The following is a 144,179-nucleotide window of genomic DNA, read 5'->3' on the forward strand; positions in this document are numbered from 1 at the left end:
TCCCGTCCTCATGCGTTTTCAATTTGTGAGGGGGGACAAAATCCACAGTTCTACCTCTGTGCAAAAATACATCCCACAGTTCATCTGAAGTTGATATGAGGTTTCAGCATTCAGTTATACAAATCAAGTCCATAGCTTCCAAAGTTACAGTCTTTTTAATTTAGCGTATTCCCAGTGTTAAATAAATGCATTTTTAAATGTAAATCTATCCCCTTAGAAAGCACAGTTAATTAGCTTAATATATAGCCTACTATATTCAGAATACAGCACTTACATTTTCAAACTACAAATAAAACCAATTAAGATGATTTTCACAAGATATAACCAATTAAGTGCTAAGAGAGCACACACTTCTGTCAAGGCCGTTCTCTGCTCTAAATTAGCTATTTTAATAATAATCAAAAGTTTACATTTTTTTTAAATCTGCATCAGGATCTGCATGACTTTTGCCTATGACCTGTTATATTAAAGCTGGACTGCAGAACTTTTGTATGAGGATGGATTGCGCAAACACAAAAAACGAGTTATGGCCATTTAAATTCATCATATAGCACCATATATGGGTGAACTGTCATCACATTTAATAGTAGACCTGTGCACAGGTAAACAATTTGTTTAATAGTGAGTTTTGGCAGTCCATGTGAAATAGTCCACACCTAAAAGAATTTGGAAAACAATTATTAGAAAATGGTTTGGTGCCATTGTTGGTTGTATTCAGTAATGTATGGAGCCAAATGTAAAATACTGTAAGTCATTGTTTATTTTCTAACTCCTGATCCATGATCTATGATAACAATTTTATATGTATGATCCTAATTCAGATTAACTGAGGTAAATGTTTTGGTTACCACTAGAGGGCCCAAGAGAGCTGAGAATAGATTTGTACCTGACTAAATGCAAAAGGATGTAAAGCACAATCATAACATTCCAAAGGACGATACTTTCTATATTTATATTTTACTTACATATCACAGAGAGGGACATAAATGAGGATATGAAGGGAAGAAAAAAAAAAGTGAAGACTCATCCTGGACAATGAAGAGTCTCTTATTCTGCTGCTCAGGCTGTGTGGGGCTCAGGGGGAGGGTGGGTGAGATCGGGGGCAGTGAGTTTCAGATGAGGACTCAAAATGATGCAGTTGAAGGATGGACTGAGCAGACCACAAAGCACACTGGCCCTGACATCTGGGTGAGGAGCACAGAGGCCAGATAGAGAACAGCGAGAGCCAGGTGGATGAGCTGAAAGCTGAGCTAATCATTACTGCAATACACCTGAAGCAGCTGCAGACAGAGGCATCTGATTACTTTTCATTAATAATAATGGTACTGACAAACTTGACTGAAGTGTGTCAGTGCACTATTGTACTAATATTAAACTTAGGATAAAAAAGTATTATTATATTGTAATGGGAAAAATTACATTTAAGCATAATTCCTTATATTTTTATGTTTTATTTCTACTTTAATTCTCTCACAAATGCTGAAAGAGTCTATCTCATTTCCCACATGTAGATTTTGATTCTAACTTTGTGAGACATCCAGTCTGGAACATTATGTTTGCCTGAACCGATAAAGGTACAAGGTCACCCTAAAACTATCTCATGTTTTCTCATGCCAGTTAAGATGTAACTGGGGAGTGAAAGTCGTACAGGGAGGAGGCGGTGAGATGACTCCAAGATGTCTCTTTTATTTCTCTGATTGTCTTCATGTGTATCAGATTGCCTGTCAAAATTGTAGTGTCATAATAATCCAAGTGCATGTGTGCTGTCACTCTGAAGATGCATATAAGTGTTTCTGTCCACTCATTTAAGAAAATGACTCCACACTGGGCTGCGGCCTTTTGTGAAATCATGTTGCTCCTATTTGCAAATATATATATGTTTTTAATAAAATACAAAAACCCAACTTGGTTCTAGTCTCAGACTGTCTTATTTGTTTCATTATACTAAACTCTGAAAACTCTACCCCTGCCCCTGCTGCAAAAAGGAAACTTCCACTACAAAATTACTTGGGTAAATAAGGTAAATTCAATTAAAAAAAACAATGTATTTCATTGAGTTTTAAAAACTGTGATAACGAACAGTTTTAAAAGCCCATATTGTTTTATATCATTCACACAAGACACAAAAATCAACCTTGTTTTCTTTTCTTGCCCAGCCCACAGCACATCACTGGTATATCTGGAGGCTAGACCAGACTGCCAGCAAGAGAAAAACAAGTGAAAAACAGAATAAACTTAAATATCTTGTAGATATTGTACAAATTATACAAAATGTATTAGTACAGACGGACTGGATGTGTACCTTATGAATGCAACAAAAGATAAAGGTACACAAGATACACTATATAACCAGTTTGTATTATAGTTACCATTGCTCTCTTTTAGATGAGCTCATTTACTGTAAGATAGAACCTGAATGAAAGTGATAAAAGCAGTAAGAGTTAACAACGGAGGATGGAGTTTGAAGTTTTCGAGCGCATGGTAATAATCCTTGTCAGTGTAAAGTGTTCGGTGTCCAGCGCTGAGGGAGCACTCATGGCCAGGGAGGGAAGATCTGTGCATTCAGTAGAGCACCTTTTTGGGATAAGTCTGCTAACGAAGGTGTTCATCCAGAAAGGCATGAAGGTGCATGTCAGTCCGGCGATGGCGGAGAAAGTATTCACATCCTTTATTTAAGTAGCAAAACCACACCCAAAATACTCCATTACAAGTAAAAGTCCTGCATTGAAAGTATTGTTTAAGTCAAAAACTAAGTATCATTAGTAAAAGTTAATTAAAGTATCAAAGTAAAAGTACTCAATGCAGAAAAATGGCCCCTCTATTAAACTGTTATATATTATATAAATTATTATTACTGATGCACTAATGTGTTATTAGCATATCACTTATAGTTAGTCGATGTGGAGCTTATATGCACAGTAAAGTAACTAGAGCTGTTAAATAGGCCTTGTGGAGTAAAATGTTTTCCTCTTAATTGTGGTGCACTGGAATTATTGAGTGGCATGAAATAGAAATCCTCAAGTACAGTACAAATACCTAAAATTGAAGATGAACACTGAAAAATTTGATGGTTTGATAACTTTTATGGTTTTGTTTTGATATGAGCTGGGCCAATATGTTAAAGTTTGCAAATGTTAATAGCTGTTTGTAATTTCAGTTTAATTTACATTAAAGGGATACTTCACCGATTTAGCATTAAGCTTTGTATCAGTAGAAACCCCGTAGTATTTTCGAATGACCGTGCTTCCCTCTCTCATGTCCCCCTGAGACGAGACTTCTCTGTATCTGGAAAAAAGCCTCCGATGATGCAAAAATTGTCATTTAGCGTCATCGGAGGCATTTTTGCCAGAGTCTGTGGTTTACAGCCAGCTAGTTCTGCCTGTTTTCAACCAGCCCATAGGGGGTTGGACTGTCTTTACACAAAGCTTGCCGAAGCAAGCCGAGTGTCAGCCATCTTGAACCTTCGCTAAACAGGCTTTGTCTTTTCAGCAGAAAACTTTTACAACAATTATGTGCATTCAAACTACCGCACATGTGTACCACTGGGATACATTGGTAGAGATCAGAGAATATGCAGGACACTTTATAACAGACGGAATACTCTACACACTACGCAAGCTTTGCCTGCTACGGAGTCCAGCACCTCAGCCTGCGGTGTCACTCGATGCCGCTAGCCGGTTAAGGGTACATCCTCAGCGGTGAAACATGGAACGAGGGCAAGAGTATGAGCTAGCTAGGTGGAAAGCTAACGCTAGCCGGCCACCTGTTCCCAGTGTTGGGAAAGTTCACTTTCTACATGAACTAGTTCAAGGTTCAGTTCACAAATTTTAAAATGAACTAGTTCATAGTTATTTTTTAACGTTAGTTACATTTTTTATTAAGGCTGTTTGTTTTACTCCTCCCGAATTTCTTTGTGTGCCCATATGTTGCTGCAAGCTATTATTTTTCAAAATTATTGCCACAGTCCATATAGAACCACAGACAGTTCACGTTCACCCAAAATAGGAACGAGTTCATCGTTCAGTGAACGCGTTCAGGCACAACACTGCCTGTTCCGTCAATCCTGCTTGCAAATGTCCACTCATTAGACAACTAACTGGACTACATCCAACTTCAACAAAACTCCAAACGCGAGTTCAGAGGCCGCTGTGTTTTTGTTGTTTTGGAAACATTGCAACAGTGTACCGGACTATCCAGCTACCAGGCCAGCTGCTCTGTCGCCGGGTAAGACTAGTGTAGGTGGGCTGTGTTAACACGGACTGGTGCTTGTATCCAACTAACTTCTAACCGCTGGTGGAGTTTGTGACTGTTAAATGCCGACCGTTTATACTCAGTGTTTACAGCCCACCAAGCGCTAATGCTAGTATGCGTTAGCTGAACTTTACGGAGCCTATAATGTGTGTGCACTAAATGTAGCCTGTTTCGTATGTCGTTTTTATATAATGTCGTTTTTATATATTTTAAATGTGTAACACCACTTGAGCCACAGTGAAACGTTGTTTCGTGTAGGTTGAAATGACAATAAAACACACTTGAGTTGACTGTCTCACTGTCTGTCTGTCTGTAAACGGTAGGCGTGGCTTGGCAGTGGACTCTAAAGCAGTGAAGCAAGTGCATTCTGGGATTTGGTGTCTTTCATCCACATGAGCCAAAAACACATTTTTTGGCTTTTCGAGGGCCTAGAAGGCACCAATTAAAAAAAAATAATAATCACATTTCTGCTACATAAGTGACCCAATTTAAAAATATATTCATCTTTCCAACAGTGAAATATCCCTTTAAAAAGAGAAAAACAGCACAGAAGTGAGAAAAACATAACCTTTTTTTTCAATTCAGTAAATATGACAGGATGTATGAATGGATGTCATCACCTGGTGTAAACAGACAGAAGGACTTTGGTTGTGTTCCAGTTCACATTTCCCTGCCTGCAATCAGTGGGTCTTGTTGAATATCCCTCCGCCCTGCGCAGCCTGAAATCGTCCACACAGTCTGGAACTAGACCCGCCTCTGACGCTATCGTTTGGCCAGGGCTGGGAGGAGCCAGTTAGCAGCTACACTGACACGTAAGAATCCTGCGTAAAATTTAAGGAAGAAGTTACATCTTTTTCTTAAGTTGAATGTGGTTACTGCTTCTTCGAGTCAGCCTTGATGTAATAGTTGACCTGTCCCGCAGCAGAGGCCTGTTTGTACGCGTTTGAAGCGACGCGGGACTGTCAGCAAGAGGAGGCGACGCACAAGATGAGATTTTCAGCGTTTATTTCTGTCCTGCGGTCGGTCGGCCCGGTGGTAATCGGTATTTCTTTAGGGTTCACGTTGAGTTTATTGAGTGTGAGCTGGACGGAAGAAGCATGCTACCTAGACGGCAAGGAGGGTGAGGATGTGACAGTGGGTCAGGATGGGCAGCTCAAAGGAGCCCGAAAGCCCAACTCTATTTCGACTATCAACGATGTGGAGTCCGAAGAGGATTTTGAACCAAGAATAGTCCCTTATAAACAAGTCCAACAGAGTGCCCAAAAGAAAGTTTTCAGGTAAGCTTTGCATGGCCAGTTACTTCAACTGGTGAACACAGTCTGTAGCTATGCTTACAATATGGCTTATACTTGTTTTTGAATACAGGCCACATCATTACAGGAGCTACTGTAGGCCGTTGCTCATCCCCCATAAAAGATGACTGATAAATAAATCTTTGTTCACATATTGCTAGGTTTACAGGTGTCACTGGTTGTCATGTGGGTATGAGATTTTACACTGACCGCATTAAGAATAAGACTAAAAAGCCAAATTTCTCTCCTCTCCCTGATGTCACTGGCCTTGATGAAATTGCCAGAAAGTCTGATAAAATGTGAAGTCTACAGATCCATTTCCTCTGCTGGTTTCTACCTGCTAACATTCCCTGCCACAGAGCTAAGATTAACTAGGCCTACATTGAGTGCCATGTTTCCATGATGAATGAGTGCCCTACATTTTCTTTGTAGAAACGCAGGCGTTTCCAAGATTTCCTGGATAGAGATCATGTTTCAGTATATCCCTCACACCCAAAGTGGTTGCATTGCTTTGTAATTCTCAGAAAGAGACTTTTCCCTGTGGAAAAGTTCCACGAAGGTTAGATCTTAAAGCAGTTCAGCATCCAAGTTTCATATAGGCAACCAGCGCCATGCAGTGGTTTTTAATATAAAAGGTACCAACGATTATTTTCATTATTGATTAATGTAGAATGTTTTTTTGATTAATCGTTTGGTTTATAGAATGTCAAAAAGTGGTAAAAAATGCTCATCACCACTATCCAGAGCTCAAAGTGATGTGTTCAAATGTTTTTCTTCCGACCAACAGTTCAAAACCCAAATATATTTGATTTACTAATGTCAAAGAAAAGTAGCAAATCTTTTCATTCGAGATGCTTAAACCAGCAAATGTTCGTCTGTCTGCTAATCGATTAATGCCAAAATTGTTGCAGGTCCTAGAGGCATAATAGATGCCATGTACAGTATAACGAAGTCATAAAAGTTAGGTTGGGTCATGGTTGCAGTGATGAATCACAATTCAGGTCCTTGCATGTTTACTTTTCCAGAGAGCTTACTAGTTTTCTTGTTAGTTTGTATGACAGGATATTTCAAAAGACCCAACATTTCTATGAAATTTGGTGGACTTTGAACCTTGAAGAAAACCACAGATTTGGCCAGCAGCCAACATTTTTGCTTTTTATAAACTACTGCTGGTGGTCAAAAAATGATTTTGTGACAGTAAGTAAGTAAATTGTTCAGCATTGGTGAAAATGTACTGTCTAGTGGTTTAGTCTTTTCTTATTTCAAATGTTTATTTAACCTTTATTCAGTAGCTGTTTGATGTCTTTTCAGAGCTAAATACATAAGCACAGAGTTGGGGATGCGAGAGCGTCTGCTGGTTGGGGTCCTGACTTCCAAAAACACCATAAACACTCTGGGTGTAGCTGTAAATCGCACCATCGGCCATCACCTGGACACTGTGATCTTCTTCACCGGCATGCGCAACCGCAAAGTCCCTCATGGCATGTTTGTCATCTCTCATGGAGACGAGAGGCAGATATGGAACATGTTTCAGAACATCAAATACATTTTAGACCATTACATCAATGAGTATGACTGGTTTTACTTAGTCCAAGATGACGCATACACGGAAGCTGACAGGATCAAAGCCCTGGTGGATCACCTGAGTATAGATCGAGAGCTTTACATGGGCAGTCCTGAGGAGTTTATAGGTGGAGAAATGGAAGGGAAGTACTGCTACGGAGGGTTCGGTTATCTCTTGTCACGTACCCTGCTCCTCCGACTCCAGCCCTTCCTGGAAAACTGTAGGAATGACATCCTGAGTTCAAGGCCTGATGAGTGGCTCGGAAGATGCATCATCGATTACACTAACACAAACTGCGTCAGTGAATCTCAGGTAGGTTGAGAGGATTCTTAAAGGAGCACATGATTACACCGTACTTATTCAACACCATACATCTCTCTTTCAATAATACTAATAATCATTTTTCAATCTATAAAACTGTGTCTCTGCTTGTTAATGTTTAAAGGGAGCCGAATGAGGCAGTTCATACTTAAAATGAATGATGAAAAAAAATGCTCAGGCTGTCACTCAGAACGGTTGTGAGATGGTTAGAGCAGGGGTTCTCCTTCTCGACAGGAAAACAAAACTGTCACGGCAGAAATCATGCTTTGCCTCTGGGACAGCACTTAAAACTGACAGACGGCTATATAAAAGTGTAATTACCACGGTAGCACAGAGGTGGTATTTATATTACAGAGTGGATTGCTGATACCCTTTTAGCCTTTTCATTCTTTTTCTACAGCTCCAGCAGCAATGTGGAATAGGTAAACGGGCAAGCAGAGCGCAGCTGAGTTCAGCCTTGCTTAGGTTCAATGGTGTGAAAATCCCTTGTGGGTTAACATGCTCTGCTCCTGTATTGTCATGTAATGTCATTAGCATTTAAGGTCAGACAAGCTCTGTGGAGTTGATCTGACCCAATGCCCTCTAGACGATTCTTTGTTGCATTTAGCACTGTTATCTTCATCTGGGCTAAAGTTCGTGGTCTTTGTCAACCTATTCAAATATATTGTCAAAGGGTTATCAATTCAAATGTCTCCATACTATTATACAATACACATGAAGGTTTGCATTTTGTAGGTGCGTTATTCCACTTGTCTTTTGCTTCCATTTTCTCTTCCTTGGCCAAGACACAGTGCAGGAAACCATCTTGTTACACAGTTGAGAGTGAGTTGCATGGCTAACTTAAGTGCCCTGAGCCAGAAGAGCTCCAGCAGAGACTCCTAAATAAGGGAGGGAAGCAGAGGGGAAAGTTAAAAGGCCTGGTATGGGTGAAGAAAACAGCATGAACACAGAGGCAGACATCCATTTCTTTGTTACGAGAGAACATTAATGACAATTAGGCACGGATAATGCTTCACTAAGTGTACCACTACATGCTGTTGGCAAACGTTTACAACAGAGTGGCTTCACTGCTCAGTTAAGCATTGTCTTCATTCTTTGTTCTTTTAATGGCTTGATCAGATTGGATTCACTTTTTTTTTTTTTTTTTTTTTAATTACTCAAGCTCCTTAGGTGACTACTTTGTTTTCAGCTTAAGTTAATGTGTCTTTAAGTGAGATTATGGGGCCAGTGTCAGTCATTTGTGTTATTAGGTTTCATCCTTTACATTCTTAACTGGTGCTTTTTAACCTGATGCTGCAGTGATCATACTTTATCATACATAAAAAGTGGCAAAAATTAAGCTGAAGCAGAACCTCATATTCCCAGAACAAATGTAATTCCTGAAATGATCAAAACTGTGACAATAGAACGTTGTATAACAATAGTATTCAGTTCTTACAAAAATGAATCTGTCTTCCCTTCACTATGCAATTATAATTGAAGCCAGCCTTTTTGCAGTGGAGATGAGCCCAAGATAGCATCTAGATAGCGTGTAATGTCTGTTTAGAATTAAAGTAGCACAGCATAACAACCAAGACTGGAAAAACATTAGGCATGTTTCTGTCATTCTGGATTTAAGATGCCTCATGAAAAGACATCTCTGTTTCTTATCAGGGGCTTCAGTACCACCATTATGAGTTGGGAAAAAACTCTGATCCGACTAAAGAACAGAGTGAACCGTTCAAGAAAGCTCTGACTGTCCATCCAGTGTCTGACCCTGAACAGATGTACAAGCTGCACAGATACTTCACTGAGATTGAACTCCAGAAGACTTACGATGAGATTGCTAAGCTGCAGGTAAGCTGCTTTTCAAGTGTCACAAATCCACGGTTCAGTCAAAAATAAAAAACCTGGCGGGTCAGCAACTGTGTAGATCTGAACACTTCTTGTGTTTCCACAGGCAGAAATAAAGAACGTGAGTGTGGTTGCTTTTGACGGCAACCGAAGCTCCCAGTGGCCCGTGGGGATTAATCCACCTTTTGAACCGAAATCTCGATTTGAAGTTTTGAAGTGGGAATACTTCACAGAGGAGGAGATTTATTCATGCATCGATGGCGCTCCAAAGTGTGAGCTGCAAGGTATTGACCGCTTGGATGTGGCTGATGTCATTGACGTAGCCATGATAGAGCTGAACAAGAAGTACAAGCCTGTCTTACATCTGAAGAAGCAACAGCTAATTAATGGATACAGGCGCTTTGACCCCGTCAGGGGCATGGAGTACACCTTGGACCTCCAGCTGGAAGTGGTGAACCAAAAAGGTCACAGCCATTCCGTCACTAAGCGAGTTCATCTGGTGCGACCTTTGAGTCGGATTGAGATAATCCCCATGCCCTATGTTACTGAAGCTACAAGGATTCACATCATTATACCTCTTACTCTGCAGGACCGGAGCTATGTTGACCATTTCCTTGAAGTATTTGCCTCAAATGCTTTTGAGACCAGTGAAAATGCCATCCTAACATTCTTGTTTATTTATGACCCAGTGGAGGCACAGCAAGTCAATCAGAATGATATATTTGCCAGCGTGAAAACTCAGATAAACACTTATGAACGCAAATACCCCGCAGTAAAAATCCCATGGATAAGTGTCAAGACAGAAACCCCATCCCAGATCAAATTCATGGACATCATCTCGAAGAAGCACCCAGTTGACTCGCTGTTCTTCTTGGCTAACGTCAACACAAATGTCAATTCAGAATTTCTGAACCGCTGCCGCATGAATTCCATAAACAACTGGCAGGTGTTCTTCCCCATCCATTTCCAGGACTTCAACCCTGATGTGGCCTATCACAACCAGGAGCATCCCGCCACAGTCGATCTGATCAAGGACGCAGGGCATTTTGACCGCCTATCATTTGACGAAGCGTGTTTTTACAACTCTGACTACATGGCGACACGCACCCGAATGGTGGCAGACGTCCAGGAGAACGAGGAGATTTTAGAGACCCTGGACATCTTCGACACGTTCTTAAAGTATTCGGGTCTGCACGTATTCAGGGCAGTGGAGCCATCATTGCACCAGCAGTATAGCTTCCAAGCCTGCAACCCGCAGCTAAGTGAAGACATCTATCATAGGTGTGTTCAGAGCAACTTGGAAGGTCTCGGTTCCCGCTCCCAGCTCGCCATGCTACTGTTTGAGCAAGAACAAGGAAACAGCACTTGAAAACGCCAGTGAACTTCTGCTTCTGCATGACTTTTAAATGGATGTTAAAGGAACACGGCCGACTTATTGGGACTTACGCTTATTCACAGTAGCCCCCAGAGTTGGACAAGGCGATACATACCCTTCTCATCTCTGTGCGTGTTGTAAGTCTGTCTGACGCCCCCAGCGCTAGCTAAGCCTAGCACAGATCCTGGAGGTAACCGGTTCCAACTACCCTACTGCTCTGAATAAGTGACAAAATAACCAAAATAAGCACCTGAAGCCCTGTGGTGAGGAGCAGAGAGTTCGCTCAGAGTTGGCGTAATAGAGTCAACAATTACTAGATAGTAAGAGCCTAGTGACCTTGTTATTTGTACAAATCACAACATGTTAACAAGAACACGTTGGCGTTATTTTGTCACTTATTCAGAGCAGTAGGCTAGTTGGAACCGGTTATCTCCAGGATCTGTGCTAGGCTTAGCTAGCGCTGGGGGCGTCAGACAGAGTTACGACACACACGGAGATGAGAAGGGTATGTATCGACTTGTCTAACTCTGGGGCTTACTGTGAATAAGCTAAAGTCCCAATAAGTCAGCGTGTTCCTTTTTAAAAGCTGTGTGTCTGTTGTAATAAGCTCTGGATGCAAGCTAGAATTTGGGACAACCCATGTCTGGGGTCTGAGGTTACATGTGTGACCCTGCCTGACATTCTCCATCTTTCAGTGTGCATCGAGAATTATTTGGTTTGTTAGTTCTTAGCTAGTTTGGAAAAATGAATGTAGTACATTCTTAACGAAACCTTTCCTTAAACGTTTACAATACTTGTCCGTACAGATAAGTTGCTAGAACCAAATGTTTTTGCTACTCTGATTCTGAAAGCTGCGTTAAGCAATTTCGGACCACTAGGTGGCAGAAATTTAAAGCAGCAGAGCCTTTATGTAGCGCTGGCGTATCCAGTTGTTATGTTTCAGGTGTTCACTACACATCCATGCAACACAGGGCTACATATGTAACCCGTTGGAGTCGTCTTGTTCTCCACATGTTCAGGGTAATTCCAATATTCACTTGGATTTTTATCCTGTTTGGTTTTTATCCTGGAAGAAATATCTTCAACCACTTTGAGTTGGGGGGGAAGTATCAACACATTAGAGATAAAGTGCTGGCCACAGGTGCTTATAGTTTTGTTTGGGAGGATTGAATCAGTTTAACCAAAGCAATGAGTTGAAAGTGATAAAAAGCTACAGTAGTTTGTTCCTTTTCAGTGGGTTCAGAAGTACTAGCAGCCACGTTTTCACATTTCTAGAATGCCGTTTGATTTAATGAAAAAGTGATGGTTCGGAGTAATGTCACCCTAGGGTCTTTTGCACCATGACCTCGAGCCAAACACCTTTTTTCCCTTGGTGTAACATTGGATGAGTTAGCACTATCAACCAAATGGCTTAGTGCAGGCGCTAATGGAGCCAAAGGTGTATCTTGTAAATGACCCCACTAATAATGCCCGAAATGATACCAAACGTCTACAGTAGTACAAATAGGTTCTGTACTCATAAAACGATGGATTGGAAAGTTTGTAAGTACACCAGGAGTTTATTTAAATAACACTTGCCAGATGGCTTCTACTTTCTGCTGCTACTGCTATCGGCAGCAAGACGAGTGCTTGGGGACCGTCTTCAAACTACAACACCAAAAAGAGATGCAAAATGCAAAATATTTATTAATTTAATGTCTCCAAACTTACCTCAATTATAACTTGTCTCCTGGTTTACTTACAAACTTTCCACTGCCTTGTTTTATGAGTACAGAACCTATTTGTACTACTATAGAGGTTTGGTACCATTCCGGGAATTATTAGTGGGGTAATTTACGAGATACACCTTTTGGATCCATTAGCGCCTGCACTAAGCCATTCGGCTGATAGCGCTAACTTGACCAATGTTAGACCAAGTGAAAAAAAGCTCCTGGGGGTGGGGAGGGGGTGGGTGTTTGGCTCGAGGTCATGTTGAAAAAGACCCTAGAGTGAAATTACTCCGAGCCATCCTTTTAATATCTAATATGTTGTTAAATGGAGCTTTAATGTATAGCGCTAATAGATATACATTAGTATATTGCACCACAGGTTGCGTGCCCCTTCACATTGAAACATATTTACTCATTTGAGTATTTATAAAAGTGCATCTTTGTACTGTATATGTGCCTTGACACTGACTTTTCATATGCTGACTGTTTTGAAATTATCTTTGTAACACAGTTTTGCAGTTCACCGCTTCAGGTTATGCACAGCTAGATGTTTTTTATTAGAACTTCACAAATGAATAACTGTTCTGAATGGGTGGGAGATATTATCTTTTACTGTGGATAGAGCTTGTTACATTGCTGGGAGAATTGAATGGGTAGTCGGTTAACCTTAGATTCTTTTAAAGGCGACTTGGAAATGTCATGATCGCAACCATCCACAGGTTGTATACGTGCCACAAAGCAGGGAAGGAGTTGGTAGAGAGAAGAAATCTTCTATTCTTCAGAGCTCATAGATGAAGACTAGCGTATTCCAGTAGGCCAGCAGTGTGTATTTAAAGTAAAGTTTTCTCCATGAAATCGTTTTGATGTTGCCAGAAAATGTACAATCAGGAGGTAAAGAATGGATTGCCCAGAGGAGTCCTCATTGAAGTTGTACTTTAAAACAGGATTGAATTAGTTTAGAAATGATTGAAACTAAGAATGTATGAAACATTTTTTTTCCTCATCAAATATAGAAGACAGTTTATATACTCTAAAAGAAAATGTGTAAATGTTCCGAAGTATTTTGGACTGCATTGTTAAAGATTTTGTAAGTTATTGAATGATGTCATTGTCCTCCATTTCATGAGCTCAGTGTTAGAAAGGGTTGCTTTCACCCAGTCACAGTGCAGTCCAATGGGAGGCCTTTTCTATTATTATTGAGTGGTGGTTGTGGAGGTAGCAGTGCTAGACACCAGAAAGTTTTTAGTATATGATAATGTGCAATATTACAGATGACAAAACTGGCTAGATGTCCTTTGAGGACGTGGCTTTTAATTTCATAGACATTAGCTGCAAGTAAAGCAGTGTAAATACCATACTGTTCATGACATTACAAAATGTAAGACTTATGCTCTCTGTTCAGTTTTAAGTAAATACACTGTACTTTCTTTTGACAAGACCTTTAATGTATTTGCTGATACTAGACACTTTTCAACATTTATTTAATGTTGACATACATAAAATTAAGTCCTTTTTATTTAACTTTAATTGGATTCAAAGGACTTGTTGGAAACACTACATCCAGTGGTGATCCTCAACAGTGTTTGCTGTATTTTCTGCCATGTGAACAAAGCCCATAGAGGTCACTTTATAACGCATCTCTTCCTTTGATGAGAGGAGAAAAGTACGACACTATTAATGTGTAGAATTGGAAACTGAATCTTCCAAATACCACTGTGAAAGATGGAAGGCTTACATTACAATATGAAGTTATTGTGGTGATCTGCGTCATCTCTGCCTCCTGTAGACGTGAGAAGCTTAAAATTAAGCAAGCGTGGCAGATTAATCACCCTGTGTTGTTAAAAGAGCCACCATCGCTAAGCGAAGTTTCTAAGTATTTTGTCCATAACTTATTTATCTTGTCATTTCTCTATAAATTATGCAGATTCTGAATACTTCTGCACTAACAGAGGCTTTCACGACATTCTCTGTACATGTATAAATATTTTATAGATTCTATTTTTAAGTCTTTTGTAGCTTTATTTACACAGCAATTTATACTTTATTATTTTTGGTGACACAATTAAACCTATATTGTATCTTACTTTGCATGTTGTACTTTGAAAATCATGTTATTTGACCGTGGAGACAATTTTAAATGTGTGTATTTCACTCTCACCTTCAATCAAGTAATTCATTTAAAAAAAAAAAAAAATAGGCAATTACATTTTTTAATTTTCATTGATGTTTGGACCTCTCAGTTCAAATTATTTTATGCATATGGGTACTAGTATAACCAAAGTGGTACGTTTTTAATTAATGCTCCTAACATTTAATTGTATGCTGTAATTCCCAATGAAATGTGAATTATTGTAATTTTTAAATAAAGAGTATTTGAATATAAACATTTCCTCATTTTGTTTTGAAAATAGTATCTTATGTATTGCAGGTACAAAATCCAGTTTGTCCTTTAGATGTCAGCAAAAGAGCGTGTGTACTGTCTGCAGCACAGGTCCTAGACCAGGACTGGCCACCAGTTGCTGAGGTGAGCAGTGTTACTGAACAATATTTAGAAATTATATTTCTAACCCAAATTGGTATCTGGTTATCTTATTCATGTTCCCAGCGTGTGCTCAGTAGGACTGCAGTTAACATTCCTGCCCATGTCAGACCCGAGGTATTCCTGATGTCTGGGTTGGGTAAAAACAGGGAAAACGTTGCAAACTTAATTATAGCTTTAGTTATTTCAAGGGTCCATATGCACTACCCTGAGGCATGCTGTAAAACCACATAACTACAGAGCAGCTGGGAGTTAATTGTAAGTCATTATTTTGTACTTTGTTTTACATTCGATCCCAGGACTTTCTCCTCCCACACAGGGACACAGTTTCAAGTCTCCCAGAAACTAGTCTCGCTTTGCCAGACCCTCCTCCAAAGTGTGCTGGAGGAGAGTCTGGCTACTCCACATAGCATTCGGGGATCGGAGGAAAACCTGCTCTGGTTTAATGGCATTTCTTAAACCAATCAGAATCGTCATGGGCGGCGCTAAACTCCGCACGGAGCCGCTGCAAAATAGTACTGCGAGAAAAAACACAGATTGGAGATAGTCTAGTTAGCTGTCTCAATTTACTCTGCAGAGATCTGAGGAGCAGTCAACAATAAAGGTCATTAAAAGGTGCCGTAGGTAGGATTGTGAAGATCCAGGACTTAACAAAAACATTTTAACATCGACAACTTCTCAGTCCCTCCCCCCTTTCTGCTAAACCCCCAAACTGTCTTCTAAGTCCCTCCCCCCACAAGGGAGAATGAATGCGTGTGCATGAGCAGTGATTGACACGCAGTTAGAACTAGAAGTTATTAGTTTTCATGACAACTTGGGTTCACCTGGAGGTTATTTGATGAAGCAGAGTTACACAAATTGCTGGACATTAAGAAGCATGGTCAATAAATCACCTCACTTATCCTAACTACATGATAACACTTTTTCAAACACCCTCTGAGTTGTCCCATTTTGTCTACTCAAAACCTACCTTTGAGATGCTGTCAGTCTATTGGTCATTTTTATAGCAATGTCTTAGTCAATGTTGGAAAGGATTTACAACAGGTGGCAAAATTGAAATACATTTTCATTAGCCGCTTTCCGACCAGAGGGATTTTTGCAGTTCCTAGAACATAACGTTCCTAGAAACCTTTTTTTCTCGTATCCGATTGGACCAATTATTGGACTTATTAAGTTCCTCTGGCCGCAGTTCCTGTAACTATCAGCTCTGACTTCAGGGCAGGGTCTTTTCCCTTTCCTCCATGTGGTGGTTAGATGGCTGTGATTATAATAACAAAAGGTCAGTTCCCATGGCCACTTGGCCAGTGTGAATGCAAATGTTAAAAATGGTTTTGGGGGAGAGTAGTTAGTAGAACTGTTTAGAAGTGGACTGTTCCTATAACTACGTTCCTGTAACTACTTGGTCGGAAAGAGGCTACTGTTGTGAAGAAAAAATGGACAACGTTGAGTAAAAAAGTGAATTGGGCTCTGGATTTAGGAGGCACTGGTTTTACCAATCTAAACTTTAATAGTTATTGTATTTACCATGTTTAACATTTATAAAATGTGTTCTAACAGAGGAAATAATCACAATATCGCACATCTGTACAAAATGTAAGCGTTCCTTGTTACTGCAGTGATGGTCCATTTCCTTGTCTGTCAGGTATGGGGTGGAATTCCTTCTTAGGAACTCCTGACAGCTGCGTGTGTCACCCTGCACTCATTTTTTCTCTTCTCAGATGACCCTTTCAGACTTCAGTAAAAAAAAATAAAAAATAAGTGGCTGAAAAGAAAAAAGGACATAACAGCAGATCTTCAAAATTTAACATCGGTGGCTGGTCGGATTAAATTGATTTTTACGGATAATGTAATAACCACATACAGCACATGTGACTGAATGTCATGGAGCTATAAAAAGGTCGGCTCAAAGAGCTGTGCAACAAGGGAGCTCAAAGTAGAGGCTTGAGGAATCCCAGGAATGTGACCTACATGTTATCAGCCAGGGAAGTTGTCCCATCTGCTACAGTATAGGCCTGCCGCCCACCGCTGTGGCACCTCACACAGGCGGCATGCTGATGTAAAGTCAACTCTTTGTAATCTGTTTTAAAATGCTTTTGGATACAGAATTAATCGGGTTGTGTTTTACAGTGCACAGCATCTCGAGAATACAAAACCTTTCTACATCGACTCCAGGGTCTACCATTCAAACACAACTCTACAGTGATAATTCAGCCCAGTATTCATCTCAACACACCAGCCCCTGTGTGACTTGTCTGAGGATGGCTACAATTATTGATGACAGAGGAGAATATTGTTATGCATAGCCTGTACAGGATGCCATCAGAGACTGTGATTGGGAACCTTTTGAAAATGTCAAAGTGACACATGATTATGAATATTAAACAGCCATGTATAGCCCATGATTACTTGACAGGAGGAGGAGATATGACAGATGGAGGCCTGTGGAATCTCATTGTGAGCTAAAGTGATGACTATTGCAGCAACAGAATGCACTGATCAAATTAACAGAAAAATTATATCGTCATTTGTGAACATGATATCCTGTTATGTGAAGTATTTCATACATTTCTGTTATGAATTACATACAGAGTGGATTGTCAAAGGTCTGTCAAAATGTAGGGTGCTTTAAGCAGGCTTGATTTTGTGCAGGTTAGGGGTTAAACTTTAAAAAGTTTTTTTAGTCAAACAAAATTTGTTCACAATTACCAATAAAACAGGATGTAATGTCAAAGTTTTGAAGCCAGAACTGCTGCCTGATAGCAGATAAGTTGCTAGCATGCTATGAGGAAAATATGATCAATATCTCCATGAAGACAAAAAAACAATTGTCTGGTGATTTAGCACATGTAGTCCTGAATGTGAATCACTTTCTTGTACACTGGCATTGGGAAATATATAAATGGATGATGGGGCAACATGAGAAATGACGCACTATTAAAGCAGTGTGTGATATTTTGTGGGTGAGAGTTAATTAAAAAAAGACCGCATCTCTGGCATTTCATCATTTCTGAAAGCACATTCCTGAATGCTTCTTTCAATGAAGACGAATACGAAGCTGAACAAATATTTGCAAAAGATGATGCAAGTGTGCCTGTACTGTAAGTAACATTATATTGAAGCCCAGTGATGAGGGCAAAAGGGTAAGAAAAGATGAAAATATATTATGAGGCCCAGTTAAATCTTTCTAATAATTGTCTAGATTACTTAGTTTATCTATTTTATATCAACTCTTTAGAAATTCATTACTAGCCTGTAGTTATTTAGATTATTCAAAGCAGTTTTCCACTGCTGGAACTTAACGTGTAGCCATCTGCTTTAGTTTCCACCACTCGCTACATAGATGAGTTTCTGGGGCAAGAGGGGATACTAAATGCAAATTCCATGTACTTTTTACTACTGCATCTATATTGACAATGACAACCTATATTGTTAGGCAACAAAGACGTCTTGGTGAGAGAACCATTAAAAACAATAAGACAAGAAGATTTCTCAGCATCTGGCAATGACACAGGGGATAGAGTAAAAAAAACAAACAGCTGAAAAACTACAAAGTGGTTCAAAGAGCTGGATCCCATTTTTGAACACCGACAGCAGCAGTGCCCTGGAGCTAGCATAAATGTGCAAGAAAATCAATATCTGCACTACTTCCATTGTTGTCTGTCCCACTTATATCACATTATATCTTCTTAAATGACATAGTATAGTTGGTACCACTGTTGCCTTTTTAACAGTGTAAATCCAAAATGTCTCAAATTGTAAATTACGCAAGGAACAACTTGGCACCAAAGCTTCACAAGTTCATAATAGATCAGATGATGAGAAGCGCAGAGGCTACAGGTGGTTAAGTTGCTGCAGTGCATAAGGGCAAGTCAGCAAGCCGACTTTCCATAATGACAAAAATGATTATAAATAGAGTTTTTATTTTTCATTTCCACTTTACTAACTTGTGCTCTTCAAAACTATTGTGTCTTTGTCCTGCCAGGTGAGGATTAAGTTACCCAGTAAGAATATTTCAGCCTCCAGAGCAATTTTTAAATTAAACTCTGAACTGCCCTAACTCTACAGTTATTAGATAAAAACCTTACTTCTGCAATAAAACGCCTTGCTTTCTTGCTAACTATTCCACTTTTCAAACATTCCTTTTTTTCACAGCTCAGCTCAGCCGAGTTGCATCAGTCTAATGTGCTCAGTCATGTTTGCAAAATGTTAAAGTTCACATGCAAACAAACACCCACCCACCCACCCACCCACCCACACACACACACACATTGATGCCAGGTTGACACTGTAAATAGCTGCTACACTTTTACAGTGGTACTGGCCACAAGCTGAAGAAGATGACTCTGCAAAAGTAAAATTCTGTTTCTTATTGCTTATGTCAGCTTAAGGTTTTGATGCTAACCAAAGTGAAGAGTGGATGGTGGGCAGAAATGAATTAATAATGTGTCTTTGTAACAGCAGGACATGTAAAAGGAAACGATGGAGATAATAGTCATGATCCATACAGTCCACTGTATTGATGTTTGGCAGTCTAATATATCTGCAGATTTTAAGTGTACAGTAATTGCTACAATCGTGACCACTATTGTCATAAAAAAGTATTTTCTAAAATGTATAAATAACTAAAATAATATTACATAAGTTATATATTAAAAGAATATAAACAACAGCCATTGAAACAGAACTTTAGAACATTCTCATTTTAAAGTTGGACTTTATGTACAGGTACATTGCTACTCTCTAACACCTTAACCACAAACCAGACAAAGTGTATCATGTGGAAAGATGCAGCTAGATCTTCCAGTCATACAGTTCAGCCTAAATAATTCCCCTCATATTTTGGATGGATGTAACACGAGTAAGATTTGCTTACTGTAAGTATTCTCATCTTGTAGACAATATAGAACATATATAGATAATAGTATCTCTTTAAATAATTACATAATTTAGAATGTGCAATGGCTTCATATGGTACATTGTTTTCCTTGAAGTAAGAGGAATAGTTGGAGGAGAGATACATGGAGAGATACAGACAAAAAAAGCAGAGATGCTAGCTAAATAAATAAATCATTAGGGTATAAACTGGATCAAGGTGACATGCGGTTCTCCACTTGTTCCCTTGTAGTGATCATGTACCAAAAATTGGTCCTGAAAACACAAAGTGCCTGACTTCTCAAATGAAGCTGGACAAAGTTGAGAGGGGTCCCATCCAGAGAGAAAAAAAAGAAGCGGTGTCCAATTTGTGCCTACATACTGTACGTACAAGTGCTTTGTTAGCAGCACAAGTTTGGTGTTCGACTTTGGCTGTAGCTTGTCACTGGTGACAGCAAAGGAGCGACGGAAATGCCAAGGGTCTGTTATTGATCTGAACACAGACAGCTTTTATCTTTTGGTGTCACCAGGATGGGAAGCGGTGGTTAGCTCTAGCAAGCGAAGTCCTCAAATACCCCTAGGTGCCCGGCGTGATGGCGCTGAGGGTGTGGGAGAGGGTGGTGGTGGTTGGGGAGGATGGTGTTGGCGTATGCCCCCTCTGGATGACTCCGTGTCATGTCATTGGGCTCCTGCTGAAGGCACAGCAAACCAGATCATGCTTCAAAGATAACATGTATATGACAATACATAGATAACAATGTACAGTAAAATTACATTTATCAAGAATAATCTCTTGACTCAGCCACTCCTTCTGTTCGCTGATTGAACTGCCAAATATTTGGCCGGAGAAAACCCAAGAATATACCGCAAACCCAGAAGGAGTACTGAAGGAAAATTTAAATTGAGTGGAAGTACGTACAAGGGCGGAGCCAGGCTTGTAGATACCATCACTGTACTTATACATTGTAATTTAAAGGAAAAATTCAACGCTTTGGGAAATACACTTATTCACTTTGCATACAAGAGTGAGATTAGAAGATTGATATTAATTTCATGTCTAAGTGCTAAGCATGCATCTGAAAATTAGTAGTTAGCCTAGCTTAGCATAAAGACTGGAAGCAGGGGAAAAAAGCTAGCCTGTCTCTGTCGAAAGTTAAAATAAATACAGACCAACACCTCTAAAGATCATTCATTTAAATGCAAAATGAAGATTTGTGGTTTTAGGGGAGTAATGTGCTGTAATTATTTTGTGACAAAGAGAGTCAATCCAGTAGTACTACCGTGCAGCGTCTCCGGCTATAGCGCAGATAGCCAGATACGGTCGTTGAGTACAGTTTGGTAATGATCTCTGTATAGGCACAATGGCACTTAACAACCTCTGTGATGAAGTATGAATGGCAAAAAAGAAAAGACACAAAGACACATTAGCTGTAGCTAGCTGTTTATCCCTGCTTCCAGTCTTTATGGTAAGCTACGGTAACCATTTCCTTACTCCTGCTCTGTACCGTAGACTGTATACTTAATGAGATGTTGATCTTCTCAACTAACTCTTGAAAGAAAGTGAATAAGTGTATTTCCCATTATGTTGAAGTATTCCTTTTAAATATTGACATAAAAGAATTTGGCCAAACCAATCCAGTGAAGTAATAGTGTCTGCTGTGTTTCCAAATGCAGACATGCTGCATGCTGAAATGACAACTCAAATTTTCTCAGCTGTAGCTAATTGTTAATTCAGTGAGATAGTGAAATTAAACTCTTGGATTTTGTGTAAGACGATGTGTATAACACTTACACTTGGCCACAGATGCATCTTTGGCCATGGTTTCCCAGAGAAAAAGATCCTAGAAGCTAGCTAGATAAATAATAGCTGAGTGGAAATGACTTTTAAGTTCTGTATATATATTTTAGATTAACAGAGAGCTGAATTCCCTGTTAGCTTGAATGGATTTTCTGTGAATTGTTAATCGATTCTCATACTGTTTTTCTTTTTGCCCATATTCTAAAACTAATTTGGTGTCTACATCTACTCTGGAAAGTAAAATGTGATGTAAGCCACCCAAACCTAATCAAAGCTGCAAATATTGAATGGCAACAGAACAAATTGTCTGTTCAGTTTTACTGGCAGACTTGTTTAAAAGTGAAAACCCTGTTATAGTTTTAGTGTGTTGTGTGGAATTGAGACACAGTTATGGATAGATGTGAGACAAGAAGTCTATTGTTCAGATATAAGCAGAATTAAGTTGTGCAATAACAAATCCGAGCTCCAGGGGAGGATGTGCTTTGCACAGTAGTTAAGACTAATTGGGAACAATACATTCTTCATTATTTTAGAAGTGGAAAAATATGAATTTACTTCTTCCTGAATTATTCCCTTGTAGTTTCCTAATGTAGTTACAGTGCTGCAGGGAAAGTTGTACACTCGGCACGAAAACAGCTATTTGTTAGAGTACAGTATGTGCTGTACCTTTGCTTTCATTTCCTCAAGACCCACTGTTGCAACAGTGCTGGTCTGCTGCTTGTTCTTCTTCTCCTCTTTCTGCGGCCTCAGCAGACGTTTTAGCCGTTGCTTGATCACCTGGTTTTACCCATAGCACAGCAGCAGGGAGGGTGAAAGAGCAGAGATGAGCGGGGGAGACAAGAGACGCAGCAGAGTGAAGAGTTCAGTCACTGTGATGTCTGCATCACAGTCCCTCCCTCAGATTTTTCTTTATTCATACATGATTGGCAGTCAGCAGGTTGCTGGCTAGAAAGCTTAAACACACAGCTGAGACAGGAGTTCATTTCATGATCAGCGCTAGTAGCATGTCTTCAGCCCAGACCTGAGCGGATATTATATAAAGTAGTTTCTCCAGCCTGGATATCAAATAAAACTCCACACATGCATAACAAGCGATAAGATTTACACTGCCAGTCCTGAGATTTTCTCATAATTATGTCTTAGAAAGAAAACTGATATGTACTAATACACATATCACAAAAAAAACCATTAGGTCAATATTGAGAAAAATTAAAATAAATAATTAAGGCACTAATGTGTTTTCTAAATAGTTACAATAGTCGGTTAAAACAGATTTCTTGTTGACGACAATAACCGGTAATTATTGCTGATTATATTGCAGTTTGTTCTGATCTCACATTGTGATTGGCTGATGTGTGTATGCTTGCACAGGCACTGTACCTCATAGATATAATCCAGTATTTCTAAGATTGTGAGGATGCTGGCTCCAATGAATAAGCCCATCTGTCCACCAATGTCACCTGAAAAGAAGGAACACTTAAGGAAAAGCACAATGGACGTAATGCCAAAGCAGTTCCTGTTTACTATTACATCATGACAATGAAAAGTAAGTGCAGAAAAGAGAGAAAAAAAGTGACAGAAATCTTACCTAATAAACCCGCGACATCGTAGGCTTTCTTTTGCTCAATTGTTTCATAGTTCAGCGCTTCAAAGAAGATATCTAAGACCAGAAAGTTGTCTCTGGAACAAACAAGTGTAGTGTGGATGTCAAACACGGTGAAATACACTGTTTTTATAATTCACTACAAATCTAACATTTGAAAAAATATCATTCCGAGTCATTTTAATGCTCACTGTAAATTGTCATGATGGGACTGTCAGGCCTCCAGCGCATTACAAAGATCTAACCAGCGATTGTGAGATAATGAGGTGTTTCAGGGTTTAACTGAGATGAGCTGAACAAGCACTGACATCCTCTGTCATTGCTATGTCTCTGATCTCTCTGGATTTAGAAAGTCTGGTAATATTAAGTGTTGCAAGGCATCAAGAGCTCTTTGGTTTAGGCATGTTTATCTTCTACATCCCTATTAAGCTGAGAGGAAGTACAGTATGAGCACATTGAGTTAATTAAAATCAGAAAATTAGTAAATGTTCCATTAAAAAGTAGAAGAACAGGATTAAAAGTTATATAGGCCAGTCACTAAAAGTTATTATGCCTCGCATTGGATGGAACAAACAACATGATGGTCCACTTACTAGCTTTAATTTGGAGCTTTTAATAATTTCATAATTACAATGTTTTCACTCTGTTGTTATTACACACAGGCCTGAATTACACACTCAGAGGTACTGAGCATGTGTGTGTAACAAGCACACATGCTCAGTACCTCTACATGCACTAATGGAGAGAGTGAGGGGGCTGCCCCGAGCAGTTGGGGGGTCTGTGCTTGGGCAGTGCCTTGGGTGAACTGGCACCTCTCCAGTCCACCACCATACTTTGGTCCGTATGGGGACTTGAACCAGCAACCCTCCGGCTCCCGACCCAACTCCCTACTGACTGAGCTACTGCCACCCCATAACTGCAAAATAACTACAGACAAAAACAACATTGTTATGGATGTATTTTCAAAATAAATGAGGAATTTCTAAGCACACTTTTAAAAGGTTCTGGGGAAACATTTAAAAAATCACAGGGGATTGAATTTCAGATTGGACCTGGCATTTGAAGTTCTTGGAAATTAGTGTTTTTGAAATAACAATATATGAACTGAACAATGTGCAGTTTGTTGATTTGGAAAATATTAAGATTAATAGTTATAATAATTAATTAATAGCAGAATCTGTGTGGCACCTGTAACTTACCCCAAAACAGATCTCTTTTGTAATGAATAAATCATCAGATTTGTTTGGTGTGTACACCCAAGCTATATTGCAGTTACTTATATAAGGATAAATCATTGTGTAATAAGGATAACATAAATATATAGTTTTACAATTATTTTATTAAACTAGTATTTGAAATTTAAGTGCTCAGTCTTATGACGATTTTGCTATTCCATTATCCTAATGAGGGTGGCGCTACAGCAAAAACCATGGGGTCTTTAAAGTCAGATTTAATCCCAAAATATTAGCTACACATGAGATATCTTATCTCCAAAGCTGACATTTTGATTGTGCTAAAGAAGTGTACAAAATTGAAAAGTTTTATCCTCTGAGGATCATTATTAGTGTTTACTGAATTTCACAACAATCTGCTCATTTGATATTTTATCGAGTAGAAGTTTTACCCCAAAAGTGGTGCTGGAGGACACATTATAATTACTCTGTGGGGACCATGAAAATCAAACACACATTTAATTCAATCTGAAGACATTTCGTCCTCAAGTGTTGGTCAAAATCATATGAAATAATCCTCTTGACTCTATCCGTTTAACAGAGTATCTCCAGCATTACATTTCATGGCAATCTGACTTGTGGTTGCCAAATATTTATTTGTCTTTGACAGACCTACAGACAGACTGACAGACCAGGATGAACCCCAGGAAAAGTATAACATCAGAATCTTATACAGTATAATAAATACATTTCATTTCCATATATGTAATTGTAATGACCTCATGGTGCCTGACAATCAACTTGCTATCACCAGACTTTCTAATTTCCAAGAAGATCAACTATTCACCTAAAGACAAAATATAAATTGATGCTTGTGTGAAAATATAATTGATTTTATTTTATATTTATGGTTTTGTGTTTGTTATAACAGACTGGAGGTCATCATTGATGGCCCTTTTTATTGAGCATCACATTACTGCCCATACGTGAGTTTAGTCTTGTTGAAGGTTCCTGTCGTACCTGATGTAGTCCTCTGACTTGTCATATTTCCTGGAGAGATAGCGAGCGGAGCCCTTGCTGGGGATTTTGACCATGGAGAGCTCTTTACCGTAGCGGGTGAGATTACAGGGCGTCTCGCATGGACAGGTATCCCCACTGTTCTTCTGTAGCTGTGCTGCAACGCAATGGAAACAGTGGTTTAACAGCTATAGACGGGGTCAGTTTCAGTGATGATTTGTTGGCAATCACTCTACCAGAGAAACACATGAGATACTACACAGAATCTAGAGGCAAAAACAATCTGCAAAAAAGGAAAAGGTGTGAAGGATAGGGAGTGTGTACTACAAAAGTTGTGTTTTTTTAACAGCAGAACACACTGTAAACACAACATTTACATATTATCACCTTATAAAGATGTTATGGTTTCCTTAGTAGCGTTAGCATTCATGTGGAGCTGTGTTTCTGAACACCTGGCAAATTTCAGTCCAATATTCACTCTTCTTTCAGCTCTGTTTTTGTTAGCTGGCTCTTTAGCTGCTAAATGCTACAATATGCAAATAGTTTGCATTTATATAGCGCTTTTCTAATCTTAACAACTACTCAAAGCGCTTTTACAGTACAGGCACCATTCACTGGTGGCCAAGGCTGCCATACAAGGTGTCACCTGCTCATCAGATAAACATTCACACACCGATGGCGCAGCATTGGGAGCAATTCGGGGTTTAGGACACTTCGACATGGGACTGCAGAGCCAGGGATCAAACCGCCGACCTTCCTGTTCACTAGCTAGTTGCTAACTTTGTCTGTGTGCAGTTGACTGTGTGTGGAGACATAAATGGCCATTTAGGTGACACTCCCACATCACCGCACAACTCTGCACTAATGTGTGAATGCAGCCTAAGACCAAAACAATTAGCTAAAAGATGCTAAAATGCTCCGTAGCGGTGAGGGAACTGCCGAATCTGATAATTATCTGTGGGTTTGCCACTATGAGCAACCTCTTTCACAATGCAAATCTTAAATTTGATCCATTGTTAAACTGTTATTCTATGACCACAAAAAAATATTTTTTTCTGATTGGTTGGTAGACATCTATTAAGACTGTAAAACATATCAGGACACTTCAATTACAATTCCAGTTCAACCACCATCTATGCACACTGCTTAGACTGCAGGTAACCATAGCAACAGTGCTTATGGCACATGTTACGTTACCCGACAACGACAATTTAAACAGAAATTCCCTGTTTGCTTCAGTACGTGGCGATGGTGTTTAAGTACAAACAAGTACAATTGTGTGCTTATAGTGGGAAACATATAATATAATAATAATCTTTAAAAAAATAAAAAATAAAAGTACGTATGAGCTGATAGAGATGATAAGGCATTTTCTCTGTGTGTGTTTCCGTCCATTAATAAGAATTTTTGAAGGCTAAAATGTGTATTTTTAGCACTCGGCATCATTAATTATCTAGTAGTAAGTGTTTATCTCAATTAGATGGGTAATGTTGAGGATGAACAAATCCATTAGAGCTTTTGAATGAACAATTGAACAGTTTGTAAAATCATTTAGTGGATAAAATGTCTTCTCCAGCATTGGTCTCTGCCATATAAGAAAAGAGACCAACGGACTGATAGTGTTCTTGATATATTAACAAAATGATGTGTTATTCTAACAGTGTTTAGAATACATAGTTTGTCTATCAGTTATGCCATTTGTTCAGAGAATTGCTACAGTAACATACCTAGACTCACACTCAGTTAACTTACAAGCATTAATTGCACGTTAACAAATACATTTTCACAACCATAACTCTTAAACAACACTGTGTACACAGGAGAGTACATAGCTTTTCCCAATCTCTCTTTTTAAATTTGAAATGCATTGAGTCCAGACAAAAACACAGAGGGAGCACTGAAAGCAGTAATTTTGAATTGATGATTTATATATTAAGTCTAACAATAAGGCCATGTGTATGCAGGAGCATGGCGTCTGATATGGGAACAAAAACACCTTTACAATATAAATATATAAATGATATTCTAATTTATTAACTTTCATGATGGGCTAATGTATTCACCCTATTTGATTCAGGAATATGACCCACATGAATATGGAACACTCTTGTAAGATATATCTAAGATTTCATTCAACCATATTTTAAATAGGGTTTGAATTCAGCAAAGAGAGACATAATTAAATTTCTGGCTTATTTGGCTGAAAAATGATAATTGTACTTATATGTCTGCCATAACCATGAAAAAGATCTTTTTTTCATGCAACTGTGATGCCTTTGAAACCAAGGCACCTTTGTTCAGCTGGAGGAGAGTGAGGTCGGAGTCAGATCTGGGGGGGGGGTGCAGATATGCAGGAATGGAGAGCTGAGTTAATATTAAAAGTTCAACAATGGAGGCAGCACAGCCATCAAGCTATAAAGTGACTAAATCACAATGAGGAAAAGTAATTTCAAAATATCAAGTCTACCTCCAGGTATTTGTATTACAGAAAAAAAAAACATCCTTATCATATTTACTGAGTGCGTTTCCATTTCCCTTTGGGGGAATCTATTGTAATGACAAAAGAAATGAAGGAAGATTGTTTCTTACCGAGTGCTTTGTCAACACAGTTGATTTTACTGGGAGGGCAGATATCTGCAGTTCCTGGAGAGGAGAAGAGAAAATGAGTCTGATCAATCAGAAACAAAATGATCAGTGACCCGTGTCTGCTGCAATGAGGAACCGTGGCTTTGAACAACACTCCACAGTTTATTAGTCATCTTCAAATGAGGGCAGACACACAGAGGATGACTTACATTCACAGAGCACGGGCCTTCTTTGACGTCTGTCGTTGATTGCGCTGAGAAATGGAGCATGCTGGCTTCACCCATAACGCATATTCAGAAAGTCTTTAAAAACCAATCAATGAGTCATTTCTTTACAGACAAACATATTGCCCAGGACACTGATGAAAGGTTTTCATCAGCAGCATAATTAATTGACAGAGGTGTGTTTGTCTGTCCATAAAATGTTCACACGGTTAACGTTTTGTGGAAGTCTCCTGATACACATAAAATAATGTCTAATGATCTAAGTTAGTCTATTCAGACATTTACCTCGTTCTGAACAGAGTTAGATTTATTCTGTCGTGGAGATAACCTTTTGAAACAAAATAAACCATCATTAAACATTATTAATAAAGATTATTATTATTTTTTTTAAATCATCTTGTGTATTTTATTTCTTCAGAAATTTGGTGTGCAGAGGCAAAAGCTGTGCAGTGTCTCTGTATGCTGTTCACACGCTAAGAACAAGAAGAACTTAAAAGCCTTTATTTGGTGGTCATCCAAATATAGAAATAGGATGAAATACTAAAATATTAATCCCAAAAGAAAAACACAGATTTGCTTCTAAGCCTCGCAGTTCAGGAGTCATGAGAAAAAATATATATAAAATGCTTTATATAAATAGCCACCTCAAAAACTAATCACTTGTTCGGACACATTTTTGGAATCTGTTGTTTTTGTGATATCCTGCTAACAAACACAGATGCATAAATATGTCACCAAAAAAAACGATCTACTCAGTGGAGGCAACAGCAAGAACGACATGAAAACAACATTAACAACAATATAATTCAGTGTCTTAAAATAAACATAAGCACACAAACAACATAAAAAGAAAAAGAAAAAAATTGAACTAGTACAAAAGACTGAAAAACTAGAAGCAAGAGACTGTAAACAAATGTGGGATTATGTGAACACATGCTCAAGACAATTTTCTGGCATGTTAAGTAGACCTTTGCTGGATTATGTAAGTGAGTATGAGAAAGAAATGGATTACAAACATTTGTGCTGTTCTCTTAAAAGCTAAATTAAAGTGAATAAAAAAATCTGAGCAACAAACTGAACTGCTGCTGTGGCTAAGAGGACTGCTGGAGAAAAGAATTGATACTGTAAATTGTGTATGGCACTGTGGTCCGGCGTTTCAATGATACGGCACTGGGCTGCTACAGCACAGTACCATATCATTGAAACAAGGCTGTAAAAAGATTTTCAATTCACAAGTTGGCTTCACGCTCCCTTGGCGAGCTTTTGAACCGAATACACACTCTGCACCCTTATGAAGGAACTTCAGCAAACTTAATAAGCAACAATAAATAGTATTCACTATTGACAAGTGCAGTGAACTAATGTGAGCTTCCTGATTGCTGACAGGAGTCCTCTTCTAAAGCCAGACTGGGCAAATGGCCTGGAAAAGCTTCCACATTTATTACATCTGATAAAAAATAAATATCATATCTGATGTAATACATCATTACAGAAAGCAAAATGGCTCTGCTGCTCTGTGAACAGGCCTCGCTATCTATTAATTCAAAGGTTTCCCACTCGATAGTCCTTTTTCATTCCTGTGATTGGTGAGATTGAGTTTTTTTTTTATAGGTTTGGATCTGACACCTTGCTCAAAAGATGGGTTTGCAGGTGTGTGAGACTAAAAAACGTTAAGTGAAATCTATAAACTAAAGTAAGATGTTTCATAGTTTTCCTAAATGCATAACCTGAGAACCACAGTGTTTATCTTCTGGTGAAGAGCTTCCCTTTGTCAAAACTCAATAATGCATCAGTTCTGGTTAAACTATTATTACAACTTTTTTTCTACACTAAATGTGTCATACTGTGTTGTTTATTTACATAAACAGATTTCCTCATATTTGCCAAAAAAGGTTTGCGTTCAGTGACTCAGCTCTGTGACTTGATGCACCCTGGCCATGGCGGCGCACACAATGAGTAGCAAGTCTAAACAACTTATTTTGTGTTTTTGTGTCACTTTTGCAACATATCCCAGATCTGAACAGAGAAACTGTGTCAATTGTAGTACAAACTACTGTGACAAGTATCTACCTCACACACACAGCTACATGTTGTGTCTTCTACACAGTATGTGCTGTATTTGTGTCTGTTTGATTATCATTCTGCTCTGCTCATATCATCACATATTCATATCCATACAGTAGCAAATTTTTTCTTCATCTTAAATATGTCCTTAAAAGGATTACAAAAAGAAGAAAACACTCCATATGAATCATAAAACAACACAAAATCCTTTGTGCCACATCTTTGTAATCAGAAGAGATTTTAAATTGATTGTGTGTTCGAGGCAATCTCGAGGTCAATGCTAAATGAAACCTCTATAAAGGAGTCCTAAGAGCTGTTTGCAAACCATCTACCAGCAGAAACTAAACAGGAGAACAACCAGTTTATAAAAAATAATTAATCAAAAATAAGTAATGAGTCCCACACAGCACCCAACAGAACAAGCCCCAAACAGATGAGATGTATCACAAATGGATCCAAAAGTCATTGAGAATTTCATGTAGTCTGAAGAGTCCCTGTCTAGAGAGCTGCCAGTGCTGCTGAAGAGCATTCCACTCCAGATATCAAGCATCAAGGTCAGACATGTGGCAGCCAAAATTATATCTGTGCTGGAATTATTCAAGTGGGCAAAAAAATGATGACTTGTTTTGCACAATGGGTCATCTAAAGGATACAAATACTGGGCTGGCTGTTTTTTCAATCACGCCAGACCAAAACATTTTAAATAAATACTTGAAAATACTAACTCTGTTGGAATATTTTATACGTTTGATGTTCCTATTGTGAGTTGTGTTACCCTATATATGCTATGTCATGACTTTGAAGTTACCACATAACATGAAAAGGATTTGTGTTGGTGTGATTCTAAGTTAAAATACATTTTGTTCTTAGTTTAGTTATCAGTTTTTCCATTCTAATTACTAATTATTGCTGCATGTGTAATTTATGCACACAAATTATTCTGCCACCTGCTCATTATTCTGTTTAAATGTGAGGTAGGGGGTGAGCTTACCGGGCATGTGCACCATCCTGCAGCTGCACACTCGCAGGACCTCGTTGGTCTCGCAGAGCAAGCGACAGGCACTGATGCTGTATGTGTCGTACCCCGGGATCTTCTCTTTGCTGGTGGAGCGGCAGTTCCCCCAGGGCTGGGGCAGGTAGGTCAGCTAAGCACAAAGAGATTTATTAGACCCCAGTATGAACCACCAGGGGCGAACGGTTGCATGAAGAAGAGTAATCTGTTGGGGGAAGGGAAACTGTGGGCTGTGATGAAGAAGACCTACCCTCTGCTCCTGACATGAAACAAAGGTCTGGAAGCCCGGAGAGACGCCGAAGCCCAGCTGGTGGATGTAGGGAGGCTCGTCCTGACTGTGGATCTGAACTCGGATGCCGGCCTCCAGGGACGTCTCATCTTCAGAATGAAACAGAGAACAAAGCATTGCAAAGGATAAGTACAAGGTAATTTCAGATGGCTGCCTCATCTGACAGCTTGGACTCAGTTTGATGCTAACCGCAAACCATATTTCAGTCATGTTTGAAAAACACGGCAGTAGAGATTAATATTATGTGGCAACTACAATGGGAACACAAATCCGAGATAGTGTATTGTGTTCAGGAATTTCCTCCTACAAATAACATTTTCCCGGTTGCAGGAATGCAATTACAAAATGCATTATTTACAGTACGTGACCCAGAGAAATGGTTGCAAGTTATTTTAAAGCCCAGCAGAGGTATCTCATGCTGTAACATATGATGGGATTACATTGGACAAATAGTGTTGAGGCTTACTTGTCTCTCTCCAGATGGGCAGATACTCATCCTGCTGGATATCCAACATGATCTCCAGCCCATTTCCCATTCCGCCCTGTTTGCTTTTCCTGGATGTCGTCTTGTTGCCATTAAAAGTGTAGCATTTCCCATATCTGGTGTAAACCTGGAAGAGAATAGATTCCTATCATGAACATGACAAAGTCCACACACTGGCTGTGACAAGACCATACTTGTGGTGCATTGCAATGAAGGCAGAGATATGGAAAAATAAATAAATAAACAAGCTGAGTGTCTGCTTGGGCAGGTTACTGAATTATATCCACAAACCTCTGGATGCAGTCTGCTGGCTCAGTCCCTCATGGACTTTGTTAAGCTGTATTTGAATGAATTCCCAACACCCACCACACAAAGTCTGCACAATGCTGCTCAGTAGTACTACCATCCCTCTGAAATATCAAATGGCATGAGAGATTCTTTAATCTTCCTTCAAAAGAAAACAAAAGACAATAAGAGAGGCATCACGTCACCACCTATCAGAGGAGCTGTCTCTGTGGGGAACACATCATCTCTTTGTTTGTGTTTTTCATCTAAACTGCAACAGATCATTTATCTGGTATCTCCTGTGAGATTTAAAGGGGCAATCTGTGATCTATATGGAAACAAAAAGGTACTGTAGATCCACCAACAAAATCCAAATTAAAGGATGGTAATATGCCATCGCTCCTAAAATGATTGACAGGTATTTTAATAAATAGACTTAAACCACACAACAAATCTCAGTTATTACTATTTTTGATCCTGATTTGTGTTGTTATGTTTTTAGCCCTTCAATAAGGCCAAAAGTGTAAGGGATGGGACACATTTACTAAATGTATACCTGAGTTAGGGTTACATTTGCTCATTACATGTTGGTAAGTACCCATTCTGAAAAAAATCATATCAGGGTCTTCATCTCTCATTTTTCGTAATCATATGAATATTAAGCGCACTGCAATACAAAAACGTTTTTTCTTTATTTACATGTCCTCCACATGGATCAGCTGGTGAGGGTGTTGACATTTTAGCACACTACCATGTATAAACGCATTAAGTCCATATTTAAAGACCCATTAACAACATTCTCTTAAAACAAGTTAGCTTAGTTATCCTAGCAGCTGATGAAATCTGCTGGCAACAGTTGTCATTTCAGCAGATAACATTGACGATTGGTGGCTAGAAATAAAAAGCCTGCTTTTCTATTACTAAGAATTTTAAGAGGTACATCTGCAACCGTTTCCTCTGCCATGCGAGAATGGAAAGCTCGACAGGCTTAGCAGCTATAACTAAGATAGTCGGGGCATAGTGAGCTGTCAATTAGATAGTGTCAAATACGTACGTAAAAAAAAAGGTCAGTCAAATCAGATGACATTTTTTTTATTTATTATTATTTAGATTATTTAGTTTTTGTGAAACTGCTAAAACACGTAAGACTGCAAAAAAGAAGACGTTTTGGCTGGCTTTAAAGCTAAAAGGCTTTTGAGAATGAAATGATGGATTCAAACAGCATCAGAGTTATAAGCTTTGTCATTTCGCTTCTAAATTTCAGACATTTATAATACATCCTATTACATCTTTCCACAGAAAAAAAAAAAAAAAAAAAGAGTCATCTATTGGAATAATTTTGTCCAAACATCAAATAAAAGAGGACAGTGGTGAAAGTATAAAGCGGGAAAAATCATATTGCAGGGGAGGTCAACTGCCAAGTCGCTGGAGAAATGGCAGCGAAATAACAATCGAGCTGAATAGATGGCAGACGTATCATTATAGAGACACTGCGACAGTCCCAGCATTCTCCAAAACAACGTCATCTGTGTTCTGACTTTGATATCAGCTTGATCCACCTAATGAGTGCTGTGATGTCTAAATAAGTGATGCTGGTGGAATAACAGACACTCTCATTTACAGACCACTGGGTGTATTCACATCTGAGGAGGTTGAACAACAAATCAAAGCCACGGTTGTGTGGTTCAGTCCTGGAACAGTGGCAATTTAGCAATATCCACAACAGTGATTAGAGCAAGAAATGAGTACCATTTACAAAAACGTGGTCTTTAGAAGGAGAGCTGTATTTTACGCAATAATAGACTCAGGCTTTTGATCTGTGTGTGTGTGTGTGTGCATACATGTTTGTATTGAGTGTGCTTTTGAATGTATTATGAATGGTAACCTTCAAAGTGAGTCTTAGTTGAGAATTCAGAGAAATGGCTGGCAGAATCACAGATCTCAGTTCGGGCTCATGTGTGGTACAAAGGGTGAAAATGTGTTAATTCTGATGGCCAATCTGCATTCCTTTGTAAATGGCAGCAACTTTCCAGCCAGTGCGATTAGAAAAGGGAGGTGGTAAAATGGGGTCCAGGACCGGGAAGGAGTATTCAAGTGTGAATTTTGACTGACATGTGCTATTAGGTTGAAATGGTTTAATCTCTATTTGGCTGGTGCGGAGCAGTTGAGGAGGTAAGCTGCACTTATCATTGATCCTCCCTCCCGTTCGTTGACACACTTAAGCCTCGGCAGGCAGACTTTATCTGATGGAGCAGGCATCAGAGGCAAAGGAGGATTTCACTTTAGAAATGCTCAAAACACTCCGACCAAGTGCCTGGGTTCCGCTCCAAAACTTTGGGCTCTGGAGAACGCCAGTGCGTTCACAAATGATGTCCCCAGAGAGTACGGCAAAGTTTTCCCATCATCTCACTCAGGAAATGGTTGTTGGCAGAGCTTACACTGGTTTATTTCTCTGTCTCTGAACCCCCCACTCTTCTCTTCCTGCATCTGCAACGTGATTGATGGAGCATTTTTCTCTTGTTACATCTTGCACCAAATTTAGCAAAGGTAACAGGGCAGACTTGGGCAATTCCCAAGTGGGGACTTGGCACTGCTGTTGACAAGCTGAAACAAAGCAGCAGCATGGCAGTTACAAACCAAATGAAAAGAGGTTTTGTACTCCTCTGAGTGACTCAAGTTGTTTACAAGAGCTAATTATTGTGGCACTTAATGTAGCATGGTTCACTTTGTTGTCATTCGGATGTTTAAAACAATATCACTCCATTCAACAGACTTTCAGATAGTAATGGAAAATCGAACCAAACGTTTTTCAGTTCTGTACTATTCTGTGAGTTAGGTCTGAACACAAACCTGAAACTCTCTAAAACACTAATACACTTAATGTTTTAATCCCATGTTGTTCTGTTATGTATGTGCTGTATTTGCACAATATATATTATTCTGTTTATTTGCTTATTCAAGGCTGGAATACCTACTGGGCAATCTGGCCCAGGGCCCCATAACCTCAGGCCCCATGTTCACTGTGTAGCAATTAGCTTGAATAATTGATAATTTGTTTGATAGTGTATGCACCACTAAAAAGTAATATAAACCTAGAATAAGAAGGGCTTTAGAGGGCTATAATTAATATTCTTATTTTAATAATGGACCATATAACTAATTGTATATGATAGGACAAACTAGGTCGCTGGACCCTGAAAACAAAGTAGCAAAATGGAATTTTATCATTTATACTTGTGCTTTTCCACAGTGACATGTCAAAAAGGCCTATTGTTTTGGTTTTACGGCCTGTAACTGTACTGTTTGGATTCAGTCTCAACACACTCATAGTGTTGTTTTTCGGCTGCAGACAACTCCCAAAACCCACTGAACCTGACAAAGTTAGTGTCTAGCTGGTGACCATAGTGGAACATTCAGCAGATATTTTTCTCAGGAGTTGGTGGAGACCAAGACAGAGCACGTGGACACACACATGACGCTAAATAAATGCTCATGTTGTTAGATATTTAATGAATAAAGAAAAAGGCAATGATTATGCTAAAAAGGTTGCCATAACAACTGTATAAGGTTGTAATATGTCAACGTTGTTTACAGCTTGTTTCTGCTGCTCCCGATCAGGTAATGCTGGTTTAAGGTCTTGCATTTTTACCTTATTATGATGCTTACAGAGGGATCCTGTGTCAAAATGTAATTCTAACCCTGTTTATTAGTAAATAAATTTGTGGTTGAATGAAATTACCACAAACCAACTTACACAGCAAACCTGGAGAATGACAGTATTTCAGAATAAGAATATTTGCAGGTTTTTGGGTCTCTGTGTACTATACATGATGGCCACTTAACAGAATACATACATATAATGCAAAGACAGTGGGAAGAACAAGGGGGGGTGAGCCCACTTGACTAGATGGTAAAGTATAAACGCCTTAAGATGGAGCCCTCATCTAGCCTATAGCAGCAACATACTTTGGAAAAACGCCCAACTTCATGACATTTGCATATACTGTACTGTATTTTACCAACTATAGCCTAATTGTATTAAATGTCAATTCATAATGTGTCTTTTGCCAGTGTTTTTTTTTCATTTCAAAGTGCCTTGTTTCATTTTCTGTCTCTCCATGCTAAATGCATTAAGAGACCAACCCCTTACCATGTAATTCATAAGCTCTCATGGGGAAAACCCTTTAACACCCTCTTTATGGCCTATTCTGACAGTCCCATGGCACTTTTCCTTTTAAATAACCTGCAGGAATCACTTTAGTGCTTCTCCGGAGGACATCCATTTCCAGGGAGGCTGCGTGTCATCGGGTAGCTCTCCGAATATGAAGAAGAAGGATTTGAATTAATTCACGGAGGGTGGTGGAATATGCCAGAGCACTGATTGGCAGTTGAAACCATTAAGGCTGGCTCATGCAGGTTTAAGGTTGAGACAGAACGTTCTTTGATTTAATGGCTTCATTACAACCTCCCAGCAAAAAAAAAAAACTCAAATCACAACGTGACATGAACTGAATATTTACATGGTATTACTGAATGTTTTCACAACGGTGTATGCAACAGGGCTGCCAGTCAAATTTACTACACTGCAAAAATCTCTCTCTCACAAAGTTATTTTATCCACAATTAACTTTTCAAAACTGTGGTGATGCAACCATTAATCATTCATTTTGTTTCAATAATTTTCTTTTTCTAATTCTAGTGAAGTGGTTATTCTGTTATTCTTGTTTGAAGATACTTGGTATAAGGGAAACTGCACTGTGAGCAAATGAAACTGGTCTTATCCTATTGGCAGACATGTTGTCTTGCTGTAAAACAAAAACACACAATATGAGACAAAATGACACATACACAGGGATAGGAAAATGGACAAAATGTAATTTATACACACGCCGTTTGCATGAGGGACAGAAAACATGCTTTACTTTCCTGCCATAAAGTCAAGGAATTAAAAAGTCTAAATGTTTGACTACATTCACACTGCAGCTAAAAGTGTCCCAGTTCACATTATTATGGACTACATGGATAGATGATACATGCTGTTTGTTTTTTATTGCTCAATCGTCCCTTTTAAACAAGCAGCCAAATACATAAATCAGCAGTGTCATGTCAATGCATAAATCTTACATAATGCATCTGAGACAAAGAGTACTGAAGACACCTCAAGTCGTTGTTGTACAAGAGGACATGATGACGAAGAGAACATGATGTCTTAATCTTAGGTCCCTCTAAACAGAAAAAAAGTCTTAAAATAAACATGTTTTGCTGTATTTCTTCCTTTTATCCTTGCACTTGATACTCCCATTTGTGTCCCGGATTCAAAACTTCACTCTATGAAATGTTTCATAGTATTCATGTTTCCCACTCACACTCTCAAGACAGACAGAGAAAAAACAAAAAGACACATAAAGAACAATGGAGGGCATTACCGAAAGGCAACAATTACCAGCCTATGATCTTCTGTTAAACAACAAAAGAGGTAGAGGAAAAAAAAGATGATCTACACATCATCATGAAAAGAAAAAGGCCCTCTGACCCTCTCATGGGGTGGACTAAACATTAGCAACACCTTTCAATATAAAACAGTCGACAACATCACTATCCACAGCCTTATAAATGACACAGTGACAACAAAAGCTGATTTATGAGCTTCATTAAGATAGGGCGTATTACAGTGCTATTGCATTAGATTTGACACAAACTGCTAACTCAGTGTATTCTTTTAATTTATCCGAGACTCAACACAAAAATCCATTTAACGATCTGCCTCTACTGTGACAGAACCTTCAGGAGTCTTCAGAAATCACAGACAAGGCTAAAGGCAGGGCTGCAGACATTCTAAGCATTTTTATTTAGCTCAAGATTAGAAAAGAAAAATGATAATGATGTGTTAACTCAGCGCCCATGTTTGCAAAAACTGACAAGAAGTGATAAGAACTCATTGCTAAATCTTTCTTCTTCTCATGCACCACGGTTAAGCTGCATAATTCATAAATAATCCTCAATCAAATGTCAGGCAGATTACTTTTATCCTAGGTCAGTGCATTGAGATCTCGACAACAGTGGGGAGTAAATAAAAATCTAGCTAACATCATAAACTCCCTAATATACCCCAACCCACCCCACCCTCAAACATGAAACGTAAACAGTGCAGACTGGAATGTGAAGCACACAAGTTTTGCACCATTAACCTCCATCTCAATGTCGGCACCAGGAACACAGCTTTGGATTGCCATTCAACACGTTAGTTATTCTGTATCAATTCCGACCTTCATTACACAACCGAGTTCCGAGATCTCAAATGCACAGTAGTTTAATACAGTCATTCAAGTGAGGTAAATACTGTGTAATCAGCAGTTGTCATCATGGTTGGTATTACTCTGCAGTTAGGCAAAATTACATGTTTAATAAATGTGGTCATTTCCACAAACTGTCAAAAGAAATTTAAATGAAGGCTGGGTATAATGAGTGTTCCCAGCAGACCTTCTAATTAATAAGAAGAAAAGCAAATGTCACCTTTTCTGATTATTCACTGACCCACAGTGTTCATGATCAAACACTGAGGTAGGTACAAGGTGGTGAATTTACTTGATCATTTTAAGTAGTGTCTCTATTCATTTTTGCTCTCCCGTTTGACTAAATACCATACATTAACATAATGATCTCCGATATATAAACCTGCAGGGCTTGTTTCAGTCATTAGTGTAGGAGTTCTGACTCATCTCTTCTCTGCCTTTGCTGCCCTCTTTCTTGTTTCCTCCGACAGAGCATCAAAAATAAGTGGAGCACCAAAGTCAGAACAGTGCACTCAGCAAACCTCTCTCTCTTCAAATGTTAGTATTCCTAAAAAAAAAAAAAAAAAAAAAAACGTTCTTCCCCCCCACCCCATGCTGCTATTCCCCGCATATCCGAGCATACTCGGCTAATGGAGCAGGGAGAGATGCTCTTGAAAGAGAGGTTGAAAATGGACAGGCTCTCCAGCACAATACGACAACTCACAAATAGAACAGTCCGCGACATGCAGCACTCTCAAGAGATGTGAAAGCTTTCTTTGAGTACAGTCTGCACTAACAACACAGCCATGGGACCATAAAGGTGCTGTTTTATAAATGAGATTAGAAACTACTGTCATAATGGGGATAATTCATCTGGATCACCACAGTGAGACAGATCCCTAATCAGTCCTTATGTGTAATTGAGATTAATCATTTCCTGCAGCGAGAGCTTGTGCCTGGGTCTAACCCAAATGGGAATAATTCTTGACCTTAAGAGTCCAACAGAACAGCGCCTATTAATTATGCTCCATATGGAACAATAGTTCTCATTATCCATTTATCTACATTACATAAAATGAGTCAACCTGGATGGCTATTTTCAGGTCAAAGTGTCTTCAATCCTCTAGATAATAGCTCGAAAAACTGTTCCGACAACATATTATTGTAAATAATCCCTGGCATATTTTGAGTTCTGTCGAACTCTGGTTCATCTGAGTCATTCAGGACTCTCCCTGTCAAACCTTACAGCGCCTCTGGTTAAGCTATGGTTATTTCTTGGCCTATGGTGATTTAGGAAAAATTTCAGGCTATTTATTCCACTCCAGCGCTCGAGGTCATGGCTCAGAAGGGAGGAGTCGAGTACAGTCATGCTGAATGTATGAGCTAATGGGGCTCTCAAGATAGCAAAGAAGCATATTGCCGCTATACATGAGCCAAGTATGCTTCCCTTTTCCACTTCACCTCATTTTGCCCACAGTTCTGATCAGTCATTCAGTATGGTCCGCACTGATACAGCTAAGGAGAAATCTGCCCTGGGCACTGCGCCGGCAAACAGTCCCGCCTTAGGCATTTGTCTAACTGTCGACTTTGTTTTTCTGCAGTCATTTAGATATTCAGGTTTAATTAAGGTACCTCTGTCATTAACACAGGATTTCATTTCCTAAGCTCTCAATCTCGCAACACTCTCTGCTTCTCCCAGACTCTGGCACCCACTCCAAAACACAAACACTCCCACCCAACTGCCTCTGAAGAAACACCGTCACAGTTCCCTGGCCAAACTTTTATTTAGTATTCATCATAACCAAGACACCTGCTTGGTTGTTTTTCTTTCCCAGGGAACTCTGGGGAAATGATATCTGTTGGATTGGAGCCACATGTTAGAGTTGATGAAACTGCCGAAGAGGAAAAGCAGGATCTACTATCTCTTGACATGAATCATCAATATAAAATATGATGTCCCTTCAGGGATATGAGAGTTACAGATGCAAATAAATATCAGCTGCTAGCTCTTGTCATTTTGTGACAAGTTATTCATAACTGAGCATGTATCAGCATAAACAAATGCATGTGATTGACTATTTTATTAAATGCAGCTGCTGCATGAGATAATCATAAACACATGTTTTGTGTTCTCCTCTTACCCGTGTAACATGTAATGTCTTGGGACTCCTAATGACATGCAACACTTATTTTATTCACAAGATGGTGCAATAAGTGAACTTACTTTCCCACTTACTGACTCACTTATCCAAACCTTAGCCATTTGGTGAGCACAACAGTGAAACAATATTTGTCTCTCAACTGTGTAACATTTATGAGCGTGGGGATTCATGTTTTTCATGCTTCATAAATCATCCAAGTAAACAAGTCTGATTAGTGTTGTTGCTCAGGCGAAAGAGCTTGTTTTGAGTCAAAAGCAGATCTCACAGTCCATTAGACTAAGCTGGATCTAAAGCCAGAGCCCAAGGAAGTTTGGCAGACACAGAGGTTTAAACTGCACACCTAAACACGTCCAGTTTAATTTGGCTTCTAATCACAGTCCTCTAAAATGGCTTTTGAGTTAAAGAAGGAGATAATGCAGCAGTGGAACAAAGCACCAGCAGATCCAACAGGAATGGAAAACCTCACATCCTGTCCTTGACTGACTCTGATCAAAGTCACAGTGAGAAAATATTTTACAGGACAAAATGCCCATATTTCTCCCCAGTGCAGTGTATCTGCAGGGGACTGATAGAATGGATGATTCATTAATTATAATTCAGGTGGTGACATTTCTGGCATTACAAACTCAATGTCTTGTGTTTATTCTAGTTTGAAACAAAAACGCCACAAGCCTATTCAAGCATGCACGCACACACATACATACATACACATACATACGCGCGTGGACGCACGCACACACACACACCATACAAATGAGCGACCAGCATCACATTTCACTTACGAAAGCCACACACCCTTGCAAACAAAGCACCTTTATCACTCTACAGTATAATTATTGCAGCATTTTGCACAGTGACATATCACTTCCTCACTATACATTCTGTTGGATCTCTCATTAGTTAGTTTACACGTTGCTTGCCTGTCTCTCTGTGCCTGAGGCTCATGTATCACTGTTGTTGCATCTCCTACTGTTTGCCAATGGCGGTCGATAAAGATTATAGATGATTTGATGCCCCTTTAATACCAGGTTATTAAGAGTAAGAGCAGAGGACCACTCTAATCCCTGTCTGCACATCAAAGACAGGCCAGATATCTGGCCTGCTATTAAACAAGTGGTTGGATGCCACCTGCCCAGATGTTTGGCATGTGGACTCCAGTTCTGCCAAATGGGAATCATAAGACTGCAGGATTCCTTCCAGGAAGCATCTGAGGCTCCAAAACTTCAAGGACAAGCCTGTGGTCAAATGTTAAAAACATTTTTATATTTATCTATCAATCCTTGTACGTATGCAGTTCAATTTCCATTTAGAGGTTTCATAAAACATTCTTCAAAAGATAAATTTCACATCTAGCTAACACGGTTATTGCATTTGGTTCAGACACCTTTAGAAGTTGATGACACAGCTGCCTGACTTTTACATTTTAATTTTCTATGAACATAACAGGCACTTTTGATATCCTGCATCAGAGGCCAAAAAGCTCAGTGTGGATTAGAAAGAGTTGATGTTGGGCTCTGCATATCCCACAGTCGTGACAATCCCAGGCCTGCTGCCTGGGCTCTGACTGTCAGTTAAAGAACTTGCCTGTGATAGGGCCTCAAAATATTGGAAGGCTTCCTGTGGTTACAGCCCTGCCTGTCAATGTGCATTTGATCTCCTTGGAGTTTACTCACACTGAAGCTGTTTATTGTTATTTACAGCCAAAGCCTCAGAGTGAGTCTGCACCATTGTACATTAGGCCGAACGGCGGTGGCCAGATGATTGTTGCCATTATGTTTACCATTATTGAAACACATTACTCACGGTCACAATAAGAGCAGAGACAATGGGGAAACATAAATGCTACATTCAACCATGTACAGAGGTCACAAGACAGTTTTTGTCAGCAACTCTCGTGCGACAATTTCACACTGTAGTCCAAATCACACAGAAGATACATCAATGCAAAAGTCTGCCATATGTAATAGAAGAAATTATGAAACCTAAAAGGGATGTTGGTCATTTCCAGATCCTGATCCCGACCTTCACTCTAGTGTCATTTTTATTTCAGCTTTTTGTTTTGTTTTAGTTAAATGTCTTGTCAGCTACTGGATGGATTGAATTAAATTTGGTACAGATGTCCACAGTGCCCAGAGGATTTATTCTAAGGACTTTGGTCATTCGCAACACTTTGATTTATGACCAAATATCGTCAAAATTAATGACAATCCCATCAGCCTCATTTGTGCTAATTACCCAATATGAGCATGATAACAAGCTAAACAAAGATGGTACCAGTGATTGATGGAAACACTAATGATGATTAAATGGTACAAAAATTACAACCAATACCATACTGTATATATTTTAGATAATCTATGCTTGAATGTTTAGAAAAATATAAAGACAGTATTTCCTAAATCTTCCTACGTAATTTTAACATCTTTGCTCATCTAACGCTTGATATATCATAAAATCTCCCAAATGACTTAATGTGATAACTTTTCTGCTTACACCGTCCTCACACAAAGAAACAATGTAATTCTGCTTGGTGTTATCAACCACTGAGCATTATTAGTGTATATGAAAATGAAATTGCTAAATGCCTAATATACAGTATATAGCAACTACAGTCACCTTTACAGTGCGCTTTCAATGTAAATATTATTTTCTTTACATTTTTAACATTTGCAGAAATAGGACAAGAGTACATTTGTTGGTGTCTTTGCAAAGACATAAAACTGAAACTGTTATATATATATATATATATAGATTTTTTTTCACAAAATAAAAGAACAATATTTTTGTCAATATTACCAGATAAATAATTGTATTTGTCATCTATGTGTTTCTATCTAGGAAACACGACATTAATACATTTATTTTTCCTTCTATGCGTCACAGGTGAATATGGCTTCAACATTTATAATATGAAAATATCAAGCACATGCATTTTTTAACACACATTTTCTCTATGCGGATGAATCTGTGTCAAATCAATTTCAAAAGGTGCTACCCTCGACTTTGACCTTGTTGCGAGCTGCTTAGATTGTGACAGAGTTCCATTAACACAACTCAGAGCAATTTCGTAGCATTTTACGGACACAAAGCCAACCTTGATGCTTCCAGTAATGAGCACTTTTTCAGGCAGAAAGTGAGATGATATAATGCAAACACTTTACATATCTAGAAAAATCAGTGCATTTCAAATAATCATCAGGCTATATGAATTTCAATGGTTTAATAGATTTTTAAGGTCATGAGTGAATAAATACAATTAATTTCTGTTTTGCATCTTGAGATTAGATCATAAAGTATGCAGGGCTATAACTCTTCCTCTCACACACACACACACACACACACACACACACACACACACACACACACACACACACACACACACACACACACACACACACACACACACACACACACAACTCTACTTCCTGAAGGTGGAGAGCAGCTGCAGTGTGTTTCTCCTGTATCCTGCCTCTAGAGCATGTCATATAAGTTAGATTCCCGTCAGGCACTAAAAACGCATGACCTATTATAACAAACAACAAAGCTGTAAACCAAAAAGAATTGTGACTTCTGCAGCTCTTCTCAAGATCTATAATTCACTTTGACAGATGTCAGAAACGGAGCATGTTTATTTTATCCGCACTGTGACAACAGGCTGCAAAATATTCCTCTGAAAACATCAGAGGCCTTATCATCCTGCAGTCTGTGAATTCTGTGCTGTGCATGATTTATCATTAGCGAGCAGTGACACCTTTCAGATGAGTAAATTAGGATAACAAAGCCCCATGCATCAGAGACTCTTCACTGTGACGAAAGAGGGAAGGCCCACCCGACTCTCCACAAGGCTCTCTATGCGTATCTGTCAATTAGTCTATAGACATTTTAAACATGAGCAGCTGACTGTAAGTGAATGACAGTAAGTGCAACACAGAAGAGCAAGCCTACTGTTTGCACTCAAACACCTCTCAGCATAATCACATTGGTTGTCATCATAGCTTGAACAGTAAGTCAAGACTTCCTTTCTAAACTGACTCCGGCAAAAATTTCACAGACGAAAAACAGTCAAAGTGGAATTTTTTCCTGAAAGAAACAGAAAAAGAAAGCAGTGTTCCAGTGAAATGAAATGAGTATGGTTTTGTCTCAGTGACTTAGTCTGATAAAATTCTGTTCACTGTCTTTCCGCTACACCAAACAGCGGCAAACAGAATGTCTCTAGCTGATCGGCACGGCAGTCAATACATTAGCGTGTGCATTGGGATGAAGAAATCAATGTCAGTGCATTCTCATGCCTCCTCCATCTCTGCCAGCAGGCTCTCATACAGGGATGGAAAGCCATCAACTGAACCTACCCAAAGGGGATAGCGCACACCCGATATTGATATTTGAAGGGTTGCCTTGATGCCAAGAAAGGCCCTTGTAAAAGCCATGGTAAAGGATTACCCAAGCAAGCATGTCCTCCTTCAGCGCAGCCGAGAACACTAGTTTCCACCCTTGGTACCGTTTTGAAGGGTCATTTTTAAACACAGCGAGGGATGAAACAAACAACAAGAGAAGCTAGGAGGAACCATCCATCACTCCTACTTGGCTCTACCCTGCTGTTTGTTGAGCTGGAGATAAAGCTGGCCTTATCTTTAATTAAGCTCGATCAAACATTGTTAAGGCCCAATCTGTAATGCTAAACAAAACAAACAAAGAGAGGCCAGGGTCACGACACATTTTTTTTATTGTCGAATTGACTTATAGAAAATTGTGGGATTATTATGCTGCAATGATGGGTATTTATGCAATAGACTGCAGCACTGTATCAATTACACTGATAAAAAATGTGCTTAAGGTTATTATGGATGTAAAACTACAGTCATATCTATATCATTAGTATTAGCCATAATATTACTGCTGCATCAATACAGACATTCCTTATTTATGTAGATCAAAATCTAATAATCCAGATAATGTAAACCAATTCACATAATGTTAACACACTGTATAAAGTTTAATTTTTTACATTCACTCTCACTAAAGTCAGTTGTGATTTTCACTGTATTGACAATACACAGAGCAGAATATGTGCTGTACTTCTATGTCAGCTGAGAGGTTTTTGTTGAGGTTTGGGGGTTGTTGCATGCAGCTTAGCAGATAAGATTGATGTGCCACTGCTCTGCCAAACGGACAATGTAATTAAAATCAGGCAACCATGGTCTGTACTATAACTGAGGCACGTGGCCAGGTCCTTCTTTTCAGGTAACGTTGTTGAGTACACTGACACATATTCTAAATTGTTTTGTTTCTACAAGAAGACACTTATTGTTTCACAGCCTGTTATATACAGTACAGGCCAAAAGTTTGGACACACTTTCTCATTCAATGCATTTCCTTTTGATTTCCATGACTATTTACATTGGAGATTCTCACTGAAGGCATCAAAACTATGAATGAACACATATGGAATTATGTACTTAACAAAAAAGTGTGAAATAACTGAAAACATGTCTTATATTTTAGATTCTTTAAAGTAGCCACCTTTTTTTTTTTTTTTTTATTAATAAAAGGAAAAAATTCCACTAATTAACCCTGACAAAGGACTCCTGTGAAGTGAAAACCATTTCAAGTGACTACCTCATGAAGCTCATTGAGAGAACACCAAGGGTTTGCAGAGTTATCAAAAAAAGCAAAGGGTGGCTACTTTGAAGAATCTAAAATATAAGACATGTTTTCAGTTATTTCACACTTTTTTGTTAAGTACATAATTCTATATGTGTTCATTCATAGTTTTGATGCCTTCAGTGAGAATCTACAATGTAAATAGTCATGAAAATAAATTAACACATTGAATGAGAAGGTGTCCAAACTTTTGGCCTGTATTGTATGAGAATACATATCTGTTTTCAACATTTATAATCAAATATCTCCTTAAAGTACATTTGAACTCATGGTAAATGCTTATGTTTTGAGTCATTTTTATCAATTGTTTAGTCAGTCAGCTAATATGAAGTGAAAGGGTCAGGAGGTTTTAGATTTCAAAATTCGTGGAACATATTTTTTTCTCCAATACATCAAAAAATCGACAAAACCAGACTCAATAAAACCAGTGTGTAGCCCACTGTGGGGAAAACACGGTAACACAGGTGTAATGTAATAGGCTTGTATGCCATGTAAACATACGTAGATTGTAGATGTGACATACTGCCGAAGCAAAGAAAAGGAGTCTAAAATGTTGTTTGCTGTGAAAGTTATGTTCACAGTGAACCGCAGTTGTTCGGCTCCATTTATAACAGTATATATGTATATATATACTACACGTTTTTCACCCCAATCCAGAAGCTGTCGGAACCCATTAATGCATACGCCACAGACTTATAAATAAAGCCAAAGATTGTGAATTTGGACAACTGTGCGATTCCCTGGTACGTGACAGCATAGTTTGTGGTTTAATGACCAGGTGAGAAGGTGACTGTTAAGAGAAGCAGATTTGCAGTTAGAAAAAATTAGCGATATCTGCCGTGCAAGTGAGGTTACATCAAGCCCAGTCAAAGCACTGACAGAAGAAGTGGAGGTCCACATAATAAAACAGTTAAAGTAAACCCAGTAAATCTTGAACGAGAAAGAGACAAGTTCCAGTAGACATGGCTTCAAACAAGGACCAAATTAAATGTCTTGCGATTGGTCAGACATGTAAATAATGCCAAAAAATAATTTTGCAAAGATGTGTAGATCACAGGGTCAGCATCAGCATGCAAAGAAAGTGCATGCAATTGAGCAGAGTGAGAGTGAAAAGGACATGTTCATTGGAACAGTTAAAGAGGATCATGAAAAATACACCAGATGAATCAGAGGAAGAAACATGGACAGAAGTTTTAGAATAAATATAAATAAGGAAAATTCAGATTTTTAGACTGGAAACAGGCCCATACTGCAATGTATGTTAAAAGATTCAATGCACTGGATGTTGCAAGGCAGGCTCAGGGCAAGTACAAGAAAACGTAATGCCCTCTCTGGGCAGGAGAGCACTAATGAGAGTACAAGGGCAGGAGCAGTGAAAAGGGTGCATGATGATGAAAAGGACATTGTTGAAGACTGTGATGATCTCATCAATGGTCAGCACCATATACAGGTTGACCACACTTTTTCACACTATCCATTGCTCACGATTGAGGAAGTAGTTTCCTGTATGCAAAATGCAAAGTACTTCAAGATACAGACACAACTTGATGATGAAAGCTCAAAGCTGTGTAGCTTTATAAAACCCAGAGGAAGATACAGATTACTGCGATTGCTGTGTGGGTTTTCATCGGCATCTGAGGGGTTTCATTGGACCATTGCACAGATGACTGAAGGTCTGGATGGTGTTGTAAAGATCATTGATGACTTGTTTTGGAAGAGCATGACCACAGGCTGATAAAGTTGTTGGTGAAAGGAAGGAAGTATAACCTGGAACTAAACAAAAACAACTGCTAAATCAGGACAACAGATATCAAATACATTGGACAGTGGACACACACTCCAGGGCACTGAGACCAGATGAGTAAAAAGTGAGAGCAGTGACCCAGCACCACCACAGGACAAGCAGGGAAGGAGTTTTGAAGGAGGGAAGGAGCATTCCTCAAAGAGCAAACAGAAGATCTGCTGTAGAAAGAATTGAAGGTCAACTGGATTACACCTCAGCTGCCCATTTCAGGGGGAAAACGGTTCAGGAAACGTTCTGTTAGGTGTAGAGTACTTTTCAAAATCCCCAGAGATTATAAATCGAGAGAAATCACCAGTTGCAGTTTGATTATTGTAGAGTAATCAATGTTTGCAATGCATGGTATTGTCATCTCGAATAATGGTCCCTAGTATGCCAGTGCTGAGTTCCAAGATGAGGAAGCTAGCCACGCCCAGAAAGAACTGTAAAGACTATTTAAACAATGTAATAAGGGCGACCACCACATTGTTGGAGTATTGCGATACACCACTGGAATGTAGGATTATCACCAGCACAGTTGCTGATGGGATGTCAACTTAAAGGAAAACTGCCAACCTCAACCTCCAGAGGGAACAGTCCAGGTACCTAAGCAGTCGAGAGAAAAGCAAGAGAAACTAAAATTCTACTATGACAGGCAAAACAAGACAACTATCTGATTTGCAAGCTGGAGAAAATGTCAGGATACAAAGTGGAGAGATATAGAAGCCAACTGTGGTCCTGCACAAACATGAGCAACTGTGGTTCACACACCAGATGGGATAGGAGAAACAGATGAGAAAACCTTTCCATCCACAAATGAACAAGCCATAGAAATACACATTGACTAAGAGATGTTAGACTGCAAAAAAGGTAACAACAAACAGGCTACATTCGCATTCATCTGAACACACAGTTGTCACACACCAAAAAGACACAAATTATAAACAATCTGACACACACGCATATCAAACTAGATCTGGGAGACAAGGAAGAATATCTGTTTGATAACAAGAGTGAGAGGGTGTATTTATACAACCAGGAAAATTATATGCTTAGATGTTATGTTTAAGTTAAATTATGGTTATTTTAGTTTGCTGTATTTTTGACCTTACAGAGTAAAATGTTTGAGAAGATAATATGTGTTACGAAACCTGTTGTAAGACATGTTTACAGTTGTCAGGGTTTAACAAAAAAAAAAAAAAAAACAGTTCAAAAGGAGCATGTGTTGATTGTAGATGTGACGTAAAGCAGAAGCAAAGAGTCTAAAATGTTGCTGTTGGTTGTAAAGCATGGCCAGTAAAGTTATGTTCACAATGTACAGTAGATGTCCGGCTCCATTCCTATAACAGGAAATTACTGATTGGAAACACTAGATGTAATTGTGATGTACAGTACAGGCCAAAAGTTTGGACACACTTTCTCATTCAATGGGTTTCCTTTTTATTTTCATGACTATTTACATTGTAGATTCTCACTGAAGGCATCAAAACTATGAATGAACACATATGGAATTATGTACTTAACAAAAAAGTGTGAAATAACTGAAAACATGTCTTATATTTTAGATTCTTCAAAGTAGCCACCCTTTGCTTTTTTATTAATAAGGGAAAAACTTCCACTAATTAACCCTGACAAAGCACACCTGTGAAGTGAAAACCATTTCAGGTGACTACCTCATAAAGCTCATTGAGAGAACACCAAGGGTTTGCAGAGTTATCAAAAAATGCAAAGAGTGGCTACTTTGAAGAATCTAAAATATAATGTAAAAGAATAATATTTTTTTGGCCACTTGGGGGCAGTACAACAAACTGTAAACACAACATTGACATATTATCACTCTTTAAACTTGTTCTGGCTTATGCAGGCGGTATAACCAAAAAAAAAAAGAGTTAAAAGAAGCTGAAAGGCTCCATCGAGCTGAGGGGAACTGGAGAGTTACAGTGAAAATACACCGGGCGCGTAAGCGTCGTGTATAGCCGCGTAGTGCAGCTATTTTCATTTCGGTGCCCATGTTATCCAATCTGTCCGGCCACACCGGGTGCGGAGCGGCCAAGTCTGCCCACGCGCTGCAGTGATCGTTTCGGCATCAAGCCAGGCAGGTAATCACATACAGGAAGACCACAGTGCAGCCGGATACTTTACAAAACATTTCAAAATAAAACACCTAGGTTCATAGTGATTTTGGCAATCTTGACTTCTCACAGCGAGACACATGATCAGCCACGCACGCACACACACACCGCAAACAACATTATCCGCAGGTTTAGTATCTTGAATTCAAATAGATTCACAGCAGTCTGCTGTGGTAGGACAGTAAATTACAGGTGCTTTTGCTTTTGTAAAACTGCAGGTAGTTGGTGAGTGATAATTTGTTCATTGGTACAGCAGAAATAATGGCATACTGGGGCAGGTCATTTTGTTGTCTGTTAAAGCAGACTTGCACGCGCACCCTATTAAAAGGTTAATCTGACAAATAAGGTGATGGCATTAAAATCTGATAATCACGGAGCAAACAGCACATTTCCACAGTGAGAGGACTTCTGATGACATTTCAAAGAAGAAAAATAACAGAAAAGAGAACTTTGTCAGATCTTCCCGAGCCCTTTGCACTGCAACACTTTTTTTTTTATCACCTTATGATTTTAGTTTATTGTAACACATAAATCCTCTCTGTATCATACTTGAGAACATCCACATGTTTGTTTTACCCATGAGCTGTGACCTCAATACACCAAACAGTATTTACAGAAGACCAAAGCATGGGTATAAACAGATAAATATGAGAAGTTGACCCTACTGAAATCCCCAGTTTAATTAATGCCAGGTCCCCTCTCTGTAATTTGAAGTCTCCTTTATTAGAGATTTTAAAAGTACTCTCCCCAGGGATGCTCTGAGTCACAGGGAAATTGTGGCACAATATGTTTTTAATTTCCCAGGAGGTCCTTGCACAGCAACTATTTAACGATGGAGCAGCTTTGCTGAATGAAACTAAAAGGTATGCTTTTTTTTTCTTTTGTCATTATGACTGCCCCTAACATGAAATATTTTGCCTATTTGCATGGTCCCCTCTTGCTATTACTCAAAGCTTAGTACTACTTGCTTTTATTTTTTGCCTTCCACTGGGACATGGACTGTAGTGCTGCCGCAAAAAACTATAATGTATCAACTTCAACCAAATTGAAATCACATGAAACAAAAGACAAAGAATTAAGTGTTATCAGAATGCAGCATTTCAGAGATAAAAACACACTGAAATACGGATAACAAATTACTAACTTTGCCTCTGACATTAAATCACACAAAACTACAAAAGAATTGTTGTCCCTGATTTAAAAATAGCACAGCCACAAGAATCCTGGATTGTTGCACGTTTGACGTGTAAACAAGAAGTCATTGTAATAATAATGTTACATTGAATTTATATAGCGCTTTTCACGAACTCAAAGTAATAGCAATAATAGATAATAAAAACAATGCAAAACAGAACAGAACAAAACAAAACAAAACAAACTTCAGGCACAGATGAAAAGGGAGGGGGAGGCGTGGGGCTATGGATAGGCAGAGGTGAAGAGATGGGTGGATGGATTGAGGCGGACTGGAAGATGGTGAGGGACTCAGAGGTGCGGATCTCTTGGGGGAGGGAGTTCCAGAGCCTGGGAGCTGCCCTGGAGAAGGCTCTGTCCCCTAAACTGTGGAGGTTGGACTTGTGGATGCAGAAGAGACCGGCTGAGGTGGATCTGAGGGACCGTGAGGGTTGGTAGGGGGAGAGGAGGTCAGTGAGGTATGAGGGGGCCAGATGGTAGAGGGCTTTGTAGGTGAGGACCAGGATTTTGTAGGTGATCTTGTGGGAGATAGGAAGCCAGTGGAGTTGTTTTAGGACTGGAGTGATGTGGTGCCAGGATATGGAGTGGGTGATGAGTCGGGCGGCTGCGTTCTGGACCAGTTGGGAGTCGTTTGATGTAGGTAGAGCTGATGCCAAGGAGAAGTGAGTTACAGTAACATCACATGCTGTAACATAACCTCCAAAAATGACGGCAAACCAGAGGCAAACCATGTATTACTATATTATTATAACTGTATACAGTAAATGTACAGCAGGTGTCACTTTGTTGTTGTATACATGAAGAAATATTAGTGGTAAATAAATAGTGGTGTTTATGCAGTTTAGAATGAGAGAGAAATATCCTATCATGCCAACATACCCAATGTTGTGCATGTGCAAGAGACAATTCCTCACGTTGAGCACACAAATGCGTGTCTCGTTTATTTTCATAGGAAAAAACACCACTCAAAATGGCACTGTCCAACGTCATCACGCATTCAGGACATTAAAAGGGACCGCGATCCCTGAACAGTCATACTTACTGTACATGAAGTGACTAAGGACAGTACATTACATGTATAACATGTTATGTTTATCACTGCATGAAGAAAAACGTTAAGAACAAAGTGCTGCGTTTATAATTAACAGTGTGTAGAACCACACTTAACAACAAAGGTGAATTATGTATGTCACATTCACTACAATTCGGTCATTCATAATAACGTTATTAGCATAATGTTTTGTAATTTGAGGTATATTGGGTATTTTTATGAATTGTAATAACAAATGCTCCCAGCTCAGATCATTATTAAACATAATTTTAATCAAGTGTAAGATATTCCATATTTGACTCTATGAGAGTTGCTTTACTCTATGGTGCGCCTCATTTTAATTTGTAATGTAATTTGTAAATCTTCATGTTATAACTAGGCTAAGTTTAAACTTACGAATAGCAGATACCTGCTACAAGTCAAACATTAAAAAAAAGATAAAAAATAACAAAATTATGAGGATGATAAGCTTATACCTCCAGGTTTTCTATTCATCATATTACTTTATTTGATTTTTTTTTTTATTGTAGTGGTTTCTTATTACAACATCTTACCTAACATTAACATTGTTACTAATTCCAATTCCGGGCACCACAAACACTAATGTAAAAAGAAATACCGTAAAAGTACCTCTGTTGGTACTGAACCTCTGTTATATATAACATTTATACACTCAATTGTAATTATAGTGTCCTTCAGTTACCTCTGATGCTGTTGAAACTATTGTTGGGTGTGACCAAGTTTTTCCCAGAGATTAATGTGTATTTTCCCAGACCTTCATACCATTAATAGATGGACAAAGCAACTCAAAACCAGAGAATTGTTATACAAATCTTTTTCTTCCTTCAAGGTTTTAAAGGTTGAATATATGGGCAGCTGTGTGGAGTCAGTTTGGTCATAAAAGTTTTTGAGTCATTAATGGTAGCAGTAATAATAGAAACAAACAAAACATTGTTGTGGCGTTTTTTTGTAGGGTTGAGTTTTGTTCTAGTGTTACCTGTTCTGTTAAAAGATGTAACCACTGTGAGATGGTGAGTTGTTTCTCCAATTTAGTAGAATAGTTTGCTTGGCAATAATGAGGGCTACCAGTAGAGGTGTTGGGATTTGTTATTGTGTTGACTAAAGTATGCCCAAGGCTCCTAGATGTTGCACCCAAACAACAGTGATATCTTACTAGGTTATTTCTTTCCAGGAGTGTTGTATTGGTGGGCAGAGTCAGAGTGCATGTAGTGGGCAGTTGTTTTAAGGAAAACAGGGTCTTATATGTTTCATTCAGTAAATCCCATTATGTGCATCTTGTGTTGTTTAGTATGTATTCTGTAAATGACTTTTTATTGAATTATCTGAAGAGGTGGTGGAGTCCATGAGATAAAGGTTTGTGTAATTTTGACAGAAGTTTGTTTTAGTTATCAATTTTATTGCTATTGTCTAATAGGGGTGATGGTTTAAGGTTTAGTGGATGTGCTGTTTTTTGACCTAAGTGCATGCTTTCATTGAGTATATTGTAAGTATTGCCCATCCCCCATATCGTACTTTTGCATTAACTGTTCATAGGTAAGTAAAGTATTATTTTCGAAGATGTGGTGTAGATGTGTTATGGCTTTTTCCTTTCACTTGACGCCTGACCTGGGTTTATTTGTTAACAAGAAATAATAGGTTGCGCACAATGGGTGTGTGAACTGGGTGAAATTGTCAAGTTTGTCATTTTATTGACTTTCCAACAGGCTGACAGAGTTGTGGCAGTTACAGTGTTGTTAAAGCAGTTGAGTTTTTTTCATAGGGTCGCTAAATAGGGGTAGATCCTTGCATTGCTATTTCTTGACATTATGTCTGTTCTATATCCAGTCATGTCGATGACGATGGTGGGTTTTGTGGTTCCATTTGGTAATTTATTGTAGTTGGTATGGTATACGGTAGGTAATAGTGCTTAAAGTATTTTTTCTTTTCAATAGAATTTTGTAATGAGCAAGTGTTGAACCATTTGTCTGTGGGTTCGACTTGGATCATTGTGATTAGGTAATTGATTTGTGGTAATATCAGTAGCGATTCACTGGATGAGGTTACCACTATCCAGCAGCAGTCTTAAAGATATTTTTATATCTAAATATGTTATATTGCCTGTGCCGAGGGAGAAGGGGTTCTGAGGTGTGGTATTACAACTATGCTGACACAATGGTGAAATAGTTGATTTAATAAATTGTCAGAGAGCTTAGAGTAGATGATGATTTTCAAAAATCCATTGAGTGGGCAAATCTATTAAAGCCAGATAAAGTAGTAGCTCAAAGAGATTCAAGGTCAGATCGATGCTTTCCAGTCAATTTTGAACTCATGAAGATGTCATTTCCAGTGTCAGCATAGTTATTTTGGGCCTTATTAATATTTCTCGTCCCTTTTCAACACCAAAACAGAAATACAGTGTGTTACTTTGACCAAGTAGCTTCCTTTCTCTTTAATGAAGCACCTCAGATTGTTTGTCTTTTTAAATTGTTGACGATAGTTTGACCACAGCTGTAATCAGGCTCGTCTCCACATTGAATCTGTTCCTATGCTATGTTTTGATTTGGGTCAAAGCTGCAGAAGTCACTTCACACAAGAAGATACAAAGGATAAGGGTTCATTAAGGCCATATTTTCCCCAAGTCTGGACACTGCGACAGCGTCTTGTCTGTATCTTTAATCTTTAGCCCACAGTCTGAAGACACATCCATCAACTGTTCCTGCAGCCGAGCAAGCCTGCAGCTGCTGCTGCTGCTCAGTCCTACCGAAAGGGTTCCTCGCCTAGTTCAGTTTAACAGATGTCCTGTCAATATCACTTAAATATGAGTTTAACTCACTGTGGAACTCGGAGAAACACGTTTTCACCATTTTCTCTACAGGAGCTCTGTCTGTCTGAGAAGCAGCTCACATTTCCTTCCTCACATCTCCTCTGCCACAGCCTGGCCTTGCTTTTGAAACCATTAACCTTGTAGGATTTCGGTTTCTTTCCCCTGTAGTTATAACTTCGGTTTGTTCACTTTGGATGGTTCAGGGGCTTATTAAAGGAACACGGCGACTTATTGTGAATATAGCTTATTCACCGTAACCCCCAGAGTTAGACAAGTCGATACATACCCTTCTCATCTCCGTGTGTGCTGTAATGCTGTCTGACGGCTCCAGCAGCATCAGGCCAGCACAGAACATGCAGGTGAATGGTTCCAGTAATCCTACTGCTCCGAATGAGTGACAAAATAACGCCAACATGTTCCTATTTACATGTTGTGATTTATAGAGTGACAGCGTGTACAAAAAACAACGTAACATGAGACACAGCCGTCTTCTAACCGTAAACAAACCAGGAACTATATTCTTAGGTGGAAGAATATAGTACTTGGGCGGCGTGATATGCTCGCAGCAAGCCTGTCTGAGAATATAGTTCCCGGTTTGTTTACTGTTAGAAGATGGCTGTGTCTCATGTTACATTGTTTTGTGTACACGCTGTGACTCTACAAATCACAACATGTAAATAGGAACATGTTGGCGTTATTTTGTCACTTTTGTCACAATTCGGAGCAGTAGGCTAGTTGGAACCAGTTACCTGCAGGATCTATGCTAGGCTAAGCTAATGCTGGAACCGTCAGGCAGCGTTACAGCACGCACGGAGATGAGAAGGGTATGTATGGACTTGTCTAACTCTGGGGGTTACGGTGAATAAGCTAAATTCCCAATAAGTTGGCGTGTTCCTTTAAGGCCCAAGTCAGATTTCACTTCCCCGCTCTATATGCCAATAAATACTTACATCATTTCCATTGTATTTATTGTTGAACATATTTTAATGAAACATTGTTTTTGTTATGTCGCGTTTTTGTGATAATTTCAGTTGTTACTCACATAAATCATTATTACAGAAACATGCAATGACTAATGAAAAAGTGCTGCCTACTAGAGGGTGGATACCCGAACCGACGGTACCTGACTGGCTGATCGGGTTCGGACAGATATTTAGAAATGATGTTCGGGTCGGGCTCGGTCACATCAGCTGGATAAGGCATTGAACATTTTAAATTAAAAAAAAGCTTATTATGTAGGTGCGTGCCTGTGTTAACGTGCGCTTGTTGCCCCCGTGTGCGCTGATGCGCTCATCTGTTGACATTTCCGAATGCCTTCATACAGTTGCTTAATAAAAGCGGGCTTTCCACACAAACAAACGTATGTGTCATTAGTATGAGAAAAAAACGAGGTTTGGTTACTGCTCTGTCGGACGCGGGCTCGTACAGAAAAATGCGGCCCAATCCGCACTCTACTGCCTACAGGCTTTGTCTGTGTACTGAAGGGCATACTTTTCTCCACCCAACAATGGTATGTGTGTGTAATATGTTCCAAAATTTATCTACCTAAAAAAAAGTAATATCTACATGCAGTCGCTGTGGACATGTGCAGGAGAGAAAGACATTTTTAACGTGTACATATGCAAGTATGTGGTCATATGTGGCCTAAAACACCTCCAAATGTGGTCTGAGTGATCTGATCTCAGGTGCGTTCACACCTGTACCTCGAGCTGTCCACTTGTGATCGGATCACTCAGGAAGGATGTTAATGCCAGGTTAGTCTATATTTACGACGTTCCACTTCTGGGATTGCTCCAATGCCACCGGAAATTTGACCGGATGTCTGGCAATGCAAGACTAATGCCAGGTCTATATAGGGCCTTAGAAAATCACAAAAGTCAGTGTAAGGCTAAAATGTCTTTCAACTCTTTTCCACAAGACAGCTACCTGATGAAGCAGATGAGGAGCAGCTACGATGACAAAGACTTTGAATCAGTCTGTGATTTAGAGGCCTGAACTGCATACAACAACAGAACCTAATGATGAATGTGAGTAAAAAAAAAATACAGTAGAAAATGCTTGGATAAGGATAGAAATTATTTAGCTTTGCTGGACATTGACCACGCCATGGTTGGCTATTTTTGCTCCAGTTCAGCATCTCTCCCGGTGTGACATACGGGACAGTGTCAACATATTGCAGAGTCAACACACTGTCAGGCCTTGTGGTTTTTGCTCCCCAGTGGGAGACTTTAAGCAGACAAAGCACTGAGGACTGCTCCAGGTACAGCTCTAGTCACTGCAATGCCAGTTCCTTCACCCCACATGCTGTTTTTTAAGTTACATCAATTTTTAGTAATCTTGAGCTTCATAAAGTTTCTTTCCGAGAAGTGAAGTCCTTAGCCCTATGTAGGATTTTTTTTTTTGTAGCTTTGATGTTGAACCTCTAATGAGAACATATTACTATATACCTGTTGGGAAGAAACACACTCAGCAAATCAGTAAGCTTCTAAGTAGCTGTTTGAAGTGCCCTTGCCCATTGCCTCACATTTTAATGTGGAGAGATACTGTCTTCTAATGTGCTTGTAATATACTGCGAGTTCCTCAAGATGACACAAATCAATAGATATACTAATCCGGGTGTATCCAGTGGGGCATTCTCTTATCCTGCTGGATTTTCACACAGTAACTTAAAAATCCATTGAGTGGTCTTTAGGGCAAGTTTCTTATTCCTGTCAGAAGCAAGAGGGATTATGTACGATACTTAAAGCTTCACCCACTTAGAGTTGAACTTTTTTCCACATGGGAAAACAAGAGAAACTAAAAAAAGACCCGTTTATATTTGCTGACATTGTGGGACGTGATAAAAAAGGCTTAAAAACAGGGCAAAGTGCAAATATTGATTGCCCCTTTAAAGTGGCAGATAAGATGCCTTTTATTTTCTGGGGTTGTTGACATTTTTCAAAACTCAGTGGTGAAGATGGAAGAAATTATTTGAATGTGAAATTGAATCCACAACAGTTCAATTGTGCCAAAGGAAAAAATACGAGTAGGGTGCAGTGGTGTCAGGTATCGGGAGCAGGGAGTTTGGGGTTGTATTTAACAGCTACACACTATTTATTGTATTAACAGGTGAAAACAACATCTGCATTAGTGAGCAGTCTCCGCACATCTGGGAAGTAGCATGCTGCAGCCAGCCACTGAGCTCAAATAGGTTTAGAAGGCTGTGTCTATTGCTTCTTTAATCACTGTATGAAAAGTATAATGTGCCAATGTGTGGGTGACTTCTTAAAGTTCAAATTACAACTTCCCTCTGAGTTTGACATGTTACCATTTGTGTTATTGTTACCAATCAGTGTTCATTCCCTTGTCCAAATAGCACATATGTAATCTATAATTTAGTCTTGGTCAAGCACTGCTTTTAGACAGACTGGTGATTATACTTATATATTTGACTTTAATCCACTCCTGTGCTTGCTTCAGTGATCCTCTTACCAGAACTTATTCCACATTAAGGGTGTTTAGAGTTGACATATTTCTGCCTGCTCCCTCCTTCCATCAATCTACAACTCCAACGCGGCTGTTTGTTGCTATTTTGAGAGTATCCAAAGAGGATAAAACGAGGCACCTGACTGATGGTAAATTCTCTCCCCCACCAAATCCTTGAACTGTGCGTCAAAGCTCAGATTTATGACTCAACTCACATCTAAGAGGGCTTGATATCCGACATTGTCACAGAGTAAAGAGTTGGCGTATAATTGAATTGAAAAGCACAAAGCCACTGGTAGATTGTACCGGAAATTCCCAAAGCCTGCAGATTTGAAACCAAGTCACGACCCTAGTAGCCATAAGTGCCATCCAAGTCGAATCCCAGTTGCTTGCATGTGTCTCTCTCTGTCACACAGAATCCAAATTCCCCCATCAATCGTGGCGGTGGGCGACACGATCCCTGACAACTTTTCACATCAGTCTGGGGATTAGAGGCATAAGGTTTACGCTGGCCTTGCCAGAATCCAGGATAACATTTTTTGATTCAGCAATTTAAACTAATTTCAAGCCTGGCTCTGCAGCAATTTTCTGGATCAATGGAATGTCATAGCTCACTTGGTCACTACCCGTCTTATCGCAGGTACCTAACACAGGGGGATGCTATGCTAATTGCCTGGTTTAGAGAGCAGGGGCTCTTCATTTCCTCTAAAGCCTGACGTCTGACGGCCAGAACCAAACATTTGATTTGATTGATTATATGTGTTTGTGCCAAACAAAAGCCTATACATGCAAAGACAAAATGTTAACATGATGTGTTGTTTACACTGACATTTTTGATATATTAGAAAATGCATAAATTATAAAATTAAATAAAGCTGTTGTGTTTCAAATGTAGTTTTATCCAAATGCAACATAAGCCTGGGGCAAAGATAGTTGAAATACATTGACTTTTGAATGAATGCTGACTGAGGCATTGTTGTGCCATACAATGTATGTATGTAAATATATACCATACACATATATATATTTTTTGATTGCTATCCAATAACCATGAACCCCAAGAACTGGACACGTGTGGTTGGAGCCCTTAACACTGGAGCAGAAAATAAATACATTTCTGCACATCATTTCTGTAGTGTGGCTTCAGGGTGGCACAGCTGAGGACATTATCTGTTGGACTATTTATTGGTGCTTCTGGCTCCCCTTATTCCTTTGAACATGAATAACTCAAATATTGCAACTGAATCTTCAAGTCAGTACATCTGGCAAGCGCAAAGAAAAGAAGCAATAAAAGCTGACAAAATTACCAAAATTGCTGTAATCGGTGACATATTCAGCAGGGTTTCTTTTTCTTCTGATTTCTGCAGACATGCTATTTCAAGACTGACCTGGGGACAAGACCAGAAGGCATTTTGGGGAAAACGATTCTGTTTTTTTTCCTGGCAGGGCCTGTTCCATTTTCTTATGTTTCAATTGCCAAGGACAGAGCACATAGGGTTAAAAAGCAATTTCCTACATCATGACAACTGTACAAATGTATGGTGGCAAATGTTGGAGGAGAAAAGGGGGAGGTGGGGGTAGATAAGGGGGTGAAAGACACCGTGGTGGCAGTAGTGGAGTAGAGAGGTTAATCCTGCTGTTTAATCTGTGGAGGTATGGGGGGGCCTTATCTCTGCCGCCTGCTGCCGTTGCGTTCTCCTTCAGCATCCAGCATCCCTGACTGTCTGACATCACTCAGTGCTGGGTTGTGGTGGGGGTTGGCTGGGGTGAAGGGGGGCGAGGAAAGACAAGCTATTCGCAGCTACATTAAGTGCCAATGCTACCTCAGGCATAGACATACCCCGCCATTCCCCCACCCTCCCACATGCCCTGTCGTGGGGCTTTGTGTCGACCACGGACAGTCAGATGCCGCTCATTCCGTTCAACATCCTGTGGGACTGAACATTCACAACTTCCATTTCCATATTTGTTATGGTGAAACTGCGATGAGGAAAGAAACCAGCGAAGAAACACTGGAACTCATTGGCCTTCTATCTGACAAAACTTTTAGCAAACCGAACAGCTGTCAACTACCCTCAGGCAGCAAAGAAACAAGAAAAATCCCACATGGGCATACATTTTAGTTAGCATGCGTATTTGGAAAAAAACTAAAGCATGGATATTCATATTCAAAGCCACATCTCACTGCAACTTAGCTCATGGCTCTGATTAGTAGATGACAGAATAATATGCACAAGGGCAGCTAGTACTGAAGGCCTGTAGCAAGCTCAAGTCGACTGTTATTAACAGCACAAAACAACTGACCCGCCTCCAGGAAGAGGGGAAAGAACTCAAAATCTTTCGATGATGACTTCCACTTGACCTTACAACCACCATTTAGGTTTCAGCCTTGGATCCAACTATCTTTTCTCGAGGGCAACATGTAACAAACAGCCTTGACAACTGCAAATGGAGAGGTGTTACTGTATTCACTGATTTAGAGTAGCAGTAATTACAAAAATCAGCATAAAGAGGGAGACGAAATAAAGCGACTTCCTCATTCCTTTGATTTCCCTCATACGGCCGGGTCCTATCCATCTCCTTAAAATAACCATTACACCATCAAATGAGGCCATTCCTTTGTATGTCTTTCTATTGACAATTTCACATCCATCAATTATTTGTACTTGTCTACTAGGTCATCTCCCAAATATTAATTACTCAGTGGATCACTTCCATAACTGTAAGACTAATGTGAGACCATATCTGATGGGACTTATTTCAAACTGTGATGGTTTGGTTTCAAAAGCTAAATATAAGGAAACAACTTATATAATATATATATATAAGTTAAGGTGGAAAACTTGATAAATCTTTATTAATAATGCTGTCAGAAGCAATTGGAGTACTATAACTCACAGCTTAGATTGGCAGTTTGACGAGCAGTTTCTAACACAACCTAATTTTGCTTAACAATTTCTAACATGAGGAAGAGTAACAATGGTTGGCAGGTAAGATGCCCTGTTTTGGACCCAATTAAAATGACCTGGCATCTATGCTTTCCCAACAGTATATTCATGCAGAAAATGGGCAACCCTTAGCTACGATACTGAAAGAAATAAACAGACCAAGAAAACAAATTTGCTTCCTAAGCCTCAGGCTACAAAAACAATTACCAGAAAATCCATTTATACATATACAGCTTCCTATTCTTTTAATGACTCTATTAATGATAACATTCTATTGACTGGCCAAAGTCCCAACTCTATTGTCCGTTTTGTTTATTTTATAGAGCAAAATGAGAGAACATTTTTTTAGATAAACTGCCTGTTGTCTTTACAGAGTAAATCTGCAATAAAAACAGCAGTTATGCATCACAATGTGTGAAATGTTGGAGAACCCAGTCAATACTGTATTTGTTTACACAGGCAACTTCATCTAAAGGCAGGAAACAGGAGTTCCTAATCTGCGTTTGTATCGAACTACAATTTCTGGAGGTGATTCACTGACAGTGTTGCTTTGGCAGCTTTAACAGGCTCACAGTCTCTGAGCCTTTTCATAAAAATGAGATTGGCAGATATGAAAATATGTCCTCTGTCCTAGAAAATCCCCTTAAGTACTGTCGGTGTCCACAAATAGTTATTTTCAACCATTCCAAGAACTATAAGCCCCAGGAACGAATTTGGGGACCACATTTTCCTTCAGTGTATTAGTTTTTGTGTTTCCGCTGCATCTGAAAAAGTGTAGAGATTGAGCAAATGAGACTGCTGTCCTACGAAAAAGCAGTTGGGTGCTTTCAAAATGTCACTTTAGCACGTGACGAGAGATTAACAAAGAGTCATTGAGACATTCTTTGGATAGAACAAAGGACAGGTACAAAGGTAAAAAGGGAGATTAAAAAAAAAAGCTGTCTCCAAAGTTACTGTCCTTATCAAAAAAAATATGTTCAAATGCTCTAAAGCAGCAAAGGCAGAAGTAATGTGATGTCTTTATACAGCTGCAAAACATCTTAGAAAGAAGGTCAAGGTGGATGGTGGGGTGTTCAACGCATGTGAAATTGACGCCAGAGATTGCTGTGTCTGATCTTTTAGTTTCCCTGACATTTATTTTAAAATTTTAGTTACCAAATCTTAACCATAATCACCAAATAACTGCCATGTAACCATTAATGGCATACAAAAAAATCCCTTCCCTAGAGAGGTCTTGCTTTATGTGTCTACAAATCAGTGCAAAACATTTTTGCGTAATGATTTTGCCCTTTTTCAAAATTAAAGACTGACTGACTGCCAAAGATTAAATGTTCAGCGCACTTAATGTGAATACAATGTGTCCGATTTTTTCATTTATGTGTGTTAAGTGTTGAACATTTAAAAACATATTTTTACCTTCTCCAAGAGGACTTAGAGCACAATGACTAGACAAATTGGCAAAATGTGGCATGTTTTTAGTTTTTTTTAATTGACACAACTGTATTTCTTCCTTTGTGGAAAGCCCCAGCTATCAGTGTTAATGTACAGTCGATGGATAATGACAGGTATATTAAGTGATCATGGGATTTTAATGGCCACCTATTCCTAGCTGTCAAAGGCAGAGTCTACAGAAAGCCGCTGGGAGCTGCTACAGCAGCTGTCTGTCTGCCAAATGGGCAGCTTTCTGCTCTTAGACTCTCAGTTTCTCCCAAGTTTCAGTTTGACTTTGTTCTCTTCATTGGATTAAAAAATACACTCATTTAACTATATAATACATGTGTCACTGTTCATGATGGCCCTCTGTCATTTTTGTATCAAAGAAATTTCAGCAAACCTGACCTGACCTGTTCCTTATTTCTTGAACCCTTGTTAAAAAGGCAATGGATGTGGACACATTTATAACATGCAATTAAACACAAGGCCCATTAGTAAATAATGAAGCTTATGAAATCCATTAATCCCTGTTTTTACTCTCATCAAACCCTGCAACCTGTGATAACAGCAGTTTTTTTTTTATAATTAAGAGTGTTTGCCAAAATAATCAGCGATCAGCATTTTAACATTTCAAAAACAAAGGGTCTATCAGAGCAAAGCAAAGCATTGCAATTATATCTAATAGTCCTACTTTCATTCAGAATTATTACAGTTGGGAATTCACATAACAAAAACTGATACATTGGTGCCTTTCAAAAAATATACCTTTGAAAAGAAATGGATGGAAATCCTAATTGTAAGAGAGCCTGCACTGTCTGTTGGTTTAGTGTCATGCATCTGCAGAGAAACAGCAAATATGTCTTTGCACGGTCCAATATGTATGTGGATCATTGGCTTTACATTGGACAAACAATGGCAGGGATGTATTTGTTGTAAAATAATGAGAAGGTGAGATGAGGAGGCTGGTAGTTCACTTCTGAACTGTGTATCTTAGAGAAAAGAGGTAAGAATGCATATTCTCTCTCCCTTTCCTTCGGCAAAAAACATTTCTCACCGCGATTCTCGTGAGGGACCTTCTAAAACACATCCAACACCCACTAACTTCCATTTAAGGTCTGCACCTCAGCTAGTAATATCACTAACATTTCACAGTATCCTGCCCTTATGTTTTGTATTTTGTAACTGCTGCTGTGATTACCCCTGAGGCATCAATCCTCTGTGAGCTCTTGGCTGGAATCCCCATACGGGTCTTTTTACATAATGGTGGTTGGACAACGGTAAGCTACAGGTCACTCAGCCCATGTTTGGCTCACATCCACTTCCTCTGAAAAACATTATACAATATCAGCGAGCAACATCTATCACTTTAGCCTGCATCTATTTATTCTTTGGATCAATTTATCCCCTTTCTCTTCACACATCTCCTCAAGTCACTATTGAAAGGCCAGTGGTTTTATTGATTTCCATTAGCGCAGTTCGTATCCCTTGGGTGAGGCCAAAGCCACATTGGTCAGGATATTTAAACACTACGATTGCTTAACACACTTCAATGCCTTTAGAGATCACTGTGACCACACGGCCTTTTGGTGCACTTCAGTGTTATTTTCTTCAGCTGAGCAGTAGTATGCTGTATGTAGATCTTAAACATGACATGCATTTCTTCCCCTCAGTGACCTTCATTCCAACTTTTCCACCTACCTGACTACCTGAGGAGGTCCATTTGAAAAACAAGAGATGATCGACTCATTCCCTGTAGTATAGCAGAGGGAACCAGAGAGCTGGGCCTCTTCTGAAGGCACACAGCACTAAGAGCCATTCGATGGTCCAGGGGACATACTTGAATGTCATGTTGGATTACATCACACATACTGGGAATAAGGTCAGCATCGAAATGTGTGGAAGACCTCAGTGGCTACAAGGACGAAGCTGACTCAAGATGGGGGATTATTAGACAACCACAGCTCCCTCCCAAGGATAGAGAGTTGCACTTAAAAAGAAAATGTCTCTGTCTCTGTTCTTAGTGAATGGAGCTACAGCAAAAAAAAAAAAAAAAAAAAAAAAAGGGCCAGAGTATGTTGTAATCACCCCAGGCATTCTTGCCAATGGAAAAGTTGTTAGGCTTACAGTCAAATTCCTCATCCCTTGCATATAGTCTAAAATGCTTTCCCTACCAATAATCTCAATGGCAACAGGCAAACAGGACTGTATTATCAATTGTGCGCTGGGTTTAAAATTAGATCAACATAATCACTGGATAACCTGGTGTTTAATTTAGGACCCAAGATAAAGCTCAACAGATTATTTATTAATAAAGTACTTAATAATGTAGCTATATAAAAAGTGTCTATGTAACTGCAGAAAAATTTGCTATTTCAGCATTGGCAACAACTGCCTACATTGTAAATCAACCCAAAAAGGGTAGACAAGCTTATCAAAAAGAAAGTTTGACAATAAACAATAAAACGCGTTTATGTCAGCAAAGCCTAATAGTTTAGCCTTCTGCTAACTGTAGCCAAATGCTCACGTCTGCAGCTAATTCAAGTTCATGTTTATGAAGCTAGCTAGAACCTTGAATCAATTTGAATCAAATTCAATGTAAATATTTGAATCAATTTGAATTAAATTCAATGTAAATATAATACAAAAAAATAAAACTGGCTACAACTATGGCTGTTATATACCGGTACATTGACTACAAATCAATCAAGACTTTATCCAACTAGACAAGAGCAGGACCATTAAAGCAATTCATAAAATTGCTAAATCAACAGAAAATCCCAGCAGGGTGCTTCTCTCTCCCCTGGGTTGTTCTTCTGACCGCTTGTGTGATGATCATGCCTCTAAGCTGCCAAGATCAAGCAGAGAGCTGTACGTGCCCCACCTAGCAAGAGCATCTCTGGGAATGTTTTGTCAGCAACATGTGAGCGCCTTTGTTAAATGTCAGCTAACAAGGCTAAAAAAACAAAAAAAAAGAAGTGCATGCAAACACAAGCTTATTAAGATGTACTGTGATCTCCCTGGCCTCCAGCTGTACCACTAGAAAGTTGTAAAGAGAATTTAGCCAGGGAGAAAGTCAATGAAGTGATGATGAAAATGAGTCCCCCTGATGCAGCTGATTGATTTTTTTCAGTGAAAAATGGCAGGTGCGTAGGGAGTACTTGCCAGCACTACACAAATTGCAGAAGGTATGGGGAATCGTTTTCACGCTACCTGAATTTATCTTTGACAGGGAGGAGATATTGCTGTTTGCCTTAAGTAGAAGAACTGTTTTGACCCTGACTGAAAAATCTGAACTAATCGTAGATGAGTAAAAACTCACTTTGGGTTTATGTTTTTTAGCGATTATCTTTATTTGCCATTAAAAAATAAAAAGGTCAGTGTGACAGATCTGAAGAAATGTATTTAATACGAAAAGATCCAGAGAGCTCCAAGCGCTTTGGCAGGCAGCTCCAGAGCCCAGCATTTAGACACAGAATCAATATTGATACTACAACCTGAGTAAGGGTTAACAGAAGCCTGAGTAAATACAGCACCAAAACAGCATTGAGATGATGTCTGTAGTCATCCATAACTGCCTCCTTCACAATTCTGCGATATCAGGACCTAAACCTTGGCATCTTCCAGCAATATGCAGCTGAATCGAGTGCTTCTCAGATCAAGGACAGTGAACTTAAGCACTTGAGCACATTTATCGCTTTGCAGTTTTTACTAGTGCAAAAAGAGTTTTGACTGTTCTGCTGTGTCTTCATTATCTTCAGAATGCACAAAGGCATAAGTAAAATTTAAGTTTTAAACACTTTTTTTAAAACGGCATTTTGAGCTGTATTTTAGTGTTTGCTCTGATAGCAGCAGGGCCTAAAGGGCAACAAACATTGGACATGTCATGTATTGTGTCTTTCACATCTGCACGATAGACCCTCGACGCACCATACAAGAAACAAAAGAAGTGGTTAAAGAGGTATTACATCTATCTAATATTACACTTCCATTAAAGGAGAATTACGGCCAATTTTTACGTTAATCTTGATCGCTATAAATATGTTTATATATGTATTATGTATATATAACTACAGTCGATAGAAGAAAAAAAAAAAAAAAAAAGCCGTATCGGTGCCGTCAACATGGAGTAGCTGCAGCTATGTCTCCGAGCTTACACTCAGCAAAAACGGCAGTTGTCCGGGCAAGTTTTAGAGTGCCTATGTGCCTCTTAACAGACACAAAATGCAATTAAAATGTCTGTGCAACATGAACAGGGCCCTTACGTGACAACAAGACACGTTTTCAACTAAGACATTGTTTAAATTCACCTAACCTGTCTCGATCCTGCCGGTAGCTAGCTCGCCCTGCTAGCTGCTACAAAGAAATGTAAGATATTCCTAGTCTGACAAATGTCTAATTATGTGACTCCTAACAATGATCACATAGTGGGTACCAACTTTACATTTTTACAGCAACAAAATCATCGGCATGTTCATTCTATGTAAACCTGTTTGAACTTACCCACGTCCTACATCTTTCTTAAGTGATTGCTGCAAGCTTTCAGTCAGCCTCATGGCTATAAATAAGGAGTGAAAAGATTTATGTAAAAAACAGAGAGAAAGCATCTCTAATGGCAGCATCTTTAAACATCTTTCCAGCTGGTTTTTTTCACTGGAGTGGAAGAGGAGAAGGAGGTGGGTGGTGAGAGGAGGGGGATGAACAGATTAACTGATGGCCTTTTGCTGTGTTTTACAGGACTACAGCCTGTCCAGGATTGTTCTCTACTTCCCAGAAGACACCAGTCAGCTGCTGGAGGCTAATGTTAATTAGAACCTGTCACTAGAGCAGCCTTTAAAAAAAGGGTCAGAGAAAAGGTCAGTGTGCTATATTGTAATTATTATATGTTTAAACCAGAGCCTGTTTTTCTCTCAGAAACCTGACACCAACATAATCTAATGATCTTTTTTCACAAGTGGAATTTTGTCTGTCTACGTAATAGAAAAGGGAGCTTCACCCTCATTCACTGTTGATAAAACTGTTATTCATTATCTAAAACTGAGTCCGAAAAGCAATTTAACTGTTGTTGACTGCCTCTTGACTCATACAGCATTTGTGATGGATGACTTTTAAAGAAATAAAATATTAGCTGTGTACTGGAATTGAACTGATGAAAACAATGTATTTACGAGACCCTCACAAGAAAAATGACAGTATTTGTCATTTGTTCAAAAACCTGACACAACCAATGTGAACCAGACCTCTAGCTGCCATATGCATAATAAAATGGATATTAAACAACCGGTCAGGACAACATTAATTTGACTGTGATCGAGGTTTTTAATTTTAATGAATTGTAATTTTATAGCTGTACTGAATGAATGTGCTTTTCCTTTAAGGAAATATTATGGTTTGATATAAAATGGCCATTGTGATTGTTAAAAGAAACCAACATTGGTTGTCACACTTATGAGCCCTAGGAATTATGAAAATAATTTATAAGATGCATTCGTCCTACCTCATGATTTACATCCAATGCCAATGTTAAGTAGTGTTGCTATAGTACCTAAACTTAACCTAACCTTAATTATAGTGGTGGCAGATTCAAAACCAATCAAATGAATAATATTTAGTTCTGGAAGGCACTGAAAAGTTGGATTTGTAAGGCTGACAAACATATTTTATTGTTCAGTTTGGAAAACTTCTTGTATTGTATTTCTGACTACATAGATTTTTTTGTCTACTAAATTACATCACTGTATGATAATCACATGAATTGGTTTCATACTCCACATACATAAAATCAGTCACAATAATCAGTTGTGTAACATCAGAGGCATGCAGGGAAGAGGAAGGAATTCAGCCTTGTTTCATAGATGTCTCTGTTGTGGGGTGAACCGATGGCAACTCATTCGGATGCTGTTAACCCACAATACATCAGGTGACACCTGTCTGTCCTGCGCTCCTGACCTGCCTATTTTGTCCTCGACCCGCTCCTGTCTATCCTCCCTGGCAGTGTCAGACAGAAATCTCCCAGGGCCAAACGGTGCCATGTCCATTCACTGCTTCCACCCCGTCAACCAGCAAACATCTTCAGATTGGATTGCCTGACCCAACCCCACCCCCGCAGCTAAAAAGATCCCCTCCCCCTACACAGACAGTTAGAAATGTGTGTCTGTCTCTGCTGGGCATTCATCACACCTGCTTCCTCTCTTGTATCTACTAAACAATGAAGCAGAGATAATACAGCATTAGAGTCCTCGCCTTCATCATGCTGACATTTGTTACACCTCGGCAGAGCTGCTGTTTGATCCAGCACGTTTCAACATCACATCTTTAATCTGTGTAAACAAGTCAAAGGCCAGCGTGGCTTAGGAGGCAGAGGACTGAACAACGTTGCACGCCGGGTGAACCCTAATGGAGATCACAGTGTATAGTCATGTCACGAGGAGTCAAGACAGTCATCTGTCCTGTGTCTGTGTGCGTGTGTGTGTATGTGCGTCACAGGAATGTGGCTTCAGCAGATGTTTTTCCTGTGATATGTAAGTGTATAAGTGGAGAGTTCTTGTTCAGATTCCTGTGCGCATTCCCAACCCCGGGCTGTTTATCATAGAGCAAAGTGTGACGTTTGAAATTGTCATTTTAAATCTGCAGTGCTTAATGTTATCTATTGTACTGTCTACGAGGACTGAGAGGAGGGGGAAACAAAGAAAAACATTTATTTCCAAACCATCATAAAACATCTTTTTCAAGTCTATGTTACTGATAATAAATAAGAGACAATTCACTACCTCTATGGGGAAAAGACAGCAGGTAAAAACATGTCAAAAGTAATATGTTTAAAAACGTATGCACAACAATCAAATTTATAGACAGAAATCCATAATGGAAATACCTGTTCACATTAACTAGGCAGAGAAAGTGTACAAAACATACATAGATTTGGTTGGAATTAGAATATGGATAATACATTTTTCAACACGCTGCTTTCCTCCATTCTCTCTAATGTCTGTTGCCAGCAACAGTGAGCATTTGTGTATGATGACTAATGACTGGGATGCATGTGGACTATTATGTTGTTATTATTACATTTGTACTTTGGGCCAATTTATTTGTTATGCCAAGCATTTGAAAATTATTTTACAAGATGACGTAATGTTAATTGTTCTTCTCAAACGTCTGAGGTCAATGCTGAGATTAACCACAGAGCCAAATGGCTTCAATGAGCTATTTCATTGACGGATTGATTTAAAATGGTACTTAATTTGTCCTGTTAGTTAATGCTGTTGAGTTGTCTCAGGGTTGATCTTTCTTATTTAAACAGATGTAGAGGTTGTGACGGTATTGTGTTCTCACCAGCAAAGGAAACCGTACAGATGAGGTAAAAAATAAAACCACATAAAATCACACGGATCCTCAAAATCAAAGCCCACAGCTCAGATAAGTCTAAGCCCTGCTGAGACCTGACAGTGGATACAAGTTAGCATACAGTATCTGCCCAAAAGCACTCCACAGTTTTTCACTGACCAGAGATAGAGTGTGCATCTCTCATTCAGCAGCACGGTAAAATAAGAACGTCAGTCAGAACAGAGTCTCTGTTTGAGGTTGTCAATTTGTACAAAGTAAATAAGAGGCTTGCACTGTCAGTTTCACCATTTAATGTGATGCAGTTTCAATGCAGGGTGGATCTTTCCCCAAATTGAAAATGAGAGCATTTAAAATAAATACAAAATGAAGACATATATTCATAGATTCTCAGTTAAAATAAAACCAATCTTGAACCAAAAACAAAAAGGCCTTATTTGAGAAATTAATTTGGTCTACCACTTTGCTCTTGACAGAAATATCATGACAAATATTGGATGGATAGCCATGACATTTTGATTTAATTTTGGTGCTGAATTCAGTTTGAGTTAAGAAGTACTACTACCAATTAAAAGGATGTTATTCTGAATCTTTAGCTGTACTAACTATATATGTGTATGATATACGAGTATGCATATTATCAGTTCTTTTTAGCTGACGTGATTTGAAAACTTTACATTAAATGGTAAAATATGTCCAAATACAAATCACAGGTTTAATCCTATTATTGAGTATGACTATTCAATTATTAAATGATTGTGTTCCTCAGCTAAACACAATTGAAAATATAGGCCTGTTTTTGCAACATAAGAAATTATTCATAAGATACATTGTGTATTGTTAGGCCTTGTATTAAAAGACCTGCTAATCAATTTGGAACAGGGTTTCAAAGGTGTTTTCACTTTGGTTTTAGTACCCCTTTGTTTACATTTAGATCAAAAAACATTGTTAATGTAATTTATTGCCGGGGGCCTGTTTCACAAAACCAAGATAAGGGATTAAGCCGGGATTTCCCAGTTATCCTGGCTCAATTTAGACTTGACTCGGTTTCACAAAAGCAGAGGCACCTAAGTTACCATGGAGATTTCTTCTCTACAGCTAGGCTGGTCCTGACCTGGTCCTGACCAGGCTAACAGCCAGGATTTATTAATCCAGGAGCCTTTTCTGTTTCACTCAGCAGTGGTTTTTACCTTATTGTTGTCAGCCTGCATTAAAATACAACATGGTGCATGTTGCTTTTCATTTAAGTATTTAGTTATTATTTAAAGTTGTGACCATTATTTTTATAATTATTCATGGGACAGTCAATGTTACTGTTATATTGCTGTATGAAGACTGCTGTTCATGTTGTTGTTGGAAGGTTGATGAATATATTACGGCAGTTGTTGAGATAATTAGAAAAGGCTGATACAATTTCAAATCGGTTTTAAATTAAGTCAGTTACTAAGGGCAATATATAAAGTGTTGTACATGTGTGTTTCTATAGTGGACCAATGCACCTTAAATTATTTTAGTTGATTAATATTTTTTTGTATTCTTTAACAACTATAATTTGGGAGGATTGTACATTTTTAAGATCATATCTTAATTGTACAATCCTCCCAAATTATAGTCTTAGTTCACTGAACCAATACGTAACTATATAGTGTAGCCTACTGTACATTCATGTAACAACAGGGAGAGGACACCTCAATGGTTTCTGACCTCATACTTTGCTGGGGGGAAATAACTGATGAACACATTCATGTTTACAGTGTGCATGAAATTTATCACTTAATTATCTTTATAGTTTCTATTATTTAGAGTCCAATTTCTTCAGTGTTTTTTCTTTTCTATGTCCATATATACAAGGGAGCAAAGCATATAATATGTAAAGAAGGAAACTCGTCCTCTATAATACAAAAAAAAAAAAAAAACACGTGAGGAAAAAGCGTGGCAAATAATAGCGGACCGACTGAATGATAGTCTAAAAATATACATTTACGAACTACTGCTCTTAACTGAAGCCATGCAATGAGTCACTTGTCGTTTGCAAAAAAAAACAGTTGTACACTTTGCATTAAAAGTGAGCAGTGGAAGTTAATATGACTTAGGTCATTTATATTTTAGCCGATGAGAGAGAGGGAGAAACAAAGTGAAAGACATATTAACGCATCATATTATAGCATTGTAGAAAATTGATCTTCATAGTAAATTTCCTGAGTAACATTATCTTCTGCTTACTTTTAAAGGCAAAGAGTACAACGGTTAATTTGTGCAAATGATTAGTGACCTAATCCTTGAACATATTATGACGGGTTCAATTCAGAGCAGTGGTCAGGTAATGTATATTTTTAGGCTACTTACGCATTCAGTCGGTCCGCGATTGTCTGCCTCGCTTTCTCTTGCTGTTTCATTACAGCGGCTGTGTTTCTTTCTTTTTTTTTTTTTTACAAATTAATGTGTTTCATGTTATCATACTTCCACAACAATATGCTGCTCACTGTTTGTAAAGTATGTACAATGCGTATATCTCCATTTTAGCATCAGGAAATCTGTGATCGACCTCGCGGTCTTTTGAGGAAAGCAGTGAACGTGCATCTATCCAAATTACTTCAGCCTGGCTCAACCAAATCGCTCCTCCTCAGCCTGGCTTGGCCTTCGTGAAACACACCAAGCCAGGCTGCACAGATTAGACTAGGTCAAGCTTCGCTTTATCAGTTATCCTGGATTTATATATTCTGCTTTTGTGAAACAGGCCCCTGGTGACAAAAATAATGATATGGGATCTCTGGAAAGCATGTCTTAATCAATATATCCATATTCATTTACATAAATTCAAAAGTGCATAAAGAGTAAAAACTTGATACGAAGGCTTACTTCCCCAAGAACATGAAGCAGGAGCATGACAGTTTTATGCTTTGTTTGTAAAGGTCAGACCAGCACATTGATTATGTGCTTATTATATGTCTCAGTGGCAATCTGTTTAAAATTACCTCATTATGTTGATGACCAAATCAAGTGCACCCCTGGGCCCCATGCACTCCTCCTTAGATACTGCTTATGCCAAGTCACAGGCTACCAGTGCCGTCATGCTAGACCTGATGAGAGCCGTAGGGCATCTAATACTACATGTATAGCAGCTAAGCCATGACACAATATTAATTACGTTAAAGCCCTCCTTGTCGGGCTGCCTGATCTCTTTATTAGGATCACAAACAGGTGAGGCTTCAGCCTCCTTTACCCATTCTGAACGTGTTGAGTGTGCAATGAGCTAACTAATTAGACGTTTTTCCAAAAACATTTAATTCATAAAATCACAATGGAAATTTTCATGTTACCATTAATAATACCATAATTTTTTCTGCATATGTGAGCAATGTGATTCTTGTTTTTGTTGCATTTAAAACAGCAGTAAGAGTATATGAATTAAATAACATATTTCCTTTGTGCAGACAGGATGTATGGTGAAAACAAACTGGAAGGACAATGACATGCCAATGGATATTCAACTTTGGATTTCACAGTTTAAAGGACGAACCAAACCTTGACAGCAAAACTGCTTGTAAATTAATGGGAAGGTTTTTGTTTAAAAAGTGTAGGAAAATAAAGATAAAGATGGACTTTCCATAGTCTTGAGTAACTGTAGAATTTACCTGTAGGTCATTAGTTGTAGTTGTACAGTGTAAATATGCAAAATCAGTAACGTGAAAGATTTTTTTCTGTAGTATTATTTCTAAATGTATGCACTGCAGTCTGGATAAGGTCGAAAATAATTAGTATTCTAAGCTCAGATAACCTGGTTATGTTTATGTGCATAACAGAGTGATAAAACAGTATTCATTATCATCATCATCATTATGTCTTGTGGTAATCGGTCCAACATGCAGGCACATCTCCCCACCACAGAGAGTTATATGTTGATGAATGAGAGGTAAGCAGTGACTTTTTACCTGACAACAGACTTTGGAAATATGCCTGTAAGGTTTAATTTTTAACACATTATTATTTAAAGAGCATTTTACATCGTACTTACCTTCCAGTAACACTTTGAGTTGTTGATATGCAAAGATTGTAGTGTAGCCTGAAGAACAATGCACATCAAAATCACATCAAAAGCTTTCAAGAAGTATTGAATTAGTATTCTCACCATTTGTTTACCTACATTAGCTCGATTGGTTATTCACCATTTATTTCACTCGATTTCCTTGGTGCTTTGTTTGGGCTGAACTGTACCAGAGTGAATGCTTTCATGCAGAACATGTAAGTGGCCACCCAAGTTCTTATTGATTAGGCTATAGCACACTGAAAGATCAGACACTCACAATCTTTTGACCCAAAATCAAAAGCAGTCAAATACTGACACTTATCCCACTGGGATCTGTACTATTAAACAACTCATATAGGTGAAAACATTTTACAAATATCAACAAAACAGTAAAATAAAAAGGAACCATTTGGCAGTGGGCCTAAATATACAACTGATATTTCAAAATAGTAAAGGTTAAAATTGCTTCCAAACACGAAAGAAACAGGACATGCAAAAAAGTGAGAAAAACTGAGTCTACAAGCTATAATCACTCAGCAGTTATATTAAATGCAGGTTTTTAAAAAGACGGTGTTGAGAACCACCCAGATAATTCTGACCATCATTAACCTCTGGCTGACCCTAATTCAGCTTTACAATCCCCCAGATTCTGAGGATTAATGCTGCATTTAAATAATTAGGGTCAGCAATGGACAAACACTGCACATATAAAACCCAAGCTGACATGACCGCTATTGAATTTAATAAGACACAATGAGCTGTCATCCTATATGGAACCAGTAGATAAAAATGTGGCAGGAAATAACACATTGATTAGCTGTTTTATGTGGCAAGCTGTTCTGTTTTTATCACAGCCCACATGTACTGAATGCCATTCATATACAAATGCATTTTAAAAGGAGCACAGTCTTAAAGTCAATAGTTGGTATGCATTATAACAATAATTCACCAAGTAGTGGTTCTCATTTATCAGTCTTAGAGAAGCAAAGCCCAAGCAAAAGCATTATTACACATTACGTGTAAGGGGCGGATGCAGGTTTGCAACAGTTTGTTGATATATTGACCATTAAAAAAACTCTAAAAACATAACCTGCTTAGCACTAAAGCTGGTAAACATAGTGGAGGTAGTAGCAGCTAGGTATCAGATTCCCTAAGGAGTTGGTAGAGATGAAAACAGGGCAAAATTTTGGACATTCGCATTCCAAATGAGTGGAAATGTTATTTGCTGATTGTGTAAATTTGTTTATCAAGTTATAATATGTCAAAGTTGTGTTTAAAGCTGCTTCTGCTGCACCCATGTGGCCTAAAGGTACCCTGACCAGTAGCATTTTTTTGTTTGTATCTCATGCACGAGGACACTCCTGCACATTCCTGCAGATGGTTTCACGCTATATCGCTGATTGACAGCTGGTGGTGGTAACATGCCAAGAAATGTAGCAATGCGCCAATTTAGGTATCGAAGAAGAAGAAGAAGCTAGCAAGCAAACGGAGTAGGTTTCAAAGTCTTCAAAAAAATCAGCTTTGCATATATTTTATAAGGAAGGAAATGCATTTAACGTGTTTCTTAGTCCTCAAAGATAAACAGTGCATTCTGGTGAGAAAAAACTAAATGTTAACAAAAAGACTCAAAGGTACCTTTAATAGAGGACCCATTCATTGTCACAATGCACAAATAAAAAATTAGGATTAAACGTTTGACTACCATATAAGCTAAAAGCCCTCTTGAGAATTTAAACAACTGACTAATAGCCAAATGCATACACTGTAACAGATACTGTTAAGACAGAAGGCATACAGTATATGTAAGTACTGAATGTAAAATAACCCTGTGTATAACACAAGGCCTTATTTCCACCTTCATCAATCCACTAGCATTCATTGCACTGAATCTCAATTAACACCTGCTGTTGGTATTTTGGATCATCGTGACGTTCAGCAATAAATGCTATTTAAATGTAATGCGCTCTGCAGCTAATCTACATTACACAATGTCAGGTGTGTGCTTTGGGGATAAGCCGCATCCTTTAGAACTTTAAACTTGATGTAAAGTTATTATGAGTTGCCTTAAAAGACTAGGTGCACCTCTACGTCCCAAGAAGGCAGAGGAGCCTTCTTTATTACGCTGCAAAGGGTGAGAATTACTGTAGCAGAAATAAGATGACACTTCAAATCGATCCATGCGTTGGAAAATACAATCTGAAAATCTGACAAATACTTTAGGCTGCTTAAGAAGTGCTAATTAGGAATATTGATCGAATATAATAATGTATAAAAACAGAGAGCCTGTCTCTCACTGTGTAATCTACTGTGAGACTGAGGGTGCCAGCTCACCACTTTTGTGAAGGGCATTTCTCCCTGAAAGCTTTGATGGTATAACGTCTGCTTTGTTTGTGTGTGTGTGTGTGTGTGTGTGTGTGTGTGTGTGTGTGTGTGTACGCGTGTGTGTGTATGAAGGAGAAGGGGTGTGTGGTTGGTAAACATTTCTCCTCTCTTCTTTTTTCTTTCTTTCTGTCCCTCTTTCTTTGGTCACAGCGTACGTCTTTGCTACTATTTGAGGTTAAAATCAGCGTTGCCTTTGGCTCTAATGGCAGAGTGAGCGACAGGTCAGTGACGGGAAACAAATGTGAGCCTTCATCACACTGGGCATCCACATAAACACTTGGCAACCCCAGGGCCACGCTTTGAATTGCTAATTCATTTGTGATGAGAACGAAAGGGAACCTATTTTGAGGGGGGAAAACTGTGGGTGTCACAAAGTCTACCCCAGCTACCATTTACAAAGTCATCAATTCACTGTGTTTTTCACTTCCCCCACTGGTCCCAGACAGAATGGACAGTTTTCTGTTTTCAACAACATTGATCAGCCTCTGAGCTGCCAGGACTCGGGATAGAGGCAAAATTATCAGCTAGGCCTGTAGAAATGGCTCACCGCTGGGAGGCTTTGATTGACTTTCCTTGGGGGGGGGGACACCGCCTTAGATCTACTTCAAGGTCTCTGTTGATATACAGTACTAGTCCATAAGCAGCTGAAAGGACGGCATGTATGTATGTGTATATATGTCCGCTTTGTGTGGCGTGTGTGCGTGTATATGTCAAATTTGAATTTAACACTACTACTACTAGGCTACTTTAATAAAGTCTCTATCCACTACACAGCACTTTAAGAAAAGTTACTTCTACACCTAGTTCACCTGTTAGTGTCCTTATTTAATTATTCCAAAACAGCCAGGAGTTGAGTTCTCATTTAAACAAAATTATGACTGGTGTGATAACTGCATGCCAAATCAGAGCACACAAGGCCAAACTGCCTCCTAAGTTACCACATTGCAAAGGCTATTTTTAAACGGAGTCCAGTGCAGTCAGTTGACAAAAACACACACCGGGGCTACATTCACTTCAAATAGTACCTTCAGATAGTACACGACTGTCCTGCTATTTTATTTTTACTCTTTCATGGACTAATGGTGCACGCTGCTGAGAGTGAATAGGGGATACACTGGAATGGATATTTGCCATTATTTTTAAAGAACGGGAAACACTGAAGTATAAAACTGCCAATTAGATCAATTTAATTGTTTATCAAAGGTTCCGGAACGCCGTTCCGGATCATTCTAGCCCACTTTAACCCCTGGCAGGCCAACACAAAAAGACCTGCCAATCAATTTGGAAATGTAACAGAGTTTCTTTTTATTTTTTTTATTATTATTTTTGGGCATTTTAGGCCTTTATTTGACAGGACAGCTGAAGGCACGAAAGGGGAGAGAGGGGGGGAATGACATGCAGCAAAGGGCCACAGGTCGGAGTCAAACCGGGGCCCCCTGCGTCGAGGAGTAAACCTCTACATATGGGCGCCCGCTCTACCAACTGAGCTTTCTGGGCACCCTGTAACAGAGCTTCAAAGGTGTTTTCACCTTGGTTGTACTACCCCTTTGTCAACATTTAAATAAAAAAAATCATTGTTATTGCAATTTATTGCCAAGTGACAGAAAAATAATGATATAGAATCCCTGGAAAGCATGTCTTAATCAATATATCCATATTCATTTACATAAATTCCAAAGTGCAAAAAGAGTAAAAACTTGATACAAAGGCTTAGTGCCCCGAGAACATGAACATAAAGCAGGAGCACGACAGTTTTATGCTTTGTTAGTAAAGGTCAGGCCAGCATATTGATGACGTGCTTATTATATGTCTCAGTGGCAATCTGTTTAAAAGTACCTCATTATGTTGATGACCAAATCAAGTGCACCTCTGGGCCCCATGCACTCCTCCTTAGATACTGCTTATGCCAAGTCACGGGCTACCAGTGCCGTCATGCTAGACCTGATGAGAGCCGTAGGGCATCTAATACTACATGTATAGCAGCTAAGCCATGACACAATATTAATTACGTTAAAGCCTTGTCGGGCTGCCTGATCTCTTTATTAGGATCACAAACAGGTGAGGCTTCAGCCTCCTTTACCCATTCTGAACGTGTTGAGTGTGCAATGGGCTAACTAACTGGACGTTTTCCAAAAATGCATTCATTTAATTAATAAAATCCCAATGGAAATTTTCATGTCACCATTAATAGTTCCATAATTTTTTCTGCATATATGAGATATGTAAATATTGTTTTTGTTGCATAAAAACAGTAGTAAGAGTAAGGCAAGGCAAGGCAGCTTTATTTGTATAGCACATTTCAGCAACAGGGCAATTCAAAGTGCTTTACATAAAACATTAAAGAGCAGTTAGAAAACAATTAAAAAACAATAAACAAATTAAAAACATTAAAAGACAAGAATAAAATTGATAGTGCAGTATAAGAATAAAAGTTACAGTGCAGTATAAGAAATTAAAGTTAATAAAATAGATTATTTAAAGTAAAAGCAACATCAAAAAGATAGGTCTTTAGCTTAGATTTAAAAGAACTGAGAGTTGCAGCGGACCTACAGGTTTCTGGGAGTTTGTTCCAGATATGTGGAGTATAGGAATTAAATAACATATTTCCTATATGCAGGCAGGTTGTATAAAAGGCCAACACAGGAGAAGGTGGGATGTCTGGCCCACTCTGTGTGGGATGTAAACCACTTGTAAGTTTTTCTATTTTGGGTTCAGTGGAAAGCTGCTTTGGCTTTTATTTTTGAGGCCAGAGCTCCAAGATAAGTAAAAACATTGCAGTAAAAGTGTAGATACTGAAGTTTGTACAGGGTAAAAGAGATGACCGTATCAACCAGGCCAATCCAAAATTCATACATGTTATTCCTTTTGTCTAGTGCTAAAGAGTGCTAAGGCGCAGCCTGACGTGCACCTCTCAAAATATGTAATTACACGTCGCTGTGACGCAGACCGCACAACTGTGATTGGTCCGCTTGCCTGTGGCTTGGTGTCGCATTTTTCAAGGAGAGGGTTAACTTTTCCTTCTACAGATTTCCAATTGTGGTCAGTAAGCACAGGGGAGACACCTTGTTTCTTCCACTATGGCTCCAGAGTCGGTACTTGCTCAAAAGCTAATCCCCGTTAAAGAGATACGCTAGAACGACGCAGACACCAGCGCACAAGTATAAACCTCAGGCCAGTTACGTAGGCTACGGCGAAAGCTCTGCGTGGAGCCACTGCAGAACCCTAAATCCCGCTTTACAAATCAAGTCCGACAAATTCATTTACCAAATAATAAGCCACAGTATTTATTTACTCACTAACTAAGGCACCTAAACTCTCTTCAAATATATGGATACTATAATGCAGGGGGTATTTGGAGGGAGAGACATGAGGCAACAGTACTGAGTGAGGTGAAAGGGACAGGTAGATGCTGATGCGCTGAAAACAATGGGAAGTTAGTAATTGCAGTTTGGTTCACTGATTTGGCCAGCTTATCAACACGGTCAGCAGTTGCAGCTGCAGCAGTGGTTGTGACAGCAATTCACCACTACAGTTACTTTAATGTCATTACCCCAGATAGCTGCAATTGGCATACAAATGTGTGAGTCACAGCTCATCAAATCTGAGTACACATTCATGATATAAATATTTTTAGACTTTCAGAGGATATAATTAGCCCAATGTCCATTGTGAAAAATACAGTGTCGGACTTTGAAAACCCCTACGTATAATGCAAAGTGTGGGTTTGGTTTTTTGCGTGTTAAAATCAGTGGCTCTCAAAGTAAGCACCAGACCAGCACTCAACTTAATTTACACAAGGAGCTAAATGGAATAACTTAATATAATCACTTTATACAATTTCTTAAAAATAGCTGCCTAGTTTTACACAAAAAAAGTCTGACTCAAAGGCCAAGGATGTATCCACCCATGCAAAACAGGAGTGTGTGTAGCCAAAATGTTAACCTTTCTGTTATGATCACAGGTCATTTTAACATGGCCACCCTACAACAGGCTACCAATATTTTATTTTGCATTTCAAATCTTCCATCTGCATTGCAAACCACCACCCTCAATGTGATCTGACAAATGTCCACCTATAGTCAGAATACTATGCAAAGATCTGATAACCTTAAGGTCACACCATATTGACACCAAATCTTAATGCCTGGCAGTTGAACCTCTGGTGGCGTGCTTTAGTAATTCAATAAAGTTTAAAATGTGCCATTACCTCCTGAATCTGCCATTTATGGAATAGTGGTACAGCTGTTTCTATCTATGAGCAGTTGACAAGTGAACTCTGGGAAGTGCATTGCAAAAACACCACAGCACAATGAGCTCTTAGCGCTAGAGATACTTAGATTAACCCACTGATCTTCATTATAATTGACTCAATCTGTAGTCCTTTTATTTACTGACCAGAAAAAACAATTGTAAGATAAGCCATGCAAAGAAATGAACCTTGCCCAAATGGTATATTTATTGCCCGATCTATCAAGGCCACCATGCAGGCATCCGTGTTAGTTTATGTTCCTGTCTAGCCCCACACGGCCTTGAATGACGCTGTTGAATGTAGAGACGCAGTCAGGCAGGCAGCATCTATGGGCTGCCAGCGCCTGGAGAGTTCTGGTGCTCTGTTGTAGCATAGTAAGACCATCAGGTCTGGTACTATAATTCAATGGATGGGAAGGATGCAGTGGTTGTACAAGATACCTGGCAGTGTTCCTATATTGATTGCTGTTAATATGAGTCACTGACTCAAACCCGGATGTTAGAGTGAGTCACTCTGTGCAGTAACTCAAACGTCATCAACTTAAGCCCACTAGGGGTGGGCGATATGACAAAAAGCTCATATCACAATTTTTTTTGGGCTGGAACATGATCCACAATCTAGTCACTATTCTTTTCATGTAGTTTATAAAACTATTAAGTTACTGAACATTTTAAACAAACACAAACATAATATACAGTATATATATATATATATATATATATATATATATATATATATATATATATATATATAGATATATCTATATCTATCTATCTATCTATCTATCTATCTATCTATCTATCTATATATATATATATATATATATATATATATATATATATATATATATATATCTATCTATCTATCTACAAGGTAACAGAACACCACAAGAAATTCTGTTCTCAAATTTAACATGAAGTTTCTTGAAATACTTATCAGTCACTTTTCCAAATATTTATCATTACTTTTCGAAATCCACATGATTAGAAATACTGTACAGCACTCATTTATTGTTGGTCCTGTTATTTCCTTCTTCCGCAAACAGTGGTGAGAAAATGCTAGGAGTTGAGTTCTCATTAAAACAAAATTAAGACTGGTAATCAGAGCACACAAATTGCCTCCTAAGTTACTATATGACCGGCTGCTGATAAAAAACGTAGAACCGAAAAGGCTATTTTTTAAACGGAGTCCGACAACAACTATAATCCTCGCTCAGCCCTGACTTATGCTGCTTAAAGTAGATATAGCAAGTTTATTGCATTTAGGGAGATTTGTATATAGCTGCAGCGTTAATTATTAAGCAGTGGGGCTGCGCAGTATGCAAGCGGAAACACTGCTGATAGAATATGCACTGTAGCACGACATATAGCGAATTCGCTGTAAAGGCAGATCATAGAGACATTTAAATTGTTCATGATCTACTATCGCCATATCACAAATCCATGTTTTAAATTGGCCTGCTCATTTCCCTCATATTTGGTCAAAAGTAAACTTCAAGTGCAATCAACAATGTGATACACATTTTCTTGATCCATAGCACCATCATATCGGTAAATCTACCTATTTCCATTTCCACAACAGCTCTCTCATTCTAGACTAATGGCAAACGATCCCTTGTGGTGCAGCATCTTTTTCCATCTCACTACCAATTTTACAGGACATATTTCACATTCTGTCTCTTCTTTGACATTGTCCCCTTTGGGTTGCCAAAACAAGTAAGGAATACAATGTTGTACTTTGAACATTTGTGCACACCTTGAGAGCATCATACCAACATGTTGGGGCACTAAACAAATAAACCATAGCCCTGAATTATTGCGAACTAATTACAAGTGAGGATTACAGGGTTGTGGCGAGCCTCGTATCAGTAGAGGAAATGCAGGTACCTCAATATGAAGTATGATGCCATATTTAACAGATTCCAAAAGGCATTTTAAGTATCCTCATGCAACTGCTGGCATGCGGGGAACCAAACAAAATGCTAAAATAATAAAACATCCACTCCCTCTCACTTTAATCTCCATGACTTTCTGCACTATAGCTGATAAAGTCCATTAGAGTGAAGTTAATATATCGAAACTTGACACATTTGGCCTCTGAAGTTAAGGCCCGCATTCCCCCCCACACACATCATCAGTGAGTGGACGGCAAGAATAATGTGCAGCACATATGGGAGCAGTCCAGTACATGACACAGTAAACAGGTTCTGTGCATGATATATTATATATAATTAATTCATTATATATATATATATATATATATATATATATATATATATATATATATATATATATATATATATATATATATATATAATGAATTTAATGAATATAATAGTCCAGCCATAGTCTTATGTGAATAACTGAAATATGTTATTTATGGAGATATACTGCAATGATGGGATATGTACACACATTTTGCTCTGTAATGCAGGAAGCAGAAGATTTTCATAAATTTACCATCAAGACTCAACTGAGAGGAGATCCTGTAAAATTCAAAAGATGCTTCCTCCCAGTAGACTGCACCTTACATCAAGTACAGCCCTGGTTAACATTCAAATCATGAGCCTCATGGCTAGTTTTAAAAAAGAAATGTCAGGTCATTATAGATTGCAATTTTTGCCAGGGTAAAACGAATACATGAAACCTTTATTACCCACAAGGCTGAGCAGCAACAGAGGAAAGACACCTTCAGAATAATTCCTTTCTTCTCCTGGTTTACTGGTCAGATCAGACTCCCTCCGAACCCCCCCTCCCCTGGCTTCTTTTACAAGTTCCGGGCCAGTCATGTCAGGGTCACTGCCTAATCACATTAGGGCTTGATCAAAGTTGCAAGAGCAAGAGGGAGAGCAGGAGAACCTTATTTCTCACAGTGTGGGGATTAAACTTGCAGCAACATCCAGGATCACCGGCACCGAGCCACGTCCCACAGGCCCCACAAAAGGCTTCAGCTGAGTGGTGGGCGATGGACAGGCTGCTGAACCTGTTGTAATCTCGAAGACAGAATACAGAGGGCAAATCCAGGCTCCATGTGCTGGGCCAAGATAGATGATCGGCTGGATAAAATATAAAATAAAATACTGGGAGTAAATCACTGCTGCAGATGTCTCTGAGGTGGGTGATCAAATGATCTTAACTTTCCAGCATGGGGAGACTGTAAGAGTAGTAGTTCCCAGACACATTTATCAATATTTCACAGGAGGTGTTACCAGCTTTAAGATTGTTTGAATCACATCTTACATTTCATGCAGTAACCTGAATCCCCACATTTACAGGGATTCATTTCTACTTATGCATTTTCCCATGATTAAATTGATGAGCAGCAAATTCTGCTATATGTGGCTGGTGAAAAAAATCTGAAAGAATACTGCAATTCCCACCTAATAATATATAATGGCAATACTTGTTAGAATACAATATTTCATTTTTTTAAATCAATTTTCAATGTTCATAGTCATCTAGGCCGATACAGATACAGTATTAAATGTAAATTATTTATTAATACCTGTCCCGATTTATGACAACGCATCACACTTTGTTAGTGTCCTCTAATGGACAAGCACACATGAATTAAATCCGAATACAGAAAAAAAATAAACTAACATTTTAAAATCAATATTAGTTATTAGCATTTTTATTTGACACAGAAGTCCATTCAAAAATAGTAAATTGTTATTTGCAAATATGGCCCTACAAACTGCAATTGGTGTATATTACTGTCTGGATAGTAACATTTGAATGCCTTGGTTCTTACACTTTGTTCTGCTGGCCTCCACACACTGTTACATCAAAGCAAGACAATGGCTCTGAGTAGCTGTCCATTATTCAGTCTACACAAAGCTGTAGCATTTAACTTCTGCTGCCTGATGGTTCTGAGCAACTGCAGCTTTTTGGTTTCACTTCTGCTCTGTTTGATCATTTTTCTCTGTGCCTGTGAATCTGAAAAATAAATTACATGACTGGTCTTGGGAGAGAATGACTGTGCTCCCACCGCTTTTCCATCATATGATCATGCCCTTTTTCTTTCCTTTTAAATTATGACAATAATCCCTCGCTGACATCATCTTTACTAATGCTAACAGGATAAACACGCAAATAGTTCCATCCTTTCCACATCTCTTATTATAAAAAAATATCTGATAAAGTGGCATAGTTAGCTGGCAACTTCTTAGATTTTACTCTGAGATGGCAATTATGTCCACTTTTGCACACTAATGGATCTGCTTCTTTATGATTGTGTCTACCACAAACACAATATGTACCGTTTCTTCTTCGAATATGTTCGACAATTTCTGGATGTTGGGCTGATGGTGATCGATTGGAAAATATTTAACATATCACCCAACCCTAATGAAAACATTCAATGCCAACAATGGAAGTACAGTTGTATCATGTTATACCACTGGAGTCTTAGGAAGGGGTAGGGCTGAAACGATTCCTTGAGTACCTTGAATAATTAGATTACTAAAAAAACGACAGAAAGTGTCCAAAGTGTGGAATAATTTCAAATGTAATTAAAACTCTGTACAGTGCGTCTACTGCAAAATTGAGCTAGCTTACCACATAATAGCACAACGTCAATGCTTCAGCATATCAACAGAAAACATCCAGTCTAACTTACTCATCCATTCCACAAAGCGAACCCGACAAAAGTAAATCACAGAGTCGTATGGACGATGAAACTACACAAAACACAACAACTACCAAAAAAAACAAACAAGAAAATACGTAGTTGGGACCACAATTTGATCTAAAGAGCCGACTTGTTGACTATCCCTTCGGAAAAACAGCTGATTATTGCGCACCTCTTTCTCTCACTCGCTCTTCACGAAGAAACAGCTGATCAACGATCTACTAGCATAAAGTGTAACAAAGCTGTGTAGCATTGTAATCAAATACATGAGTATAAGTTTGTATATAGGCCTATATACAGAATAGTCTCAGGTTGAAACTTGTAGTTCTGAAAGTTAAGTTGCACAACTTAAGGCAATGTTTATGTATGTTAAACGTATGCCTTAGTTTCAAGTTGTTTTGCATTTCAGAAAATGTTTTCTTTAAAAACAATGTAATATAGCACTTAAATGCACTAAATATGTTTAGTTTTTTGAGGATAATATTGTAAGCAATGTAGGCAATAAAAATGTAAATTTTTCCTGAAAATTAAACCACTCATGTATATTATTGCTCTTCAATAAAACAAAAGTATTTCTTATTCAATTTCTTGATTAATCAATGGAATAATCAATAGCTGCAGCCCTAGGAAGGGGTGATTGGTTTGAATACCTAGCCAAGTCATTGTATTTCCTTAAACTTCACAATGTATTAGGAGTGGGAGATCACAGATGCACAGGTTGGCTGGGCAACAAGCCAGTGCCCCATGTGAGTGTTTTCTGATTTGGTGCCCCTTCTCTCAGCACAACATTATCAGTGGCTGCCAAAACCGTAACCAATGGCCGTTATTATTCATACAACCCTTTTTGGACCTGCCCCTGCTATTGTTATGGTTTGGTTAGGTTAAACCAAAGACTATTTGGTCAAGGCATAATATTACAGTACAAGACACCTTGATTTCTCTCCTGCATATTGTCCTCTGTCATTATGTCAGACAGCTGATATCCAGTTGCAGTATCCTTTAATAATGCCAACAATTTCTTTGTGAGCTCTAATTGGGACACCCTAGAAGCTGAATAAAGCCACAGAGCACAGTGAAGTGCAGCACAACCTTCTATCAGTCACCAAAATAAACCTTGATTTCACCCTGAAGGTCCATGTCGTGCTGATGATGCAGGACGACAAGCCACCAAAACTGTCCAACGAATGAGTTACCTGTCTGTCCATGTGACTTCATGTTTACCTCACTCTATGTCTAATCACTGTAACCCCAAAATGGACAAGAACTCAAGGACAACAATATATCATTTTTATTCTTTGTTCCAAACTAAAGGAACCAAACAGGTGTGATAATGCAAGTCACGGTCAGTGCCTCCTCTAGTGTAGGCAGAGTAGAAGATGTGTTCACACTGTCTTAGAACAAGGGTGAATGTTTAAATCTATTTTCCTGTTAAGAAACAACTAAATCAAGGCTTAGCCTCTTAGTTTCATACATCTATACCCTTGCCGTTTATTTCTCTCTTCACAATACCAACAGAGTAAAATGAATTAATTGGAAAGTATGTTTTACAACTTAAATGATTCCAATGTCTAGTTATTTATTCACTGTTAAATGTATACTACATAGTATATATGCCAGCTTAAATAATGCAACATGTATTTTTTATTAACACACACAATTGTGCACATACTGTGGTCAATTGCTGCTACAGTTGTGTTTTTGCTTGTGTCTATGCCCTTTTGTATCAACTTCAAAAACCTTTCATGGACTGTTCATCATGTGCCTGATAAACACATTTCTAACCTATCATCCGGAAGAGGCTCCCTATTTTCTTGCAGTGAAATCAACTTTTGAAACATTTCAGCAAATCCAACCATCTAAAAAAACAAATGTTGAGTACTATTGTCTTCTACTGTGTACTACTACTGTGTGAGTTGCCTTCTCTAGAAAACAATGGAACTAGATGGCACTTGGCTTGTGGTGCTCAAAGCACCAAAATATATATATATATATATATATATATATATATTTGAAAAACTCACAGCATTGTCTCTTTTAAGAAATCATGACCCAGTTACTTAAGATAATCCAAAGACCTGGTTGTGGACAGTTTCTTACAGGAACTATTTTCTTTCTACTGAACTACATCCACCAACCGTATCACTGTGCAGTCCTTCATAGTCCAATTGCTAACTTGTGGAGATTAGTTTATAGATAACCGATACTGCTCACCTGAGCTCAGCCGAGGAGGACGCCATTAAAGTTTACACCTTACATTGTCACAAGCATGAGTCCATGAGTATGCTTCTTTCTGCACCATGATGCGGCTGGTGGGTCTAGTTCGGTTGAAAAAGAAAATAGTTCCTACATGAAACCGATCACAACCAGGTCTGTGGATAATCTTGATTAAACAGGTCAGACCTTCTTGAAAGAGTTTAACAACTGCTGGAATGGGATATGAACGCTGAGTGGGAGATTCAATTTCATCTTTGATTTCTTCCAGTAACTCTAATATTGCATGGCTGCTTGATCTGTAACGCTAAATGATGTTGTGTTCACTGACAAAGTGCGATTCTTGTGTTAAAAATATTTTCAGCCTCGCCTATGTCTTCGTCTTACTCAAATTACTGTTGCCATTTCACCAGCGGCATACAGGTCTACGAGGAAACTCGATTGCGGCTGTTTTAGACCTGCTTTTAAGAGGTGGAGAATTTTCCCCGCAGAATAGAGACGCGCTCTTACTGACAGTCTTTGTAAATACCACGGAATATATAATTAGGTGCACTTTGCGCTTATCCTCCCACCTTTTTGGGTGGAACTCCCACTTTCCCCACGACACTCCCACGAATGCATATTGAAAGCGCAACTTGTCTCTTCTCGCTCATGTGGCAGATATACTGCGATTTTACCCAAGTGCGCCCTGTTTGTAAATAGCCCGCATCGGTTACGTCCGTCTTTGCGACCAATTAGCGCCTGGAAACAGGCGCAAACGGCTTGATAAATCTAGCCCTGAGAGGAGCCAAGTGCAATGTAGTTCCATTACAGTGGACAGTGTAGGATTCTCGTAGGGTACAGATTTGATCATTGGCAAATTATCATAGATGTTTTATCAATATTAATAAAGTTATGAATATGGTTATTAATAACTTTATCAAATCGACAAACAATCAAAACGGGGCACCACCCTGCAAGTCAGGGACCAATAATCAAACTGTGGAACAGTCTAATTTCTGTGGTAATCCTTTAAAAAGGAAATAAAGGAAGGGGTGAATCCAAGCACGGACCTGATCGACCAGCAATTATTACAACAAGTACACAAATAATCACAAGCAACTGCTAATAAAGTATGATAAGATTTATTAACGTCACAATTATCAGTAGCTAATCAATAATCCTTCAATAATAAACTTATATATCTTTTACAATATCACAACCAAAACAAAACAAAAACAAAACAGCATGTGTCATGGACACGTCTGTGTGTGTGTGTGTGTGTGTGTGTGTGTGTGTGTGTGTGTGTGTGTGTGTGTGTGAGCGAAAGAGGAGGGGCGGTGTCAAAATGTAGTCCTAACGAAAAAAACCCAAATGGCTACTCCTGTGAGCTGCACAAAACTATTTAGCCTCAAGAGGGCGGTAGTGGTGCTGCGTGCACGAGGAGGGGCTGAAGAAGCCGAGGGGGTTGCTAGGCAACGCGCACACTTAGCCTAGTATGCTAGGTCATGTGTTAGCTCTGTACAAGGTGATGCCAACTCCACGTGTGAAGCTAGCACCGTTAGCTCGGGAGCTACAAGCTAGCTTGTGTCCGTGTAGGTGTATGTGTGTGTGTATAATTAGTAAAAGGAGACACGGTAAAGAAGGAAAAACACTCTGATCTTAGTTATCGATAATGACCCAGTCCCCCTCAGCCACTCAGGTCTGGGCTAACGTGTAGTTAGGACAGACTCTGAGACTTTTGTTTTGCTGAGGAAAACGTCACTATAACCACTCCAGTGGCTAACAGCTGATTTTCGCCATTTTCTCGCAGACAGTAATTAAAACTCCGTGAAAGGAGTGATTAAGCAGGTAGCAATTACAGTTTTACCAAGCTACTCAACACAACATAATCAACGGTATCGTGATCTATTGATACATTCACAGAAAACAGATTAATAATCATATATGGACCATTACATGATTACAATCAGATCACATTAATGGCACAAGCAGTAGCGAACCCTTTGCTCATTAATAAACAAACCAAAACGCACTAGTTCTAACGTCTGCCCAGAACTGTGTACAGCCTTACTGTGCGTTGTTTGTCAGTTAATCTCTCGCCAGAGGTTAACGATCCGTTTCGTCCAGAGCAGGGGACGATACGAGATCCAGGTCGACAAGCAAGAAACAGAACGCCGTCCTTTTCTTGAATCCAGGCTGATTAAACCCGCTGCAGATGAGGGAATACTCGGCCAGTATTTCCTCGGATACCCTTTTTATATCAGACTGATATAAAGTTGTCCCAGCTCAAAACTCGACCAGCAAGGTGATGCTGGCTAGCTAGCCCGGACTAGAGTGCCTCCTGTAGTGACCTGAGTCACCGTGGAGAGAGCCAAGAAACACAAAAGCCGACAGCTTTTACCCTTCCTCCGCCTCCTAGTGGCGGGGTGGTGCATTCAAAGGCCCGACGGCCAATGAGAAAACTGCAACTTTGTCACAGGTGTGAAGCAGTTCTTTGTCTCACCACCAGTCTCCCTTGTCCCACACGTGTTGAAGGTAGATTCTCCATTTTGGCGACTCTGCCTGTAGGAGTTTGGTGAAACTGGCTTTGGGATTCACATGTAGGCCAAGATTCTTTATCTTGCCTTCCCTGTGTCTCTGCCGTCAGCTCAATCTGAGCCAAATCACTGTTTAACCAGCTTCTTGGTCCCCAACAACAGAAAGCAGACATCACCACGGCTGATATCTTCAACACTAGGCAACTCAGACCAAAACCATCTAGACTGATGAATAGCACTACAGGTAAGAGGAAAAATATCTATTTTTGATTTTTAATTATTAAATAATAGTCTAATATTGTAAATTATTTTTAAATAATCGCTATTTTTATGTTTAACCGCAATTCATTTCTAATAGTAGCTAAAGTAAGGCGCATGACAGGTAATTGTTGATTTAGTTTAGATGTGCCAAATTGTCATTATGTAAGTGAATATCAGTCGGACTATATTTTTTATATTTTTTGAATTGTTAGTTGTTGGCACTTGACTCCATACACATTCATAGTGACAAAAAGGGGGGGTACAGTTAGAAAAAATGTTTTATGATAATAAAGAGGCGTTGTTTACTTTATAGGCTGTGTACTTTTGTATAAAATCATCTGGGTCACATAACCAAATGATATAACCAAAAGATTGTTTCCTGGAATTCATTCAAAACTTTAATTTGTTTAATAAAGTATTACATTGATACATCTTTTTAAGTTTGCCTTAAAGAGACAATTATATTGTTAATCGCAGTTCTGAGACAATTAATAGTACAGAAAAACTTTGAATTATTACAGCTCTAGTTGAACTATTCATTTAACCCTATTTAACCATATTCCACTGTAATTCCACTGTACATATCAGGTCTGAAACATTAAAAGAGTATGGCAAAATAAGCTAGTATTAAAACTAATCCACATGCAGTACCTGACTCAGAAGAGCCTGTAGTGTGACATTTTCTTATGAAAAATATATATTAAATATTGTGGCTGATAAGGGGCGGTATTCTTGGCAGGTAATTTTTTAGTTTACAGCCCTTGGCAGAGAGCTAAAAAGGTAATTTCAGACACTGCCTACATGTCACGATGGCAAGGCAGAGCAAGGCAGTTTAACTTTAGTAACATTCACAGTATGATTTCTTGCTCTGCTCATAGTGACATGAAGATTGTTATGATAGTGTAGCACACTAACAAGGAACAGTCGTCAGAGTTGGAAAGAGATTATGATACCATCAACAACCAAAAGTAAACACCACCATTTCAATCAACATTCAGACTTCAGCCTCCATTTATAGCATATATATTCAAGGGATGTCATTTCACCTGGAAATATGTTTCACAATCCGTATGGAAATAAAAACTCTGTAGTTCAACTTGCTACGCAGCACACCTGGGAATACCATTAAAATACCAACATTGACCTTTTTAAACTTTGTTCCATGCAATTCTGTAACATTAACCTAGCAAACCAATGCTGCAAAGGGCTGTTTGTACGGCTAAATTGAGGTGGTGGTGTGAAGTTGTCAAGGCAATCCAGGCGTTTCATATTTCATTCATATCTGTCAGTTCTAGTACATCTCTCAGAGACATCTAGGAAATCAGAGTGGATACAAAGTTTTATTTTGCTTCGTATTCTGGAGCAATGCAGAAAGAACAAACTGACATCCAAGATTTATCTTAATAAATGGATGCTTCAAAAGAGACCACATGTTTAAGGCAGGCTGACAATCTGAATATCTACAATTTTCAGAATCTCTAAGAATTAGGGTTTGAATTTGTCTCCTCAGGTAGATTATTACCAAAGTCTTTAGGGCTCTTGTCTTTTGTAGTTTACTGCTCTGCTGAATGTGTTTACTTATCCGTGGGGAGCACAATCAAGGGGAAATTGCATGTTCATGGCGCAGATAACACAGACTGGCCACCAGCAGGAGACACTTTTGCTGAGGCCAATTTATCTCAGAAGCAAACTGTCACTAAGTTTTTCAGTGCAAGTATTCTTTAGATTACACTGTCTTGCTGGGTGTATGGATTTCAGCAATAATCTTACACTTAAAAAAAAAAGTATCACATGGGTGAATTTTGCCTTGTCTACCTTCAACCAACATATCTTTCACAGTTCTGTAATGACGCAGCTGGTGTAACAGAGCAGGCAATCACGCCTCACAACAAGCTCATAGTATCCACAAAAAGGAAATCCTTTTCCAAAAAAAAGAAAAAAAGGCTGCATTCTTTTACATTTATAAAATGAACTCTCCAGGGAAAGCAAGAACCTAAATCTCTTCCACATACAGAGAACAGGCATCAAACAGTCCCTCTTTTGCTTGGCTTCGCACTCTTTTGTCCACAAACCACCAGCGCAAGTACTGTCTAATGAGATGCTAATCCTGGCATCTCAATGGTGTTTGGAGGGGTGAGGGTTTTATTTATTCAGTGGCATCTACTCTGTATACAGGCGATGTCTGGTGAGATCAGGCCATAGTCCTGCATAACCTGCATTAGAAAGAGGCACGGTTAAAGGTGACCTCTTCAGAGCATCATCATAACCTCTGTAAGGATCAGTTCTGATTCCACATCATAACTGAATTCTAAGATCGGTAAGTTCAATTATTCAAAGGCCTATACGGAAGAGAACTGGCTCTGTTGTGGTTATTATATTTAAAGGATATTTGAAGAGTAAAATTCATGTTGACACTTTGCTCCAGTTGTTATTCTGGTAAAAGTTCATACTCTAGAATAATTATCTGGAAAGTATTGGTTGAATTAATACCAGCACACTTTTCGAAGCTCTCACCATTAGATTTATTTTAGATATTTTCATAAGCAGGGAGATGTCATGCCATATAGGGAGAACAGCTGGCTTACTTGCAAGGTGAATTATTCGGCAAGGAAATGAAGCAAATAATGGCTTGACTTGGAACACTTGATCAGCATACGGCAGGTGGAAACAAGGAGGGAGGCTCTAATTCTGCTCTCAAGCCAGCTGGTCCTAAAGCAGGGCCGCAGCCAATCTCACTGACCGCTCTGTTTCCCACTGAGCTGTTTCAGCCGAAGGAACTGTGCCAAGAGGTGTGGCACCTCTCTTCAAATCACCAGGCTTTACAAGACTCTCTCCTGTTATAATCGTAACATAATCATGCCAACTACATCTATTGATCTGTTCGCAGTACACTTCCACTGGAGCAGCCAAATGGTATCCTTAGGTGAAGCTCTCACCAAGAGAGATATGATGACACCAATTAGATATACACTGATATTCAAATAGACAATGGATTTATGTGGCATGGGCGACAGTCTCATACTTGGCTTACGGTGAAGCTTGGTAATTCATCCAGTTGTCGCCCTGTCCCAGAAGTCCCTCAATGTCATGCTAATTAATTATTTATGATTACCTAAACGCACTAATTAATTGTCAGTTCAAGGGCATGCTTTTATCCAAGACATATTCAATCTGTCTCTGGGGATCCCTTTCATCATAGTATACATACCAATTATTTATTAATATCCTGCTAATTCTTTGTAGAGTAGACATGGTGAAGGTCAGAGAGGAAGAAAAAAGCCCTGATTTGTGAGTGAAGCCCACTGACATTTATCCCTTCCCGTGGACTTTCCAGATCTGTTTAGAAAGATGCTGTTACCCCCTTTCCTTATTCTCAAAGTGAATGTCAAGGACAGGCGTAAACAGCGATGCCATACCTCATTACTGGTCATATTTTTCTAAGGAGATGCCCTTATCACTGTGTATATTATTAAATGGATGAGACTGCAATTTTGAAACAATCTGTCATTTTTTTCCCTTCCAAGTTCCTGGGGGGTTGTTTAATGGCTGAGCTATTTGTCTTTTCCAGCCATGATGCATGTTATATGCTTTTCATCTTGTTGTAAGATCAGACAATCACATTTCGAGTGGGTCTAATTATAGCAGCCTCCCATGAGTTGGCATTAAACTACAGAAGCACACAGACATCTGGTATTCAAATAATTGGCACAATTAGAAAGGGTCCGTGGCATTTTACAGATGTTCCTGTGCACTGTTTAAAATGTGTCAGGACACCCATTAGCTGGTTCTGAGATGAGACCCGAAGTGCAAGAAACTGAAACTAAGAATTCAAACCTCGAAACTTCAAATGCATACGTTTGGTATTAAGGGCACCTCAAATGTCACATCTTAAAGATCTTAAAATGTAGCAAAAAAAAGAGATTAAAGTTTAATCACAGTTTACTCATTGTTAAATTAGTGTTAGAGGAGAGATGTTTTGTGCCACAAAGTGCACATTTATCTTTCCAATAATTTGGTGCAACACTGCTTAAACATTCATAACATTGACTGTTACCTTTATGTAAACACATCACTATGAGAACAGATTTCCCAGCATACACACAGTGGCTCTGGCTGCTACTGTATAATAAGTAAATAGTTTAGATGTATCAATGTACGCAGTAGTCTTTACATCATAGTGCAATCAGCAAATTATGTTATATTGACAGATCAAAACAGTGTTGGCTAGAATACTACCTGAAAATGAAACAGCAACACAGCTCCCAGAGATGGTTAAAAAGGTTGGTTTTATTCTACTATTCTGCTTTGCACCTATGTGTCTCATAAATATAAGCCTTTTATGTGGTCTAAGTACAATCTAGGACAGTGGGCTATTAATGGCTAAGGGACTCCTCTCCTGGGGCAACAATGTTAATCGGAGCAATAGGTCTCCTTCCTGCTGGATCAATGTCAGGACAAATTTCAGATTGCTTTCCTGATGTGCGCCAAGTTATCTGTGATTCAACGTTAATAGGTTATTGAACGGAGCCAGCATTTAGGGAGCAGGGCCGTATTTCACGTTATTGACAATCAAATGCACACAACTTTCTCATTAGCATGCATTAGGAAAACACGGAATTAATCTTGACAACACCATTGGGGAACATGACTAGAGTTACACGCTTGTTTAAACAACATGCCTAACAGTGGCTTGGTATCACGTGAGGAGGGGAGATGAGGAATGTAGGTAAATACAGCCTGACAGACGTTACACTGGACAAAACTGTGTTAGCTGAAGGAGAAGTACAAATGAAGAAAAAAAGGGATGAGCAGAGACAACATTGTATTTTGCCTTAAAATAAATTAAACATTGCATTATACATGTATAATGACAAAGCAATCCACAATGCCATCTTTAGCTTTGCAAGAGCTCAGTGCAGCATGGCTTTGCTAACTGTCATTTTGGATAAAAGCAGGATTTTAAGCATGAATGCCACTTCAAAGATTTGTAGGGCATAAATCTAGTATCTCTTTTATGCAGGGCAAAAGAGGCCTAGCTGTTTCACATTTATAAGACCAACACATTGGTATACAAGTTAAAGAATACCATGCAATGCATAGTCATCCATGATTGTCATTCTTTACAATTAAACTAAAGTGCACGCACGCACGCACGCACACACACACACACACACACACACACACACACACACACACACACACACACACACACACACACACACACACACACACACACACACACACACACACACACACACACACACAGTAATGCATTTGCTCAGACAATTCCTAACCAAAATGCAGCGCTTGGATGACAACATGAGTGGTGGCAATTCAAACGGGCTGTGCTAAATCAGATGACATTTCACTGCACCTGAAGGTCAAGTGTTTTGTCAACATTGACAGGGCCTGATGACGAAGCTGCCAACATCAGTTGAAAGATTTACAGTCCACAAACAAGACGTGGACATAACACATTTGAGAGGAAGGGAGGTTACCAATGTTGGTTAAAAAGGTAGAGTTACAATGAACGTTTGCATGAAGAGTGATACAATATCTATATTAGGGAGTGTTGTGCACTGTATTTCAGACCTGTGTCCAATTGTAAAATGTGAAACAATAAAGAAAGAGCAAATTCATTAATGTAAAGATAGGCAGAAAGTAAAAGGGAAAAGGGTAAAGCGAGAATAGACGCATATAATAGACGCATATAATAGAAGCAACAACAATCACAAAATCATTTTTATATTGAAATTTTAAATTGCAATCTTAATTAAAACATAATTGTCTAACCACGCTGTTGCAAGCAGAAATTTAAGTCAATAACCGATGAAAAAAAAAAGAACTACAGCTATAGCTACCGTATTTTCCGGACTATAAGTCGCACTTTTTTTCCTACTTTGGCTGGTCCTGCGACTTATAGTCAGGTGCGACTTATATATCAAAATATATATAATTTAACATGTTTTTACATGTTAATTCATACTGAAAACATTACCGTCTACAGCCGCGAGAGGGCGCTCTAGGCTTGTGACAACTAGAACGCTCCTCCTAAAGACAACGGAGAAAGAAAAGAGATAACAAACTGCAGGTAGTAAAATATGCAGCCGAAAACGGTAATCGAGCAGCAGAAAGAAAGTTTGAAATGAGGGAGAAACTTATGAGGGAGACTGGCGAAAAGGTGACTCTTACTGCAATGAAGAAAACAAAGAAAGCTAATCGGCTAATCGTGGGCTGAAAGCAAGATGGCCAGAGCTGGAGGAACGAGTCGGGAGGGGCTCGTTCACGGTGCAGTTACGTCTCCACGCCTTTTAATACCTCCGTGCTCCACGCCCTGGTAGCTAGTTGTTCTGTGTGCTATTGTATAGTTCAATAACTGTTAATGTGTTACGTTAACATACCGGACACCTACCGTATTCAGCGTATTGTTCTGTGTGCTATTGTGTAGTTGAATAACTTGTATTTATATTCTAAATAAATGCGACTTATAGTCCGGTGCGACTTATATATGTTTTTTTCCTCTTCATGACGCATTTTTTGACTGATGCGACTTATACTTCGGGGCGACTTATAGTCCGAAAAATACGGTAAGTGACTTTAATTCTTACTGAAACAACAAAAAAGACATCTTGGCTGTCGTCTGGTTAATACTCCAGGGGAAATTTAATTAACACTTGCAAAAGATGGTTTTGTCGTGGAAGACCTATCATTTTGATTGAGTGAGTGGGTTGTGTCTTTTTGCTGTTCGAAAAAGATACTAACTAGGGCTGTCAAATGATGAATTTTTTTTAATCGCGATTAATCGCTGAATTTCTATAGTTAATCGCGATTAATCATGTGTTAAACTTGACTTTAAGATTTGTATTTGTTATTATTTATTTACTGTAAACAAAAGAAAAATGTTTATTGTTAAGGCCATGGTCAAAATTAAAGATTTAATAATAACGTAATAACTATAACAATAACTTATTTCACCAGTAAATTGCTGTTGAACGACAAAAACAACCACCAGATGGGAAAAGGGTATTTTACAATTACTGTGAATGCACCACGAGGCTACCTGTTTTAAGTGAACGCACCGTCTGTGTTGTTTAATTTCGACAACGGCAGCTGCTGCGCTGCAGAGCAGACTGTTACGTCCTGGTGTTGGAATCCTCTACAGTGAAATACAGTCACACTTTACAATGTTTAACGTTAGCAGTCAGCATTTTAACCGTGTTTAATCCAGCTGCTAGCTAAAGGTAGGCTAATGTTACATGCTGTCAGGTGTAGTGTAAAGTCAGGCACCGAAATGAGGGACCGAAATTTTCGTTCTTATTCGGTCTCGTTACTACCGTTTAGGTTGGCACATTTCGGTACCCAACCCTACTTACCAATATAGTCAATATAGTGTGCAGTAACTTCTAAATAATTTTGATTACTCACTGACGTCCAGTGATCACCGGTTGATGAGACAGCGTTTGCACTTTGGTTTCAATAACAGGTCGGCGAGTAGCACTCTCCAAAACAGTGCTTTGCCTGAGCCCACTAGCATTAACCTGAGTCATGTTAACTGTACTATGCTTAGCTCGTAGGTGGTAGCTCAAGCTTGACGTGCTTCGGTGATATTTTAATTCGGCTTTACACAATGTGCCTATGGCTTTCGACTTGTCTGCGAGCTGTCCGGGAGTTTTGGAAAACAAAAAGCGCCATTCAGAATTGTGTTGCTGCTGCATTTCTCCATCATGCCTGCAGACTGCAGCAGTAGGACGTGTTACGAGGAAGTATGACAGCTTGATGATAAGTAAAGGTGCGGCAAAGGGTCAAAATAGTAGCCTGTTAGGCACGAAGTAAAGCCGAGTGAAGTGAAAATAAATTAATAAATGGCGGCATGCGATTAAAAAAAAATCAATGCGTTATGCTTTGCCCTTAATCGCAACGCGATTAACACATTAATGCTGACAGCCCTAATACTAACATATAGTAAATACTGAAAACTACATTGTTTATGTAGGCCTCATGTTATTTTAAATGAGTAGCTAGCAGCTAGCTCGAGTTGACGAGTGTAACGGACAGCTGCTAATAGTATTATAATAGCAAAAAAGGGAAAGTAAATTTGAAATTGCTTTGAAATATGTTTTCTGCTATTGATTCCTCTTAGCTTTACAAAACAGTATAAAAACATAACCAGGGTCCCTCCTCAAAAAAATTGCCTCAATGTTGGCCAGCGGGAGTGATATTAGGAGGGCAATAACTTGAATTATTCATGGCATATTGTTCCATAAGCTTGGTGTACATTATTAAGTAATATAAAATGTCAGGTATTTTCAGTCGGTATTAACATTACAGTGGAGAAAGAAATGTGTTTGGTGCACTTGCTGCTGACCTAACCTCGAAGCCATGTGACAAACCATTGCACGCATCTCCCAAGAAGAAGCCACAGGGTATGCCAAATGTCATCATACAAGAAGGCCTGTCCAGGTGGTTTACACCACAACATCATATAGACTCACAAAATATCGCACCTGTCATGACACCATAGTGTTTATGTACTTCAGTTCAATCCTTGTTTGCATAACTATAGCCAACAGTAATGTAGCCATAGAGGGAAAAAGAGACAGGAAAGGGATGTTCAAAAGCTTGTTTGCTATACAGTTTGTGGGGTAACAAACTCAAAAAAGTGGCACAGGCAAGTGTGTGACATGAGACATAATTCAGAATAAGGGCCAAGTGTCCAGCCAAGCGGACAGACGAGGCTTTCATGTTCAGACTATGCCCGGGGTAAATATTCACTATGACATTTGTGCTGTTTGCTATTTCCATGGGCTGAATTGTAGCCGAAAGACATTTTCATCCAAGTCACACTGCCCATGGTTTCTACATTTTAAATCTGTTTGGTATGGGGACACCAAACAATAGATTGTAAGGTGTTCATGGTGTTTTTGCAATAAAGAGGTGATATGACACAGCCTCACCCTCAAAGTTCAGTATTCTGAGCTTTTGACCACATCTATTTGAGTTTTGAGTTTCTGCCTTATTTTAGTCAGAAAAATGTATTCTAGTTTAGTTTTACCTCAATTTGGAATTAAACAAGTTACAACAAATTTGCACACCACTCATTATCATGGCTTCACTTAATCTGGTAGACATCCTTGATTTAACATACAGTATAACGTCACCACAGCTGCTTCTCTCTCTTGTATTCTGCAGACTGTTCAGACCACAGTAGCTGTATTGAAGCATGAGGTTACATTGTTGGATTAACCGCATTTATCTTGTTCATGCTAGTTCTGGTATTGTTAGCTATCCTTTGGCATTTCACCCCAAGCATGATGTAACACATCTTTATAGAGAAAATTGAGGTGTGTTTTTAGTTTTTTCTCGTTTTCCCTTTTAGTTCAAATTCACAAATGGCTGCCAGAAGACATTAAGCACTTAAGTGTGATACTTTCTGGTATGAACTCAAAATGATCCCACACACTGCTCTCTCATTTGAAACCTCTAAATTGGTGGCTCAAATCTATGATCTCAAACGTACACTCCTTCTGTCATACATATTGGAAATTTCTTCTGTTCAGTTGGACAGTTGGCATTTAAAATAATAAAAAACTAATGAAAATTAAAAGATTTTAATTTTGTATCAGTTGTTTGTACTATTGTAACCTTTCAGTTTTCATAATTATTTTGAACATGCTTTACTGTTAATAAACAAAATGGATTTCTAAATTTTAAGTATAGTTTTCATTAACAAAAACATCTCTATTGCATTGAACCGAATTACATTGTAAGGTAAGGTGTCTCTAATATTTTGTCCACCTCCTGCATGTGCTATCTCTCCCAAAGTAATTAAACCGTACCAGCAAGGGGAATGAAGAAGCATGAACCCATTATGTGGTGGTGGCCTAAAAGCAAGCTTGGTTAATTTTTCAGAGGAATTTCCGCTAATGTATTCAGAGACTGGGAAACATGACAAAATAAAAAGCTCACATTGGCAGCTAAGAAGAAAAGTGTGCATCTAAAGTGTGCTCAGCCAAAGGCTTTCATTATCATAGTTAGCGTGTACTGTGAATGCTATTCATCATCAATGTATATTGTAAAAAAAACAACTTATTGTGACAGAATGAAGTTTAAGTCTTTTTTTTTGAGAAAAATGCATACTCACTACTAAAATCATGTATTAGCTTTAATCAAACAGAGATTGTCTTTTCCTAAATACACTGATATTGTTAATTAATTCTTTTTTAAACGATCCAGGGGATTGATACCGGTATTGGGGGCAGTGCTGTGAGTCATGTTGAGATGTATTAGTTTGATAATTAAACTGGTAATATCAGACTTAACTTGGAAATGCCACAACAATGTATTAGCCCTGTTAATGTGGAGAACATGTGCCATATGGAAATCAAGAAAGGAGAAATCTAACATACACATATTTACCCCACGGCCCTGCAACATGTAGGCCCATGGTTTCCGTCATTCAAATTCATTACTCTTTGAGTTGGTTACATTTCTGAGTATTCCTTTCACGCTCCATCAAAATTCCCTCTTGCTCTTTATTAGGTGAATCCTAATTCAGATGGTTTTGGGGCACTTCAACATCAATCAACTGCATATGAAAAACTTCGATTTTGACTTTTCGATCTGACTTCCAATTTGATTTCACTTTATCAAAACGTTCATTCCACCCCATCCCCACACAGTCAAAGCTGTGAGTCATCTTGTGTTGCTCGATAATTTCAGCACCCTTTAGGGAAAAGGTAGACAGTGTATATTGATTGATTTGGGCTGGATATATGCTAAAACAAACAGATATCTTGTTCTAAAGATCAAATTCTTCACCAACTCTGGTGGCATTAACAAATGCAGCTGAGACTATAGGCCCAAAACATAGGCACAAGATAATTAGTCACACCAAGCTTGGAGAAGGAAGGGCAGGGAAGCAATCTGACTGAAGGATGTATTGATCCTGCAGAGAGGGAGGGGCACCCAGTCTAGAGTCATGATCAATCTTGCGAGCCAACTCTCTCAATCTGTGATGAAACCTGTGTTTATATGGGGAAGCATTCTATCTACACTATACACACTCTAAATACACATGTCCGTGTGTGTGTGTGTGTGTGTGTGTGTGTGTAGCCACATTAACACTACCAACAGCTTGGTGTATGACTTGTCAGAAAGAGACAAATGTCAGTGTGAGTAAAAGACTCCCAGGGGTTAGAGGAGGGGGTGGGGGGCTTAGCAGTACCACAACATCGGAAGCCTTTATCGTTGAGTTAAAAGCCATCCCTGAGCTGGAGATTCTTCCCATCAAACCGAGCGCTTCAAACCGTGGCACAGTGAGGTTTTAAAACCGGCTCAGGGAGTGATGGAAAAGGTAAATCTTCTCAAATATAAACTGTTTGCATATTGGTGTTACCCAGTGGCTGGTCACAGGTGGGTTTCATCTGATTAGACAGTGGTGATGCATATCAGGAGGTGCAGCCGACCAATTGCAATGCAATTCATCTTCCTCTGATAGGAGGAGGAGAAGGTGGGGAAGGAGTGCAGTGGGAATGAAGTGGGTTGCAAAAGCAGCAGTCTTCCCTTTGGCCTCGAAAGATATGGGATCAATGTTCAGATATTTCTTTTTGCATTTCACAAGAAGGGTCAAATTAAGAGGAAAAGGCAGCGTGTGTAGTTGTTTGTTTCTGGGTTTTAGGGGGTGTAATAAAGCTCAGTGTTGGCCTCCAGGGTTGGGTGTGTGGATCAGATATCAGACAGCATGCTAAGCTGCAGGGACACCCACAGCAGTGGAACTGTAGACGGCTAATTGACAGGCTGTTGGAGACGAAGCTGGTCCACATAGCAAGTCACTTTCACGCTCCCACACTCCTCACTCTCCACCAGGGGGAAGGCGGGTGGCTTGGCGAGACGCGAGAGAGTGGTGTGTGTAGGCTGTTAAGGGGTGTGTGTGCGGACCCATTAGGGAGGTGGATGTCACTCTCAGTCATCTGTACATGTAGACAGCTCATTCACACACACACACACACACACACACACACACACACACACACACACACACACACACACACACACACACACACACACACACACACACACACACACACACAACTGAGAATTAAATCCTGTTGTGCATGGGAGTCTTTGCCAGACTCACAGACAACATCAGAGTCAAGGCATCTATTTCTTGTGGCTACAGGGTCAATCACACTCATGTATCTTTTTACAAATGCTTGAAAACCACCCAATGAGTAAGAGACCAACCAGTGGTGCAATCTTGAACCTGAAAGTTAAAAATAAAATTTGTGGACGGCTTCAGCACGACAGGAAAATACTAACCTTGTTTTCATGTTGTAGGTCTGGTGACTCATCTCCGTATGCTTGCACCTCAAAGTACTGTACATTGCTGATACAAACCCTATAGGAAAAATTCACACACCCCACACTCGAATGCTGCCCTACTCTATGTGCAGCCTTCTAGGTTTAAGTGCACGCTGTACCCACGGCTCGTATATTTCCTTTTCCTATTTGGTTTTTTTACATGTTTTTCCTCTGCTCACAATATCTTTTTTTCTGATGGACAACACAAGGGCAGTACACTCATTGAGATCAACTCACAATGTCTCTTTTGTGCAATTTGTTTGTCTGTTTTGATGTTTGTGTCCTCTGATGTGTTGACTTTGCACTTTTGAGCTACTTGCAAATTTTTTTCCAATGCAGGTTACACTGCAAATGGCTAATAAAGTGAATCTGAATCTGAATCTGATTTGTTCACAGTATTGATTCAAATTAATTTGGTTTAAAATTTCATCCAAGTATGAAGGATAGGACGAGTGAGGGGTGGTTGAACATCATCTATGGCTTACACTATTAAACTTTCAATTATCTATAAAACACACAATAGGGGCTTCAGTCAAAGTGATGACAGACTGCAGGTGGAGAGCTCCTCAGTGTTGTCCCCGTTAACCCAGGATTTTATAGCTCGCCTCGCATGCCACCCTATAGCGGTTTAGTTATCTCCATGAATATATGCAGAAGCGATCTGTCCTTGCTGAGAGCAAAATCTGATAATGCAGCAGCAAACACAGCTGAGAGTCAGAGCAAACTAATTCAGAGCTCTGTTTAAAAAAAGCCAAAGGGCTCACTGCTCATCTCTGCGACAGCACAACACAATAGATGAACAATTATTCAGAGTTAGACTGGAAGAAAAATAATCTATTTATTCATGGCTTGTTGAATCAGCTTTATCTTCTGTGATTAATCCAAGTCAATAATGTAATCTTTAATTATAAAGAATGGCCTTATTACCTACGTCAAATAATCACACCGGTCCACGATACAGGAAAGGGGCAAACACATTTCTCTGTTTGAGCCCTGAGATTTGTATTTATTTAAATCTTCTGAACAGTGAAAGCACAGAAGCTTAATTAATGATTTCCTGTCATAAACTAATAACGTAAAATAGAGATAGGATAGTTGATAGGATTTTAAGTATTTTAAAGCACACATTTGAGGCAGTGTGTTTTGCCTAAATTAACCATTCAAATGCAATGGTGAACTCAATTATGAGCAATTACTTGAAATTCTTTGCAAGATAAAACAAAATGCTAACCAGATGTCTATTGCTTTTTACATTAGAAGCTGAAATGTCAGAAAATATTTCAAATATATTTCATCATGCAATTTTCCCAAAAGCCCCAAATCCATGTTGCTATTACCAAAATGAAACATCTGGAGCTTACAGAATGATCAATCGAGAGGAAAACACATTACAAGAAGCGGGTCCTGAAGGATGGCCCCATGAGAGGACGAATAATGACCGATGCAGGCAGGAGACTTTTGTATGTGTGTGTATGTGGCTTTGTACACGCTTGCATGTGATTAATAGGACACCAACTGTAATACTGGCTGCCTTGCTGTAACAAATGATGTGCAATTTATAGTTACAAAATACACACTTGACAAACAAAAACAGAGGAGTGAATGCGTGTGACTGAATTTGCACTCTTACATTCTGCTCTCCTGCCTGGTCCCACAGCTCCCAGTTCTTCCACTCTATGCACGGTTTTGTTTCCCACCAGGACTCGGAGTAGGTGATTTGTAATGCTTGGAGGCAGCAAGTAGCCTGTAACAAATCTAACTGACAGCCCCTGAAAATGCAGATCACATCGCCGACAGAGAGGAAACAGCAGCTTCGGGAACCTTTAACAGGATCTTAATCTGTGATGAAGTCACCCAGTGTCCAAAGAGAGGAATAGGACGCTTCATAGACTGACATGGGACAGAAATTTCCTGGATGTCAGAATTGTCTGCTAATTAATGTACTCAGGGAGGACAGAGTGTCAAAGTGTCAGAGGACATCGCCATCAAATGTGCTAGAAGCACATTATAAACTTTTTGAGGCATGTTGTGGTTTCAGAGTGAATTTCATCAAACTTTTCGGCTTCCCCAAGGAGCATGACATTTTCTTTTCCCTGATAGAACTGAGATTTGTTTTTGGAGGGGGACCCATTGTCATGGCACAGTTCATTTTACATCTCCATGTAAGGGGCTGCCTTAAACACAACAAAGTAAAATAAAAAAAACTCAATATATTGTTACAGAAACTGACTGAAAAGCAGTGAAATGTCATTATTTCTTTGCTGTAATTTGGCACATCAGAGGTAATGTAGTGCCATCCCTGTGATAAGACGGAATCTTTAGGTCTCAGGAAGGTGAGCATTTCAATGTTAAACATACCCTATTAAGACTTGACACCTGCACTTTATCATCACTAAAGCAATTGCATATTCCTATTCCTGCAGGAGAGATGGGGAAATCCATCTCGAGCAAGGACAGTGCCTTTAATAAATAGTGCACAGAACACAGGCACAAACTCTCCCTCTTTCACCTGATCCCCCTCTCTCTCGCACACACGCACACACACTTTATCTCTCATGGAAACTGTTTCATTCCTTTTAGTCAATCTGGCTAATGCAAAAATCATGTATGTCTGTCTTTAAATATTTAATCCTAACAGCAAGATTGAAATACAACGTTGAAGAAGCATTACTCCTTCCCTCCTGAAAGGTACAAGAGCTCAGAGAGAGAGAGAGAGAGAGAGAGAGAGAGAGAGAGAGAGAGAGAGAGAGAGAGAGAGAGAGAGAGAGAGAGAGCAGAAAGCAGCTGCTCTCCAATGTCAGAAAGAGAGCGGGGGAAGGACAGGGAGAGATGGAAAAGAGAGGAGACTCGGCTATTTTCGATGACAATTTTATTGCCATGCACTCTCAGCTACTGGAGTTGGAGGCAGCATTAAAGCACAGTTTGCCTTGGAAAAGTACACAACCACATACGACAGCTCTCGGTTTCTCTTCGGGAGCAGCCTTTGTTCTTTGACATAATAGATTCGGGTACAAGCTGAAACACACGGCTGAAGAGAAGCACTGTTGCTGCTTGGAACTTAGTGAGAAGAAATACAGCTCAACAACTGAGCCAAAGTCATGAATCTTGCAAGCAGAAATATATCGTGGGAACCAAATGGCCCCTAGAGATGAGTACATACATGCCTTTGCCTTAAAGTATTTATTTTGCTTTCATGCTTATAAGTAGTTTCGCATGAACAAGACAAGTCTATTTGTTGTTTCCTAAAATGTGAAAATGTTACTTTTACTGAACTTGTTTTATACAAAAAGCTTTGATAAAGCCAATAAATCACGAGGAAGTAAAGTAATAAGATAAGAGTCCGACAGAGACAGAAGTTTGAGAAACTTTCACTCACCACAGAGAAGTCCTCGACTGAACAGTTCTGTCCACTGAAATTGCAGCTCATGAGCATCTCTTCTAACTGATGTCCTGTCCTGTTGAAGATGTCCTGCATGTCAGGGGCAGGATACATCAAATCAGTAGGTCTGTGCCCATCCTTGTTTTTGGGGGGCAGACCTGTTAAGTTAGCCAGGTGGTAGATGTCGGCATCGGTGAGCGCGGAGAAGCGAAAGCGGTTGATGTTGCAGATGGTCACAGCAGGGAAAACCATCTCTGGGGTCGCCTCTTCATTCAGAGCTGTGACATGAGGGTGCTCCAGGTAAGAGATAGCACACTTAGCTGCGTGGTATAGAAACAGCACCAGTGAAGTCAAAAAGGCAAGAGCCCAGAGAGTCTGCCGGATGCCCAGGCGACCAGAGACAAAGATGTGGTTAATCCCATGAAGAGAGCAGGAGTTAGCAAACCCGGCCAAGTCCTTAACCGGAGGTGTGCAGCTCTCCTCAATCAGGCTCTCCTTGTCCCCATCCTGCTTGCTTTTTTGCTTCTCATCCTCCTCTGCAAATTTGATTTTGCAAACAAATTCGATAGGCATGGGGGCAGCCAGGTCTGCGTTTTGGTTTTGTTTTTGATGGCAGCTATCAGCCCTGGATCACTTCCCTCCTTCTTCCTTGGCTTTTTGTCCTCTGAGCAGAAAACAACTCCAGAAAGAGAAAAAGACAGGAGAGAGTTTGTTGCTGCTGCTGCTGCCGTTGCTGCCTCTGCTGTGACTGATAGTGCTGCCGCTGCTTCTGCCGCCACGGCTCCTAGTGACTAGAGCGCTGCTGCTGCTGTGCTGCTACTGCTCTGAACGCTTGTCTCACTACTTGATCAGCTCACAGTCTCGCTTATCAGCAGTAATACAACTGTCAAATAAAATAAAAAAAACACCCTTGCACACTGCCTCAGACCCACAGATGAAAATGCAGCATTTTCAGTCAGACTGAAATAGGCACAGGGTACTTAATAATTCATGAGAAGGTAACATTGTGATTATTTCCTCCTCACTGGCGCGAGCCGCAACTTCCCCCTGGTCATCCCAGCGCTTCCCGCAGAAAGCCCCCGTCCTGTTTAATCTGCTTGTTTGGACACGCTTCCACTTCTTGACCTGAATAAAGTTGGTGTCAAAGGTTGTTCAGCCAAACATCCGGTGTTTGATGTGCATCGCAGGGGGTCATCGCTTTTTAATGCCACCCTCAATAAGGTCTCTGGAACATGCCTAATTGAAACAATAATGAGGAGTGCGAGAAATGGAATTGAGCACAAACTCCTGGCAATCAATCTTGTCTTTGCAACAAAAAAGTAAAAGACTATTGATCGAGCGAACGTGTCTGTCAGAGACTTAGATAGGCAGTACAACAGTGTTTTCTTATCAGGAACTAATGGTATCATCACAAGACTCCTGCACAAATTTGAATTTGTGAATGGCTCCTGTTTTGGACCCCAATGCGGCTAAAGATGTTGAAATAAAGTATTGATCTGCTTCCGTCCCTATCCTTTACAATGTGTGTCTTAGTGCTATTAATGGCCCTTTTCCAAGTTGCCAAACAAAATTATGCAAATGCGAGGCAGAAAAGTGAGAGCCCTAATGCATGTTATTCCCCTTTAAATGGAATTAGTCATGCGGGTCACATTCACATCACAAGGGGCTGGGACCTCTAGAGAAAGGAATATTTAAAAGTGAATTCAACCGCTACAAACACACGTGCCAAGTCAAGTCCGAGCAGGCATCAGAAATCCATTACTCAAAAGACAGAACGAATAAGGGTACAAAAGAAATCTGGTTTCCTTTCCAAAAAAGAAAGGAAAAAAATATGACAATCAAAGAATAATCAGATCTAAATTGGATTAAAATTGTATACTGAATCTCGTTGGCTGGTTAAATAACATCATCTCGTTTAGGGACAGAACAATGTAACAACAAAATCACCTATTCTAACTGCCTCTTTTCTTTGTTTTTTTTGTTGTTGCAATGACTCAGACATTTGCTTTTTATACTTTTTTATATAGTTGGATTGTCTTTTGATGGTGGGTTTTTCTGCTAGATAAACAGAGATATCTAGGCTATTGCCTTTATTTGATGGAAGTGAAGCGTCCATGGTTTAGCTATGCCTCTGGCAGGCACTAAGGTCTGCTAACCACAGAGTGTTTTATGTAGTCACTCCCAGAGGATGCTGGGCTTATTTACAGTCTCACAGAGGAAATGAAAGCTCACAGTCCACGCCATGACTAAATACCAAATGTGAATAAAAAACATGCAGGCACATCTGGCAGATGAAAACCATTCAAGGAGTGCATGGCATTATGTTTGTTTGTCAGAGCCAATAACACTCCAAAGCCCAGGACTGTTTAGTGTTTGATGCCCTAAAAATGAGATACAATCGATTAAATGTCGCTGACCTTCAGGTTTTTGTTTTTCAAACTGTCAATGTCTCATTTTGCAAGAACATTTTCATTACAAATAGGGTTTTTGTAGGGCTTTAACTTAACTTTTAATACAGTACCAGTAGCATGAATTAAAACTTTATACAGTTTACGAATGGCATGATCTCTAAGTGCTTTTCTCCTTTTCAAATACAAGGTTTATTGAAAAGTCAAAGTAATTTTAAGAACTGAAAGATGTGGATGGATGACGTCTTCCCAGAGAGAACAGGCGGACAGTTTTATCATATCGTCCAAAAGCTCCATCTATTGGATGTCTCTGTGGCCAATTGTTACTTTAACGTAAACTACAGTGTAGCAACTTAAAACACATTCAGCTCACATTCCAACATTTAAGGAGGATGTTTGACGGCGGACATGCTCCTATCATAATCAAAAAGGAATTGACTATCATTAATCACTGTTCTTTGTTTGTAGATACTTTCACATATAATTTTACATATTTTGAACTAGAATCTAATACATTTAATTATTGAGTAAAACACCACAGGGTACAGTGGAACAGAAGATGGAAAATACTAAGCTCAAAATTTGAAGATATTTGGTAATAAACAGCTACTGAGCCCTGCTAACTCTGTCCTGATGGTTGTATCCGAAAGTGCTTCCCCTGCAACAGGGACTTTTTTGGGTTCAGGAACTAAAGCAAAGGAACTAAATTTAGACCCTTGTTCCTCCATTTAGTACACAGTTAAGGTTCCTGAGTTCTTGCAAAACGTGCTGTGAAAACAGAACATTATGCTGGTCTCCTGCCAATAAGTTTCTGTTTTTAACAGGGCTATCTAAGAGTGAGCATACAGTATATGTTGAACTATTAATCAAAATCAATACAGCATTTTATTTTCCCCTATTGGTAAGCAAACGTCATTTATAGTAGTAAAGGCAAAACGTTCTGAAGAAAAGTGTGTTTGCTTTGGTTGAAAGACAATTGGATAACTGGATAATCTTGTGTAAATAGAAAGTTGTGTGCCAATAAGGGCAAAGTATTACTTTAGTATTTGTACCCCGTGAGAGGAAACGTATTACTTTAGTATTTGTACCATGTGAGAGGCAGTACAAGTACCTGCACATGATGATGTGTACACAGTGTTTAAATTCAATTCAATTAAAAAGGAAAAACTGAAGTTATAAGAGGCAGAGTGAAGAAGGATTCAGCCTTCAGTTTCTATGACAATAAATGACAGTCTGACAGTGCTCTCCACGTCTATCAATTAAGAGTCAAAAGTGTATTTTCTGTGGGTTAGATTTTTACATTATAAAAGAAAGAAGGCTTGTGGCAAGAGGTTGATGTCTGTGACCGTAAAAGCTGCGGTACTGGAAACAGTTTTCATATTTAAAATACCTACAAAATAATAACTATGTATATAGTGCCACCTCATCGTGTTTATTTATCTTGATGGTTATATTTTACTATTTAAATTTATATTTTGTTATTTCATATTTTATTATTTCAATTTTATATTTCTGTTTGTCTGTGATTTAACTGTCATATTGAGAGCTGCTAAAGTGTGTTTCGTTGTTGAAAATAATGACATACAATAACAACAATGCGCTTCTCACTCTGCAAGCAAGGACACTAATAACCAAACCGTAGACCCGAAGTCCAGAGCCTTACTAGCGGGAAAAAAATCTTAACTCAAGGTTTGCGCATTAGCTTTAAACTGCATCTGAAAATGTTCCATCCTCTGTTGCAGTTGAAGGCTCTGGAAAAAGCTTGTACTGTATGTAGGTGGACCCGAGATATTCTAGTCAAACCTAATTTACTTAACATAATTTAACTCTCTTTAATATTTGTTCCAACAAGAGTTGTTATGGATTGAATGATTAGAAAGATTACATGTAAATTTGGAGGTAAATCTCACCTGAACTTCAACAAGCGTGGTGAGTTTATAGTGTTGGATAGGTACAAAAACCACAAATGATGAAAAAGTGCAGGCCTAAAGTGAATTAGCTTGACAGTATTCCTCGGATGAAAAGTTTCTTTAATCATCTTTAAAAAGGGTGTGTGCTGCCGGCAGTTTCGCCCATGGATCATCAATTAAACACAGTAATTAAGTCACAGATAAAACACATATTAAAAGAGATATAACGAATGTGTCTTTGACTGGACACATTTTTTAGTGATGATGTGCTGGTTGATGTTTGCTCTGAAATGTCTTATGTTACTGCAATGTGATAACATGCTGGAAAATATCTGGACAGAATGGAATGTAGAGCTATCGTCAAGAATTACTATTTACTCACAGCTTTGTGAACTTTTTGCAAGTGTCCTTCAAAAAGCTGCTGGCAGGGATATTTTAAATCATCAATTGGCTGAACACTGCAGCTCCTACTTTGAATGTGAATGACAAACTTAATTAAAACTGTCAACAGTCAATTATTAGTCAATTCATAATTTTGATTGATTGCTTTGTTTTGCAAATGTTTTGCTAATCCTCTAAATTTAAACAGAGAAATGCATATCACATATTTACAGTGACTAGTACAGTGCCCGTTGGAACGGGCCGATTGCTTGGCCTGTGGTATTGCTGCTTGTAGCATTCTCCAGAACCATTGTACCCCAAAAATACTTACAGAAGGACCTTAAAGCACTTAATATGCAACTACATTGTATAGCCTACTACTGACTTACTACATCTACTTCAGAGGAAAACATTTACCTGACGGAGAACGTTGCAGATTCAGATTTACTAACAAAATATCACAAAATTATATCACAAAACAAAGAGTATTTGATTACATGTTAGTGTTGTCTTTTTCGTCAACGATATCGCATGTAGACAGTCAGCGTTTAATGATGGCGGTGCTGTCTCGTATTGTCATTATTATCGTTAATGAATTCAACACTTCAGCAGAGGTGTTAATTTCCAAACAGGCTCGGCTTGACGATTAACATTGAAGAATGAATTTGATTTGTGGTGGAATTTTGCCAACGGTAATGTGATTGGTGTTAGCCTAACTTAGCAGCCCACTTACAACAACCGGACCCAGGGTGAGTCTGAGTGAGGAAGAAATCTCTCTTTGCCCGGTCAGCTCCGAGATGACGTTATCTTCTGCTGTGTGCTTAGAACTGGTGAATTTACAGCTCACAGCAACTTAATACGATATAGTGTTTGGCTTTTGATTGATATCTAGGGTCGGCAAAAATATCTTTTTATTGAGTTTCCTTTTAGCGAAATGATCCGAGTGAAATTAAGCAGGGCTTTTATTGTGAAGGGCATTTTTTCCCCCAACCTTTATTGTTTGGTCGTTTAATTCACAGTTTATTAATATCCAATATCCAATGCTGTCCAAACTGCTCCAAATTCCAAGTTTATCGAGTACCCAGGAAACCAAGTGTGAAGTAGATTGGATAAACGGTTCATGAGCCCACACACACACACACACACACACACACACACACACACACACACACACACACACACACACACACACACACACACACACACACACACACACACACACACATTAGAGAGATGTAAAGTTACAGAATTAAGGTACATTGGAATTGGAATTTTGTATATTAGGACTATACTTTTATGCTTAATCTATTTCAATAATAATGAATGAAAAAAAAGCTAGACATGCACTGCAATTCAATCCCAAAGGTGCAGCCACGAGTTAGGCCTGCCCACTGATACATCTAACATACACTTCCCATTGATTTGGTACACAGAGCAGCACAACTTTTAGACTTGCATTTGTGTCATTTCTATTTGACAGGTATTAATGTGTTGATAACAAATAATGAAGACTCAATGCAACAAAGGCTGCTGCTACCTCAGCAGTAACACAGGCAGGTATCTGTGGTCAACAGAGAACTTGGCTCTTTGGAACCAGCAGGGGAAATGTCATATTTGCATAAAAGCCACAAAATATTGTATTTCTTGTTTTTCTCGATGTTTCAAATGTGGAATTGTGGCTGCAGACAGCAGGCTGATATTTGCTCTTTTTTTCCTTGAGCTAAGAGAGGAAACTTTAAATTGTACTGTTGCAATCTAATGAGAAAAGGTACTGAAGGGTACTTGAGTAAATTAAGTCACTGAGGTCTGTGTTCACAAAGCCTTTCATTGTTTTTTTTCTTAATCTCCATCTGATAACTAGAGCCCACTTTTGCATGTTATAAGATTAAGAGCCCACGTTTAAACTGTGCCCTCTGTTTCATACCTTTGTCCGTCACTACAATTTTAAGTATGTAATAGTTTATCTTAAATCAGTGTAATTTCTTTTGCTTAAATGTAAATGCTCTGGGTAGAGTTTTGTACACTGAAGGCTATTCAGTATAATTATGTTGTGATGGAAATGTCTGCAGTTTCGGAGCCTCATTTGCTTGTGCTCAAATCAAAGCACATTTTTGTCTTGTTCACAAGAAATCCACGCATGCCAAGATGGGCACACATAAGCCGTGACAAAGAGCCCTGCAAATGCAAAAAGCCATCTTCATCACCGGGCAAACTGTAAATTGAATTCAAAGGGGATGACATCCATACCCCCTAAAGCCCATTTATAATATCAGGCCTCTCAGATCTGCACATATGACACGGCAGGGCCCCACCAACACCCTCAACCGTCTGTTTGATGGTCATATCTGAACCAAATCAAAAAGATCAGACTTTCATTCATGACGTACATTCTCAATTCAGAACTGCACATTCAAAGGATTGTATATTGACAGGTTGACAAGTCAGTTCAAGCAAGTCATGGCATATGGAACTACCCCTTTGGCCCCGTTATATGCAACTTTTTGATTTTTCTCTATGCTTGTTCTAGTTTGTCATCACAAACACACCGTCCCCAACATTTCACAAACAGTTGCCAAAATTATTGTTCTCTCAATCTTTTGTTCTCCTAATTTGTTTAAACTCACCTCCTGCACCCTAATGCTGGGAGCATGCACAGTAGTAACTGACTCCGACTACCCCTCTACTGCCGCTTTACTGTCCCTCCCTTCAGCTGAAAGTACAGGACAATTAGAAGGGCTGGCTTTACTGTTCATAACTAAAATCACTCAACTACCTATATCAAGGTACCTTATGTGGTTAGTGAACACCATAACTTGCTATTCTGGTCAAAGTGATGCATACTGTACTGTTCAAATTTACTGTAAAATAACCAATGTACTGTTTTTCAGAGAAAATAATTAACATCCCTCCTTGAAATGATATAGAAGTTTAAGACTGAACATATTCTAAGGTTATATGCTCATCAATAAACACAATGACAAGTTCAAACAGGTTTAGTAGTTAAGTGATAACAAAAAAAGAAACTATGGTAGAGAGCAATGCACGACACTCACATTACACAATGCCAATATTTACAGTGATCAAAAGGCCTAAGATGAAGCACAACAGGCCACCAACTAGGTGGTTTAAAAGTTAAAGCTATAGTTCGTAGTTTCTGTTGCCCCCATGAGGAATTATTAGGGCTGGTCCGAATACCATTTTTTGAGCTTCGAAGCTTCGGTAGTAATGAGCATCGAATATTCGAAGCTTCGGAGAGAGGGGGCTGAACATATTATTATCTCTAATAAAGGCAGGAATCTCTGTGTCTGTCTGTTTGTTTGCATGTTGATTGTTTTGAGAACCTTTCATCCAAACGACTTCACAAGGGAGTGCAGTGTTGTATTTGGTGCAGTATAGATAGACAGGCCAGACGCGTTCAGAATTAATAAACTTTTAACCTCTCAAGGATCACCGTCCCGTCAACGGGACACTTTGTGACTGGGGCGTCGCTGTAACCTCGATAAAACTTCCACTCATGAGCGTTTTTATAACTTTAAAGCATTAAATCTTCAAAATATACAGCCATGTACACAACTGTTACAAAGTAAAAGAAAATAAAACAACTCAGCCGTAATTTGCGCAGCCGAGAGTGCATGCATACCTGTTGTCGTTGTCCTGTCAGCAACAAAGTGATATTTTGACCAAAACTTGATTTTCATAAATCCCCAAGAGTCCAAGGAAATGTAATATCCAAGCTTTATATTCCAAAACGATCTCTTCGCCTCACAATGTTGAAGTTTCTGGCCAAATCACAACGGAAAAACGGGAAACAGTTTCCATTTCCATACTTGTTATCGCCGTTAGCTTCTCTGCCCAGCTTGCTAAATGCTCGAAGTGGGCGTCATCGTGTACCGACAGTCTCTTCTGCTTCTTCTTCTTCTTTGTAGTTTATTGGCGGTTGGCAAACCAACTTAAATGTGCATTACCGCCACCAACTGGACTGGAGTGTGAACAGAGATAAATGCAGAAAATAAATAAACCAAAATAAAACAAACGAATAAATAATAAATAAACGTATAAAATCGAATACCAACCCACCAAACGAATATTCGAATATTCGGGTCCAGCCCTAGGAATTATAAATAATGACCACAAAACTGTTGTATCCACATGATACAAGCTTTCTGTGATCGCGCATGCGCCCCCACCCCTCCTACACAGTTGCTTGTAACCAAGGAGGACATGGAGGATTAAAAAAACATGGACTCTTCAGAAAAGGTAATTATCTTCACTCGAGCTTCTGCGCACGAAAGTCGCCGGACGACAACAATTTCTAAACATAGCCATACTGCGAAATATAGAGAGAGAGTTGTTTGAAGCTGAAAGTCTTAATTAGCTTTGTAGCAACTCACTTTGCAATGGCTTGAATGTAACAGACATTCATTAATATAAAAAAAAGTTACGCACTAAAGCTTTAAGGCAAAGAAATAAGAAGAAAAAAAATAATGTCCAGTCCATAGAAAAATGTTTATATCAAATAATAAAGCCTGGTGAAACATCATGACCACACACATGGTGAGGGATCAACGTGCTCATGCAAACCCACATAGTCTAAATGTCTGTTCATTTGTGATTTTGGATTAGGCGATTCTACTGTGAAACTACAGAGGTGGATTTGAAGGCATTCACTAACCAGTTCGGAAATTCAGAACACTTGAGTTTTACAGTAGCTTTCATCACCATGGAAATGCTGAAATTACTGGTGTAGCTTTCTAGGTATCATATCAGCTTGCATTAATGCTGAGATTGGACATGGTGTGGTTCAGTAGCTTAGTTTGGCCTTTGCGAGCACAATTTCTGCTAGCATGTTATAATAGTAGATGAAAGTCAGAGGTTCCACTGCCCAATGAGAGCTCTCATTATTAAGGTTGTACTATCTTCTGAAGGACCATATGTGTACTCATTTCTCTTTATATGTAAGAACACACTGCCCAAAGGGAATTTGGGAAGCTTGTGCAGTGGACTGAGGAATTGCCATGCTTTGCACATGAGCGCAAAGAGCAAGGTTCAGTGATTTCTTTTATAGCCCTGAGGATCACTTCTCTTCAAGTCCAAACACAGCACGCTGTTTTATTCGCCAATGCAACATATTACTCATGCACACATCCTCAATATTTATATTTAAAAGAGAGGAAAAAAAGTTATGAACATTAACCACTGTGCCACTTGCTGGAGGTAAAACAAATTGGGCATGCCATAACCTCTCCAGAGGCTTGAGATATTTCAATCAGGAGAGACTCCGTTGCAGATATGCAAGCATTTATTACTAAGATATAACCACATAGGTATAAACAATTATTTGGAGATTAGTCTCCATTGTTAAGGGGTATCTATACAAATCTAATGTGTAGGAAAACCAAACACATCCCCCAATGGAAACTAGAAACTGGTGGTGGTGAGAAGAAGCCAAAGACGGAACACGAGCCGCCAGCCGGGAGAAGACAGAGACACCCACGAAAAGGCCCGGAGGTGGAAGTGGAAGAGGCGGGTCGCACTCGTCTGAAAACACAACTGACAGAAGCAGGAGAGAGAGAACAGATTTAAAACAAGGTAGACTGCTGTGATTGGTTAGAACATAAGTGCCTGATTCTAATTGGTATACAGAACCGAAACACCCACTGCCCAGCTGATCAGTTAAAGAGAGACAACGTAATAGGAGTCTTCCTGACTGAATTTATGCTGAGCTACATGTATCAGAACTAGGGTTGCAAATGGGTGGAAATTTCCCGGTAAATTTTCCGGAAACTTTCCATTGAAAACTTAGCTGGGGAATTTTGATAACATTCCAATTTGGAAACTTTCATGGGAATTAATGGAAATTAATGAGAATTAACAGGAATAAACGGGAATTAATGGGAATAAACTGGATATTTTTAATATTGCTTTCCATGGAAAGTTTAGCCGGGGAATTTTGGAAACATTCTAATGTGGAAACTTTCATGGGAATTAATGGAAATTATGGGAATTTGGATGGGATCTAGTCCTTGGGCTCAAACGTAGTACTGTCTTCAATCTTTCTTCAATCAACTTCAATCTGCTGTAGAATGTTAGATTCTAGAAATGCTCTGTGCAGTGGGTGTGGCCTCAATAGCACTGCAGTAGGCTTAGTAGTAGTCCAAACCATTGACCTTTAGCTAAGAAGGTAGCTGAAGAGGGTTGAATTTGGCATTAACTTGTCTTATTCCTGTGACCTGATGAATGTCAATGATTTCTACAGAATGAGATGAAACTATAAAATAAATGGAAGTACATGTAAAGTTATTTATCTAAACTCTGAATTTAAAAAAAGTTGCCTGTTGACAAAGGGTACCCAATAATAAACTTCCAAAATAGCAGAGATCTGCCTTTATAGCTGAATGCCACAGCAGCAAAGCAGTTAACTGAGGCGAGACTTTGCTCTCTCCTTCTAAAGTGCATTTTTAGTTCTCTGAACTGACCCCCGCATGGAAAAATAAAAGAAATCCTCTCTTTCCCATAAGTGGAACAAAAGCTAAATGTCACCAGTTGAATATTTTCTGCCCAAAAAACATTCTTGTGAAACATCAATACAACAGTACAATAGATGTAGTTTATTATAAATAATAAATGAGTTTACTTTCTTACAGCCTCTTAATAAAAACCAGCCTTGCTTCTCTTTTCAGAGTTCATGGTGTCAGGTTTTCTGAGCGAGCTGCCATAGTATAAGGAGGATACACAACTGGTAGGTATTTAAGAGTTGACTGAAGCTGGCAACAGATCGCCAGACTGTTAGAAACCTACAGAATCACAGTATACCACACAGAGAATAACTACTACATTGTTTTTTTAAGTCTTGCAGTCTTGCAGGAGGGAGGCTAACACACAGGCAAACACTAGCCTGAGTGCGTGATATTAAAAGAATAGTCAATGTTTTCTTTTTGAGAGTGAGATGAGAAGATTGAAATTAATCTGGCTCTGTTTCTCCAAATGGAAAAAAGCTAACTAGCACATCCAAAGCTTATTCATTTAAATGTTATATCTTGTGTGTTGAATCCGTCCCAGGGGTGTTGGACTTGGGGTGGAAAGGGGACTGAGTACCCAGGGCCCAAAAACTGTTATGCCAGAATGAATGTCTTTTTTACAGGGCCCAAAATTTTGTGTTACGCCACTGATTCGTCCACTAGTTGAAATCAGTTGTTTTTTTTCCCAGTGAGTTACCACCTGTACTATTTTGTAGCGAATAACAGCAGGACTGTGCATAATCTTGTGATCACAGTGAGGTTGCCAGGTTAGCACCATTGTGCCTGTTCAAAGACCATAACCTGTACCGATACCAATACTGTGACTTCGATACCGGTTCCTAATAGATACTTTTTTCCATACCAATTTCATAAAATCCATTTTAACAATTACAACATTACAAATTGCGTTACAAATCTTATTGTTTATTTTTTAGCTCCTACCATATGAGCCCGTCTCTGTGCTTAACGTAGTTTTTCCTGCATGCCTCTACAACGCCTTATTATGGAGCCCACGCAACTTCTAGGCAATCCGCCCTTCAATAGTATTCACACGCTATTATTGGCCATGCGTCCATGCTTACGCTAGGTGACGTAACCCGATTTGTCCCAGGTCCTATCCCCTGACCAATCAGCTATCATACCTTAACCACTCAAGGTCAATGCCTAATGCCTATGAATGACGAGGACTTTTCGATACTCAATACTATAGAGGCAATTAAGTCGGTGCCTAATAAATATTGAGTTCGGTACCCAGCCCTATCCCTGACCACATCTGGCAACCAGCACTGTAGTTGCAGATACTAATACATGGATAAAATTATGTTTGTCAAGAAATAGTTGCAGCACTCCCCTTAAAAATCACAAACTGTTGCTTTTACGTCTATGTTTGCATACAGATAAAAAAACAATTAGATACAGTACATGTTAATTAGTGAGTTTTAGAGTTGTTGGAAGGCTTATTTTTAACTTTGCAGTAGCTAGGCTAGCTGTTTCACCCTGCTTTCCATCTTTGCGCTAAGCAGTAGTATCATCATGAGTAATATCATCTCACTCTCGAAAAAAAAAAAGAGCAATAAAGTTTTTTCGTCCATCTGATGAATTTTATTTTATTGACCGTCTTAGGAGCATTACCCTGTATGAGAGAATACAGTGGGAATCTGAAGTGTACAGATATTTGCTGCAATGCAGAACTGTCCAGTAATTACTGTTTTGAGTGCTTTGTAGAGGAGCAAGTGATTACAGTGAGTGAACTGATGAGGCTAGACTATTATCATCTACCTGTTAGCATTTGATATCTTGATGCTGAGCGGGGGACCTCATTACTGGACAGATGCTGACTTGTTATTCTGCTCACAGCCTGTCAGTGCAGGGCAGATGGGACGGGGGGGATGGGAAGCCTGGGAGGAACCGCTGACCCTCTTCCTCTCCCCATCAGCTGTACCAACAACATGCCACACGCATCATGGGCCCGACCTATGCTTCTACTCTGACAGAAGCTCACCTACCCTCAAGCCCCCCAGAACAACAAGGCGCGCTCCCCTGCCAGCTGTGTCTAACAGCCTGCACCACTGGCCCGCTGAAGCCTGAACAAATTCTCCGCTAGCCACTGGGGGAACTCACATTCATTCGGGCTGTGACATTTCATAAACAATGGCATGAATAAGAATTGTTGGGGGGGGGGGGATTTTCAGAAGATTGTGGGATTTTTTTTTTTTTAGAGAGCACAGGAGAAGCACTCATAGAGGAGGTTCTGAGATGATCCTTTGTAATGTACAGTTTAATTTTAGGTTGCCTTTTAACATCTGGCCAGACAGACAGCAGAATCATTTACAGTTGTATGCTATTTAAAGTGCCTGGTATATGAAGTTAAAGTGGTACTCCAGAGTTTTAGTACTGCAATTCCATAAAGTTGGGAGACTCACAAGAGACAGATTAAAAAAAGAATGGTCAAAATTGAAGCAATTGATGCAGAGATATCCCGACTGGGGCAAACTCCAAAACGCTGGAGCCTACATTTCCCATAATGCAAATCAAGAGTCTTCATTAGACTCTCCCTGCCGAGTAAACACCCACATATTTCAAGCACCACACATTCTTTGTTTGTAACACAACTTTGTAAAAAAGTTGACCAAAAGCCCAAACTGAGATTTCTTTTTTTTAAAACTTTATAAAGCTCTTATGAAGGAATTATATAACTATTTTCACAGGCTTAGTGGTAGGCTACACCTCATGACAACTAAAGTTTGTGTGTAACAATTGAAGTGGTCATTTAAATTTGGGAAAGGTTCTAGAAGGGAGCCAGTCTTGTTATATTCTCTATCTATACCATATATCAACCTTTGAAAACACTATGGTGTCAATGTACAGTACCAGTCAAATCTAATGTGTGTAGTCACTACACACATTAGATTGTACTGTGTTTGCTGTAGTGTGCAGAGTTCCAGGGAGGCGATTTAGAGGCGGGAATCAAAAGGTGTTTCCTGGTGCACTGATGAAGGTCACAGGCTATGGACTGAAGAAGTTTTGGCAACAGATGGTCATTTTTTTTGTAGTGTCAATCTGAAACTATTCACTGTTAGCTGTGCAGGACAGCCTGCTTTACTGCCCCACTAAAGCCTGAACAAATTATCTGCTTGCCACTGGGAGACAGTTTGACTGTGATTTTGTGTACATTAGCTTTGTGGCTAAATAAGGCATAAGTACTCTAAGTACAGCATGTGCACGTAGTGATGTCTAATGCATCACAAATTTGTTTTTCTAACTGAATACTAATATGAGGCAAGACTTTCTTGTTTTGGTTAAGTCTTGTTTTTGAGAAATGAAAACAGCTTATTCAATTGCTTTAAAATTTTCCATTTACAGAATGCAAATTGTGTGTCTGTTAAGTAAAATGAGAGACAGAAATTAAAAAAAACGTTTTCAATAGACAGCATAATGAATATAAAAGCACCAGTTTTCAAATTGTGTCATGATTTGTTTAAACTAGTTCATTGCCCGTTCAAAACGTGTCTGTTGGCCTCCTGTATTGCTGGAGAGTGGATCCTCTCGTGCTTGTCGAGGGAAAGTTTAGAAAAGCTTGGTTGTAACATTAGTAGGATAATAGGAGGTATTCATTTCCAAATAGGCGTATTAATCGCCTGAAGACATGCTTGACTGAAAGCCATGAAGCCCCGCCCCCAGAGCTGTATACAGTGGTTGCGTTTTTTTCCCCTCAACCTTTATTGTGCGGTCACTTTGTTCAATATTATCAAACTGAACAAAACTCTGTCCAAACTGCCCCAAATTCGAAACGCCAACTTCATTGGGTACCCAGCAATACACACGCAAAGTGTTAAGTAGATCGGATGAACGGGTCTCGAAATATTTAAAAGACAACCGGACAGACGGACGCATGCACGTATCACGAATGCAAACGTGAAAGTGAGGTAACAAAGTATAAGAGAGACAAATTCCACGTAAGAAGGCAGGTTGGGTTGGTGGACAGTCAAACAAACGCAGGACTTTCACTAAGGAGATGTCCCAAGTGAAACCAAAAGTCAACTGCCATTTTGAAATTAACTGAAGTTTTACCTGAGTTTTACAGACTTAAGTCTGTGATGTCACAACCTCATTTGAGTAGTTTTACGTTACTCATTTTAAGCCAATTCCTGATGTTTTACTAACCCTAACTAAATAATTTTGTTCCCTGAAGTTGTTTGTACATGTACATGTGCCGCCGTACGTTAAATAGAATGGTCACATGATCACGGTCACATGATGAAACCGCCACCATGCGGCAGTAAATAAAACGGTCGTTTGTGTTGTTTTGGAAGTGTTTGGAAATCGACCCATAATGATATAATGAATAATGAATAATTTAGGTATGAGAATGTGTTGGGAGAAACTGAAGCTGTACTTTGTAAAGAAGGTCTGATACTTGAATGAATGATGAAAGTACACCAGGCCTAGACAGCCAAGTCCCAGAGGGCAGTCCTGACGCAAAATATTAGAACTTGAATAAATCATGTAATGTTGCTGTATCCTCCCTGCCCTGATCAATACATCAGTCTTGAGTCATGATATCTGAGGGACAGTAGAGCTGGAAACTGGTCATTAGCATCAGGTGAATGATTGGCTGACAAAGACGCTCGGTAGGGGCCGGGACGGGGGGGGGAGCAGCAATTATAGCAGGGGCAACCACGGGTGAAAAGCATAAATATTGCAAAACGGCCACCCAATAATAGAATTCTTGCAATCGAAAATAAAGAAAGATCAATTTTACACTATTTGGTAAGCTTTTGCATCAGCCATCTGCTCTGTGCAAACAGAGATGGGTACTGCTTATTATTCCTTTTATTTCCTGGGTCAGTTGCTCATAACAAATTTGGCTATTCACGGCATGGTGTTCAGTTATCTGACAACACCTCATATTGTTCAGTCAGTTTATGAATGCACATCGATTCTTATTTAGTTCTGTGGCGCAAAGATAAAGAAAGCAATAATCCTTTGTATTAAAAGTATTGCCATGGCTCCCTCAGTTCATCAAAGCACTCTGTGAAAAAAGCAACACTGATTAATTCATGCCAACACTTGCTCACAGCACGAACAAAGAGTCTCACTTAATCTCACAGGGACTTATTTCCTCATTGTCCTCATTAGGGAACATTTTAACTTTACCGTGTATCATTTTGTTTTTATTGTGCACATACTGTATTTTACTTACTTTACAGGGCAGGATCAATTTAAGGTGATGACATACTTGGTGTTTGTCTTGCTCCAAATAATCTTTGACAAACTGTTGCTAATTATTTGGTTGTTGGAACCTAATTGCCATATTAACAAATCCATTTGTTGGTATGTTGGCACATCAGTCATCACTTGTGAAATTAAGCTATTTAACAAAATAAAAAATGGCCTCATAATGGGTTTATTTTAAAATTTAAGCCATGTTTTTCACAAATAGGCCTTTTGACATCAAAGACATTTCGACATGTCACAGTGGGAAAAGCACAGGTGAAAATAATAAAATGAACTTCATGGTGTTCATGCTGGCTCGCTGTAAAGGTCTATGACTTTTGTATTACAACTCAGAGGAAGTAACTGGTTATTAATAGATGTAAATCTACAGTCAAGCATCAGAAGAATTCCCTTTGTGGACTTTTCACTGTTTGTGAATGCAGGCGACTTGTAGAGGTAGGGGTGGAAATTGGTTGGGCACTGACAAACTGGTGTGGATAAAGGACTATAGGGATTGATGACCAAGCCTGACACTTGTGACTAGTCACACAACAAATCATCATTGTCAATGTCCAAAACCGTTGCTTTTCAGGAAAAGAAAAGAGGCTAATTTGACTAGGGCTGGGCGATAAAACGATAACGATATGTCTCGCGATAGACACGTAATCAATATCAATAGAAAATGCGGTCGATAAAATGTTCGATAACTTGTTTTTCTTCATCAGAAGAAACCAGAGATTGTGAAGCAAGTTTGGTTGCATGAACAAAGGCACTCGCTCTCTGGTAACCTAGCAACGTAGGGAGTGACACTCTAACAGCCAATCATGTAACAGTATCAAGTTTGGTTGCGCCACATCACTGTCTCGTGTTCTTCAATAACAGAACCGGCGTGGAGTGATAAGTGGAAAGTGAGTGCCGCAGCGAGCGAGGAAATTGTTGATAAAACAAAAGTCAGTATGGCAGTTTTTGGGGATTTTATAAGTCTGACCGTAGACAGACCAATGTCGTCAGACCGTCGTCCCCACCAACACTGGTACGACCACAAACTTGTTTTACCACCTTAGCCGCGTTCACACTTTGGAGCACAGCCGTATTCGCCAGCAACGTCCAACAACATCTGCAGCTGCAACACCGCACAAGCAGCAGACCACCATGGAGAGGTACTCTGCATCAGCGCCTTACTAAACACTACAAGCAGCAGACCACCATGGAGAGGTACTCTGCATCAGCGCCTTACTAAACACTACAAGCAGCAGACCGCCATGGAGAGGTACTCTGCATCAGCGCCTTACTAAACACTATAAGCAGCAGACCGCCATGGAGAGGTACTCTGCATCAGCGCCTTACTAAACACTACAAGCAGCAGACCGCCATGGAGAGGTACTCTGCATCAGCGCCTTACTAAACACTACAAGCAGCAGACCGCCATGGAGAGGTAGTCTGCATCAGTGCCTTACTAAACGCTACAAAGAAATAACGGAGGCAGACATGTCTGTTCAGAAGCCAGGTTACCAACCTAGCACTAAACCTGCAGAACATAGTTTCTCAGGTTTCTTATATTTAACATTTTGCCCTATTTTATTACACTTTATGAAGCATTTCTTACTCATTCTTTAAGTTTGCACCTTAATGTTAAGAGATAATTGTTAAGTGTTCATTGTGATTTTAGACCTATGTTTACATTTTAATTATTTGAGTGTTTTCCATGGTTGTGTTGACATTCCTGCTTTATAACTGAAGGGATTATAATCAGAGGAAGGTTAAGTTTAAAATAAAAATGTTTAAATTTAATATATATTTTTCTCCTGGTCCTTATTTTAAATAGGTCATAAAAAATATCAATAATTATCGATATCGACCGAATTGAAACACTTTATCGTGATACAGTTTTCAGCTATATCGCCCAGCCCTAAATTTGACAATGTTTTATTGAACCTTCAACAAAGTCAGATGAAATTGCCTCGTCACTGTTTAAATATTTGTAAAACCCACAGACAGGTGTAAAGGGTGACCCAAAACAGTGATTTATAAATAAAACTAAAATGACGAAATATGGAGATACAAGGTTTCTGCCCAAAAGCAACGAAATAATCTACTCTGGTATATTTCTTTTCATAATCTATATAAATGTTGGTTAACCAGCCTCAAAAAAACATTGAAATTCAATACAGAGCAATGAGGAAACATTGGAGGAACCCTTGAATTACGAAGACTGTTTATCAGTGCAAGAAAAAAGCAATGAATAGCAAACAGCATTGTTAAATAAAATAAACTGAGTGGATCATTACTGCAGTTAGAGAAGGTGATAAATTATTGTTTATTCTGATTGGAATTTTGGTCAAATACTCAGTGAAGAAGTGAATGAGGACTATACTAAAAGCAATGGTGGGCTAGTTGCAGGATAAACGTTTGATTTCAAATAAAGACATTCACAAATAGTATATGGTGAAGAAGAATACCTGTCTTGATTCAGCAATAGAACAACACTCCTAACACTTCATAATCACAGAGGAACAAATACACAACCGCAGTGTCTACTGATGTTGTCTACTCATTATTTTGTCTACAGTTGAAAATAGAGTAAATGAAAACTTTTCCAGGAAAACTGGATTCAAAAATACAAGTCTGTCGATGATTAAAAAAAAAGTCCCTCCACAAACACGAGGGGTTCCCAGTAAAAGATGCATGTAATCCAGCACAGTTTTGCGGTTTGTTACAGCTATTTTAAACTGAAATGTTCATTGTTGAAGTCTTTGTTCAGTATAAAGTCAATGCAGAGCTGCGAGTTAACATGAATTTGCTCCAGGGAAAGGTGAGTTAGTAGCCTGGTTAACACCAGACCCTTCTCAGTTGTAACTGAGAGTGGGTCTGGGAAAGGTTCATTGACAGTTCATTTCCAAAGGGGCGTCACTAACGGACGCCGCTCAAACGCCTCTGGGTCCATTGGATAGTCCTTCAACCAATCAGACCAACAATCCGGGTGATGCTGCGATTCGGTAGCCGTCATGTTGAATGTAAACAAAAAGCTGCTTGCCGTCTCAACGGTTGTGATTGGTGTAAAGCCCACCGCAGCGGTTGTGATTGGTGCCTCAATTTTGGGGACATTGGAAATGGGTTTGAATGGGCTCTTCGCCAGACTGACTTGCAGAGCAAATCTCAAATTTGCCGGAAGTTCGTCAGGGTTTACCCAGGCTAGTGAGTTAGGGCAATGACACAATTCTGCTTAAGCAAAACTAATTGCACTAATCCTGAGGCTTCATGACTCCAATTCCTGAACATATGAAGAAAAGGACAGCACTCTAAGAAATACCAGAAAGAAGTGGAGTCTCTGTTAAGTTTTGAGATCAGTGGCAGACCAAGTTGCCACCCACAGTCTGAACATTGCACCACTTGTGGCTTTGACACCAAACACACACACATTGGTTATTTTAAGCCGACCAATGCGGTTTTATCTGGAGTCTCACAATCTGAAATGGTGAATATTCTCTCTTTTACGGTGATTTTCTCCTATTCATTAAATTGTAATAAAAAAACAACTATAAAAACAGTTAAATCAATTCTTATTGGCACAGTCATATTTCTAAATGCTGATCTGAGGTAATTACTTGGTAAAGTGCCATTGGAGAAATGTGATTGCAGGATTTTGTTTGTTAGCTTTCGGTTTAAGGTTTGTGCGCTCGGCTTTGTTGACATTTATTCCAACAAAATTTTGCCACACAGCTGGACTTTAAACATTTATTCTAGTGTGAAAGTTAAATGAAATAAACAGCTGCAGGCTCATACATTGAGCCATGTATTCAGTTCAGAGGCTTTGTAATCCTGAGGTATATTTCTGTTAATCAAGATAGGCTTTTTCAACACAAAAGCTAAATCAAAAGATGACCTAAATACAATAAATCAGTCTTTTTTTCAATATGCTTAAATGAAAGAAGGGTACAGAAAGTCTTGCCTATAGTGCCAAATATACCAAGACAGCAACTGAACATTCAGTTCAGTTAAAGATGTTAATCAGTGAAATCACCAAGTAATACTGTCAGCATGTCAAATATATTTTTGGTACACCATGGCACACTGTTGGCTGCAGTCGATAATGTCTGCATATAGTGCTGGAAGGAGGAAAATCATCCAATTTCACATATTAGTGAGCATATATATTTCATTATTTTGCAGATTATTTCTATATGCTTTCCCTGATATAACTTTTCTTTTAAATTTGGCATTAGCACTACAAAAGAGACATAATCGCTACTGGGTAAGTGAGAATAAAAGCCAAAATTGTCTCTTTGACGAACAGGTCAGAAATCACAGACAAAAAAATCTAATTTCCTCACCTAAACAAGATGGTTTTAAATCAAGGGAAAGGGAATAGTTTTAATCTAGGAAGTATTTTGCCTATGAATTAATGGAGGGTCTTTTGACAGACTGCAGCGTTAATAAGATCAGCGCAATGCATAATGGCATGTGACCTTTTACAGTGCTTTTGGCTTCACCTCCAGATTGGAACATTTAGCTGTCGCTGTGGCCAATTATTTCTCAGGTACCTCCTGTTGTGCAGGATAATAACACTTAATTAGCCAGAGAATGCAGGGCGGGCTCTCTCTTTTTCTCCTCATCTCAAATTCCCTCTATTTCTCTGTCTTTCCCTGTTGGAACGCAGCTCTCCTACAGGGTTTGCAGCGAGAGTCAATCATGTCCGTCTACTGCCTCAACACTCACCTGCACAGTGAGGGGTCGTGGGCCTATGCAGTCTGGCCTGGCCATAATCAGGGTATTCACAGGTATCATGCTTTCAAGGGACGTGGAGGTCAGACCAGTAGCGGGGGCAGGGAGGATGAGGGCCCATCTGCCCTTCTAGCCCCAAAGCTACTCTTATCATCATCATCATCATCATCCAGAAGGGCAGAAACATTGGAGGAAAGATTAGCCAGCAGCCACTGAAATATACTCTGTTCCAACAAACTGTGTCTGCTCTGAGGTCAAATTTAAAATGACAAAGCTAACATGCAGATATAAAAACTGGTGTAATGTTTATGCTGTTTAGGTTAGCATGTTAGCATGCCAACATTTGCAAATTAGCAGTAAACACAAAGTACAGCTGAGGGGAATGACAGTTATGCAGGTATTTAGTAATAAACCAAATTTGACCTGATTATGGTGTTAGATGAAACTTGATGTGGATCAATAGTGATAGTGGATGACCAAAGTTATTACAAGTCATCCTCAGGGGAACATGAACATCTGAACCAAATTGCATGGCATGACTGATAATTCATGTCTCTACTGTCTGATGCTATGTTTGGATTTCCTGCTTCTGCTTGTGTGGACACATATAACGTAATGGAAACTCAAGACACCAGGTAGTAATATAGGTAACTGACAGATTTTGTAATCAGGGTTCAACCTGACTTGAATACTACTAGTAGGCAACAGTAGTATCTTAGGTCAGATCCAGCACTGTAGCTGGCCAAATGCCTACTGTGACCCCCAGCGCTGGGGTTCACGCTAGCTGCATTCAAGTTGCTACAGCCGCTAATAGAAGCTTCATCTCTGGAGCTGCGGTCTGCTCTCCTCACAGCGAAGTAGTCTCCTAGCGGTGAGGAGTGAGGCAGTGGGACCCTGGGGTACGGTCTAGCTGCTAGCTAGCTAAATCTTGTCTCATTTGTGGTCAGATAAACAGTAAATTCATCAAATCCCGTGCCCCTCATTGTTATTTTCTAAGCTACTGTACTGTAGCTGTCATAAGTTGCGGGTCCTGTGTGATCGCAGTTTTCATGGGAATGCAGCCATCAAGGCTTTCGTCCCTGTTTGTCTCACACAGCTGTTTATTTGGTTGTCATGACTTCGCGAGTGATTGACGTCCTGTCCCTGTTCCAGTTGCTCATCCGCAGTTGAGGAGAGTAAGAGAGTAAGGGGCGAGAGAGCAGACGACTGTTCGTTTGAGTTCAGTGGAGCAGATAGCTCCGCGTAATTGCGACTTCGTGACATTTAATAAAATTCTGAAGCAGCGGCAGCAACAATTTTGCAGCAGCGGGCTGCAAAATGTATATAATGGAAACTGGCTGGCTAATGACCTCTTCCACAGCAACATCCAAACCCAATCAAAGACACATTCCTCCTTGACCAATGACATTGACAAAAAATACTCTTTCCTGCATAAGACATCACTGAAGCACTGATCCCCTCATGCCCTATGGTTCACACTTTCTTTACTGTCTCTAACATAAGAGAGTGAGTATTATATTACTGTAACTGCACACAAGCAACCATCCAAATATGTCTTCTGAGATTTGTGACAAAATTGCATTTTTTTATAAAAGAAAAAAATACTTCCTGCTGCAACAGTAAATGTTTCTGGTAAAAAGGCCACCTGAATCAGTATCAGTTAATCAATTATATTTTAAAGGTCAAACATACCCATACATACTGTAGGGTAGTCTTTTCCACTTCTCTCTGTATTTGATAATATTCATTAGTATAGAGAAATTTAACATTCATCACAGTTTTTCAGCCAACCCTTGGCTAAAAAATAGGGCAAAGATATCATAAATTGCTAAACGGGACACACTATTTCCCTTTTGATGTGGCCACAGTGAAAGTCAAAGCCTTAGCAAAATAGCTAATGTCAGTGGTCTTGGTCAATCATTGTAAAAATGGCAGACAGCAAAGCAGAGATCAGAACAATAGAGCAGACAGTAGAGCAGACAGTCAGTAAATGACTTCAGTCAGTCATCAATTACCCGTTAGACTATGTGGGAAGTACAAAAGCTACCTAATTACATTTAATCTCGGCTTTAGATGTAAAACAGGAGGTTAACATAATATCACTTAACCATCTTCATGGTTCAGTGATGCCAAATGACTAGGCTAATGAAAGCCAGTCTGCCTCACTAACACCCTGTGACTGGTCATTTTTTGTGAGACAAGGCACTCTTGAAAATCCAATTTTCTGTGTGCTTGGTTTCTTTTTTATGTCTATTCACTTGTCATGTCTTACGTCAAAGAGATTATTATTTTTTGGCCATTTTCCTGCCTCTCTCTAAATTATCATTTACAGCAGGTACAATACGTTGATAGGGCAAATCCTTTCTGCATGAGCTCCTCTTGTGTGGAAAGGACTTGAAAGGGGATGGAAACTGTTGATCAGAAGGAATGAGTTCTGGGGTTTTGAATATGTCATTCTCATTATAATCTCAGGAGGTAAGACTACATTTGAGCTGAAAACACTGACATTATGAATTTAAGTCATTTGGGGCTCGACCAGGGAAATTTTTCACAAGTTGCACTTTAAAAAAGAAAAATAAACAAAGCTTTAAAACCCACATCGGGTATATATACATAAGCATGAACCTGCACATAAACTCCTGCACAGGGTTCATGTGTCTCACTGGTTGGTTGCCACATCACAGTCATAGATCATAAGGAGTTATTATGGTTGTAGCTTGTAATGGGCCTGTACAGGTAATGGGAGAATGGGCCGAATGTGACAGACAAATGGCCAATTTTCTCTCCAACCTCAGAAGGCCTCTAATACTCCCCCATATGCTTTGTGCTCTCATAAGACACATTGCAGGACTTTGGAGCTCTCACTTTAGGCAGCACATTTCTAGTAAAAAGGACTATATGAAGGAAGATCTATCAGAGAAATGGCACATGAAAAATGTAAAAAAAAAAGAGAAACACCAGCACAGGCTTTGTGACAAAGAATAAATGGATGTTGAAAACTCTGTTTCAGATGTTGCACTGAGCCTTGTCATATTCAGACAATTACCCCAACCATGTTTACGGAGACCTTCTGAATGCATCGAGGAAAAAGTCTACAGCAACCCAAGGGCATTCAACATTGAACTGTATAACAAAGCATGCACCTCCTACTGTAAACATGGTTAAAAGAAATGACTCGCCCAGAGGCTGACATTGACAGCAGTCAGTGTACAGATCCTAATGAATTTTAATTAGGTTTTTAGGGCAACACAAGGCTGGTTCTGACCCTTTTAAACACGTTGCTGTGTAATTAGGAAGAGCACTACCATTATCATTAACAGCAGTAACACAACATTACAAGCCCCTTGTCTGATCACTGTCAACACAGAACTATCACTGTGATATGGCTGCTTTAGTCTGTTGAACATCTTAAAGTGGCTTTTGTATGAGTAGAAGCTGTATTGTTTATTATAAATGCTGATTAAGAGCTATTTAGTGCTAGTTAAAGGAATAATTCCACATTTTTGGGATATATACTTACTTGCCGAGAGTTAAATTAGAATTTTGATACCACTCTCAGGTCTTCAGGTCTTCTCATCTGTCTGCAAGAAAGCCAAAATGCAAATTTCCACAAAAAAAAATGAACTATACCTCTAAGAATCTGAAAGCTTTACTGGTTTCACATTAAACATTTTGTAGCTCTTAATCATCAGTATAAAGTCGTCAAAATCAACCTAAAAAATGAACCTTGTAATGACAATAAAATGTCTTTCCTTAAGCCTCATCCACCTTTGTCTGTTTGCCTCTGATAACGTGAATATTGCTGACCTTTTGTGTAAAATCCCTCTTGCTGGCAACTCAGATTGGACTAAAAAGAACAAGATAAAGACAGAAAAATGGCTCCATGTAGACACCTTGTTCCAATACTCTGCACCAGCTGCAGGCTAGTTTAAGCCTCTGGGGTTAATCTGCAATTTAGTAGCAAACAAGAACACATTAAGTAGAGTACACAGTACTCTGCGAGAAATGTTCTACTGAACTCTTGATTATGTTCAAGGGCTCTGACTTAGGCTTGAACAAAAGGCTGTCTTGGGCCAAGACTATGCTGATTTTCATTCAAAGAATTATGCCATCACTGGCATGAGGGAGAGTGTTCCTGCCCTTAGAGCGATGTGTGCCTGTGTGCCTTTTAAAACCTTGATCCAGCTAGCATATGCCTTTGCTCTAATGGTACACCTACATGCTTAATGTTTACCCTATGTCCCAGCAGAAGGACTTGTGAGGGCCAGATGACTCTAACCATGCACCTTTTTTATTTTCCCCCTATTAGAGTCTATGCACGTCACAGATATGTGAAAAAAACATAATTTAATAATTAGTGTCCATTGCTATAGTGAAGCAGGGTGGATTTGTTGTTTGTTCAAGGATTTGTTAATACTGTGTACCTCAAATACAGAATATAAGTATAGACTGCATTAGTACATTGTTTGCCCATTAGATTTCTCAGGCACTGTAACAGAATACAGCATGTGTTGTAAAATATGTTTTTCAATCGTCTGTAAATAATACTAACCTGCACCAATAAATGATTCCACCAGCACAGCTTTGTGGCCTTGTCAGCCTTGCACTGTTATATACTGTACAACATGTTGTGTTTACCGTTGCTTTATCTTTCCCTCATCATTAGTTGTGCCACAATATTGACGGAAAATACAAGATTAATGTGCTCTGTGACCATACCTTCAGCATAAACCACTCCCCTAATTCAATGTCCATTGCTTACAGGCTATTGTACATGTGAGCAGGATACTAATGGTGTTCCAAGGACCTGATGGCTTTGAAGTGTGCTGAGGAGCTGAGAAAAGTGCAAAGGCTTCATTACCACTGAAACCGACAACAGAAAATTTTTTTTTTTCAAATTTAAAATGTGTATTTTCAAATAAACTGCATTTTAATTTATATATATATATATAAATTTAAACACTCACTGTATATTTTAATTACACATATCTATTTTTAATTTAGCGTCAAAAGTGCAACTAAATAACCTTTTTTCCCAGCTATTGTACATTCACATTTGGCTCCTTTTTGAATTTTTTTTTGTTTGTTTTTAAAATCAAAGCCACAACATAAAGCTTCAAAACATGAAATACCCATTTAAAGGTCCAACTTGTAATATTTGTACTGTAATAAATCCAAAAATGACACCAATGCCTCATCAGATATTAAGGAAACATGTCTATCTTTTCTGACAACAATGCTAATGTCAGTATTTTTTCTTTTTGAAATTTACATTCCGTGACGGAATTTTTGTTTATGTTTTGATCTGTGTGTTGTTATCAACGGCCCAGTTTGACAGGCAGGCCGGGTTGCCAGACATACCTGTAAAAACGTAAACCCAGCGCGCTACAGCTGTAACGGTAGTACAGCCATGAAAGCATCAAACAAACAGGATCAACAGAGATAAATTCTACATGACATAAAAAAAAAAAGAAAACAGCATGTTTCTAACAGTTGTGTGACCAGAGACGTAACAACCCCCTGTTGTCTTATTTTCTCCTGAACAGGTAAGCATTAGCTCCACGCTAATTTATCACAGCTACTAGGGATGGGCATTTTTTGTCATTTCAACATTTGTGTTCTCACATTGAATTATATAGCTAGAGTACCCGAGTTGGTTACTCGCAAAAACAATTGAGACATAGCCAGTAAAGTGATCCCGACTGGTCCTGGCTAACTCCGCCATGCTAACCCTGGACCAGGACCAGGCAAGCAGCCCATGGCTGTTTACGTGTAGCTAGTTCAGCGGCTGGAGCCGACAACGGTGAGTTATTTTAAACCACGAGAGGGGGGCTGTAAATCGGAAAGAGAGGACTGTGAGTTTGCAGTGTGTTTAGCGATTGTTGCCGTAATTCTAAACCAATGAAGTGTGTTCCGTCGGCAAGTTAGTGGTATTTTTAGCGTTTCGTATTGTAATTCTAAGCCGAGGAAGTGTGCCTGACTGGCGTGTGGAGAGGACAGTGAGGTTGTTGTGTTTTTAGCGGTTCATACTGTCATTTTAAGCCGAAAAAGTGTGTCAGTCAGTTGGTTACAGAGCACCGCGTGAGCACGGGCTTTTATGACTGTCAATATAGCCAGCATCTAACGTTAGCTACTCCGCTGTGCTGTGGAGTAATGTCTGGCTATGTGAGAAAAGCATCTAGCAACATTGTTGTGAATGCTGCTGTCTCAGCCTGGCAACCCCCGTGAACTTCGAGTCTGGGCAGGAGGGGGCGGGGGAGACGACTCTCCAGTATTTTGAATTGGTAGTGCAGTAACTATTTTAACCGCTAGCTGCCAGTATTACATACAATATTACATATTGCACCTTTAAAGTTGCCCAGAAAAGTTAATTCAAATTTTTCATTTCACAGTTTCCTATATGTACTATGACCTTCATCTAAACTCAGTCATCCACTTGGCTCAGGGGCGTAAATATAGACAGTGCAGGCAGTGCAGTTGCACTGGGGCCCGTCGGGTAGAGGGGCCAGTAGAGAGAGTGGGCCCTCCAACAATGAGAGTGAGTTAGATTGCCACCTCGGTATTATACCTGAGTTCAAAGTAGAATTCATGTGAAATTAAAAACGGTGCCATTTACTATGCCTTCATTTTACTATCATCTCTTGCCTTTATATAGGAGTGCATTGCACCAAAAATTGCCTTTTGCTAAAAGTCAGCAGTCATTTCAGCACCACAGTGAAATAGACAGCTCCTCTGCTCTGAGGCGCTGATGCTTGTTTTCACATTTCAGCACTTTGACCGTCAGAGCGCTATCCATGGTTCTGATAGCTTTCTTTTTTGACCTCCCTACTTTCCCAATACAATAGTAACTCATTTGGCTGTAAAATGCAACACTGCACTAGGGCCTGTCACAATAGCGTGCATTGGGGCCCGTCATAATCACCTTACACCTGACTTGTACTGACCTTTGACATTACTTTAGAATTTTTTTTCTCTTTATCTTTTCATATAGTACATTTTAGCTATCCCTTCCTGCAATGTCTGGATTTATTACAGGATAGGTTATTATACAGTAATTGGTTCAAAGGTTGAGCAGACTTTTAAAATTATGTTTTCGAGGCAATAATAACAGTTAATGATGTGTGATGCTTTACAAAATCCTGGAATGTTTCACTACAATTAAGGGTGATTACAGGCTCCTATCTATATGGACACGTTTGACTACTTTTTAATATGTAACTGGCTTATTTTGTAGAGGAAAGTGGTATTAAATAGTATTACTAGTTGGCCAGGTTGTTGCTGGTACTTGGTAAGTAAATTGAATTACTTTTTGATTATGTATGTATGATGATAATATGATGATGATAATAATAATAATACTTGATCATGATAAGAAAATATTTAAGGGCCATTAACTCAGCCTCCCGATTCTGTGCTGTGGCTATAAGATCATATGTAATATAGGTGATGAATGAGATAACAGCATTTCATGTAGAACCATAGGATTAGGAACTCACTACCCTCAATGACATGAGAGCTGGGGGTTTATGATGACAGAAGGCTGCTTCGGGTCCGATTTTGCATTGTTCCCAGTGTCACCAGGTTCAGTAGTTGCAACACCATGTTATATCAAAAGGGAAGAGGTGAAAAACAAATGCTGCAGGATGTTTGGGATGTCCAAAAGAAAATATTAGTCAGCCAGTGAAAAAAAACTGATACTATGTTTACTGTAGTCCTGAGTCATGTTCCTTCACATTCATACAGCCTGTTGCTATTTGTCCATTGAGAGCCTCCCATTACAACCTGAGAACACAGGGAGCATTCACTGCTGCGTTTAGGGAAAAGGTCCTTGCTCTAAGGAGCCTTTAAAGTAATTATTGAAGGAAAAGCATTCATCAGTTTCAGTCACAAATCAGCAGTCTCCTAGAAATTAAATAAACAGCTGCTCTTTGGTTTATGTTCAATGGCAAAAAAATGTTTTCGTAAATGGCCGTGCAAAGCACAGGACTATTGGCACCTGACATCAGAATTGGCATGCGAGCGTTTGGTTAGGTAAAGACAACAATAGAACTTTGGTTAAGAAAAGATTATGGTTTTGGTTAAATGATAATCAAGTAAACAGGCGAGTGTCTTGTTTTTCAAGTGTTGCAGAATCAGGCTGTCTGCTCTCTTGGCTCCTGCCCACCTCCCTTCATTCAACTCCAGAGGCCTGTACTACGAAGCCAGATTTGGTGTTACAGAGGTAACTTCAGGTTCAACCCAGGGTTCCGTGTACCACGACCCGGCGCGGATTAATGCACAGGCTACGTAGGCTGCAGCCTAGGGGCCTCACGTGTGCAGGGGCCCCGGATTGGCCAGACAATTTATTATTATTATACTTTTTTTTTTTTTTTTTTTGGCCAATTAAAGTGTTAGGCCTAGATCGGCGGCCCATTGTTTTTTTTCAATTGACTCTGGGCTGGCCAAAAAACACTTTAGTCAAAAATATCACATAGACTATTTATTTCCATACACCCCCTACTTTCACATTGAAATGGACTAGTCCATAACGGTGCGCGGCGCGAAAGATAAACACACAGTGACAGGAGAACTCAAACAGAGACGAAGCAAGACGAGTCTAAACGCGAAAATTAAACAAAGTTACCCGAGCAGCTCAAATAAAAGAAAAAAGATGCCGATAAGTATTTGGCAACGCTGGCAAGAATGACAAACTTTCTTTACGACTACTGTTGGGGATACAGACATGAAGAACAACAGTCCAAAGCGATGAACATGCCGCTACAGCAGCTAGCTGTGAAGTGGCGCTAGGTGGGGATACCAAGACATTGAAGAGGACAGCATATCTTTAAACGGCACCCTCTTTGGGATTTCTGCCTGCATGCAGTTTTGTGTGTGCATCTGCCAGGCTAGAACAGTGATAGAGATCATGGAGAAGAAACACAAAGGAGGTGCAGAGAAACTGCGTGAGAAAAAGAAACGCTGCCAAATGTGTCAAATGGACAGACATGTTTTCGCCAACAGCAGGTCCTCCATCAGCTCCCGTGGCGGACGATAGCGGTGCTGGTGTCGGCTACAGTGACATGCACAGTGAGGAGGAGACTCAGGAGGAGAGGGACAGAGATGAGGAAGTGAGGCTACAACCTGCGGTAAACACAACTCCCCTTAAAACACTTAACCACTTGATACAACTGAGCCAAAAAAAGTGGTGGACAAACTGTTGATGATAACACTACAACAATAAAAGAAATAGGCATGCTATACTGTATAATTGCATTAGTTTGGCTAAGTGCACGGGTATCTGAGTGTTGACTGATCATTTTCTCACCGTTTTATTATTAATAGGCTATATTAGCCTGCCTTTCATTCAACAAAGTAGCCTAAATCTTAATAATAAGCAAAACACCACCTTAAGGTTCATCAAACTTTAAGCTTGTGCATTTGTGTCCTTAAAGTAGCCAAGATAAACGTTGCACATCATGCAAACTTTCTTAATGAGAATTGTAGCTTTTCTATCTGCATTGGCAGACAAAAACTCATGCTAGACCTCTTCAAATTAAAGCACAGGGCCTCTTCAGTCATGAAATGATTATATATATATATATATATATATATATATATACTGTAGCTTGTTTTATGATTCATGAGGAGTATACCGTTTTATTGTATTAATAAATGGCACTTTTTTGAAGTATTTAATATCTCAACTCTCACTGATTCTTGCTTACTCATTACATGGCGTTAGTATTTTTAAGGAGTAGGAGTTGCTATACATATTCAGGGGAGAGCAAGGACGGCGGGTATTTGTGATCTTATGTGGTGTGCCGGTCTGGGCCAAAATGCCAGGGCCAATTTTTGGTCCCAGTCCGTCCCTGCTGCTACCTATAGCTCGGATCCTGCATGTGAATTCTAAAAGAAATTCTAAAGGCGTGATGATTATGCAACAATATGTAGCCTACATGTTGTGCTGCAGTTTCATTATTGTTGTTAATAACATTGTTATGTGCTGCTGCTGCTGTTTTTATTATTTTTATTTGATTCACAGTTTAGTGTATTGCACAGTGGTTTGTGTCTCAGTAATGATCAGTGGTGGAATGTAACTAAGTACATGTACTCTAGTACTGTACTTGAGTCCAAATGTTGAAGTACTTGTACTTTCTACTTCTACTCCGCTACATTTCAGAGATAAATCTAATACTTTTTACTCCACTACATTCATCTGTTACAGCTTTAGTTACTAGTTACTTTAGTTACTAGTTACTTTACACATTAAGATTACTGCACACAGAACACATGATGTTTGATTCTAAAGTAAACTAGCCGACAATATAATAGCTACAAGTCAGCTGAGATGATGAGACCATTAAACACTAGTTGATTGACAATAAATTTGTTTGGTTTGTTTAAAAAAATGAGGATTTTTCGACATTCAGTACTTTCACTTTTAATATTTCAAGTACATTTTCCTGATGATACTTACATACTTTTACTTAAGTAACATTTTCAATGCAGGACAGTATGGTATTAGTACTTTTACTTAAGTAAAAAGATCTGAATACTTCTTCCACCACTGGTAGTGATGTTGTGATTTTGCCTGAGTAAAGCTGGGTATTCTGCACTGCTGCAGGTGCTGTAGCCTACCTGTTGGTTTAGAAAGTTAAAAGTGATTACCAGCTTGCTGTTGAACTGTGAATCCAGGGAATTCTACTGCTTTGCTGTTTAGTTACATTTCCATTGTAAATGTTTTGGTGCTGTGGTGGCAGAGGATAATATCTGGTATTCTTTCCACTTACATCTCTGTTAAGGTTAGTTTTATGATGTAGTTTTCTTATTTTACCTATGTGGTGTGGTGGTAATTGGTGCGTGTGTGTGTGTGTGTGTGTGTGTGTGTGTGTGTGTGTCTAAATAAATTTTTCCAGTAAAGTGCAAGTGCACTTGTTACCGGGTTAAATCGTTGTGGTAACTAATGCTGAACACCTAACCTGGTTGGGAGCAGGTTATGTTGGAGATTAGAGATCAACTGGTGTAAAAGCACCGCCTACTGACCAATCAATACTTGATTGATAATGGCGTCACCGTTCTTAGAAGATCCGGTGGAGCTCTGTGCGTAGAGAGAGAGAGAGAGCGAGAGAGAGAGATAGGTGCGCTCATAAAACTTATGACAACCCTGTTAACATTCCCTGATGGGTATTTTTATGAAAGTTATACATTTTCAGCAGAGGGAATTGCGTATAGGCTATTTGTCGGCTTCTTGAGCCGTGTGTTGCCAACGGGCACATAGGCATTGATTATGTTTTTATATTTTTTAATTTTCTCTCACAATGGCTTACCACTGCCTGGGTTGCAACTGGAATAATAGGCTAAAGCACAAGTGTAATTATGGTCAGATCTTGTGCCTGACTGATGGGTTGATAACCCCGGATTTCCACTGTATGCGTAACGGCTGCGGACCGACTCCGTGCTTCGCCGTCCGTGAATACCCACTAGGTCCGGATTTGTTGCAGCACGGCTGCGGCCATGACTGACAGCTGCAGTCACGAGGACCCACAAGTCCTCGCGAATTCACGTAGAATAGAACCACAAAATCAACACCAGTTAGTTTCCATCCAGAGGAGTAGAGGGGAAACCGCTCTGTGCTGTGTTTTCAAGGTGTAGTGTGCAGGGAAATATGGGCCGCCGTGAGCACGGTGTATTTTATTTTGAAAATTAACCAGAGGTTTTATTTTGCTTCTCTTCTCAACTTCCTGTCCCGCACTATCTGCCGTGTGCTGAATTGCTGCGGAGCCCTCCGGTGTCCGGCAAAAATAGAAGCTCTGCGTATCTGCTGCGGAGGGCTGCGGACCGCCAGAGCTGTGCCGGAGTCGGAACGCAGCCGTTATGCAGCCAGTGGAAATACACACATTGACTTTAATTGAAACCTAATGACTCTGTTTCGGAGCCGTTGGAAATCCGGAGTAAGCGTTGTAATTTACGCATTTACAGCGTCGGCTATTTTTTTTTGCCAGCTTTCCTTCCCATTTTAGGAAGCAGCGACTGTATTGCGTTTTCCCTTTAAAACTGTCTCTGTGTTCTTCATATTTATGTAGAATTATAGTTTGCTCTTCTTATATAAAATATGCAGCTTTGGTAGATGTTTGCGATTGGTCACGATGTGCAAACACCACCCCTTATGTGAACGCGCGCGTCGCTGGATTGGGAAACCCTGGGTTAATTGAACTAATTGATAACCACCGTTGTGACACAGCTTATGCAGGACCACGGCTGTTAGGTTAGGTGAAGCCGGGTAACTGAAATCAATCCAGGGAATGTTGATCTTGATTCGTAGTACAGGCCTCTGGTTGTGATCTTTAGATACACTGATGGAGAAGTGCATTTTACTTTGCATTAAATATAGTGTGTGACATTCTTCATTGGAAGTTGTACAACTAGGACACACATGCATCAGATGTAACTAAACAAATCAATGTTCCAGCACAAATCAACTGATGTATTGTGGAAAAAACTGTTGCTAAGCCTCTGCTCTGGGTAAAATGCCAAGTTGTTGGTCCTGTGCTAAAAATAGACAAAAATCATTTCATGGCAGTATTATTTAGGAGATACTTCAAGTTCTAGTTTTTCTAAAATAAAAATAAATTGTCAAACTGAGAAAAATGGTTTTCTGAGAATGCTGTAAAGAAAACAACAAGTGTGGTTTTACAAAATGTTTACAACACTGAACTGCTCACTTGAACCTTGGGCAGTTACCTACACTTTCAACATGTTTGCTTTGGAACAAAATCCACTTTATGCTACAAAATGGTTGAAAACAAAAAGCACTTGTTCGTAGCCTTGTAATTCTCTTTTTTTAACATTAAAGCTTGGAATAGAAGAACAGAGGTATGACACATAAATCCCTCTGCATTGCATTAGCACACAAAAGACATCTAATAAAAGGCTGACCTTCACGCCATGTTTTTGAGGGAACCTGCAGTTTTAAAGTCAAAGTCTTTATGCCAGATAAGCAGTAGTGCATTTTAATCCTCTCTCTGCTGAGTGGGGCATCTGGTTAAATAACTGCCTTTTCACCTCTTCCCTTTGTAGTGGGGATTTCTGTTATGGCTGCGCTTCCTTCCGCGGATCCCCAAGACCTCAGATCCACCCATTGTATAGGCACATTGTGTCAAGCTTAAGCTCCCGCTCCAAATAGCCTTCACAGGCTAAGGCAGCATATTCCTGTCCATGGCATAAACCAATCCTTATTTCCGGTGAGTTCAGATTATAAAACTTTTTTCAATATTTCTGTTCCTGCTCTGTGTTTACAAAAGCTGCTGTTGGTCAGTTATGGTTGAATCTCAAAACCAATTAACTTTTTTTTTTCCTCCTCACTGAGCGGATGCTCCTTCCAACATTATCTTTTCCGCTGCTTGGGGCTTCCAATCCAATGTTTCCAAGGCAACAAGGCATCAAGCAAGATGCTGCGGGTTAGCCATTCCAGGCCATTTCAACTCTAGCATTTCAGCTAGGTATATGACTTATTAAAGATTTAAAAAGTGCATGCTGACATGGTCAAGACATGTAGTGAGAAGTGGGTGGATTCCTCTAATGAACCCTACTACTTCTTACCCTGCACTCCACACCAAGATACAAAGCGAGTGAGTGTGCACCCTATAAATATGCATGCGCTGAACAGTTGACTGTACTACCTGGTAGGCAGTATGTCCAATCAAAGCTCTCCATGTCATATCTGAAAGATCACAGGAGCTGTTCAGTGTATGACAGTTTCTGTGCTGCTGACTTTAGTGATGCTGTGGTGATCCCCCCTAAGCAAAGGATCTTCATTCACAGCTGATACTTTATATGATGCAAACTGGCTTAACTAAGCAGCGGACAACCCCTCTGAAGCATCAGACTCTGCTGACATTCCTCCTCTACTCCAGTTTACTCTAATAATTCAATAACTTTAACTTTCTTTTGAATGTCCTTGTCAAAAGGGAATTTCCAGGAACTCGATTCACAAAGTGCGACGCTGTCGGTACCCATTACATAAAACAGAGAGAGAAAGCCAAAGCATTAGCGTGAACAGCATCTTAAATTGAAGATCAGGTTGGGATGACCTTTCTGCCAGTTGGTGTTACAGTGCATGGAGTTAGAGCCATGTTGGATGACGAGAGTGCACGGCCTCAGTCCCTGGTGACTGGCACACTAATCTTCCTCTGCAAAGACGTTGACGCGTGGCACGTGCACACAGATATTTTTCTTGGTCTGACTATTTTAAAAATATAATTATTGGTAGACATTAAATGCTTATACTTGCACACAGTTTAATTGGTCAGGAGAAATACAATACAAACCAAGTCATGGCTGCATCCTCATTCTATAATCCTTGCCCTACAATAGTAAATAGACTATTGCAATTAAATTGCAATCTAAAAAAATGTCATGTCACTGTCCATACATGAACAAAACATAACTACGTTTTTCTTATGTTCCATTATGCACAGCTTATGTAAATCCTGGTTAGTATTCATCCGATGTTTAGACGTAAGGTATAAGTCAGCAAATACGAAGTGGCCACAAAGATGGTTTTAGTAGTGATGTAGAGTATTTTATTCATATTTATTATTTTTTACATTGTAAATAATGTGAAAATATTTAAAATGACAAGTGTTGCTTTTTTGACTTTGAACAGATGATCATTTCTCACCATTGGTTAGTTGGTGTGAGATTTTATCAGCCAGACACTATTTTTCCATTTTTTGTTGTATCAAACATTCAAGTACCTGTACATATTTTTTCATGTTATCATAAGTCCCAAAACAGGAGACTATTGTCCATTGCAGTTTGCACAAGCTGAGTAAATGATAAAATGGGCATTATCCTTGGAGAAACCAAACAAGATCATACCACATTCAGATTCATGCATGTGGTCAGTGTTAACTCTATTCTCTATCTACTGAGTGGAATAAGACTTGGCTGTTTTAAAAAAAAAAAAAAAGTCCAATATCTACCATCTGCATTGCACACAAAATAATAAAGGGAATTTTTTTTTTTTTTACTTCTTTGTACATATGTGAATGTAATATAATGTGTATGGATCTTAAAAACCATTTTGAGAATAAATGGTAACACTTTCAGTTGAGCTCACAACACATCATTTAGAATGAGTGTAATGAGAAAGTGTGAGGAACGGCAAATAACATTTAAAAGTGGAGCCTCCCTCATTGGTAATGGCCATGGTGCCGTGGCTCTGTATGACTTGGCACAGTGCAATCATTTAACAAGTTCCTCACTGAAATGGATGAATGTAAAGAAGGTGATAGAATTTATAAAATGTCTGAGAGAGAAAATACTGTCTCTGCATTTTACTTGATGTTTATATCACAGATGTAAGAAGCAAAAAGAGTTTTTTGAGCATTATGTTAGAGAGTAGGGATCGACCGATATGGATTTTTTAGTGCCGATGCCGATTTTTTTTTTCATCAGCCGATGACCGATACGGGCTGCCAATTTTCTTGAGCCGATATTTGGAGCCGATACTGCTTTTGCTCCCTCAATTTACATCATAAAAATGTAAACCCTGCCACACTGGATGAGTTTTCAGAATCTGCTCTTTCTTTGATTTCTTTAAAAATAATAAACAAAAACACAGATCAGTGTCACTTCTGCAATCATCTTACATTCATATCACCCAAATTACGTGTGCAATGTGCATCATATGGATGGGTGCACTGCATATGGTTAACTGTGCAAGGGTAAAAGGCTTTCATCAACATCTACAACACAGCCTTGATGATGCATTGCTTGCTGACATATTATAAGACAAAATGTCCTTTGTCAACACATTTAAATAATTTAAGAAAACTATAAACCTGAAAAGTAGCCATTGAAATAAAGTGGTTGATTTGTAATTTAAGACTGCCATTGTGCTGGAAGCATGCCAGGCTTCCAGCACCAGCACTCTGCTAGAGGGGGAGGGACAGTGCATGGTTTGCATGTGAACTGCAGCCTCTCTGGCAACACAGAGCTGCCTGTGGACACCTGTCTGTAAATAATGCCGGGAAAAAACTATTGGCGAACGCAGAAGCTGCGTATCGTCTGATGCCGATACACATAAAAACTCAATATCAAGCCCAATATATCGGCCGGCCGATAAAATGTCTATCACTATTAGAGGGATGCTAAAATGTTGATACAGATACGTGTTACAGCACGGTAGATATTTAATTTGTTCTAAGAACATTTAGAAAAGTAACAAAAATAATAAATGGTCGCACGAGTAGTCTTAAAGAAATAATGCAAAAATTGGCAGCTCCAATCCAGTAATGCATTACTGTTAAGACACATACGTTTGATAAAAGCCCTGAGATGTAATGTGCCAGTAAAATGAAACAAGACAAAGAACTGAAAACATTACAGAATAAAACAGACCTATCCAAAAAAATAATTAATGATCAGTCAGTGTAAAGAGTAAAACAGTCAGTTATAGAAGTACAATAC

The 144,179-nt window shown here is 39.2% G+C and overlaps 2 protein-coding genes across 2 annotated transcripts; one reads left to right on the top strand and one right to left on the bottom strand.

The window, feature by feature from the left end:
- Positions 1-4,994: 4,994 nt before the first annotated feature.
- Positions 4,995-10,727, top strand: chpfa (chondroitin polymerizing factor a). The gene is made up of 4 exons (XM_028591623.1): positions 4,995-5,528; positions 6,855-7,419; positions 9,082-9,264; positions 9,368-10,727. Exons 1-4 carry the CDS (start codon positions 5,239-5,241, stop codon positions 10,628-10,630), a joined length of 2,301 nt encoding a protein of 766 aa, XP_028447424.1. The 5' UTR covers positions 4,995-5,238; the 3' UTR covers positions 10,631-10,727.
- Positions 10,728-19,488: 8,761 nt separating this feature from the next.
- asic4a (acid-sensing (proton-gated) ion channel family member 4a) lies at positions 19,489-107,144 on the bottom strand. The gene is made up of 10 exons (XM_028591542.1): positions 106,569-107,144; positions 31,988-32,132; positions 31,483-31,610; positions 31,212-31,365; positions 27,936-27,989; positions 25,350-25,503; positions 23,143-23,234; positions 22,935-23,014; positions 22,221-22,331; positions 19,489-20,448 (listed from the first exon to the last, which is right to left on the bottom strand). The coding sequence occupies exons 1-10, from the start codon at positions 107,142-107,144 to the stop codon at positions 20,308-20,310; spliced, it is 1,635 nt and encodes a 544-aa protein (XP_028447343.1). The 3' UTR covers positions 19,489-20,307.
- Between the last annotated feature and the right edge of the window lie 37,035 nt (positions 107,145-144,179).

This window comes from Perca flavescens, chromosome 11 (genome assembly GCF_004354835.1).
Source record: "Perca flavescens isolate YP-PL-M2 chromosome 11, PFLA_1.0, whole genome shotgun sequence".
NCBI classification, from domain to species: domain Eukaryota; kingdom Metazoa; phylum Chordata; class Actinopteri; order Perciformes; family Percidae; genus Perca; species Perca flavescens.

Excerpts from the sequence above, each read along its gene's own strand:
- chpfa (XM_028591623.1), top strand. The coding sequence starts at position 5,239 with ATGAGATTTTCAGCGTTTATTTCTGTCCTGCGGTCGGTCGGCCCGGTG. Across the intron at positions 7,420-9,081 it reads ACTGCGTCAGTGAATCTCAG|GGGCTTCAGTACCACCATTA; the intron begins GTAGGTTGAGAG and ends GTTTCTTATCAG. Across the intron at positions 9,265-9,367 it reads ATGAGATTGCTAAGCTGCAG|GCAGAAATAAAGAACGTGAG; the intron begins GTAAGCTGCTTT and ends GTGTTTCCACAG.
- asic4a (XM_028591542.1), bottom strand. The coding sequence starts at position 107,144 with ATGCCTATCGAATTTGTTTGCAAAATCAAATTTGCAGAGGAGGATGAG. Across the intron at positions 32,133-106,568 it reads CAGTCGAGGACTTCTCTGTG|GTTTACACCAGATATGGGAA; the intron begins GTGAGTGAAAGT and ends ATTCTCTTCCAG. Across the intron at positions 20,449-22,220 it reads TTGAGGAAATGAAAGCAAAG|CAGGAGCCCAATGACATGAC; the intron begins GTACAGCACATA and ends CTGTGCCTTCAG.